This window comes from Hoplias malabaricus, chromosome 9, assembly GCF_029633855.1.
Source record: "Hoplias malabaricus isolate fHopMal1 chromosome 9, fHopMal1.hap1, whole genome shotgun sequence".
NCBI classification, from domain to species: Eukaryota; Metazoa; Chordata; class Actinopteri; order Characiformes; family Erythrinidae; genus Hoplias; species Hoplias malabaricus.
Window position 1 is genome coordinate 37,570,511 of NC_089808.1, and position 144,179 is coordinate 37,714,689.

The window sequence follows — 144,179 nt, forward strand, 5'->3', positions numbered from 1 at the left end:
TCTCCTTCCCTGGAAATGAGCATTTATTCTGTGGGGGAAAATAAAAATTTAAAGTGAACTTTTTAAATAATTATTTAAGTAAGAAATAATTTCCTCCAATTATTCATTCTGACTTAATAAAATTATAATCATGCCTACTGAGCATGGTGGGAATACACCCTGGAGGGCAACACACACACACCTACGGACACTTTTGAGGCACCAATCCACCTACTAACGTGTGTTTTTGGACTGTGGGAGGAAACCGGAGCACACGGAGTAAACCCACACAGACACAGGGTGAACACACCAAACTCCTCACAGACAGTGACCCGGAGCGGGAATCAAACCCACAACCTCCAGGTCCCTGAAGCTGTGTGACTGCGACACTACCTGCTGCACCACCATGCTGCCCTGCTATGCACTTGTTATTCTTAAAAACAAAAAAAATACTGTCTGTGCCAAAAAACAACTGCAAGTGAGACAGTTATTGTGGAGTTTTTATCTGATAAGCCATTTCAATGCTCTCCTTCAATGAGAAACCCACAATTATTCAACAAAATCAAGTAACAGAAAAGACTGCAAGCATATATCATAAAAGTTTGGCACCCCACTGACAGCAGGCCATGGCTGGCCCACCATTTGATTGCTGAGATTTTTTTTTATCTCAAAGAAATTAGTTTTAAATTCACAGAGATTTTATTTAGGCAAAGAAACTAATATAGATATTATTAACAGATATGGGAGATAAAATAATGAGTAGGGCTGATACAAAACAAGTACAATGAAAATATTCACACTGGGCTGGAAAAAATGAATCTGATTTACAAATAATAACAAGAGATAGTAATGATATGACATTTTGTTTATATTTCTGTTTTACAACCAGAACCAGGTTTAGACCTCCAACTTTGCCCTTTGTCTTCTTGCTATCAGAAGGGAGGTCATACTGTAGGTCTGCTGCCAGTAGGTGAATAATGCTCCTATTTTTTTTTAAGTGCTGTACTTTGATGAATAGCAAAATTATTGCATTTGTGGACTGTTGATCTCTTTTTAAATCCTTGTACTCATTTAAAGTCATGCCTAGTTTAAGTGGAAATTTTACTCAACATGTTTTGAATACTGCAGCTTGTATCTTAAAAACTCAAAAGACTGGTTTGTGAATTCTCTTCACTCCAGAGGAAACTGGCCATAGTCCCAGAACAATGGTGAGTGGCAACCTCAGGGTAAAGGTGAGTGGACATTGCTAATCAGATCATAAGCATGACTGGACTGTGGGTAGTAGCAGTGTCTGCATATCAAACCCAGCGTGGCTCCAGCAGCTGTGGAACCTAGTGCTACTGGAGTTTAAAGAGGAGTTGTAAGAAAGCTCTTGGTTAAACAATAACAGTCTGGTCGAGATAAAAGTGAGGAAGTGTGAGCCTTGCTGAGTGAGAGAGATAGAGAGAGGATCTTGTGCATCTGTTCTCTTTGAATCTCAAGAGTTATAGGAGCAGTCAGTTATTTTTACCAGTATAAAACCAACAGAGAAGGGTCTGTTCCATTATCGACATCTAGTGTCATGGGGTGTATATATATATATATATATTTATTACATTTTTTGACATATAAAAATAATAAAGTATTTTTGGTTTGGCATGAAGTAGATTAACCAGATCTACTTCATGCCAAATGTGTTTGGTTCTTAGTTACGCAATGTGTTTTAACTCAATATTTTTTTTGCCATTATGTAGCATTTTGTATAATCTTATATATATATATATATATATATATATATATATATATATATATATATATATATATATATATATATATATATATAATTTATTTATGCATTCATATATCTATTGTTGTGTATGTATGTCTATGTCTGTTAGTATATGTGCATATACTGTATTGGTCCTAGGCAAATGCATACACAGATCAACCAAAAACAATGTATACAAGAGAGCAACAGATGGACTCGAGTCTGCAATTTTATAACTACAAGGTGCCCCCTTGGCACATGCCATTTAGTTGTGTTTGACACCGCCCAGAGTCCTATCCATATAAAAGGTTTAATTTATTATGTAAACACATTTCCTTTTTTCTTTTTTTTTTGCTGTTTTAGGTATAGTCATATTATATTGGAGAAAGCAACTTTTTACTTGTTTCATTTTTAAAACAATTATTAGCCTCCATTTCTGCTTGTAGACACTACAAAGGAATTTACAACTAGGAATATTGAGGTCCATCAGGATGTTCCTACATGAGAACCACACGTTTCACCCAAAGATGAAGCAAATTAGAGACGGGAGCATATCTTGATGAAGAACAGGTGAACACATTTAAGATATGGTTTATTTATAATAAAACAGGCAGTCATGGCCTTGGTACTGGAAGGTTGCTGGTTCAATCCCCAGAACTGGCAGGACCATCCATAGCTGAAGTGTCCTAGAGCAAGGCACCTAACCCTCAAAAATGCCCCACAGGCACCAAGGATGGCTGCCCGCTACTCTTGGTGTGAGTATGTTCACTGCCACAGATGTGTTAAACACAAAGGTCAAATTTCATTTTATGGTTATACAATGATCATAAGCACGTCACATGTCATCTGTGAAAATAAATAGGCTAGATGTGTCGAACAGTTTGAAACCAGTGGTTTCCATTCCTTGTCCAGGAGTACTCCCTACTCAGTAATTCAAAGTTGTCCTGCTCTGATGCAACTGACACCAGATCAAACCAATTGTCCTATTCAGGGGTCAAAAGCTTTATCCACAAACGGATTCTACAGGTTTTCATTAAAGCTATGCAGAAGCAAACCTTATAAATTTTTTGAAGACAGAAACCAGCTGATTAAACAAATATAATCAGCTGAACTCCTGCTTGATAGGCATAAAAACCTGCAGCCACACTGGCCCTTTTTGGATAAGACTGGTGACCACAGGTGGGTGAGCTACAGCAAGAAATAATTATATTGTGCAGGCTCTCCTCCAGAATTGGGAATCAATGTCCTAATATAATAATCTGATCTTTTATAATTTGTGTATGGCTCACCATTTTTTCAAAGACAAGCTAAATTAAATGATGTAAATGAAAAGTCTTGATTATAAGTAAAAAAAAATTGTAATGTCACAAGCTTCATTTAATGTCTGTTCATATGTATGTCCAATAGAGTATAAATAAACTTTATATTTCTCATAGACTGAAGCCATCATAGAGAGGATGTTTGAGGTGATAAAATGCAACAGAGCAAGTTTGAAGAGTACATCGTTAATTTTAGTCAAGTCATGACGCCAGAGAAAAGAAATTATATTTTAAAATGTTGTTTATTAACATTGCATTATCCTGTCTAATCAATAATTTATCTCACTTTAAGATCACCATCCTTCTGCTGAGAAAACTAGAAGGATTCAATAGATATTAAGCTGAAAATGTTTTTTTCCATGTGTAGCCTTTGAATGACTCAAACTGATAGCTTTTTTCATTCTCTAGTTTTTGTTGGATTTTAAAAATTGCTTGCTTTTATTATATTATTTTTCTGTTTGCATTTTGCTGTTTTTTTTGCATGGTTTGTTTTATTAGTAAAAACCTGTTCTTGCATGTCACTTATTTTCTCTGTACAGATTTGTTTTAAATTCTGTAGGATTTATTTATTTATAACTACTTTATTTTATTACATTTGTCTCTGTTCATATTTGTGTTTTATTCCATATATTTTATAAATAATTAAAGCAAGAATGCTGTCTTTAAATGCAAGATTACTCTGTTCAGAATATTTGTTGTATTTATTCTGTAGTTTGTTTTTATAATAAACTGAATATTTGCTTTTATTACATTGTTTTCCTATTTAAATTTGTTTTAAACTGTAAAACTGAATGTGTGCTTTTTTTTGTTTATTCACGTTTTGCATTGTTTTTTTATTAATTATTATTTAATAATTTGAATAACTTTGGAATACAAATATATAAATATTTTATATGTTTCCAGTGTAATTTAGTTAACGGATCATTTTGAGAATGTGCTTTTATAAGGTGTCATTAAAATAAAAACTAGCATTTTATTAAAGTAAATGCAATAAGAACAAAATTCTTAAAAAGGATGCCTAAAAATATGATTGAGAAAATGTCGAGACACATTGTTAGAACTCACAACAAAAAGCCTTCATATTAGAACATAAACATATCGCTTATATCCCAATCAAATTTAGTGGAGATTCTGAGACTAACCTCAATATTAGCTAGGCAAATATTTCACTAACCAACCATATACTATAAGAATGTTGCAAGATTCTCAGAACTGGAGTGGAGAACTCCTACCCCAGATTTAAACATCTGTAAACATGATTTAAATTGCCCGTATAACATTACAAAACATGCTGGCTGTACTCACCAAGGCCTCCTTCACAGTACTTGTTCATTGTTCTCAATGTTGATGACTCACAGATGGGTCAGTTTCCACTAAACATTACAATCATAAAGCATTGTGAAATTTGGTCTGGTTACATATTTCTTTCAACACTTTCACACATCAGACCTACCTCCTGACTGTTCAGACCAACCCACAGTGGTTGTCCAAGTTTATTCTGCAGCTTAATGTAGGACTGAGTGAGGAGGTCTCGAATGCTGGGCAGTTTTGCTCCCTCAGCCTCACAATTTTGCACTGCAATGTCCTATTCCCAAGTTTAACGTGATATTATCTTATATATTTATTGATAAGTGTAAATATAATAGTCAGCTTTTAGTTTTAGATTTTTGGCCCTGATCTAGCGTGGGAGGTGGGACATCAGCAGAGAGAGGTGACAGCACAGCAATGAAGACGGAGGACCTTCCTCACTGCTGACTATGAGAAATATCACTGAACACTCATGTTATATGCAATATCCCGTGTAAAACATTGACTTTAGTGACAAAGTCCTTTATAGTGAGCTCTTTAAGACAACATTCGCATTAAAAGAGCTATAAACTCTGTCAGAGTGCGTAGTTCCACAGCCACACTTTAGTTTCCCAGCACTATGTGTTCAGTGATATTTCTCATAGTCAACAATGAGGAAGGTCATCCGTCTTCATTGCTATGCTGTCAGTCATTAGACCACGCCTCTCTCCACTGATGTCTCGCCTCAAAAGCTAGATCAGGGCCAAAAATCTGAACCAGAAAAACAACAATCTGAAAGTGAAAAAAAAAAAAGGATCTGAAAGTGAAAATAAGATCTGTGACCGAAAAAAATATATGAAACAAACAAACAAACAAAAAATAACATCTGAATCTGAAAACATAAAATCTATAGGAAAATATATAAGAAAATGTAAATTGTTTATTAAAAAAATCCATAATTTAATCAAAATTCTATTTAAACTGAAAACAATATCCTACACTTATTTTTATTTTGAATACATTGTTGTATTTTTCAAAGTTCAATCTCAAGATTTGAACTTTCAGTTATTTTTTTTTTTCTTTTTCAAATAAACAAAACTTTTGACCCTAATTTATCTCCATAGTATAAGGACTATTAATTAATCCATTGCGAGTGGGTGCTTTTGACTTATAGTATAAAGATAATAATCTTTATAGTCAGATTCCTTATGCTCCACCTGCAATACCCACACTTTGAGAAACGCTGGGTAAGAAGGATATATAAATGTTTTGAACCCCCACCCCACCCCTAAACTATTGCTTTTACCCACTTTTGGGGGGGTTCAAGTCTTATTTAGGGGGGTCAGACCCCCCTAAATAATATAGGGTCCTTATTATTCCTTATTTCCGCCTTAATACATTCATTATAACGGAACTGAACCACAAATTAGATCAGTGATTGATGAAATCGCCATGGCAAAATTTACACTCTCTGATGTTCAGACATGTCCTGAATAGGGTCTTCAGTTTTTATTATCTCATTATAACAGTAAAGAACCGAAAGATTTTATGATTATGTAGAATAGGATGTAGTGCATATCTTTTAAACAGTAATGAAAGAGCATCCTCCTGCACCCAGCACCTCAAGTCTCAACCTGGGATTTGCCTTTGTTCCTTTTTTTTAATAAAGTAAGCTTCCCATATTTTATTTGTTGCTGTAATCTTTAGTAACGCAAGGTAGGTTCTTCTGATTTTCATCTGCCATTATATCTCTGTGTCAGTGGGGAAACTGATGATTGCATCCCCACACATCACTGCAAACCATACTGAGATAAGGACAGGTCACAGACAAACTGTTTACATGCTATGCATGAGTTTTTTTTTTTTTGTTTTTGTTTTTTTAGAGATTTATTAACTGTGGCAAATAAGTAAAATATACATGTGTGCACATGTGATTTAATCTGTCCTGGCAGGATGATCTATAAATGTTTTTAATAGCATATTTCTACACATGCAAACCGAGTTTCTCTGGCTCTTTCTTCTGTCCAATCTGATCTCTCAGGCTTAACATAATCAATAAGCTTAGGCCCTCAGTAAACACAGGATTACTGAAAAGACAATAGTGTTAGAAAAATCTAAATTATGAAAAACTCTCCCTCTAAATTAAAAAATATATATTTCTAAGTAATCAACAACAAGCACATGCCTGTAACTTGGCTATCAACATTTATTAATTCATTCATTCATTGTCTGTAAACACTTATCCAGTTCAGGGTTGTGGTAGGTCCAGAGCCTACCCAGAAACACTGGGCACAAGGCAGAAACACACCCTTGAGAGGGCGCCAATCCTTCACAGGGAGACACACACACATTCACTCACACACTCACACCTATGGACAATTTTTTGAAGTCGCCAGTCCACCTACTAATGTGTGTTTTTGGACAGTGAACCGGAGCACCCGGAGGAAACCCAGGCGGACATGGAGAGAACACATCAAACTCCTCACTGACAGTCAACTTGAACTTGGCAGGACTTGAACCCACTACCTGCTGCACCACTGTGCCATCCTTGGATATCAATAGTGATTCTCAAAGGTTTTAGACAAAATGTGGTTGTATCAAACCAAAACATCCAAGTACCACCTATGAGTTTTATCACAGAACATGTGCACCCCTGGTTCTTCCTCTGTTCTGGGCACAGGTGCAAGCATACTTTTTTTGGCGTGTGTTTGTTGTATTTTGAGATTTGAATTTACACAAAATCATTCTAAAATAAAACTTTTAGAGAGAATATACAAATATCTAGGCCTAAATTGAATTTTACCTTTATGAGAAATTAAGGGAAACGAGCATTTTGAAGGAAACAAAAAAAATTATATCAGTTATGTGCTTTAATAATAGGCTACAGGTAAAAACAGCACATCATTTGGAGCAGGTGCTCACGGCCAATATTGGTGCAATCAGGAGGTCAAGGAGGCACAGCGCTTTTACTGTTAAACAGTGTTTTAAGACTCTATTAGGGCAAAGATCGGCCACATTGTTTTTCTTTCAGCTGAGCGCTCTCTTCTATTTTGTCTTCATGAAGAGAATTCTCACTTTGTTTCTCTCTATTTTTGCCTTGGATTTAGTCCTTCTGGGCTATAGTTTTTTGGGTTTCTTCTCATCTTGTTTCCATTGTTGCCCTTTTTGTAATAAAGTCCAGATTGCTCACGTCTGTCTCTAGCATTTGCTTACGTCCAGTAAGCAGCTGAAACTGGGCCTTATGTACAGTGGTGTGAAATAGTGTTTGCAGTCTTTTGTGACCTCTTGGATGAGTCTTCGCTGCGTTCTTGGGGTAATTTTGCTCGGCTGGCCACTCCTGGGAAGGTTCACCACTGTGAATAATGAATGAATGAATATTTTCACCATTTGTAAATAATGTCTCTCACTGTGGTTCACTGGAGTCCCAAAACTTTAGAAATAGCTTTATAACCTTTTCCAGACCGATAGATCTCACTTACTTTCTTTCTCATTTGAATTTCTTTGGTTCTTGGCATGTCTATTTTTGGTGTACTTTGCTTTGTCAGACAGGTCATTTAAGTGATTTCTTGATTGAGAAGGAATCTAGTGTCACAATGTGGCAGTAATCAAGTCTGGGTGTGCCTAGAAAAATTTAACTCAGGTGTGATAAACCACTGTTATGTTTTAACGGGGGGGGGGGGGGGGGCAACTTTTTCCACACAGGGCCATGTAAGTTTGGACTTTTTGTTCTCCCTTAAGAATAAAATCTTTCATTTAGAAACTGCATCTTGTGTTTACTTGTATTGTCTTTGACTAATATCTAAATTTGCTTGATGATCTGAAACATTTGTGTGACAAACATGCAAAAGAATAAGACATTTTTCACACCACTGTATACACACAATTTACACGTAGTTAAACTAAGACTGTTAAGGAGGCGCTACTCTGGATTGCAGGTTCTCTTGGAGCATCTGCGGTACATGAATGCCAATCCAGCCAGAACACACAGCACTGCAATCACCAGCACCAGAGACACAACACTAAGTACCCTATGTGGTCCAGTTTTACCTGAAGAAAAATAAGAGAAAGCAGCAGTATGACAGTATTACTAGTGTGCCATAAAAACATTCAAGCAGGAAAATTGCCAATTACATAACGTATTAGGATTATGGGTTAGATTTGCAGCCATTCCCTCTAAATTTAGTTTCTGCCAATTCCACTTGTGAGGCAGTGAGACAATTGTACAGTCCACACTACCAACCTGGAAGAATGAGACAGTCAAATCTTTCCTCTGAAAAAAAAAGTCAGCCATAGCTTCTGTTCAAACCACTGGTAAACACAACATGCTTGAAGTACACCACCACCCAGATCTTTAAAAAAAACACCTGCTTTGTTTAGCAATGTGATGAGTGACACTCCTGATAACAGAGCCATCACTGAGAACTCTGCACAATTTGGGAGCAATGTACAGTCTTTTAGAAAGTTTATTTTAAAATGACCCTTCAGTGCAGAATATGTAAGCATTGTAAATTATTTATCATACACGGGCAACTAGCGTGGTTTTACAATTATAGACTATAGTCCATCTTTTGCTCTGCATAAATTGTTAGCTAACGTTTACCTTGTCTTTTAATGGTCAGGATCATCACTAAGCAGGTATTATTTGGGTGGTGGATTATACTTTACACTGCAATTGCACTGATAGGGTCACAGCATGTTATTGTGTTTTGCGCAGATCAATTGTGCAGACTGAAACCAAAAGATTTTTAATGAATGATTGAAATGAACAATTGATGACTCCAGGTTTATGAACAACTTAATTATTTACATGAAAAGAAAACGAATACCATGTTTCTAAATTGTAATTACCTGTGCTCACAATTTTCGTGGGTGGCAACATAACTGCAGAGAAAACAAAGAAATCAAAAGTTTTGATTAGTTTCATATTTAGATCATATTTATATATTTTTATCATTTTGACATTACATAATAATCACCCCTTTATTTTGAACCTCAGTTGACCCTAAAATCTTGTTTTCCTGTTTAAAGCAATAGATGTAAAGTTAGATTAAAACTTGGTTAGAATGCATGCATTTCTTTCAGAAATTCATTAGTGCTGTTGTAAGCCATTAAAAGGTAGAACAGTTTTTGTTTTTTATAAAGTCATTTCTGTGATTATCACATTGAAATACTGACAGACAAATCTACTGTCAGTAACGCCTACAAAAAAACAGAATACAAAGTCATTGAGACAAATTTAGGGCTCCATGTGTTGTCAGTGTGCCTTTAATTATCTAATAACTGAAAATTAAATGAACAAAAAAAAAGTGCAATTAGTTGCCAGGTAGTCTTTAGAGCCCAATGTAATAGGTTAATGAATGAGAAAAGACAATTTGTTTTTTTTCCTCATTCATTTTGTATGCTTTGCTTTGGTGCTTATGCTGAATAATACTTTTTTTTTTTTTTTTTTTGGATTATATTTACTATGTATGTCTTGGTCTCTTGCTCATGTCCTGTTACACCTGTTACTTGGAGGTGACCTTGGGACATTTACAAAACTGCAATAAAAGCTGAAAATCTCAAGTTATTCATTGAATTTCAAATTATTAATTCACTTAAACTTTTAACAGGCAAAATGATACAAACGATATTGAATGTTTCAGTGACAAACTTATTTCTATTTGTTGAAATATATAAAACATTTTAAAGTGGATGCCTGCAACATACTTCAAATTTATGAAAAGCATTCTCAGTCGGTCTAAAGCAGACACAGGCAAGTGCAGATTGATTTCTTTAATCACAAACCGAGAATTAATATGCAATGTCTGATTATCCTCTTTATTACATGCCAAATATTGAATAGGAATCTAGACTGCAGGCAGGTCAATCAAGTACATGCATTCTAGGTTTATGAAGCCAGGCTGTTGTAACTTGCACAAAAATATGGTCTGGCATTGTCCTGTTGATATGGACAAAGTTCCTAGAAAAGACATGCTGGTGGCAGCATATTCATCCATTAATTAATCGTCTGTAACTGCTTATCCAGTTCAGGGTCCCGGTGGGTCCAGCGCCTACCAGGATTCACCCAGAGGAACCCAGAGGACCCAGAGGAAACCCACACAGACACAGAGAGAACACAAACTCCTCACAGACAGTCCATTGGAAAACATTTCTTTGTATATATTTGTCTAGTTAAAGAAAATTACAGAATTTTCTGTATATATCTGTGTAGTTAAACAGATTACAGAATTTTGTGTATATTGAATCTTACAAAACACACACATCACTGACTTGAAAACGTACCTTTGGATGTTTTACAGATGAATGGTGCATGATGGTCACAGCGCTCCTTTGGCCATAACATGGATTTGGTTGAGACTAAGGCACAGTGGAGACTTTCCTCATAATACCGTAAATGAGCAAATTCATGTGGGGCTATAGATTGGTATATGTTACTGTAATCCAGCACACTGTTGTCTACCCAGAGCCAGCGTCCTGTGAAGGTCACAAAATCCTTTAAAAACACTTAGAGGAAACAGAAAAAATATAGTAGAAAAAGTGACTGTCAGCTGATCAAACAGTCTTTTCACGAAATTTGTATATATAGTAATATTTATAGCCACTTTGCACAATGCAGCAGAGGTGTTTTTTTTTTTGTTTGTTTTTTTTTCTCAACCCTGGTCCATGGAGGAACTTTTCCTGGTATATCTATTGCATTCTCTTCTCACAGCTGATCAGATAATCATTCAACTAATCAGTTAATGCACCAGTCCTGTCAGAGCTGCAGTAGTTGGGTTAGAGCAGGGAAACCACTAAAATGGGATTTAGTCTACTTTTGAAGGCAAGTCTGGTCTTCTGAAATGGGACTGCTGTTGGTATTGTCCATATATATATATATATATATATATATATTAGGTTCTCTACATTCTTGAAAAGGCTAATTTTCTTTCAGCCAATTGTCACTTGTTCTAATCATATGTTATTCAGAAACACAGACATTTAAACACTCCACAATACATGGCACACACTGAATTTATTTATTCTACTGTTCTTAATTTTGTCTGATGTCATTCAGAGAAAAAATTGGTTCCCCACGTGAGTCTTTTCTCAGGGACAATTGCTTCTGAATTGAAAATATGAAATCCAAGTGGAGTAGAGGGTATGAGTCCAAGTAAAGACTCATAAAATTCAGAGCCTGAGAGAAGCTGTGAGTATTGAGTCCCTAACTGTACAATGTAGGAAAAGCGACTGTGTAATTAATAAAAGGCATTTGAAAACTGTTCTGTGTAGTATTACCTGCATGGTTCTTGAAGAGGCCAATCCAGAATTGTCTATAATCATTTCTAAGCTGCCTGAGGTTTATTGCCAGGAACTTAGCCTCCACTGGATCCAGAATGCTGACTAGATTAGCTCCTAATGGAAAAAAAATATACATTTTTTTTTCCTTACACCTGTAATCAAGGCATTTAAATGTAATAACATTGTACATGCAAAAGTATGGAAAACCATTAAATAGTTTATTTAGCCATTTTAATAATAAAGCTCCTATAATAATTTTAGATATCTTTATAACTTTATATTGATTCATGATGCACGAGGTAGCACGTGATGTTACTACAATAAAGTCAATGACTATTGAACTCAAAAGAAAATATCAGCACTATTCAGGTGAAGTGTGAAGAGGCAGAGAACTGCATGATGAAAGCCTCTCAAACTGCGTGGAAGGAAAGAATGAGAAATTGGCTAAATGGCTAGAGGAGCTGTAGAACAAAGTTGAGAGACAGGACATGTTACCCTGATACTTTTAACGAAGCTTACATGTAAAGTTGACAGAGACATTACAGGTCCAGCTAATTTTCATCCAATTAGTTTGTTAAATGTAGATTTTAAAATATCTTTAAATGTTATTTTATCAATTTGGATTTATTAAAGATATGTCTTCGATGCACAATTTGAGGAAGATACAGCACCTTATCTGAATGAGTCCATCAAACTTGAGCCCCCACTCAATGCCACTTGATGTTGAGAAGGCATTCAACAGGGTACAGTGGGGGTCCTTGCATGCGACTTTTGAGAACATCCAGCTTTGGAAAATGTATTATATCAGAAACTTCAAACGCAAATCTTAAAGTGGTGGTAATAACTAATAAGATGACATTTTTTAACCGCCAAAAGGCTCTTTCCTTGAAGTTTGTATGGTAGCTCATAAAAAGTATGGGTTATTCCATCTGTGTCAATGTTATTCCTCTCTGTGAAATAATCCATATGCGAAGATAGAAAGAATCATACAGTGGTTTGAAAAAGGAATATGTATATTTAATGATATATTTAATGAGAAAGGCCATCTTATATGTTAACAAATGTTAACTTGGATGATAAGGGCAATTTTTGGAGATTTGCAAATTAGGAACAGTCAAAGAGAAATGCTCTGTCCCAAACAAGAGACAAATACAATAATAGAATATTGCAATCTATCCCGCCCCCTTCAGAAAGCATCTGTTTTATGCTTGGTTTTCCAGAGTCAGCAAAACAGTTGTGAAATCTTAGCTGTCTTCTCTATGAAGACACGTGCTGTCTAATAATGGGCACAAAGGGCAAAAATGATCCATTGTAAAATATAACATTACTGAGTGTTGAAGGATAATGTGTTGGAAACAAGAAACAGGTACATATGTACATGCTTTATGGGAATGCAGAAGGATTTCACTTTTTTGAAAAATAGTACTAAAATGTCTGTGAGAAGGGATTGGTCATGATGCTCCACCAAGATTGTGTCTTTAAGGAGATACATTTGAAATCCCCTATATGTATTAAAAAAAGTTCTCTTGTAACAGTGTATTATTTTAGATTTTGGATTGTAAAAACCAAGAGTTTCATTTACAAAAAAGGTATGTTGAAATTGTGTTCTCATTTTAAAACATGATTATGGCTCTCACCTCTCTTTATACACATTTTAGAAGCTGTTGTCCATGATACCGATCTCTTTACGAATGCATAGCAATGTCCTTTAAAAGGCAACCATGCCATTGGCGGTTCCTCTTCAGTGTCACTGGGGCACATACCTGAGTACAGAGCTGGTGGAGTTGGAGCAATGTCTGTGCAGGAGATCAAGTTATTAAAAAGAGGCAATGCACACCAATTGGACACTCAAATCGCTCTAGCCCAAATCAACACTAATTTCAAATCTAGTGACTCCAGCTTGACTGCCAGTGCTGAAACAATTGTAGAAGCTTTATTTTACATAGAATATTTGATTAATATAGATAAGCCATGCTCAAAGCTAAAGGCAAATCTAAAATTGTCAATCAAAGACTCTAAACTCAGACTCTCATCCCTGTGACTTGACTTGTACACTCATTGAAATTGTGTACTTATATTATTTATAGCCTATCACAGATAAAACAGAGGGATGGAATTTTCTCTTGATGACTTGAATCTTCTAGTAGTCAGGCCACTACACTGCTATCGTGTTAGTATTGTGGCTTTTTACTGTACAAAAGTAAAAAGACGACATTATATTTATTTGTTTATTCAAATGTCTGTTAAGAACAATATATTACAAGCTGTTATACCCGAGGAGAATAAAACCCAGATACAGAGGAATGGTATCATCTCTACACTTATCACAACTTACCTTCTGATTTCTTACACAGGCTGTAATAGGTTTGATTGCACTGGGCAGTTTTCCACGCTCCACCTACATCTGCATAAGCACACGGATTATCCATTTTGGGTTCATTAGAAGACCAATACTCCATGTTCAAATGCCACTTGTCAATCCACTGGAAGTAGCCATCTGTCTGTTCATGAATATAACCAACATATTAATTTCATTAGCAACAGCTTCTTATATACAGAACTTTGACCTTTTCACAAGGCAAGTCAAAATCTTTAAATTCAGTTTAATGTCAGGGTGTAGGCCCAGTACCATATTTCCCTGTCACAAAGGAAAGACAGAACTGTATCCTAGGCAATTTTTAGCAACTGATAACCTTTTCTGTCAATACATTTGATGGGGTATGGTTTCAAATGTAACAGTACCACTCTGGCCAGTTTTGGTTGGGGCTCAAAATCAAGGACAAGTACCTGGTTCTGTCTTGAACCTTGCCTGACCTCTTAGTCTTTTTCAGTGTTTCACACATTCGTCTACAGTACCTCTTCACTGTTAAGGCCAATCCACAGGGGTCTTCCAAGTTCATAGGTCTTCAGCTCAATGTAAGACTGGACAAAGGCTTCTTGAATGCTGGCCAGGTTTGACCCATCAGACTCACAATGTTGTTGTGCTTCTTTCCAGGTCAAATTTGTTTGGACAATCATGTAAAATGAGTTTCCAAGCTTGATAAATGTTCTGGGATCCTCTGTGGAGCTTGGTTCAATAAAAGGATCTGAATAAAAAAAATGTATATAAATATATATAAAAACAAACCAATTATTTAAAAGTCTACCAAACTTAAAAATGACAAGCCAAAAACTACTCAAAATGCTCCCACAATTGTTCTGTAGACTTACCAAGAGCTCGACTACAAATGTAACCACTGGTATCTTTGCAATCTTTTGTCCACCATTTTCCCAGTTCCACTTCCCCCCTTTGTGTGCCACCCATTACTCCACAAAGGTTATCCTAGAAAAATGTTAAATTTCAGGTACAGTAAAGGTATAGTATTCAGATTGTTTTTGCATATATTTAAACTTCTGTCCAATTAAAACTAGGCCTTATTTGATACTTATAATTGGAGACATATCCATGTGCATTAGCATAGGATGATTTTAAATGAAACTGAACAGGAAAAAAAGTATTCAGACACCACAAATCTAATAGGGATTTATTGCATAGCCACAGTTGGTAATACATCTATAATAAGTGCAACTTCTACAATTTTAACAACTCCATGGGTTCAATTTAGTGCTCTCACATTGTGTTAATTCATGTAATTAATCTAGAGACTTCAATGTGTTATTTTTTTTATGCAAATAAATAAGTTTTTCCAGGCAACAACTTCTTCCATAAATTCTCTAATTTTACAGATTCTAGTGATGTATTAGCAGTTTTATTTAGTGATGTAAACAATTTCGCTACTGTTGAATCACAACATCGTCTCTCTCTCTGAAACTTTTACTCAGTAACTTAAGAGTTTCTAAGCCAAATATCATGAAAATACTAACAAGTTTACCATGTATACCACTCTACACATTTGTTTTATTTGCCATTTAAAAAACACGTGTGATTAATCTAGAATAATCACAGAATGCCTGTGTGATTGATATGACTTAAACCAACTGCCAATGTTATATTGGTCCATCCATTTTCCCTTTGATGATATGTAAAATCCAGTGGCGGATGCTGGTCTTTCAATGAGGTCTTTCAGCCTACATCATAAAATGTGTCGGTTTATTTACACAAATTCTACCCTCCGTTCCTTTTCAAGAAAATGATCTGTGACCTTGTCGTACCAACAAGGCGTCTTCTCCAGAGATTTGACTAGTGTCCTCTCAATGGCCAGCAGAGCTAAGCTGCTTAAACGGCCTGGGCCCATGTGAAGTGTGCCTGCCTGTGCTCCCATGGAGCACTAAAGGATCGCTGACTCGCTCATTTCACGGTTAATCAAAAAGGGATTCAGCCTCAGACAGATCATCCAATCATCATGCAGAAGCTGAGCGTCCGGGCCAGCCGAGGCCAGCCCACTGCCCCATAGACCCCCAGAGATGCTGAGTGTCTGATGGGCAGGACAAAGCCCAGCATTTATCCAATGACTCGTCTCGTTTCGTTTCGCTGCACTTCGCTGCTTCGCTATTGAACTCTGTGGATGCTCAGCGTCCTAACTGTTTAAATCACTGAAACTGCGTGAATGATTGAGAGAAAAGCCGTGTCTTTACCAGTGTTAAGAAGCTGATTCTGAACAAAAGTTGAGCACATTGTAGTGCATATTTATTCACTGACATGTACACACAACAGTATATATTTGATCACTTATTTTTTGACATTTTAGGGGAAGCTGAGCTTCCATTGCAGTCTTAGAGCAATCGCCACTGGTAAAATCCCAGTAACATTTGCAAAGGAAAAGCTCTCTGTGAGATTTAAAAGATATCATTTGAAATGGCTACGCTCACTCATCACTGCGGTAAATTAGATTCCTCTTTAGACTGGATAATATTAGAACTTGTATTCCTCATTAATCCAAACAGAAGTATTATCACTGTTCTGCCTTTTGTGAGATTTTTGTTTTGCCTGACCAGTGTAACAGTGATGGCTTATCAGGTTTAAAGTTTAGAGCCAGCCAGGGGTGCATTTCCCATACAACGACAGAAACTAGCATTAAACTAACATGGTACAATTAATCATTAAATTAATCAACATCTGAATTCCAACTGTTTCTCAAAACTGCTGTAGGTTAATTTGAACCATGTTGATTTGAATCAACGTAGTCCGAACTACAAATGGTTCCAGATATTTTGGGTAAAAATCAATGCTTCTACACTGGAACAGAAAGGAAAACCTATAAGCTATTCCAATACATTTACAGCATCCATCAGCAAAACAAAAATAAATATATTAATAAATTCAAAAGGAGAACGTTGAGCTAGGAACTGTGTGCAGTGGGTTATACATGCTAGTGTCTCACTCAACACAGAATCCTGAGTCCTGATACCTAACTTAATATTTTCATAGGCCTAGAAATCACAAGGATAAATTAAAAGGGGCAGCAATATGTTGTCTTTGTGTGTGCTCTGTTTGGTCTTTTACCTCTGGGTGGGTCATGTATTAATTACAAACCTTTTATCATGGTGGAAGTCTGTGTGAACACCTGCTGCTTCTTTATGCTCTATATGCTCATATATGTCTATGGTATGCACACCTCCTAGACCTCTGCCCCATGCCAACCTCCTCTTAAAACATTAACATCTGGCCACCTGCTGTGTGATACACCGGGCCCTTCAACACCAGCCATTCCCCTCCATGGGCCCCCTCAATATCAGGCACCCCCAGCATCCCCTAGACCCGCAGAGTTCCCTCAGCGTGGGAGCTCATCTGCCCATTCTTTTACTTCACCAGTGACCCTCACAGACACACCAGCACAGAACCATCCACTACCAGTGAAGTGAAGAACCCCTCAAATCTGAAGCAGAAAAAATCTATTCTGAAGCATATCATGGAGGAACTTGCAGCCCTGAGGGAACAGAATCAGTGTCAACATGGAGGGACAACGGCCTAACGGAGGGAGAAACTGGCCTTCCTGGCTAGCAAGCCCAGTGTCACCATGTTGCCAATAATTATTCCATCTGTATACATATGCCCATGAATAAAATCTGCCTGTCAATTAACTCCAAGTGTTTCCTTTTCCTTATATGATGAACAACGGCAGCATTACAGCATATTATAGCACTGAATCATCATCACAGGCTCTGTAGTCAGTTTATGTATGTGAATGCATTCATACACACCTCCTTTAACCCTCCTGAAGTTCTTTCAGATGAGGTAATCTAGTGTGAATTACACTTAGCTACAACTAGGGTGAACTCAGGAGACAAAAAACACTTCTTACATAGTTCTCCTTTAAAAAGGAGTGTATAAGCCCATAAATTGATAGGAGAAAAAAGGCAATTATAAAACCCACCAGTTTTTGGTAGGGAAAGGAACAAAGGACACCAAAGGAAAGGCTAGGGGTCAAAAAATAAAAAAAGTGAACAACTTGTGAACAAAGTGAAATCTTCACAGGCTCAACAAAAGATGATAGCAAGGGGGAGTGCATAACTCTCTGCCCTTTTGCCAATATTACCAGCCGTCTCGTTCGCCCCACACTTGAGGCAAAGACACAGCAAGGGGTGTCTCAAGCTGAGCTCTTATATAGCCCTCTGCCCAGGTGTAGTGCATTGTGCTTGATTGGCCCTGGGAGATGGACGTTGTCTCCCTCTGCTGGCTGGAGGGAGCCCTGCGCCCAACCCAAAGTTTCAAATGTGTTCCAAGAAGGTTAGCAATAGCTCAATAGATTTCTGTAATTGCGTATTGTTTATAATGTCGCTGATAACTCCAGAAAGCATGAGAACAAGCTTGATATATTTATTTATTGCATTTCTATGCTTAAAATCTTTGCTGAATTTTCTTTTCAAAGTCATCTACAATTCTACCCTATCAGTGAATCTCCCCATAACACAGAGTGCCACCAGCCCCGGATGGATAGGGGTTCGTTAGCACATGCTTCCTCTGAGACAGGTGAGGCCACACTAATGCATTTTTCAAACTGCTTCGAATGCAATGCCACTGAAATATTTGTGTTTAGATCAGCTGATAGACAAGCTACAGCAATAATGTTTTATCCACCCTTATAAAGTGGCCAACTGTGCTCTTTAGAAACTCCTGAGCTTGGACGGTTGAGGCATCACTTGTATTCAAATAACCAATGTTTAGACTGCTTCACTAGTCAGTGCCCCAGCCTGATTTTTAAATTTAACCTTTATAAAGGTGCATATTTCATTAAACCATCTGCTACAGTGCACTTCTCCTGTGTTCATTGTTCAATGTTTTAGTACAAATGCACACTTTTTGTTCATATTAATAAATAAAACATATAAATGTCATTATATGTACATACATTGATATATGCTGAAGATATACTGAAAAACAAAAACGGAGTCTGAATACTTGTTTCCTTATTGTAATAGTCATGTATCCTCAAAATAACCTTTACCTCAAAAGTCTTCCAAACATCCAAATACTGTAAGAAAGAGAATTTCATAAGAACATTGTATAAATGCAAATCATTTATATCAGAACATTAATAACAATAACAATAATAATAATAATAATATCCCCGCCTTGCACCCAATGATTCCAGGTAGGCTCTGGACCCACCGTGACCCTGAATTGGATAAACAGTTACAGATAATGGATGGATGGATTGATAATAATAATAATAATAATAATAATAATAATAATAATAATAATAATAATGTAAAATATCATATATAGAGATTATCATCAACCTGTTACTGATTTTCATGTTTTATCTGGGCTAATTACTTTTTAGTAATTTTGCAATTATTGTTATGTCACATTTTAACAATGATAATAGTAATAACTATAATAACCAGATTTGCATAATAAATAGAAATACAGTGTATGCAGGGTAACACGTCTGATGTAATAAATAGTAGAGAAAGAGAGGAAAGAATGGAGACACAATTTGAAAGGAATAGAAGAGAAATTAAATGTAACTGTGCTCTCTGGATTAATATTATGTTATTCTTGTTTGTCTGAGATGAGCTGGAGTGGCATTTATAATCCATATCAAATAATCCAACATCAGTACCTGTCCTCACTCATGGTTTTGTGAGTGTATGTTATCAAAAAAAAGGTATGTTTGAAAATCTAGTGTAAAATCTTATCCAAAAAGATGCAGCTTGTTTGAATATGGGAACCAACTACTCATTACTAGCCTTAATTAAAAGAGAAATATTTAATGAGCAGCTGTCTACAAACTTCTGGCCATAAAGTGAAAAAAAAAAACAATATCTAAGGTAAGATATTTACAAAGACTCAGTTGTATAAACATAAATTATTTCACATTTACACAAGACTGTCAAATAAAAAGTCCCTGTTTAAAATCACCTGGTAATTCAGAGTTAAACTGCAACAATATATTAGTTACTTTGAATTACTCAAGTCACATTAAAACCCTTTGTAATTAACCAGTGGATTGACGAGCTTACCATAATATGATCATCTGCTGATTTGGCAAAGGCTGTGTAACCATAACGACTTCCATCTGTCCATCGAATTCTTTTTTCCACCAAATTATTCAGGCCATGCCATAAATCTGGGGTGTTGGCATCGTCCATCTTTGAGGTTAAGAAGGCTAGAACAAAAAGTGAGGACAAAGGACAATGCTAAATAATTAAAGACTCTGGCGTGTAAGGAGTCACACCTTAGTGGTCACCAGTCATGCTCCAGGTAATTTAGTTTCAGCTCTCTTACACACTTGACCAAACTAAAGTCTGAGTTTATCACTGTCCAAAAAGTCATTAATTTATTAATTAATTCATCTTCTGTAACCACGCTGGACAGAGCACCAGTCCATCACAGCCAAAAGTATACTAGATTACTACTGGAGAACAGTTCTGTGCCTTGCTCAAGGCTACCTCAGCCCTCAATCCACAGCTGAGCAATGCTCCGAACCCACAACTGCTTCCGGGGCACTGAGGATGGCTGCCTGCTGCTCTGGGTGTGTGTTCACAGCCCCTAGTGCACTAGTGTGTGTGTGTGCGTGTGTGTGTGTATGTGTGTGTTCACTGCCACAGATGGGTTAAATGCGGAAAACATGTTTCATTGTACATTGTACAATGACAAATAATTGTACATTATTATAAGACACTATCATTATTATTATTGGAACATAACTCTGCAGGAAGGTAGACCTTGAGGGGCTAGTAAAGTTTAAAAGTTTTAAAGTTTAAAATAATTGTTCCCAAAAATATTGTTAAAAAGAAGTATCTTAAAAAAATTCTACACACACTGTAAGACTCAATATTTGCACTCCGGCCTACCCAATGTTTCTGCTGAATTGAATCTGATGTCACAGTGTAGAGTAGCTGCCATATTGGGGACCTACTCATTACAACTTATAGTTCGCTAAAAATTATTTTTGACTTACAACGCACTATGTGAGTGCAGAAGACATTATTTTATGACTGACATTCTGCCCTATGGAGAGTGTAGGGAAACAGTTGGGCTGTGGCCTCGACTTCACTGGCCTCGGCTTCACTCAGTGGGAGGCATCCTCATCACAAGCCCAGACCACCTCAATTGACTCCACTCAACGTGAAGGAGCAGTGACTCTACTCCAAACTGCTCCCTAATCATTGAGCTCCTTACACGTTCACAGAAAGTATGCTCAGCAACCCGTCGGAGAAAGCTCTTTTCAGTTGCTTGTATCGATGATCTTGTTCTTTCGGCCATTACCCAGAGCTCAGGACCATAGGTGAGAGTGGGGACGTAGACTGACCATTAAATTGAAAGCTTTGCTTTATAGCTCAACTCTCTCTTTACCACGATGATCCAGTATAGTGACAGCATTACTGCAGATGCTTCACCTAACCTCACAATCTCTTTTCTCACCACTCATCAACAAGAACCCGAGATACTTGAGCTCCTTCACTTGGGCTAGGTTCTCATCCCCTACCCAAAGGGAGCATGCCATCTGTTTCCGGGAGATAACCATGGCCTCAGACTTGGAAGTGCTGATCTGCATACCGACTGCTTCACACTTGGCTGCAAACTGCTCAAGTAAACCCTGGAGGCCTCCATACAAAGAAGCCAGAAGAACAACATCATCCACAAACAGCAGAGATGCCATCCACTCACGAGGCTATGCCTCGCCACCCTGTCCATGAATATCAGGAACAGGAGTGGAGACAAGGCACAGCTCTGATGGAGTCCAACGCCCACATTGAACAAGTTTGACTGCTTGTTGAACACATTGACACATTGAACACAACTCAAACTCTGAGAGTACAATGACTATACGGCTCGCCGGAGCAACCCTGGCACCCCATACTCACAAAGCACCTCCCACAGAATGTTTTGGAGAACACGGTCGTACGCATACTCCAGATTCACAAAGCATGTGTAGAGTGCAATAGCAAACTCCCACGCTCCCTCAATCATCTGTGAAAAAGTAAAGAGCTGGTACACAGTTCCACGGCCAGGACGAAATCCCATTTTTTATCCAAAATCCTAGGTTCAGCTATCAGTTTCTCCTTTCCTGCACCCTGGCATAGACTTTCTCAGGGAGACAGAGAATGCCACGTGATGCCACGATAATTGGCACAATATCTCTGGTCCCCTTTTTTAAAAATAGGAACCACCATCCCCGTTTGCCAATCCAAAAGCACCGTTCCTGAGGTCCATGCAATATTGTAGAGGCGTGTCAGCCAAGACAGCCCCACAGTATCGAGTGCCTTTAGTAATTCTGGGTGACTGCCCGAGCTGTTGGAATGTTTTCCAGAACCTCTTTGAGGCTGCCTGGAAGTCATTCTCCATGGCCTCTCCAAACTCTTCCCATGCTCTGGATTTTGCTTCTGCAACTGCCACAGCTGCAGCCTTTTTCACTGCCAGTATCTGTAGTCTGTAATCTGCAGTTCATATACTCATATATAGCAATGTTTAATGTAGTACGGTTTTTAACTAATTGACTGGAATAAATTAGCACAAGTACCCAATAACCAACAAATAAGTTTGTGATCAATAAACTGGGTCTGACCTTGTATAAATTTATTATTAATAGAAGCTAAGGTTCCTCCAAGGCTTCGGCAGAATGATCTGGCTTCCTCCCAGGTTTTCAGGTCCTGTCCTATCTTGTAACACTGTATTTAAGCAAACAGAATTAAGACATATGCAACAAAATAAAAAAACAAAATTATTATACTCTTCAGACATTTAGATCATTAGAGATTATAGAGACAAATTAAATTGTTGCTGAGAGTAAAATTAATGTTTTCATATTAAAAACTACCATCACCTTTGTCTGAAATTTCATCCAGTCAGGAGCGCAGCCTCCTTTAGGGAGCTCAGGGAGGACAGATGGAGGATAGGCTGGGACAGAACCATTTCGTTTACAGATAAACATCTCAGAATCACCACAGTTCCCACTTTCCCAAAGCCCTGGAAAAGAGGGTGTTTTATAATTTTGGCCACAATTGTGAGAAAATAAATCCATCTGGTTATAGGGGCTCCCATGTGGTGAAAAGATCTGCGTAGCCCTTTCACTGGGAGATCAGCTGTGCCCCAACCATCTAAAGCTGGGAGTCCAGGTAAGCACATTTTACTCTAAGTTGGTAAGACAGTCCCGCTCTCTCCTCATTACTGCTTATCAATGTGGATGTCTGTCAGATGAGGTAATCTGGGCTAATCTGGGAAGTTGGTGCTCTCCTTTAGCATCTTGAATGGTTCAGTGCCACAGGCTGATCGCCTCCTTGCCACGCTTTATTGATGCTGTAAATTCATGCAAAATGAGCTCCGACCAAGTATTGAGTGCATTTACTGTATATACTTTTCTGTACGCCAACATTTCTGTATTAAAAATAATTTTTTACATTGTTCAATAATCAAATTTTCTGAGATAATAATTTTCGGATTCATTTGTTGTAAGCCATAATCATCAACATTAAAATAAATAGACGCTTGAAGTAGATCACTCTGTTTGAAATGAATGTATAATATATGAGTTTCACTTTATTAATTAAATTACTGAAATAAATTAACTTTTAAATATTTGATGATATTCTAATTTATTGAGATGCAACTGTATGTTTGTTTACTATATATTAACGTCACCAATTCTTTTAGCCAGTGGCACTGTGCTTTTCTGGTTTTCTCCGGTCTCTGTGTTCTGGAGCAGTTATGTTGATTTGTTTAAAATCAGTTTTATTTTATTTATATTTTATTTATTTAGGATGTTAAAACTTTTTAACATTCCAATGGCATGAAATGGTATTAAAATAGCAATTATTTTTTTATTTATCGTAATTTCCACTGTGGTGATTTACTTACCATGAGAATAGCTCATTTTTACACAGTGTTCATCATTGTTGAGAAAGGCCGGCTGGTTTTGAGCCCATGCCTGAAACACTACTGGTGATCCATCCATCCACCTATTCAAAGAACAGTTCATTGTTGTTAATATCCTTGATGTGATTTTATGGATGGTCAGTGTAGTGTATGATATTCTTAGGAAAACTTACGACAGTGACTTGTCCAGGTCAATATACAGTCCTATATAATATTTTTTATGTGTTGCTTTAATCTGTAACACACAAAGATGAAAAGATAATCACAGCACCCGACAATTACTGTGAACATATGAACATTATTGTTCAGCTCTGTCATAGTTTCAGACTCAGATATGAAGCAGTCCGGCTGTGTATATGATTTATTACTTAGTGGTTAATTGTATGAAACATATGTATTTCTTTTTTTAAATTGTGACCTCTCATTTACACAATGCCACAAAATGCCATTAAATCCTCACAAAAATGTCATAACATAAGTGATGAAGAAAAACTTATTCATGTATGTGTATATTGAATGTATGTATGAACACAAATGTCCAGATAATTAGTCAAATCTGAATGAATCCATGTGTGAACAGAGCATGTCATTTATCAGAGAATGCACAGTGAATTCATGCCTTGATATACTTCAGTGTGCAAATGTAGATCTATAGATTCAGACGTTCTGCAAAAACTCGCCAGACTTCACAGATACATCCAGATTCACAGATACGTTGGCAGTAGTGTAAACAAAGAAGCCTAGGTGTTTCTGTCCCCAGCGTTACCACTCAGCCCAGACCATCTGAGAGATTTAATCCTCCACAAAGGGCTACCTTGAGGCCTCCACCCAGTTGGCCATGCCTAGATTATACTCATCAGATGCCCAAGTCAACTTAAATGACTAAACAGAAAAGACAGTTGGCACAGAAAGTATGTTTTGTTCTTTTGGTCATTTCTTAAAACTCATGACCTGTTGTGAGGGTGGAGACTTAAATAGATTTGCTATTCTGTTCAAACATATTATGAACAAGACTGGAAACAAGGCACAGCCTTGAGGGAGTCCAGCAATCATTTTTATTAGGCCTTATTTAATGTCAATAATGCAGACACTGCTTACGCTCCAGAAGAACAAGGACCAAATGGCTCATTTCGGTGCATCTCTCAAAGATCACCCAAGAGAACATGGTCATAAGTGGTCCCATGTTTCCCCATCAACTTTACCCAATGCCATAGAAATATTCTCTCCTCTTCATCATTGATGACCACAAGATCACTGTGCCTACTTCTACAGTATTCCCGTCCTTCATCCATAGAGACAGAGTGACCATCGAAAATATAATACTGATTGTCTCTGAATATGGTCCAGGAATCTTTTGTTTTATTGTATTCTGTGAAAGCAAGGACGAAATAATTAGTTATTCAGTTGTAACCAGTAGGCCCATGTGTGCATTGTTCACTGTTCAGGTAACTTACTTTTACTTGTAATATTCACTTCCTTTGGTGTCACACCTAGAGGGAGACAGAGGCCAAATAAAAGAACACCACAGTAATAGTCCTCCTGTTTGCACATTTCAATTTGACAGCTTCAACAACAAAACAAACTATTAAAAATGTTCATGCTTTGTCTTTTGTCTTTCAGATTTATTACATATTTCATTGTTTTCAGGAGACCTTTAATGTTTCAAAAACTTTGATTAGAACTTTGATTATTTAAGTCATCCCAAACATGATGTTGATATCTGGGCTCAGGGGCAGTCATTAAACGAAAAACAGACTAAAATTCCTTCTCTCAGTAAGGATTCCTTGACAGCTCAACACTCTTTCAGTTTCCATGCATTGATTTGTCATCTCACAGTTTTCTCCCATCTGTCAAAGATGAAAAGTTTAAGTAGTGTTTATGTGTTTTAGTGTTTTAGAACATACAGGCCTTTGGTGCTTGTTAGGAGTCTCCTTTTTTCTATATGCTTGAAGGAGAACACTTAAGTGTCCAATTCAGTCATGCCATCTAACAGATTTTGGCATTGGCTAACATTGTGCTGAGTGTTGAGGGCGGAGGAAGGTCCTTCCTACCCACACAGAGGGAGCAAAAATAACTGTGCCCTTGCACTATTAGTCTGTCTTTTTAAATAGTCTTGTTTTATTTTTACCTAAATTTTTAGGGTTACTTTGACTTATTTCATTGGAGTAATGCACTTAATGCATAAAAACAAAGCTCTAGCACCATATATGGGCCTCAAGTTCAATTGCGTGCCAGCTCCGACATGTGGGGAATTAAGAGGTCCTGGGTGGTCCTGTTTGGAATTGTTGGACCTCTGGCCACACCCCTGAGTCTGGTAATTCCAAGAATAAAGTCTGAATGTTTAAAGAAAAAAGGCTCTAAAATTCTCTGTGAATATTCTAACCTTATCAGCATCTAAAAATTCTTGATGAGAGATTTAGTCAGTATTTTCCATTTGACACTTTTCCTGTGAAGTGTGGGTTTGTGTTGGATTTGAGCGAATACAGCCAAAATGCAATTTATTCTCAAGCAAATTAGTGCTGTAGTCACAATTTTGCTTTTCAAGAAAGAGTGTTTAAAGGGAGTATTTCTTTTTAATTTTTTTAGATTGGGGTGACTTTTGGCAAACTTTGTGTCATTTTAAAGGGTGCCATGATTAAAAGAAATGTTGAGAAAAACTGAGTTTAATTTACTCCAACTGAAACTAGGATTTAAAAAACTCTTCTCCCTAATCATATGCATTTAGGAACTGGAATCAGGAATTCTAATTGTTTACCTTTTCTAATCTCACAGTACCAAGCATTTCTGTCTTCACACTGCAAATCTTCCCATTCTTCTTTTTGTCCATATCTAATAAAACCAGAGGTGGACAATAAATAGTTACATTTACTCAAGTACATATACTTGCGTTCTATGCAAGGGTATTAGTAAAGGACTACTAAAGGACAACTGTACACCCCTCACTTTAGTTTTTAATGTGATTCTGTTTTGTTGATGTGATGCTTTGGGTTTGGTCACCACTGCCGCTGGCAGAGATTTACCATATTATTCCACATAAAAAAGATCCAAAAACACAAGTCATACACTTTTCAGTTCCCCTGCTGAATAATGCTGGATGTATTAAGAAGGTCCACTGCAGCACTTGAAATTTTTCAGTATTTCAGTTTCTCATTCGAGCCTCAACTTCTTTACTTCTACTGATTTTTTTGTTTGGAAAAATATTTTTGTTGCAGTCATTATTTTATCCCAATAATAATAATAAAATACAACTTAAATATGGAATATCTACTCACTGCTTATTAAAATGCATTGTAACACATTTTTCCCTGTTGTGTAAATTGTTTGGTTCCCCTCGTGCCCAACTCTCATAGGACGTCTGAAAGAGAAGAAATGAAAGTTTATTTATGTCATAGCTCACAAAAGCCCATTGAAGAGTCACAGGAAAGATGATGAAATTCAAATCACAATCACCGGTGAGCCATCACTCCATGTGTAACCAGCAGTGGGATTCTGGAGGTTGTAGCCAATCCATGCTGTTAATGGAAAACTGCAAATATAATATATTACCCAGCATTATTATTAACCAACAATATCTGTGCATAATAAATCCTGATATAAAAGACAGAGATGGAAGTCACTTGTCAATATCTCCTCTGGCTTTATTTCAAACCAGCACAGAGTGGATTACACTTAGCAGTTTTTACAACTCAGTGCCACCTCTGGACTGAGAATAGACCAACAACCAGAAATATCTAGCCAACAATGGCACCCTGATTTTTGCCATACACCAAAGAATTGAAATATACTTGAGCACATATGTACTTAAAAATATATATATATATTCCACTGAATATGAGCAAATATATACACATTAATATAGCTTTTTTGTATTTAAAATATCATATTTGCATTTACTTGTGTAAATATGAGATTGTTGTGAAGTCAAATGTTAAAACACTTGTGAGATCAGTTAAAAAGACCAATCTGTAATACTGACAGCAAGAATTTAAAAGGAGAACTGCAATGTAAATTCTAGACACAAGAGAGAGTGTGTTTACACACCATAATCTGAAGATATTCTAATGTTGTCTCTCTTCCCTTGTGGTTCAATGGCTGCAGCACGCTATGTTTGTGCCAGGTATTGTGTTTCATACCAGGCAACCTTGGGTGTGCAACTTCACTGGGATTGGCCAGTGGGCACAATTGAGTTCCACTCTAGAATGGACCTCCTCAAAGAAAAATATACTGGCTGCATCACTACTGTCAGAGTTGCCAGTGCTTCAACTTTGCATATTTACTTTTTACATTTTATAATAAAGGTGTAACAGGTGTAAACGTCACTATTAATATCTTACTATTTACGGTGTATCACTGGAATGTCATCAGAACTATGGAGGCTCAGCAGATCTCCCCCAGTTTCCCGGCAGAAATCAAGAGCCTCAAACCACATCTTTTCCTTGTTGCGTTCCACCTTATACAACTGCAACAAAATGAGCAAAAAACAAACCTGTGATGAGAACTAGTGGCTGATAAGGTAGCTGGGCCATTTATAAAGTTATAAAGGTTTGTTTACATGCACCTTAGCCACATTCATAATCATACTGTTATAGAGCTTTGTAAGCATTTCACAGTGCAAATCAACCATTACTTGTTCGGTATATTTGTTGTTTTGACAGTGCGAGTGCAAATACACCCATTCTGCTCCCATCCAGGCCCGATGTTGCAACACTTCTGTAAAAACTTACTAAAATATCAAAATTTAGGTAACCCTTCAATTTCTTCATCAGAAGCTTCCTTTTACATCATAAGACAGGTGCTATTTTTTCTATTTTTTGGGTTTTATGCAGTTAAAACACCACACAGCTCAGCTATTCCACATTTACAATGCATTTCCTCAATTAGTCTGTTCTCTAACTACCCACAACCACTGAAAACATTCATTGTAAAATAGCATGTGTCATCTACAAAGTACAAATCCTAAATAAATTAATAATTATAATTTGTTGACATGGAATCTGTGGTGGGGATAAATGTGACTTTTATTGAATTAAACTTAACGTTTTGTAAAATTATGACTTTAACCCATTATTCAGTCACCTTGTTATATCATTATTTTATCATAATATATTATCACAGCATTGTCCCAATTTATCACTGTATTATAAATTTTGATTATTCTGATTATACCTTGAAACAGTAATGTCTGTTTACAAGTGGATACCAGCCCTCACTGCAACCAAGAGGTGATGTGGTTGGGGGGGCCAGAGTTGTGATTACTCCCTCAGCTTTCTGCTTGCAGATATATTTCTCTGCATTAGTGCAGCTCAACACATCCCATAATCCAGCAAGTACTCCAGTGGTCATGGCAACACAGCCTTGTTTTCCTCCTGTAATATTGTATTTGCAGTTATTAAGCTATAGCATTATAAATCTCTTTAAATTGTATGTATTTTACGGATGAAGCCCAGTATATCTTAGTCTATACCTGGCATTTCTTCATTGAAGTGGGTAAAGGATACCTCCTTGGTATTTGTCCACTCAAACACATGTCGATATTTTTGGTTGGACAGTCCAATCCAGAAATGCTTGTCTGATTGTGCCCCAATTAAGCTGACCAAGAATGCATTTTCAATCCTGAGAAAAAAAGATTGAGAAAATAAAGACTGATCAATTTGAGATCCCATTCCTAGCCCTATAGGAATACAGGAATACAGTATAATGGTATCCACCTGGTGAAGAATAGCAAACAAATTTGACAAATTTGATAAAATTGTACTGTTTCATTATAAAAAGGATCTCTGACCTGTCTGTAATGTCGACTAAATAAGATCCAGCTTTCTCACAAGTCTGCTTGGACTCCTCAAAGGTTTTAGTCTCTGCTCCTGTGAGGTAGCAATAGTAACCATACCTCATCCAACCCTTGAGTAGGCAAGATATAAAAAGATATGAGAATTAGATATTTTTCAATATAACCGACAGAATTCATGCATAATGCCTGCAAGTATGTACCAAACAATTAACAAATCTACGTTATGCTTATTTTATTTTGCCCAACAGCCATTGTTTTATTTAATGGTTGATCATAATGCAATGTGCATGTTTACCATGTATCAATCATTTTCAGGTGAGTTTGATTCTCGAGAAATCTGCAGTGTTTCTGGGCGGCTTTAACATATGACTTTCATTAAGCGTTGTACCATTGTATAATGTATTTGTAGATTCAAATGTACAGTGTTTATTGCAATTCAAGCCTTTCTGTTTTTATCATCTTTTTTTAACTGTCCCAATTTTTTTTAGATTTGAGATTTATACATGTATATGCAATTAATACACAACGTCCAACACTCAAGTCTAATAAATGTTACTGCTTCTCCCAGTAGTGCTTCAAACACTTACAGGTTTGCAGCCTGTGCTTGTGATATAGCTGGATTTATCTGAATTAGTTTTTATCTTACAGATGTATCCATACTTCTTCTGACAGATTTGATCAGCCCACTTTCCCTCCTAGACAAGAAACAGATTAAATAAATATGGAATAAATCCTTCCTACAGTTTTAGCAAAGATATTTGTTGCTGGCTTCATGTTTGCAGGAATGTTGTTGACTTCTCTCGTACCTCTCCTCTCATTATAACACAGTCTTCTTTAAGGGCAGTTTTGTCACTTGGTTCATTTTTGTCCCAGAAGACAAAGGGGACACTGGAGTCATCACTCCACTCAAAGAGCATCTTGGTCTTGAGGTCATTAAAACCAATCCACACTTCATCTGTCTTTGCTGTGTACATTCAAGAAATAAAAGAATCAAATACTTAAAGGGAAAGTAGACAATTGTGGGGAACTCTCAAACATACAATTCCACCTTAAAAGATGCTGAGCTTCTGAATGAAAACGAGTAAGAAATGGGACTGTATATGGCTGAATTTTAATCATTGTTTAAATTACCACAAAATCTCATTTGTAACTTGAGCTGTTAGTTTGGTAGCACTGTCCATCTGTATATACATTCATGCAGTTAGCATTCTCCTGAATTTGGAGTCAGTTCCTCCTCAAGTAATCAGTTACAGGAAAGAAAACTTAATATTACCCACCTATAGAGCAGAAATAGTGCAACATCCTCAACACCTTTCATACTTTCATACATTTTGAGGTCTCTCCACAACTTCTAACCTCTCCAGATGCAAGCACCTAAAGGTTAATACATTGCCCAGTGGTTTCATTAATAAAGAGGTTAGGTTTGTGCATGAGGAGGAATGTGTTCAAAAGTGTACACAGGGCTATAAATATTGGTAGATGGGGTGAAGCAAGAGATTGGAAATTGCTGGTGAGCATAGGTAAAAAAAAACTGCAGGTCCCAGACTGCATTGTGTTAACTACACTGAGGCCAAACTTGTGGCCTCACTCCTTGGTGTAGGACGATCTGCCTTTTGTTTGCAAACAGTTAAAATAACTGGAGAAAGTATCTAGGTGATCCATATTCCCATTTTCCTACACTGACCACTACTATGCTTTTGCCACATTCTACACTCTGCCCACAAATATATTATGTCTGCTTACAAACACAAAATTGTTGATTGAGAAACATTTGGCAATGTTCACGATTTTAATCCTAAAACAGGCCAGAGTCCCTGTGTCTGTACGCATCCCAGCTCGGTAGGTAAACTAGATAAGTAATATAAACACACTGGATAAAATGTAAAATATCTTATGCCAATCACTATTATGATGGATAGAGACACCTTTGTATAAGTTTATAAATATTTAATAATAGATAATTATAAGAGTCTTATGAGGCATTATTTCAGTTTATGAGGATCCTTAAAAAGCGTTATTACCAAGTTAGAAAGAGTTATAATTATATTAATAAAGACTTATAGATATGGGCTTTATAGAATCCTTTACCCTTTTGTACTGGAGTCAGGGATAATTAATTATAATTTACTTAAAACATAATTACGTAATTTATTATGCTAAGCCCCATGGTTGGGAGCAATTAAGTAATATGTAGTGTCTGTGACCTGTCCAATCTCAGCTTGGACAAGTAGGCCATCATGTTGAGTAACATTACACATTATATAGCAGAATTAGATATAATTAATTATTATTAATTAACTATTACGCTCATTGATCCACTGAAGGTTTTTGGCTCCGAAATTGAATCTGACCCAAAAGCAATATTTCCGTAAAAGAATGGTGCACACACAAACATAACCAAGGACTGGTTTTAACACACAACTGGTTCATTAAAGGTAATTTCATATACTGAATATTGATTATACATTTATATAATGAAATGGACTACAGCCATTATCTATGATAACTACCCTAAATTCTAAAAGACTATAGTTTATCCCAGTAAAGCATTCAGCACCAATCTCCTGAGCTATGAAATTAAATTAATCACATAACCTTACATATCCCTGGAGGAGCGTGGCTTGCAGGACACCACTGACACACAGGGCTGTCTTGAGGTTCTCACAGACACGGGCCTTGTAGCATCTTGGTCTCTTTTGGTCAGAGACACACAATGACCACTCCAGCAGAGCAGATGGCATTCTGAGAGTGCATGTGGGGATTCTCCTTCATCATTGATCTGCTTCCTTGTACAAGCCATATCTTTGCGTGCCTCTCCTGGACCTTTGCTCAGAGACGCGGCCTTAGAAGGTGATCATTCTGAGGGGACATCTTGGGATTCTCCTTCAATCCTGATGCCCTTGTTCCACAACTTTGAGGGTCAGAGGCCTGAGGTATATTTCATGCCCTGGGCTTTGCGTCAAGCTTTGCTGGATTTAAACTATAGCTTTCTAATATTATTAATAGAAATAAAGATAAAAATTTCTGGGCTCTCTTAGCTGAGTTTTCTGACAGGAAGCAGATTCACCCTTGGGTGCATCTAAATTTCTCCTTCATTTTACCCCTCCTCTTTCCTTCTCTCGCTAAATTTTCTTTCTATGTTCTGGGCTTGTTCTGCCTGGACTGAAATGTTGAAGAGCCGAAGAGATCCGGAGAGTGAGCAAGAGAAAGAGAGAAATATTTTTGCACCAATGGTTTTTAAATCAGGTTTCAGGAACCCCACCTTGAAGGCTTGATTGGTCCTCGGGCATTGAGGATTGGAGCATCTCTTGTCTCTGATTGGATGTTCTTTTAGACTAGAAATTATAAATTAGTTTTATAATACATGAAGTGCACTATGTATGAAATAGGGTATTCGGGATGGAGCCTAAGTGCCAGCTACTGTCACAATTGGGCTCTGTTTTTAAACATTACACAAATAAACAGGTCAGTATTCCTCACTTATATTTATTTCAATTTGGAGATTGAAATTCAACAAGGAGATTGTTTTGAAAGAAACAATTTAAATCTCCCAATTGTTTTTCAGTAGTGTGTTTATGATTAATCAACTGTGGGTTGTGCATGAGCCTTTTCTCCTCACCTCAACCCTATATATAATCTCCAAACACATATCATTTCTATGTTGGACAAACTCGCACCCACCTTCGCCCCGTCTTCAACCTTTCTCTTGCATTCATCTATCCAACTGGGGGGATTGGCTTTACACACATTCCAAATCTGCTTTGAAAACCTGCCCAAATATATATCTGAGTTTGGCTCCCCATTTCAGCCTTCACAGATGTGGTCCATACTGGCAAATGGTCCATCAGACATGCAATGTAACTTACAGTATCCGAGTTGTGAGATGACAAAGCTCTGCTCTTCTACACTGAGAATGCTCAGCAGATCTCCACCTTCATGTCGACAGGTGTCTTTTGCCTCTTGCCATGTTCTCTTTGTTCGATAGAGGAGGTAGCAGTGGCCTGAGTATGGGATCCATGGATTGGTGCAAGAACCTGTGTGAACAGCTGGACAGAAGCAGACAAAAACATTTCCAGGACAACAAAGACCAGCTGATTTAATAAATCAAAGAGCATTTCATGGAGGAAACACTGATTACCTGGTGGAACAGTGGGAGTGGAGATGCCTCTTTGACAGATATATCCATGTCTCTCAGAACATAGAGCAGTGGACCATTCAGAATCATAAAACTGACTTAACACCCCACAGCTATGGCCTGGTAGAGAAGATGGTTGGCCTTCAGATGGATGGTTCAGAAACATACAAACATAAGAAATAAATGAATTAATGTTCAGATTAAAGCGATATCATATCCTGACACACATAATCCACTGGGGAAAAATGCTGTAGAGTTTAGATTAAAAAAAAAAAAAACAGACTTACCACTGAGCCATTTCAAATAACGTAAAGGTTGTCCATTTACCCAACGCCATCCACTAGAGGCATCTAAACTGTTCAGTCCTGTCCACAAGGCTGGACCTGTGTTTTCAGTTAGCCCTGTGAAACAACAAAATTATAAATTACTTCAAATTACAGCTTTTTAATTTTTTTTCAAACATAATCAAGAGTTTGTATTAATTCTAACCCAAAAACTATTTGTCAAGTATCCATCAACATGCCATCTTTGCTCTACCATCAAAGGTTGTTTAAAAAAGAGCATACACAGTATTCAGTTCATTTTTTAATATCAAAGTCTGTAAATTTCACACATGAATCATACAGCTATTTCTAACATATTGGCAAATGTATATGTGACACTCTCTCAGAGGTTTTATTACTGATGAGGAATCCAAGAGCTCATTATTTCATTCATTCATTCATTTTCTATAACTAATCATGCAGTTCAGGGCCATGGTGGGTCCAGAGCTACATGGCATTAAGCCAGGCTTTTCCACAATGACGACTAGAAGGCAGGGAGTGAGAAACTCACATACTCATACAGAAAACAGCTTTTAACGTCCAAATACAGGATGGTTGGTGATGCTAAACATGTCCCTCTCACATTCAAGATCTGAATACGACTCGCGGGAACAACTCTTCAAATGACAATTCATCATTGTCTGCTCAATAAAAGGCAACTTCTGGTTAATTTACTGGATTACTAACAGAAAATTGTGTCAGTGAACAAAAGTAAAGTTAAACCAGCAATAATCATCAATGATGAATTACTCAATACTTTGTTCATTTGTAAATCTTTTAAACTAAACTGTAAAAACTACACATTATACAGAAAATACAGATTAATCAGATGAGCTAAAGGATGAGAGACAGCAGAGGGACAGAATTTTAGAAGAGCAGAGGAGCAGGGTCTAGCTGAAAAGAAAAAGAGAGATGATGTGGAGATGATCCCAGAGACTGTAGATGAAGCAATAGGGGTGAAATAGGGATAGAGATCTACATTCAATTGAGTAACTAGGGAGAAAGAAGAAGTGTAAAAGTAGAAAAATGCTGGTAAATGCTGCTAACTGTAACCCTGGTAAAAAAAAAAAAAATCCTGAAAAGCCTGGGACTGAGCAGGAGAAATGTGGGCAGATTGAGTAAGAGGTTGAAGAAGTTTGTTTATAGTCTCAGAGTGGGCACAGAGCTACCATCATTTATAATAGGTGAAGAATATGCAGAGCAAGCAGCATTGAGGACAATTCTGTACACACAAAAATGCTCTCTAAAAAGTAATTGATCAAGTCCAGTTTTTTTATACACACATTTAAGACACCTACCATTTGCTTTCAGAGCTCAAGGCCAAACCAAGGGGAGGTACGAGAAGCAGGGACCTGTTTAGTTTTGAGGGGAACATGTTAAATAGTTAGAAATAGTGTAGTTGTAGAGTGAAACATTTGCAACAAGGTGAGGTCAGTACGGAATTGGAAAAAAAGAGGATCTGAAACTGAAATAAGATTGTGAAAAGACGCTGTGAGTTTTTTTTCAAGTGGTTTCAAAGTGGGAGTCTTAAGACAGCATTCAGTGAACTTATGGTCAGTACAACCAAACACTGAGTAACAGCAAGATCAGTGGTACAGAGCAAGTCCAGTATATAATCATGATCCTGTGTACAAAAATCAACATGTTGAGTAAAACCAAAACATTCAAGAACTGACAAGGGCTGAGTTGTTAAAGAGCAGTTGGTATACATAATAGCAGAGCAGACAGATGCAGCCACTACAACCAGTTCATTCATATCAGACAGGAAATTTGAGAACAGCAGATTTAGGAGGGTGATATATTAGCAACCGAAGCAGAGGAGTAGGGGAGGTGGATTTCAGAGCCAGATATCCACAGGAAAAAACAATATGGAAAAGCACTTCTCTGACTCTCAAACAGTTGTGAAAAACTACAGCTAGACACCACCTTTCAATGAACCTGCAGGTGTCAACAAGGGCGTGGAATTAGCATGGAAAGGGGTTCCCACCAATATCCAGCGATTATTGAATTGTCCAATAATTTGATCCTCTCCCAAAAAAAAACTGTCAACATCTCATTAACCTAGAGGAGCAAAAAGGGTTAAATAACTTTCTCTACTCTAGTCCTAACTCCCTGTAACACATATGGCCAGTGTGATTGACTGTGCCTTTCCCTATAGATTGTGTAGATTCATATGTCCCTACCAATGTCAAGAGCAAATCTACGCCCTTGGGTTTCAATATATTAGATAATCCACAGGCTGTTGCCAGGTTCTTAGTCAGCGGACGCATGTCCAGATTTTTCAGAGTGATCAATTCATTTATCTTCCTTTTATCACATTAAGAGGAAGTTCGCTTCTGTGCTCTTAAATGCTGCAAAATGCTCTCCAGGAAAAGTAGCTATGTATGAGATAAATACAGAGTCATATCAGAATATTATTGCCAACTCTGTCACTGCTAGATTGGTCTGCATTGGTACTGAGCTAAGAAACTTGTTTTCTCTCAGAAGCCATAAGAGCCTATACCTGATATGAAAGTCTGTTCATGGGGCTCAGTGATGCTCAGCAGATCTCCCCCCTGTTGCTGACAGCTCTTCCTGGCTTGATACCAGTTCAGGAAAGACACTTGGTTCAACTGGTAATACACATCTGTCACAGGACTTTTCCTCCACAACTCTTCAACTGCAAACAGGAAATCAGGCATATGTCAAGTCTCATGAGCAGGTCTATTTCTTTTTCTTTTTGATGTGTTCTGTGCCTTTCAAATGATTAATACTGCATTTACCAATTTCCTGAGTAGGGCAGAAACCCCAGAGCTGATTGGGCTCATATTCATTTTCAATTGCACACCACGGCTGTTTGGATGAACGACCGTCTGTTATGCAGTTTGTGTACCATTTATTGTTGAAGTGGAATGGAAAATTACATGGACGTCCAAGAGCATTTCCTTTAAGTGTGTATAGTTCTGTAAAAAAAAAAAAAAAACAATAAATAATAGTTCATCAGTACGTTCTCTAATTGACAGCTTTTCCAACACACATAGAAAATATTTTAAACTTTTAAAATTAAGCTAATCAAGGCAACACTTGTCAAACTGAAATCCACATGAACAGCTGGACCTAAGTCCAGAATACTGCCCAGAGTAGCTCACTCTCTCTGTTGGCACGTAATATGCTCTCATTGCACCTGGTCTTTCATTTCACACAGTGCACTTGGTCCAGTCTTTCCCAGTGTACACATGATCTCTGTTTTCTTAGTGTCTAATAAGTCCCAGACTTTGACATATGCCACTGTTACAATATATCTATAGGTGTTTGCTGCATTTTGAGTGACCTTAATGTTTGGTGTTTTTTGAGTATATAATCTGTCAAGATCTTTAAAATCAATGTTACAAGTATTGTTGCATTATTCAGTCTTTATTAAGATGCATACTAATACCTTCATAGGGTCGAGAGCAAACACTGCCCGTCGTTCCATGGATTGTCCACTTGCCCTTGTCCCCTGGGTCTGTGGACAGTATCAGTAGAGAAGTGTCTCCCTGAAGGGACAAGTAAAGAGACTCATTCTTCAGGCCAAACAGAGTGTTGTTCTGGCACTCCCACTTCTGAAAATCACTGCTGGAATCACAGATGAACCACTGCAGTTTATTGCCCTCACTCTTGACCCCTGTGCCGAGGCATTTCTTCTGGGCAACATTAAAGATGCGGTTCTCTGAAGTCCAGCGGAACTGCAGTTTGGGGTCCTGAGGGTTACACAGAGTCAGCTCTTGCAGGCTGTCTCCTAGACACTGGTTCTTATGGGCATTGTAGATCAGAAATGTCCCATCTGTGAAATGACAGACAACATTTTAAATGTTGAAAAAGAGAAAGATTGTTTTTTTTAAAATATGTGCCCATTTTGAACTTGATGCCAGCAAAACTTTCCATGTTTACCACTGTGTTGCATCACCTCTTCTTTTAACAACACTCTGTAAATGTTTGGGGACTGAGAGAACCAATTGCTGTAGTTTTGAAAGTGATGTTTTTCTATTCTAGTATGTTGTGGAATTTCAGCTGCTCAGCAGCTCAGGATCTCGGTTAAAGTGTTTTCCATGTACACTCTAGCCTGGAAGATGCAAAATTAAGGATTTCCATGAAGAATATAAAATTGTGATTTGAATATAAAATTGTGATCCATCAGGCCCTGAGAAGGCAGCAGCTTTTCTGGAACCCATTTATATACGATATGTTCAATACATTTGTGAGGTTTAAGTAGCATATGTGGATCCAATGAAAAACTGTTTTCAAAGGAAGTGGTTATAAGAAGTGTTTCTGAGCTCATGCAGTTATTGCAGTTATTTTGACAGCATACTATATTGCTAAAGTATTTGCTCATCTGCCTTTGTATGCATATGAACTTGAGTGACATCCCACTTTTAATCCATAGGTTTAATATGATGTTGCCCCACCCTTTATAGCTATAACAGCTTCAATTCTTCTGTGAAGGCTTTCCACAAGGTTTAGGAGAATGTTTATGGGAATATTTGACCATTCTTCCAGAAGCGCATTTGTGAGATCACAGTCTCCACTCTAAATCATCCCAAAGAGGTTCCATCAACTTGAGGTCAGGACTCTGTGCAGGCCAGTCAAGTTCTTCCACACCAAACTTGCTCATCCATGTCTTTACAGACCTTGCTTTGTGCACAGGTGCATTGTCAGGTTGGAGCAGAAAGCCCATTCTCAAACTGTTCCCACAATATTGTAACAATGAATTTGTCCAAGATCTCTTGGTATGCTTAAGCATTAAGAGTTCCTTTCAGTGGAACTAAGGGCCTAGCCCAAATCCTGAAATACAAGCCCACTCCATAATCCCCACTCCACCAAACTTACACTTGGTACAATACAGTCAGACAAGTACCATTCTCCTGGCAACCACCAAACCAAGACTTATCCATTGGATTGCCAGAGGGAGAAGCATGATTCATCACAGAGAACACATCTCCACTACTCAAGGGTCCAGTGGCATGCTTTATACCTCTTCATCCGATGCTTTGCATTGCGCTTGGTGATGTAAGGCTTGTATATAGCTGGTCGGCCATGGAAACCCATTCCATGAAGCTCTCTAGCAATTGACAACAGAACGTTGGGGACCTCTGCACACTATGTGCCTCATAGTTAATAAATTTGTTAATAAATTTAACAATTTTGCACCAAGCTCAATGAAATATACACTGACAGAGTGCCTTTTTTTTTAATACTGTACCAGTCAAACTTTAAGATTTGAATTGTTGTACAATTTCTAATTAAATATTGTGATTAAATACATTGCAAATAATTGTCTTCTACCTTTGCATACAATATACATACATTTTACACAGCTTCCCAGATTTTCTGTAAATGGTGTTCTTTGACAGAACTGTGTGCAAAATTTTGGCTGCATCAGATCAAATTGCAAAATAAGTCAACTGAACAGAGAACACAACCCTGCACATGTTTATGCGGTTATTGGATTTAACTTCTATGCTCAAAGTTAGGATTTATTCCACACTTTATTAAACACAACCAATTTTGCAATAAAAACAGGATACTAGTTCTAACATTTTCAAACAAACACCATAGTTCCTTGTAAAGAATTTAGAAATAAAATAAGTATGTTCTAACACTGTTTAAGTGTTCCACATTACTGGAGATGAGGGGCAGTGCTAAACCAAGACAGGATTACTGCTTTGTTTAAGAGGAAAAAAAGACATGGCATACCTGATCCAGCAAAGCAGTGTGTCATCTTTACAAAAAGCACAATTAAAACAGGTATTTTTATCATCCTCATAGTCTTTCATGTCTTATAACTCCAGTGCAAAACGGTCTATGGCTTAGCTCGAGAAAGTTACTGCAGCTCTTCAGAGGAGTGTCCACTTCTGACAACACAAACCATGTGACAGAGCCCAGATATTTAACTCACTGTTCTCTCTCTCAGCCCTGGAAGAGCAGAAGACAAAAACCTACTTTGTAAGAACTGTTTGAAATTTGATTTACAGTTTCAATCAGTTCATCCTTTCCTACAATTTATATCATTAAAAAATGTTTAAAATATATTGTGCATATGTAGTATTTTCTGATGCATAATTGTATGTACAACATTACTGTTTAGTAAGCTGATTAGTCCAGGAAAACAAACACTGCTCAAATTCATCTCAAAGGCTGGATGGTGCTCCATCACTTCACAGAACTTCACTGGTTCCACTGTCCCATAATCAATCATAATGCTGCAGGCTTTGTACCTCACCAGTACATGTCTGACATTGGACGTGGTGACCTTAAGCTCATGGAGTTGCCCCAGAGTGTACCATTCCATTTCTGGCTTTTCTGTGGAGATTATAGCACCTGTGTGTACAAATGAATGTGTCAACATTCTCTGCAGCTAAAGGTGAATGAATTAGCTTTTTATTAGTGTAGTCTACATACTTTTGTACACTATGCATTATGTTATTGGTATGTGTGGAGAATGTACCAATGTACCATCTGTGCAAAATGTACTGTAAATAAAAACAGAATGCAGTGATGTGAACATTATTTAATTAGAACTGTTGCACTGAAAGAATTTTCCGTGCTGTGATTTAACAGACTCAACACTGAGATATGTGATATTACTGCCCCAAATTACTTAATTTACCCTGATTCTGGTGTTGTACACCTAATTGTAGGCTAAGATCAGCGTGAACTGTTTGTTTTGAGTCTGCTCCATGACTTGGTGCTGGTGGAGGCAGTTGGGCTTCGATAGTTGGATGACAGGTAGCTAGATGGTATCTCACATTTGATGTATTTTGTTGTATTCCGTTTCACAGCAACATTTCTGGCACAGATTTTCCACATCGCCTCATCTGAACTGGCTGTTTCTCACTTTTCATTTGGTTGTAATCCAAAATGCTCCAAAACTGGAAAAGTTGCTTTTGATTTTGCAACTAGGTTTGCTGGCATTGTTTAAATTTCATAAAAGAAGACTGACTCTCAGCCGTTCAGCAGCAGCGGTTCAGATGCCAACAGGTGGGAAAAGTAACACCCAGCTAGTTTTTAATGATCTTTTAAAGAAATTTATATAACATTCATTACACACACACTAAAGTGTAAAAAAGGGAAAACGCGTATACATTGCAGTTGTGACGGCTGCTTGCTATTCAACATCGTTGGGTGGTCAATAGTGTGGTATTAGAATATTGCAGTTACATTTAAACCATGTATTTAATGGACAATAGAACAAATACATTGTTGGAACATTTATTTAGTTATCGGTTTATTTATTTATATTTACAAACCGGATTCCAAAAAAGATGGGACACTAAACAAATTGTGAATAAAAACTGAATGCAACGATGTGGAGGTGCCAACATCTAGTATTTTATTCAGAATAGAACACAAATCACAGATCAAAAGTTTAAACTGAGAGAATGTATCATTTTAAGGGAAAAATATGTTGTTTCAAAATTTCATGGCGTCAACAAATCCCAAAAAAGTTGGGACAAAGCCATTTTTTTACCACCGTGTGGCATCCCCCCTTCTTCTTACAACACTCAACAGACGTCTGGGGACAGAGGAGACCAGTTTCTCAAGTTTAGAAATAGGAATGCTCTCCCATTCATGTCTAATACAGGCCTCTAACTGTTCAATCGTCTTGGGCCTTCTTTGTTGCACCTTCCTCTTTATGATGTGCCAAATGTTCTCTATAGGTAAAAGATCTGGACTGCAGGCTGGCCATTTCAGTACCTGGATCCTTCTCCTACATAGCCATGACGTTGTGATTACTGCAGAATGTGGTCTGGCATTATCTTGTTGAAAGATGCAGGGTCTTCCCTGAAAGAGATGACGTCTAGATGGGAGCATATGTTGTTCTAGAACCTGAACATAGTTCTCTGCATTAATGGTGCCTTTACAGACATGCAAGCTGCCCATACCACAAGCACTCATGCAACCCCATACCATCAGTGATGCAGGCCTCTGAACAGAGCGTTGATAACAACTTGGGTTATCCTTGTCCTCTCTGGTCCGGATGACATGGCGTCCCAGTGTTCAGTAAAGAACTTCAAATCGTGACTCATCTGACCACAGAACAGTCTTCCAATTTGGCACACTCCATTTTAAAAGACCCCTGGCCCAGTGCAAACGTCTGAGCTTGTGGGGCTTGCTTAGAAATGGCTTCCTCTTTGCACTGTAGAGTTTCAGCTGGCAACGGCGGATGGCACGGTGGATTGTGTTCACTGACAATGCTTTCTGGAAGTATTCCTGAGATCATTCTGTTATTTTCTTGACAGTGGCATTCCTGTTTGAGGTGCAGTGACGTTTAAGGGCCCGGAGATCATCCAGTAGAGTTTTACGGCCTTGACCCTTATTCACAGCAATTGTTCCAGATTCTCTGAATCTTTTGATGATGTTATGCACGGTTGATGATGATAACTTAAAAGTCTTTGCTATTTTACGCTGGGTAACACCATTCTGGTATTGCTGCACTATCTTTGGGTGCAACAATAGTGGAATTGGTGATCCTCTTACCATCTTGGCTTCAGAGAGACAGTCTGAGAAGCTCTTTTTATACCCAATCATGTTGTCAATTGACCTAATTAGTGTTAATTGGTCTTCCAGCTGTTCGTTATATGCTCAATTTCCTTTTTCCAGCCACTTATTGCTTCTTGTCCCAACTTTTTTGGGGATTTGTTGACACTGTCAAATTTTGAATCAACATATTTTTCCTTTAAAATGTTACATTTTCTCAGATTAAACTTTTGATCTGTCATCTATGTTCTATTACAAATAAAATATTGACATTTGCCATCTCCACATCATTGCATTCAGTTTTTATTCACAATTTGTTTAGTGTCCCAACTTTTTTGGAATCCAGTTTGTATTAATTTAATTAATTTGATGCCAGAAACATGTTCCAAAAAGAGTTACAGTTAAGTAATGCTACAATAAATTACTTTAGGTTAACTGGCAACAGGCCAGTCACAAAAGAGCGTCTCAGAGCTGCTAAGTTTTCAGAAGATAGGTTGGAGTTCAGCACTGCAACAACTGCATGGGCAAATAGTGCAAAAACAATCAAAAATATCATTTCTCAACGCTCAGGTGGCACTGAATTAAAAGCAGACACCGTTGTGTAGTGGAAATAACTGCAATGGCTCAAAATCAACTGTCTGCATGCTCAAACACAAGTTAAAACTTGCCAACGCAAAAAAGAAACTATAAATAAACAGGATCCAGAGACACTGCTGCCTTCTATGGGCCCAAGCTTATTTAAGATGGACTGAGTAATGGTAATGTGGTCTAACACATTATTAGGATGCTGTAGTCCCCAAGTTAAAGAGGAAAGGGACCATCCAGCTTTTTCAAAGCCCACAGTTCAAAAGCCAGTATCCATGATGATATGAGTGTGCATTATTTCATATAGCATTCATGACTTGCACATCTGTGATGGCACTGTTAATGCTGAACAATATATACAGGTTTTGAAGCAACATCCAAACAATATCTTTTTCTGGGAAGGCCTTGTTTATTTCAGTAAATCAAGACCAATTCAATTCTGCATGGATTATTACAGCATGGCTCCTTAATATAATAGAGTCTAGCTACTAAATTAGTTCTGACTTGTCACCCACTAAATAAAGCTAGTGCACTATAAAAATTAAAACCCTATAAAGAAGACCCGAATTCTTGAGCAGAAATCATGTAGTAAACAAGAAAGTGAAAACATTTCACACTTTGTTTCACAACAAAGAAAGAAAATAAAAACAAAATACTAAACCACAAAATCATCACTTCATAGGTTGATTACTCTTTATGCTTTAAAGGAACACTAGGTAATATTTGGGTTGTTTGCTGCTGAGCCCTAGTGTAGCTGACTTTTAAAGCACTGTACTGAAATCAATGTGGGGTGGAAGAGAGTGGGGGTTTCCTACCTTCCTCCAAAAGTTACATGGTGCAGTTTCACAGTAATTTTGAAGCTGTAAGTTTAATGTAAAAATAATTCCTTGTGTTCCTTTTAATGCTACAGCTGACTGTTTTAGTCCCATAATAATAATAATGATAACATTGCTATAGAATTAAAGTCAGAAAAGTAGGTTTATTAAAAGTATATACCACTGCTATAGACTATAGAATGAAAGAAGTTTAATTGCCACAAAGCACTGCATAGTGCTGCTTATGGAGGATATTCTCAAAAGTGACTGAGTTGGTGAATTACAAGCTTGTTAAATCATGTGAATCACAACTAAAAATACACACTCACATAGAGGTCCAGATGTGTTTTAATCCTCCTGAGACCAAGAACACACAGCAATAACACACAGTAAAAATAAAGAGCATGAGACAAGTTCTTGAGAAACACACACACACACACACACACACACACACACACACACACAGCCATAGCAAAATGAGATTTATCTAAAACACAAACTGTCTTGCCTTGCCTTGTTTCAGTTTTCATCATTTATCATAAAGGACCACAAAAAGAAATGTGGGGAAATAGTTTGGTTTGATACTGTGGAAAGTACAAACAAAACCCAATATGTCTCACTACATAGTTCCAAACAGCCTGTGGAAGCAACATCTGCACAAGCATTGAACTCTGGAACACTGGAAACATGTTCTCTGCAGTGATTAGTCAGGATTAATTATCTGTCAGTCTGCTGGACAAAATCTGAGTTAGCAGGAGAATGGTACTTACCAGAATGAACAGACCAACAGGGTCTGGGGTTGTTTTTCAGGGTTTGACCTAGGTCCTTGGTTCCTGTGAGGTATAATATTAAAACTACAGCATACATAGATATAAGATACTTATGAGGTTCCATCTTGTTGGCAAAAGTTTTAAGAAGGCCCTTTCCTGTTCTAGCATGACTGTATATATAAATGGGGTGTTTTGGAGTTCCATACACTTACACTATATGGCAAAAGTATGCACTCACCCATCCAAATCATTGAATTCAGGTGTTCCAATCATTTCCATGGCCACAAGTGAATAAATCCAAGCACCTAGGCAGACTGTTTATGCAAAGATTTGTGAAAGAATGGGTCACTTCCAGGAGCCCAGTGAATTCCAGTGTGGTACTCTGAGAGAAAGCCACCTGTACAGTAAATCCAGTTATGAAATTTCCTCACTACTAAATATCCTACAGTCAACTGTCAGTGGTATTATAATAAAGTGGAAGCTCAGAAGTTGAGCTTGGCCAATTCGTTCCAGTAAAAGGAATACTCAATGCTTCAGCATACCAAGGGATTTTGAACTTTTTCATGCTCCAAACTTTGTGGGAACATTTTGGGGATGGCCCCTTTTTGTTCCAATATGACAAGGTCCATTAAGACATGAATAAATAAGTGTGATGTGAAAGAACTTGACTGGCCTGCACAGAATCCTGACCTCAACCCGATAGAACACATTGAATTACAAGATGAATTAGAGCAGAGACTGTGAGTCAGGCTCTTGTCCAACATAAGTGTCTGACCTCACAAAGGTTTGTTTAAAAACTCACATAAACAAACTCTTAAACATTGTGGAAAGCCTTCTTAGAAGAGTTGAAGCTGTTATAGCTGAAAAGGGTGGGCCAACATAATATCAGATCATACGGATTAAAAATGGAATGTCACTCCAGTTCATATGTGTACAGAGGCAGCTGAGGAAATATAACGTATCTATCAGAATCTATATCTGAAATCTTTTAGCAATGTAATTTAGTTAAAACATTAATGGCATAATTTCTGAAGGAGTGAAGGAGTTACAAACCCCCCAGTTGAATAGGAGCTTAATATAATTTTAGCTTAATACATTTCTTCTCCATGGGCCTGAGAAAGCTAATGTTCAACCCAAAGGTTTCCTAGGAACCCTCCATTATTACTTCCAAAAAGAATGAACTATTACACTAGCTTTGTAATTTATACTCCTGCAGAGGACTGTAAAAGAATGCATTCCTCCACGTAAGTGAGGTGTGTGTGGGAGTTTTTAGTTAAGCCCTACTGTAAACTCTATTCTGTGGCACATATGGCTGTATTATTTTCACTAAATAGAAAACTAAATCTAAACAAAGACAAACAGCTGGTGCACTTTCTTTGTAAAATGCAATACTTTGTCTCTGTATCCTCTCAATCCCCCCAGCTTTTAATTATAATCAGATCCAAACACACATTGCCCAATGTGAATGTTGCACAACCTCTGTGAAGTCAAGAGACAGGAAACTTGTATTATGTAACTTCTGGCAAAGATGGAATAAAAATACCCAGCAGGGCTCAAAACCAGCTGTCCCACTGACCAGGAGAAACACATCATACACTCTCCTTCCCTGGAAATGAGCATTTTCTGTGGGGGAAAATAAAAATGAAAAGTGAACATTTTAAATAATTATTTAAGTAATAAGTAATTTCCTCCAATGATTCATTCTGACTTAATAAAATTATAACCATGCCTACTGAGCGTTTGTGTCTGACTACTTCAGGGGGTGCTGTCCATATGTGTCCCTAATGATATTCACGTGGCTGTCTGACCTTTTCTACAATTAAAGAAGGTGCTATGCACTTGTTATTCTTAAAAAAAAAAAAAAAACATTACTGCCTGTGCCAAAAAAATGACTGCAAGTGAGACAGTTATTTTGGCATTTTAATCTGAAAAGCCATTTCAATGCTGTCCTTCAATAAGAAACCCACAACTATTCAACAAAATCAGGCACCCCACTGACAGTAGGTCATTGCTGGCCCACCATTTGATTGCTCAGATTACAGGACCTAACTAATTTTTAATCTCAAAGAAGTTTTTAAATTCAAAGAGATTTTATTTAGGCAAAGAAACTAATATAGATATTACTAACAAATATAGGAGATAAAATAATGAGTAGGGCTGATATAAAACAGTTACAATGAAAATATTCACATTGGGCTGGAAAAAAATGAGTTACTAATCTGATTTACAAAGAATAACAAGAGATAGTAATGATATGACATTTTGTTTATATTTATGTTTTACAACCAGAACCAGATGTTTGGACCTCCAACTTTGCCCTTAGTGGACCAACTGTGGTCCACTGTCTTCCTGCTATCAGAAGGGAGGTCATACTCTAGGTCTGGTGCCAGTAGGTGAATGTTCCTATTTTATTAAGTGCTGTACTTTGATGAATAGCAAAATTATTGCATTTGTGGACTGTTGATCTCTTTTTAAATCATTATACTCATTTAAAGTCATGCCTAGTTTAAGTGGTAATTTTACTCAACATGTTTTGAATACTGCAGCTGGTATCTTAAAAACTCAAAAGACTGGTTTGTGAATTCTCTTCACTCCAGAGGAAACTGGCCATAGTCCCAGAACAATGGAGAGTGGCAACCTCAGGGTAAAGGTGAGTGGACATTGCTAATCGAATCATAAGCATGACTGGACTGTGGGTAGTAGCAGTGTCTGCATATCAAACCCAGCGTGGCTCCAGCAGCTGTGGAACCTATTGCTACTGGAGTTTAAAGAGGACTTGTAAGAAAGCTCTTGGTTAAACAATAACAGTCTGGTCGAGATAAAAGTGAGGAAGTGTGAGCCTTGCTCAGTGAGAGAGGTAGAGAGAGGATCTTGTGCATCTGTTCTCTTTGAATCTCAAGAGTTATAGGAGCAGTCAGTTATTTTTACCAGTACAAAACCAACACAAAAGAGCCAGCTCGATAAGGGCTTGCTAATTACCAAATGAGTTGGACTAAGACTGCTGAGGCTTGGAAATGGGTTGGGTACAAGTTTCTCAGAACTGGAGCGAAGAACTCCTACACCAGATTTAAATCTGTAAACATCTGTATAACATTACAAAACATGCTGGTTGTACTCACCAAGGCCTCCTTCACAGTGTTTGTTCATTGTTCTCAATGTTGATGAACTACCTGTGTCCACTAAACATTGTCAGGGTCCACTAAACATAATTTATGTACAACTCTTAGGAGTATTGGCCACTCAGAGTACTGAGCACTATAGTGTTCTGAGTACTATAGTTGTGCATTGTCATACTCAAATTGCAAGAATGACATTAATGGACATGTTATGAAGCATTTGGTTAGAAAGAAAATCAGAGCTGATGGTTTCTTTCATCAGTGTTGCTTTCAGTAATGATAAATATGCCTATGTTTAAGATGGTTATTTTAGATCCACTATTACATATTGTTGGAACATTCTGCGACTTAAAATTATTTTTAAAAGGGGAAAAAAGTTGTTTATTTTATTAACATTTATTTCTTTTTTCCAAGAATTCTACATCATCTCTGTTGGTTCATTGCTCATATAATTTTGATACAATATAAAGCATTTAGCATTTATTGTCTACTTTATCAGTTCCACTGACCATATAGGTGCACTTTGTCTTCCTACAGTCAAAGACTGTAGTCAATTTGTCACTCTGCATACATTTTTAGCCCCCTTTTACTCTGTTCTTCAATGGTCCAGAGGCCAAACTTGTTAGAATTATTTGGGTGTTGGACCATTTCACGCACTGTAGTGAATGTGACATGGTGGTTTTTTAATGTGCACTGTGAGGTGAAAAACAGCAGTATTGTATTACTGATGGAGTTTTAAAACAAAGTACCCACTTTCTGTCCACTCTTGGTGGGAACAGTTTGGGGATGGCCCCTTCCTGTTCCAAAATGGCTGTGCACCAGTGCACAAACAAGGTCCATAAAGACATGGATACATATAGATACCTCATTGTTCCACCTTGTAGATAAAATCAGAGATATTGGCTGAATTTATTTTTATTTGTGGACTATTCCCACTACCGCAGTGATACTGAGGTGTTTAAAAAACCCAGCAGCAATTCTGGGTCTGATCCACATGTAGCAGGGCAATACACACCAGCGCACTACCACCACACCAGTGTCACTGCAATGCTGGGAATTCTCCACAACCCAAATAATATCTGCCTTGTGGAGGCCCTGTTAGGGTCCTGACCACTGAATAATCAACATAGCGAAAAGGGGCTAAAAATGTATGCAGAGCAACATAAGGACTACAGTCATTATTTGTACTACAAACTACAAAGTGATATATGGTCAGTGCAAAATTTAAAATTACTGTAGAAACAAGGTGGTTGTTTTAATGTTTTGGCTAATTGGTGTAAATGACATCTGGTGTATTCAAATATAGTTATTTCTTAACAGTAAGTTATGTGCACAATACTCATTTAACAAAATGAAAACAGTTTATTTGGCAAAACAGAGAGATACATTCTAAAGAATAAAAGCCACTTTCCAAAGAGTATCAAACCTGATCAAATATGAGGAAAACTATTATTGACAATAAACAGACCATGGAAGTTACTCAGATCTTAAAAGTATTTGGATCTAATTATATATATATATATATATATATATATATATATATATATATATATATATATATATACACACACACACATACATTATACAGATTTTCACATATTACAAATCAGGTGCTTCTTCATTAATCTCTATTTGATTGACTAAAACTTTGGTGTCTTTATCATCTGGAAGAGCTGTTGTAGTCACCTGCATTGGATTCTCAGATGTAGGAAGATGTTTTTTGGAGTTTTTATACCAACTGTAAATCAGTCCAGTCACAACACACAGTAATGCGATCACCACCAGCAGAGACACACCACTGAACCACCTGTGTGTCTTATCTGCACCTGCTAAGTAGAACCAGAATACAGGATTGATTCAAATCAATCAAGGCACAGGAACGTCACTGCTACACCATTTAATGTGAAACAGAATAAAACAACCTGGGAATAAGAAAACTATTTCATCCTGATTAACAAAAAAAACACATTTAGCAGTGTAATGTGTTCTGTTCTGTTTTTGTTCCTTGTTTGTGCTCCCCTCGTCATGTGACTGTTTCCCTTTGTCTTGTGTCTGCTTCCTGCTTCCTGCTTGTTTCCTGGTCATATGATACCCTTCCCATGTGTTTCTAGTGTTACATGTCTTAATTAGTGTCCAGGTGTTTCTTGTTTGTGCTGTCTTTATATAGTCCTTGTCAGTTTTTCCTGTTTTGTGGGTCATTGTATGTATGTTTGCTTGATGTTCCTTAGAAGTGTTCTGTGTTTAGCCTTGTTCTATGTTTAATGCTCTGTGTTTTGTCTTGCTCTGGGTTTAGCCTTCTTGTTTACCTTGTGTGTTTTATGTTTAGATTCCTTGTTTAGTGTTTAGCTGTTTAGCATTGAGCCTTGTTTTGTGTTTAGTGTTTAGCTCTGTTTCTAGTTTAGCCTAGTCCTTTGTGTTTAGCTCCTTAGCCTCTGTATTTAGCCTTTTTGTTTAGTTCCTTAGCTTCTGTGTTTTACCCTTTTGTTTAGCTTCCCTTTGTCTAATTATCTCTTGTTTCTTGTTAATAAAATCTCCTGCATATACCTCCATCACTTACTCCTTGACCACTCCGACACCCCCCCCCCCCATTATTACAGTATGACTCATCTAATCAAGGAGGTAGTGGGACATTTAGAATTGTCTGTAGGACTTATTGAAATGACTACCATAGGGGATCAGTGCAGGGACTCTTTAGTGGACTGTTGTACAGTACCAAAAAGAAGTCCAAGAGTCCTGCTTCTGTGTCCAGTCTTGTTCCAGCTTCCAGTCCCCCTCCTGTTTTGAGTCCCCAGGTTCTTGAGTCCTCACAGGCTTTAAGTTCAGGCCCCATGGACATAACACCGATTTGCTGATATGCTCGTATATCTGCAGGCAACGGTGATAGAACTTGCAGCTGCAGACCGGCTTTCCATACCTGTGTTAAAATCGTGTGAGGATCGGGACGTTAATTTTTAAAATAACAATTTTCATGTATTTGTTTGGGGGTGGGGGTTAGTTGACCGGACCTCAGAGTCCAACGTTTCTGAGTGTTCAAAACTCACAGGGGCTGCTCCAGTGGATCCAGAGCTCCAGGCTGAACCAGAGCCCTTGGCTGCTCCAGAGGATCCAGAGCCCCTGGCTGATTCAGAGCCCCCCGGTTGCTCTAGAGTCTGCAGGGACCCCTGCCTCCATGGATGTAGTTGCAGGGCCCACTGTACCAGTGCTGGCGGCGAATCCGGCCGCTCCTGTCCCTGAAATGGCGGCCAACCCAGCCGCTCCTGTTCCACCAAGGGTGGCGATCCAGGTCGCTCCGGATCCAGCGAGGGTGGCGATCCAGGCTGCTCCAGATCCAGTGAAGGCCAGTCCTATGCTTGGCCTATGCTTGTCTTTGTACCTCTGTCCCTGTTTTGGTCTCTGTTTCTGTTCCTGTCCCAGTACCTGTTACGACCCTTGTCTCTGTCCCTGTTACCGTGTTTGTCTGTTCCTGTTAATATTCTGGTCCCTGTTCCCCTGCCTAGTCCAGTCTTGTCTCAAAGCCAGTCCTCAGTTTAGTCTAGTGTGTTGTCTTTTGCATGCCTCAGTGAGGCATTCTTTAAGAGGGGAGTAATGTAATGTGCATAGTTTTGTGTTCTGTTTTTGTTCCTTGTTTGTGCTCTCCTTGTCATGTGACTGTTTCCCGTTTTCTTGTCTGCTTCCTGCTTGTTTCCTGGTCATGTGATACCCTTCCCATGTATTTCTAGTGTCTTAGTGTCCAGGTGTTTGTTTGTGCTGCCTTTATATAGTCCTTGTCAGTGTTTCCTGTTTTGTGGGTCATTGTACGCATGTTTGCTTGATGTAGATGTTCCTTAGCACTGTTCTGTGTTTAGCCTTGTTCTATGTTTAATGCTCTGTTTCATCTTGCTTTGTGTTTAGCCTTGTTTAGCTTGTTTTGTTTAGATTCCTTGTTTAGCGAATAGCTTTGTTTAGCATTGAGCCTTGTTTAGTGTTTAGCTCTGTTTCTAGTTTAGCCTAGTCCTTTGTGTTTAGTTCCTTAGCTTCTGTGTTTTACCCTTTTGTTTAGCTTCCCTTTGTCTAATTATCTCTTGTTTCTTGTTAATAAAATCTCCTGCATATACCTCAATCACTTACTCCTTGACCACTCCGACACCCCCCCCCCCATTATTACAAGCAGCAGCTATGAAATATAATGTTGACTTGCTGTGCTTCTGTTTCTGTAGGAGCTAAGGGTTACACTTAAATATGAAAATAACATTAGCTCCAGGGTAAAATGAGCTGGTACTTAGCAACTTTTTTCAGTGGAATGACACTGAAGTGATATTATTGTTTATGAATTTACAGGTCTACAGGCTCTGTTTATTCACTTTCTCCTACAAAAAAAAAACCCATAAGAAGATACTGTTCATTACCTGTAGGTGTGGGTTCTGTGGTGGGTATTATTACTGCAATGACAAGAGATAAAATAAAAGATAGATTAGTTTAAAACTGAAGTTCACCGGCTCAGCGTGGAACAGGTAAGTTAAATATATAAAATAATCATTTGTGTTGAACTTCTATACAGTGCAACACACACAAGACAAATTCAATCAAATTGCTTTTAAATCTCTGAAAAAAAAAAAAAAAAACATACTCCATAGTTCATACTTGCCCCCCCCGCCGCCCGCATTCACATGATATAATAGGCAGTTACAACCGGTTTATAAATGACAAAAATGTAAATGTCTTTGTACAGATTACAGGTTCTAACATGAACTGAAAAATACCTTTGGTTGCTTTGCAGATGAAGGGAAAATGGTTGTATCTACAGAGGCGCTTCTCCCACAGTGTCGTACTGACTGATATAACTCCGCAAAAACTTGGATCTGGACCTTCATAGCTATATAGAAGCTCATCATCCTCTTCTTTAGACTCTGCAGCCTCATCCCAGTTTAGGACATCCACCACACTGTCGTCCAGCCACAGCCAGTCTCCTGAATATGACAAACACACAATATACATTCTCCCATTCTTTTTCCACCTGTACCTATGTGTTATTACAATTGGATGCATAATGTTTCATAATGTGAATCATGGTGCAGGGTATTAATTTACACTGTAGTATAATTAAATAAGTTTTTTTTTGTTCTTGTATTATACCTTGTTTCTTTTTGAAAAGACCAATCCAGAATAAACTGAAGTCATTCCCAAAAATTTGGATGTAGTTCTGTAGAAACTTGGCCTCCATTGTATCTACAATGCTGACAATCTGAGCACCTGGTGGAATGAAAAAAGCAACACATCAGCATTACTATAAGTCGTTACATTTAATTTAACTAGTTATTTTCTGCCCCAAGCAATTCTGGACCATTTTTATGGATCCATTATCATGAAATCTGATATATAACAAAACTCGAGATGCAAGATTTGATTCTGACAGAGAACATACAGTTAAATCTTATGATAAACCGTGCAATCGTAAAAAATGACCAAACATTGCAACCTAAGGCTGTCCTAGTCATCTCATATGTCTCCTCTTGAGTTTTAGTGGAGATCTGTCACTGACTGTCACACAACTCCAGGGTCCTGAAGTTGTGGGTTTAAGTCCCACTCTGGGTGACTGTCTGTGAGGAGTTTGGTGTGTTCTCCCCGTGTCCATGTGGGTTTCCTCCGGGTTCTCCGGGTTCCTCCCATGGTCCAAAAACACACACTTTTAGGTGGATTTTTGACTCAAGTGTCCATAGTGAGTGTATGAGTGAATATGTGTGTGTGTGTGTCGCCCTGTGAAAGACTGGCGCCTCCTCCAGGGTGTGTTCCCGCCTTGTGCCTAGTGATTCCGGGTAGGTTCCAGACCCACCGCCAACCTGAATTGGATAAGCGGTTAATAAATGAATGAATGAATATATTTTGTTGGTCATTTATTTGTTTTCTATTGGATTCTATTGTGGGTTTAAGAAAAATAATTTATTTTTAATAATGTTAACTGCCAGTTGAATAGAAATGTACTTAAAATTGTAATTATACACAGGATAAAATTTAAAATATCCTATGCCAGTCAATTACAAACTCATATCAGGCCCAGTCCACTCTCTTCCTTGCAACCACAACATTCATGTAATCATATACAGTGAAGCAGTTAAATCCTACACATAACCACTAGGGTTGCTGTTGCCATTTTTGCTCAAGCAAATACATCAAAATGTGTGTTGAATAATTTTATAATATCCTTACAACAATCTCATAATATGAATGTTTAGTTAATTTGCCTGGATATATCATGGTTTTACTGTATACATATGATATAACATTTTGCTGAATCTATATAATAGTTTATATAATATATGATTAGTTCAAAATGTGGTCAGACACTTACCTCTTGACATACATATTTGAGAAGCTGTGTACCAGGACTCTAAACCAAAGGCAAATGAATAACAGTTTCCTCTGAAAGGCAGCCATATCATCTTAGGAACCTGGTCCGTTTGCTCAGGACATACTCCTGGGTACTGTGTTGGTGGAGCAGGGGGTATATCTGTGAAAGTCAGAAGGTTAAATATATTTATTAATAATCACAACTGTAGAGTTAATTTTAAGTATTAAGTAATTAAGTAATTTTAAAATATGTAAATAATAGGATGGTTAAAGCTACAGAGCAGACCTGTGCTAAGGTAAAACTGATATGAGGATATGATTTGGAATTGAAAGCACTCATCTATTTACTGATTGAGAAAAGCAAGTACAAAGATATCGCCAGAAAGGAGAATACATATGTTATTTGACATTAAATTTGGATTGAAACATGAAAGGACTCATTCATTTTTAGTATGTCCTTGGCATCATGTTTATGCTTATATTCAAATCTGGTGATAGGAATTCATCCAATATCCTGTCACTCAACTTCCCCTTTCCTTAAAAACAAATTGGGAGTATCTCACTGCATTAATTCCAAGAGCGTTACTGAGTAAAGGTACTGATATTAGGCGATTCATTCTGGATCTCAAACACCATTACAGCTCATTCAATTGATGATGGAAGGAACTAATTCAATAAAAAAAAAACACAAATAGACTCCTGAGAATGCAGCATACTGACCATAGGCCTATGTACAGCTGCTCCTGTGTCACATTTTATCTTATGGATTGCTATGAATATTACACAAGCGTAAAGTACAAGTTCTGCTAATCACTATTTGTAAAGCATATCTAAGAACTCTTATAACTCACCTTTTGATTTCTTACAGATGCTGTAGTAGGTTTGATTACACTGAGCAGTTTTCCACTTTCCATCTACATCCACATAAACACAGGGCTGGTAACTCTTTGGTTCATTAGGACCCCATCTCTCCATATTTAGCTGCCATGTATCAATCCACTGGAAGAATCCACCCGTCTGTTCACAATGAGAAATTCCATAAAGCATTGTGAAATTTGGTCTGGTTACATATTTCTTTCAACTCTTTCACACATCAGTCCTACCTCCTGACTGTTCAGACCAACCCACAGTGGTTGTCCAAGTTTATGTGCCTGCAGCTCAATGTAGGACTGAGTGAGGAGGTCTCGAATGCTGGCCAGTTTTGCTCCCTCAGCCTCACAATTTTGCTTCGCTGCCTTCCAGGTCAGGTTTGTTTGGACGAGCAGGTATAAAGAATTTCCAAGCTTGATGAAAGTTTTGGGCAGCTCTGTGGAGCTTGGCGTGATTAAGGGATCTGTATATTGAGATAAAAATATATACCCCTCAAAAAAAAAAAAAAAAAAACTTAAAAAAAAACATGAATTAAAAGGTTCCCATATTGTTTTAGACTTACCCAGAGCACGACTGCAGATATAAGCACTGGTGCTTTTGCATTCCTTCTTCACCCATGTTCCCAGCTCAGGGTTTTGGACACTTCCCATTGCAACACAAGCTGTGTCCTTTAATATATAAACAGATTCCAAAATGGTCAAAATGAAATTTAAATATTGTCTTGTTTGCATTACATGATTATTGACTGCATTAAATAATATATTCACTGTGTACATGTGTACTGCTCATACAACCATAATGCGGACTCTTTTGGCCCAGCCTGTGTAAAGGACAGGACTTCCATCTGTCCATCTATATCTTCGGCCTGCCAAATTATTAAAGCCTATCCATAGATCTGGGGTGTCATCCTTCATCATTAAGGTCAAAAAGGCTACGAACCATAAGAGAGAGGAGAGGAAAAACAATTCAATTACAGTTGGATAAAGAATCTATTCACAAATCTATTCAGTGCAAGGAACACTTCAGCCAAATTACTAAACACTGGAAACCATTTGAAGAGAAATTCAGGTTTTTTATGTGAAAATCTTGTTCTCAGTAATAATAATAATAAAAAAACAGATTCAGTGTCTTTTGTGACCCTACAGCCTAACTGCGCAGACCATTAGGAATATAAGATTTGGTTTAGTTTTTTTTGGTTAAAGGCTAGTTGCATTTAATGGATATTTTAATGAAATATTGGTTCAATGAGCTTCAATGAAGCATCTACAGTGAGCTATCAAATTCTACATCATACTCTTCAGAACTGCATAAATCACTGACCTTGCTGATGTATACTAGTAATGGAAGCTAAATCTCCCCCAAGACCTCTACAGTACGACCTAGCTTTTGTCCATGTTTTCAGGTCCAGGCCTATCTTGTAACACTGTAAATAAACAAGTGCACACAAAGCTATAAGTAAGCTCCAGTCAATTCCAAGGGTATTTTAAAATGTTTTATTTGAATCAAAAAAAAGACTTACTTTAATGCAAGTAATGGTTTTGAGTTTTTAAAACTCTCTTACCTTTTCCTGAAATTTGACCCAGTCTGGAGCACAGCCTCCTTTGGGGGGCTCGGTGGGGGCAGCAGTGGAGTTAACTTCTACAGATCCACTTCGTTTACAGACAAATCTGTAGTAATCACCACAGTTCACACTTTCCCAAAGCCCTGGACAAAGAAGTATTTTTTTCAAATTACAGAATTTCCATAAATCTTTCATTGCAAAGCCTTGCTCTGGTGAATAATAAATGAAGAGTGTGTTTGAATATGAGTTGTGTTAAAGACAAGGCACACTGGCTTCCATTTATATCAAAGCTCTGCAGAGATTAGGACAGACCTACACTGAACAGCCCCAGAAAACTTGTTCTGCGTTTACAGCTCTAAATATTGAACACAGTATGTTTAATATAAAACTGGAAATAAAAGAAGACATGAATGTAATCAGAACAACATGAGGCCTGGTCTCTCCATTTACAAAATGAACATCCTGTGTTATTCATATGTCCTAAAAACTGAATGTGTATTGAATGTGTGTGAATGAGAGAAAGTGTAAATAAGTGAATGTTAGATTTAATTAGTCAGTGAATGAGTGAACAAAAGTATATAAGTAAATGTGTGAATGTGTGTTAGTGAGTGAAGTGAGTAAACCCCACACAAACACACACTGACTGCCTGGCATTGCTCAAGATGAAATTTGCCTGATCCTGATGTTTTTCAGATAAATCAGGTATAACAACAGGGTAGAATTACTGTGCATGTCTAGCTTTGGCTATTTCTCTCACTGTGCTCAAAGCAAAGTGTCAACAAGAGTGGTACACCCCCAGCAATTGGATGTGGAGAAGTGTTCTCTGGAGTTATATTTAACACAGTACTATGAAAAAGTTTGGGCACCCCTGATAATTATCATGAATTTCCTGTATAAATCATTGGTTGTTTGGATCAGCAATTTCAGTTAAATATATCATACAGCAGACAAACACAGTGATATTTGAGAAGTGAAATGAAGTTTATAGGACTTACAGAAAGTGTGCAATATTTATTTAAACAAAATTAGGCAGGTGCATAAATTTGGGGACCCCAACAAAAAAAAATGACATCAATATTTAGTAGATCCTCCTTTCGCAGAAATAGCAGCCTCTAAATGCTTCCTATAGCTTCCAATGAGAGTCTAGATTCTGGTTGAAAGTATTTTGGACCATTCTTCTGTACAAAACATCTCCAGTTAAGTCAGGTTTGATGGTTTCTGAGCATGTACAGCCCACTTTAAATCACACCTCAGATTTTCAATAATATTCAGGTCTGGGGAGTGAGATGGCCATTACAGAATGTTTTACTTGTTCCTCTGCATGAATGCCTTAGTAGATTTTGAGCAGTGTTTAGGGTCGTTGTCTTGTTGAAGTATCTAGCCCTGGCGCAACTTCAAATTTGTCATTGATTCTTGAACATTGTTCTCAAGAATCTGCTGATATTGACTGGAATCCATGTGACCTTCAACTTTAAGAAGATTCTCAGTACCTGCACTGGCCACACAGCCCAACAGCATGATGGAACCGCCACCAAATTTTACTGTGGGTAGCAAGTGCTTGTCTTGGAATGCTGTGTTCTTTTTCCGCCATGCATACCGCCCCTTATGTCCAAATAACTCAATTTTAGTTTCATCAGTCCACAGCACCTTATTCCAAAATGAAGCTGGCTTGTCCAAATGTGCTTTAGCATACCTCAAGCGACTCTGTTTGTGGTGTGTGCACAGAAAAGGCTTCTTCTGCATTACTCTCCCATACAGCGTCGTCTTGTGCAAAGTGCGCTGAATAGTTGAACGATGCACAGTGACACCATCTGCAGCAAAATGATGTTGTATGTCTTTGGAGCTGGTCTGTGGGTTAACTAAGACTGTTCTTACCATCCTTCACCTCTGCTTATCTGAGGTTTTTCTTGGCCTGGCACAAATAGCATATTGTATCCTTTCCCTAAACCATGATGTGGAACAATCTTTGTTTTCAGGTCATTTGAGAGTTTTTTTTTTTTTTTTTTTGAGGCTCCCATATTGCCACTCTTCAGAAAAGATGCAAAGAGGAGAAAAACTTGCAATTCACCACCTTAACCCTTTCTCATAATTGGATTCACTTGTGTATGTAGGTCAAGGGTCAATGAGCTTACAAAACAAATTTTGTGTTCGAATAATTAGTGCTAAAGGTACTCAAATCAATAAAATGACAAGGGTGCCCACATTTATGCACCTGCCTAATTTTGTTTAAATAATTATTGCAAGCTTTATGCAAATCCTATAATATTCATTTCACTTTTTAAAATATCACTGTGTGACACATCGGTATTGCTTTTGATGATACAATTAAATTAAATTCAAAGCTTTGGACATATAATGTAGATGATCATTTAATTAGTGCTGTTGCTTGTCTTAAACTCTTCAACTGTGATGATTTACCTTGAATCCAAGTCATCTTCACACAGTGCTCCTCACTATTCAACAAAGCTGGTTGTTTTTTTGCCCATGCCTCGAATACTACTGGAGATCCGTCCATCCAACTTACCAAAAGAAAAAAAGAGTTTCATAATTCACATTTTTTGTATATATTTGAATGTGGTCAAAGATTTTTGCAATATTCAAACGTACGAAATAGACTTGTCCAGATCGATATTCATTCCAATATAAAAATCCATTTTTTTCTCTTTCATCTGTAATATAAATTCAGCCATTTTAAAACACATTGTTTATAACAACAACAACAACAAAACTACAATGTACAATATGGTCTGTGAAGTGTCTGGCATTTCCAGCTACTGACATACATATATAGTTAGACCTTCAGTTTCGACCATAGATCTCACAACTTGCTTTTAAGAACAAGGAAAAATAGCAGTACAATTTTGCTAATTTAAGCTTATTTCTACAGAGTTCTTGAAGCATGTTAGTGGTAAATTAACAGTGATTAACTTTTTAACTGTCCTAGATGAATATTTTTTGTAAGGTTGTATCCTACTTTAATACAATATTTACTGAATTTATATATTTAATAGTTTTGTAAATAAGGCTGTTGAGCTGAGTTGGTTGAACATGATTGGTGCCACAGGCAAATTCCTGTACAAAAAGCTGTCTGTGATGTGTTGTACATTTTTGGACATACTCAAACCACAGAAGTCTGACAAAACATCTACAAGTCTCGGAATAACATATGAAGAATGATGGTTTGATGATATTATTGTTCTATAATGTATTATTATTATTTTTATAAAAATAAAAAAAATTGGTAAAGCAAATACCAAAAATCCCCCTGAAAGTCCGCTTCAAACTCTCAGAAGCTTACTTCATTACCTGATACCAGAGAAACAGTTTCTCTTCAACATCGTTGATTACCACAAGATCACCATGTCTGTGCTTACAGAAGCTCTGTGCTTCTTTCATCGGGAGGAAATCAAGAGTGTTGAAATAATACTGATTGTCCTTAAATATGACCCAGCCATCATCTGTGATATTATATGCTGTGAATCCAGAGAAAAACATTTCTTTGTGACCAGAAAAAGTACAGACAAATACAGGCAAAAACACTCGCATTTGTCAAACACTCACTACTCTAAACATGGACACTTGGAAATTATAATTGTATAAGTGTAAAAGTATACAATTTCAATAATATTCATGGAAATTACAAATATTCCTAAATAAAATGGAACTGCTTAAGTAGAAAACCTATGATTGTGTGGAAACAGTCCTCTCTGGTTGCTTACATTCAGAAGCTTCATGTCTTTTAAGGTGGAATTTTATGTTTGAGGAGTAAAATCTTTTTTTTTTTTGTACGTGGCTGAAGTTGAACTTGCCTGTAAGGTTTTATTTACTTTCTGAATTACCACAGAAAGTCATTTGTAACTTGAGTTGTTTAGTTTTGTAGCACTTTGCACTGACTTGATTGTATTGTGTATTGCACTTACTACGTTTTGTTCTTTCTAGGTATCAGCACTGGCCCTTGCTCTGGCAGCATCTGAGCTCAGAGGGAGTTTGGACTCTAAACTATTTGTACTAGCTAGGATACACGTTCTGTCTGAACATTAAGCACATTTGTGAGCATTTAGCAGGCACTCTTATCAAGAGCGCCTGCTAAATGCTCTAAATGTAAATGTAATAAGTCAATATTTCCATCCATCTATGGAAGGTTTTGGAGTTCTGTCTGTTGTCGAAAAACCATAGATGCCTCTGCAATGAGCAGAGAAAGAGAGAGAAAGCATAGTATACCAGACCAAGACTATTTTTTTCTCTCATTTATAGACACGGGGGCTTCATAAACACGTTAGATTAGTTTATAGTCAGGAATGTTGCCTTTAAGCATTATCTATGCTAAATATCAGGGTCTCACCGGAAACTGAAAAACTTATGAAAACTTTTACAATATGTGTATGATTTACTGATTAGAAACTTACTTTTACTTGTAATAGCTACTTCTTTTGGTTTCACACCTAAAAAAGGGCCAAAACAGAGATTAGGCTATTTGTCAATAAACAAAATATTCCCATATGGTTTATATGTCATATTATAATGGTATTGCACATATACAACATATATCATGACTGTATTTTGATAGTTTCCTTTACATTACTTAATTGCAATTTTGTGTTTTGAGAAAGTCAAGTCATGGATTCATTTTTTAATTTTTATGTTTTTGTCTAAGCTATTTTATATTCAGATAAGCTGTTATCTTCAATAAACAATTGTGTTACTTTAAATCAACAAAACCTTGCACATCTAATGGCCTTAGATAAATCTAGAATCCAATTTTAATAAAATGAACAAAAAATATGAACATACTGATGTTACAAATATACAGGTGTTATGAAAACGTCCAAATGTTGCTAAATGCGTAAAAATGAATTGCCTTACCAACTAAGACAATTAAAAAAAAACATTTATAGTTACAATAAAGTATCATTTCAAAATTCATTAGTTCTGCCCTATACCACAATATCATATAATAAAACCAAATGTGAAAAAATACACCCCAATGCTTCTGAAGGACATCTAAGGATTTTATAGAAAGTATGGTATTTTGAACCCTTCCCTCATATTGTTGAAATGCCAGAGACAACTGTATAATAAACATTATGCAGCTTAGGCTTTCCAAAAAATTGCCACACCCACCAGTTGACTAGGACCCCTCATCATGCTTGTAAACATAAATCACATGACAGCACCACTATTTAATACGCTTGAAGGAGAACACTATCTGCCACTAAACCAAGAATTTACTGTTAACACGTTGGATGCATTTCAACAGGTGCACCATACAGTAGCGGGGAAAAAAAAACTGTAAACAGTCTGTTTACAATTTGAATGGCTAGCATTTTCACAATGGTGTAGACTAGCATATTGTGATAGGTTTTTTTTAGTTACCTTTTTGAATCTCACAAATCCAGGGCAGCCTGTCTTCACACTGCAGGCTGTCCGACAGCTTTCCATCATCTTCCAACCAATGATGCTGAAGTACCTCACATTTTGCTTTATTGTTTGAATTGTTTCGTTCTCCATTTGTCCAGCCCTCATAAGAGGACAGAAAGAAAAAGTAAGCCAAGCTGAATATTTAAAGTCTGCAGATTCTCTCTTTTCTTTATGAAGAACAATCTCAAACACTCACAGGGGAACCATTACTCCGGGTGTAACCATCAGAGGGATCCTGGTCACTTAAACCAACCCATGCTACAACTACAGAACTGAAAACAATGTGAAAACACTCTTTTAACACTTTTGTGCAAATTAATTAATTAATTCATTCATTCATTGTAACCCTTATCCAGTTCAGGGTCGCGGTGGGTCCAGAGCCTACCTGGAATCATTGGGCGCAAGGCGGGAATACACCCTGGAGGGGGCGCCAGTCCTTCACAGGGCAACACACACACACACACATTCACTCAAACACTCACACCTACGGACAATTTCGAGTTGCCAATCCACCTACCAACGTGTGTTTTTGGACTGTGGGAGGAAACCCACGCGTACACGGGGAGAACACACCAACTCCTCACAGACAGTCACCTGGAGCGGGAATCGAACCCACAACCTCCAGGCCCCTGGAGCTGTGTGACTGCAACACTACCTGCTGCGCCACCGTGCCGCCCCTTTTGTGCAAATGCTGTGTTATATAATCCAATTTTATTTGGATTTTAGTCATGTTGGTCGTACAATGTAAGTTCTCAAATTGACTGAAATATAATTAATTAATACTTTAAATGTGTTCTTACAATTTAAAGTGATCGGTAATAGAAGAGCCTTCGATGCCCAGGAGATCGCCCCCAACTTCTTGGCAGAAGTCCAGAGCCTCAAACCATGTCTTCTGACTTTTGTATTCAGGATTAAAATACTTCAACAAAGAAAAAAAAAAAAAAAACAGAATTAGTGGCAGATTAAATCTAAGTTCTTTAGAAAAGTTGAGACAGTAGTGGAAACACAAAAAGCAGAAATCATATTGCAAATATACTTAGATTTCAACTTATATTTAAATTATATCGGTATAAAAACAGGATATTTTAAGCTCTAAATTCATTGAAGGATCACTGGATTAGGAACACCTAGTTGTATCTACACTCAATGTTGTGGTGACATGGTGGTGGTGTGTTAGAGTGTGCTGGTATGAGTGGATCAGAAACAGCAGTGCTATTGGAGTTTTTAAACACTGTGTCCACTCTCGATTGTCCATCTCGTAGATGTAAAGTCAGAGTCAGTAGCTCATCTGTTGCTGCACATTTTGCGTTATTACTTTGATGTCTAGAGCTCTTCATATGTTTCTCACCCAATAAACATTTTAAATAAAAGGTTTGCATATCTTTGGGTAATAGAGAATTCATAGCTTGGTAAAATTCACAACTCAACAGAAATACCTTGAAACACATTTCTCTCTTGTTTATTATTGACCAGCCTTCACTACAACGTGGGAAAGAAGTGACTGGAGGGGGCAAAGTTGTGGTCACTCCATCGGCTCTCTGTTTGCAGATGTATTTCTCTGAATTAGTGCAGCTTAGAACATCCCATAATCCTGCAAGTACTCCTGTGGTCATGGCAACACAGCCCTGCTTCCCTCCTGTGTTTGTAAGAGAGCAGTGACAGAACACACATCCATTTTTCAGCTGTAACTTTGTTATAAAAATAACTTTCATGAACTAAACCATAAATCGTCAGCCTTTACCTGGCATTCCAGCATTGAAATTAGTAAATGGCACCTTCTCTGTGTTTGTCCACTTAAAAATTTGGCCGTTCTTTTGGTTAGACAGTCCGATCCAGAAATGCTTCTCTGGACGTGTCCCAATAAGACTGACCAGGAAGGCATTTTCAACTCTAAAAGGCACAGAAATAGAAATTGGGATAAAGACTGAACCACTTCATGATTGTAATCATTGGTAGATCTCGAGATCTCATTTGATTCCTGGTGATGCCTCAGTCATCCAAGGCCAGGAGTTCAAGAGAGGACAACTGGGTGGGCAGGTTGGCATTCTTTATCCTCTTTATCACTCACAGCAATACTATGCATGAAGTAGAACTTAACTGGGCAGTAAAGGTTCATCTCCATGTGTGTTGAGCTCCATTGTTGCATTACAACCACTTCTGAAAGGTGTTGTGGTTGACTTTATATGTCATACGTGTGGCCCTCACCCATGAAGTTTGGCAACACTGTAATTGGGGAAGGCTTAACCAATGAAAGAACTGGCCATAACAAAATTTGAGGAGGAAAACTGAGTAAAGGATGAAACAATATTAAAAGACCACTCAAATAAACCTTAAAGAACAGAGTAAAAATGGGTTTAAACTACACAGAGCCATTTACAAAGTCACAGCAAAACATAAACAACATGAAGCTACAAGACACAAAATGGTGGAAAATGTCCTCACACACAAACACATCACTGATTAAGGGACATCACAATACTGACCTTCTAGTAATGTCTGCTAAATAAGACCCTCTTTCTTCACACATCTTCTTAGCCTCTTTGAAAGTTTTAGCCTCTGTTCCGGCCAGATAGCAGTAGGAACCAAACTTGGTCCACCCCTTAAATACCCAAATAATATGAGAACGGTCAGAGGAAGTATTCAAAATGTGGCATTTAAAAACTGTAACAATCAACAAAGAATCAGTTACACAAAACTCCATCAAATAAACAGGAAACAAACTTCCCTCAAAGTAAATGCTGTTGTAACCAACAGAAATATTTTAAATTAATACTCACAGGTTTGCAGCCTGGGCTCGTAACAACAGTGTCATTGGTGGATGGCCTTAAATGAGTCTTTTTCTTACAGATGTGTCCATATTTGTTCTGACAGTTTTGGTCAGCCCACTTTCCTTCCTAGACAGAAACCAGATGAGTTTGCTGGATGCCTCAGCCATTATCTAACATCATTCATTATATTGTTCAGAACAACACAGTATGTTTTAAAAAATTAGTTTTTTAAGCTGTACAGGGACCAGATTAAAAGTGGTGGGACCATTTAAGCTGGAACAGAAAATTCAAATAAAAAGAGTGTGTGGCAGTTGAGATTGTGTGAGTTAGCCTAAATGTTCATGTTTTATTTTGAATAGAATGCAGTTTTAGCTTGAATACAGTTTTTTTTAATTCATTTTATATGATTCAGAAATTTGGACCTTTTAAGGTAGAACAGAAACCTCAATTACTAGGCTGGGATGAAACAAGACAAGTATGGCTCCAATATTTTACATTTAAGGTGGAATAAGAAGTTAAATTCAGCTCCAAAAATGTATTTTCTCAGAGTGAAAGAATGAAGGGAAAAATAATTTGGGTTTATTTGCTCTAGGGGTGGAACGGTAGCGCAGCAGGTAGTGTCACAATCACACAGCTCCAAGGACCTGTTCTGTGTGACTGTCTGTGAAGGGTTTGGTGTGTTCTCTCCGTGTCCACATGGGTTTCCTCCAGGTGCCCTTGTTTCCTCCAAAAACACACGTTAGTAGGTGGACTGGCAACTCAAAAGTGTCCGTAGTTGTGAGCGCATGAGGGAATGTGCGAATGTGTGTTGCCCTGTGAAGGACTGACACCCCCTCCAGGGTGTGTTCCTGCCTTGCGCCCAGTGATTCCAAGTAGGCTCCAGACCCACCTCGACTCTGAACTGGATGAGCGGTTAAAGACTATGAATGAGTGAGTGAGTAATTTGTTTAAACTAGCTGACAAAAGTCTAACTAGCCCAATAACAATAATGATAATAATAATAATAATAATAATAATAATAATAATAATAAACCTGCTTCGAAAACTCCCCATTTACAGTGGCATGGAAAATATAACTGAAGCTAAAAATAAATGCTACATTTTGCTGGTGTATTTTTTAATTGTTAATGTCAGATTTATCCATTGACTGTGCTTTATCTACTTTATTTATTCTGTATATAAACAGAGAGTGAGGATTGGACACCATGAGGCAAGGGGGTGTTTAAAAACAATATAGTTCATATTCATCAAACTTTTTATATATGGTTTAAATTATGACTGTAGTGGTGCTTTTAAACAGGAATAAGCATTTCACAATATACATGTATAACAGATGTTATAGTTTTAGAAAAGACTATGATACCTCTCCTCTCATTGAAACACAGTCTTCTTTAAGGGTGGCATCGTGGCTCGGCTCATTCACATCCCACAGGACAAATGGGACGCTGGAGTGGTCACTCCAGTCAAAGAGCATCGCAGTCTTGAGGTCATTTAAACCAATCCACACTTCATCTGTCTTTACTGTGTACATTGGAAGAAATAATAAGGAAGACATATCAGAGAGTTCAGATCAGATCTTGGTTGGTCAGTTTTAGTATGACACAGAGTGTGAGGGTCCCACTGAAAGTGTAGTTAGTTTAAGAATTCTATAGCTAGAGTTCAGTTTGATCCAAACCCCTTGTTCACAATAGTTTTCACTTCTGATTCTCACCAATTTCAACTAGGGATGCTCTGAACCGATATTAAGTGATATCCAATATTATCCGATATGGTGAGGTATATGGTTTACAAATACAGCAATGGTATTGGATCAGTGTGTGGTATTCACCGATATGCAAGGTTTATGTATCGGTATCAGTATCGGAACTAAAAAAGTTGGATCAATGCATCCCTAATTTCAACAACCTGAACTTATGCTGAATGTATGTCACCCATAGTCCATTTTATCCTACGGAGTTATAGCTGATAGAACACACACAAACTCACAGTATCCGAGTTGTGAGATGACAAAACTCTGCTCTTCTACACTGAGAACGCTCAGCAGATCTCCACCTTCACGTCGACAGGTGTCTTTTGCCTCCAGCCACGTTTTCTTTGTTCGGAAGAGGTGGTAGCAGTGGCCTAAGTAAGGAATCCAGGGAGTGGTGCAAGAACCTGTGTGAACAGCTGGACAGAAGCAGACATAAAACATACAGGATGTCAAAGACCAGCATTATTTAATAAATCAATAAGTCTTTACTCATGTAGACACTGATTACCTGGTGGAACAGTGGGAGTGGAAACACCTCTTTGACAGATATATCCATGTGTCTCAGAACAAAGAGCAGTGGACCATTCAGAAATATGATGTTGACTTAAGACCCCACAGCTATGGCCTGGTAGAGAAGATGGTTGACCTTTTCCCAGAAAACATGCACACGATCATGAGATATAAATGAAATAGATTATAAGTTTATCAGATTAAACAGATAAAATATTCTATTAAACATAATGCACTGAAATATAAATATATATAGAATTTAGACCAAAAACAAAAAAATAAAAATAAAATAAAGACTCACCACTAAGCCATTGCAGATAACGTAAAGGTTGTCCATTGACCCAATGCCATCCACTAGAGTCATCCAAACTGTTCAGTCCTATCCACAACACCGGACCTGTGCTCCTGGTCAATCCTAAGTAAATTAATTTTGTTTTATCTGTTACTTATTTTCCATTTTTTCACATAGCAGGAACTCACTGCTGTCTTTTAAACTTCTGCACTGTGGGAACCCTCCTTAATTCAATTAAGGAAATACTGTCTGGGGGGAGGTCACTGAATTATGCTCTTATTCAGGAAATGATGCGCCACATGAACTCAGATCACTAGTTGGTTTTGGCTAAAAATACTTCTGTTTTAATATACCCTGAAATATCCTCTCCTCCTTTTGTCACTGTCTTTTTTTTGTTTATTTCCCCACTCAAACCTGGGAGTGTGAAGACAAACATGTCCTTCTTCTGAGACATATGAAGTGTCATCACTCCTTCTTTAGAGCTGCTCAGTGTTTTTGACTGGCTCTATATGCTTGGAGGAGAGTGCTAACTGCCTTCTCATGTTTTTACTCATTGAGATATCTTTACACAATCCCTTTCCACCTATACCGGCATCAGAACAACTCAAATATTGTTATGGGGTTTTCTGATGTCAGTGGGGCCTAAAGCTGACACTTACGCTGTTGATCTTACTCTTACCTTATTACATCTTAAGAGAAGAGGTTTTTTCTGCCTGATGGAGTTTATCTCAGCCTGTACCTGATATGAAAGTCTGTTCATGGGGCTCAGTGATGCTCAGCAGATCTCCAGCCTGCTGCTGACAGCTCTTCCTGGCCTGATACCAGCTCAGTGCAGACCCTTCATTCAGCTGGTAATACACATTTGTCAGAGGGTTCTTCCTCCAAAACCCGTCACCTGCAGGAAAAACACCAGTGATTGAACAGCAGCAGATGTCCAGAGCAGGTGTACAGCTGGAGCAAATGGATTCTTATTATTGTATTCATACATTCATTCATAGTCTGTAACTGCTTATCCAGTTAAGGGCTGTGGTGGGTATGGTGCCTACACAGAATCACTGGGAACAAGGTGGATTAATACAGAACACTAATAATATTATTATTATTAATTAATTATTATCATACTAAGGTGTGAGTGACTGGGTGAGTGTGTGAAACTGTCCACAGATGTGAGTGTGTGAGTGGCTGGGTGAGTGTGTGAAACTGTCCACAGGTGTGAGCATGTGAGTGGCTGGGTGAGTGTGTGAAACTGCCCACAGGTGTGAGTGTGTGAGTGGCTGGGTGAGTGTGTGAAACTGTCCACAGGTGTGAGCATGTGAGTGGCTGGGTGAGTGTGTGAAACTGCCCACAGGTGTGAGTGTGTGAGTGGCTGGGTGAGTGTGTGAAACTGCTCACAGGTGTGAGTGTGTGAGTGTCTGGGTGAGTGTGTGAAACTGCCCACAGGTGTGAGTGTGTGAGTGTCTGGGTGAGTGTGTGAAACTGCCCACAGGTGTGAGTGTGTGAGTGTCTGGGTGAGTGTGTGAAACTATCCACAGGTGTGAGTGTGTGAGTGACTGGGTGAGTGTGTGACACTGTCCACAGGTGTGAGTGTGTGAGTGACTGGGTGAGTGTGTGAAACTGCCCACAGGTGTGAGTGTGTGAGTGACTGGGTGAGTGTGTAAAACTGCCCACAGGTGTGAGTGTGTGAGTGACTGGGTGAGTGTGTAATGCCCTGCGATGGACTGGCCATCCCGTGTGTTCCTGCCTTGTGGCCTTTGATTCCTGGTTGGCTTTGAAGCCACTGTGACCCTGATCATGGTTAAAGTAGATGAAGTAATGAATGATAATAATAGAGAATATTTACCAACTTCCTGGGTGGGGCAGTAACCCCAGAGCTGATTGGGGTCATACTGACTCTCTACTGCACACCACGGCTGTTTGGAGGACCGGCCTTCCGTCGTGCAGTTTATGTACCATTTATTGTTGAAGTGGAAAGGAAAATGACATGGACGTCCAAAAGCATTTCCTTTAAGTGTGTATAGCTCTGTGAAATTAAAAAAGTATGAGTTTATATTGAAGAATATACCTCACTCTATTCAATTCTATTATTGTTCAGTTAGTTATTTAATGTCATTTCCTCATGTACTTGGCTTCAATTGTGTATTGTCTCAACACAAAGTTTTCCATGAATGCTACAAATACTGTAACCTTTTTGCTTATATCAAGGCTCCACAGACATAAATACTATTACCTTCATAGGGCAGAGAGCAAACACTATCTGTCGTTCCATGAACTGTCCACTTGCCCTTGTCCCCTGGGTCTGTGGACAGTGTCAGTACAGAAGTGTCTCCCTGAAGGGACAAGTAAAGAAACTCATTCTTCAGGCCAAACAGAGTGTTGTTGTGGCACTCCCACTTCTGAAAATCACTGCTGGAATCACAGATGAACCACTGCAGTTTATTGCCCTCACTCTTGACCCCTGTGCCGAGGCATTTCTTCTGGGCAACGTTAAAGATGCGGTTCTCTGAAGTCCAGCGGAACTGCTGTTTGGGGTTCTGAGGGTTGCACAGAGTCAGCTCTTGCAGACTGTCTTGCAGACATTGGTTCTTATGGGCGTTGTAGATCAGAAATGCCCCATCTGTGAAATGGCATTAGCGTGGATTACAAGTTTGTGGACTTATTATTTATAGTTATTTTATTGATCCAAATGGAAGTGTATCAGCCAGTAGACAAAAATATTAACAGTACAGCTAGAATTTAGATAATAAGGTGGTAAAATATATAGGAAAGGGAAGTTAAATCCACTCTCCTGCCCTGGTACACTACATTTCTATGGAATTAAATGTACATATTAAAGAAAAGTGTAGACTATAATAAATGCAGTGCTTAATCCATCCATAAATATGTTCAGACAACAAATGCTATACAAAAGCTAGCTACAGGAAAATATTCAAAAATAAATATGCAAAAATACTTGTGCAAAGATTCACAAAAACAGAAGACAATTAATAAATGATAATGAATATTGTGTCCAGATATTCAGTAAAGTGTTGTATTTTTTTTTTTTTTAAATGAAGGGTCTCAACTGGCAACTTATCAACAACAGCAACAACACAGACCCATGTGCCTTCTCTCTTTTATTAGGTATAATCCGATCATTAGAAGCAGAAAGAGCCATTACCTGACTGAGCAGAGCCGGTGGAAATGTGAAATAAAAGCAGAGTAACAACAGAGAGCTTCATCCTTAATTCAGACCAGAGCTGACTCAAGTTTTACATTTGTCCTGTGTCTCCTCCTGTGAACTGATAAAAGCATAGTGTCCTCAAAACATTAAATCTTAAATTCTGTCACACACTTTCCATATCGGTCCAAAAAAAACCCTTATAAAAAAAAAAACACAGTTCAGTGTGCGACAGAGTTTTTCCTGGGACATGTTCTGTGTCTGTAGAAGAAAAAGTTCCCTCCTCCTCTGCCTCTCTCTCTTTTTCTGTGTGTGTGTGTGTTTGTGTGTGTATGTGTGTGTGTGTATAGGGAAATAACCCTAAATTCAGTGCAGTCCATTTCACATTCTTCCCCCCTCCAAAAGTTACATAGTGCAGTCTCTGCAGTGCTGACCTCAGACTAGCAATGACAGAGGCTCAGTTCTTCCTATTAGAGATCAATGGAGAATCACAATGAAAAAGCTGTGATTTTAAAGTAAAAGTACTATGTAGTCTTCCTTTAAACAATTATATTGAGCACCTCCTTGTGGAGGTAGGATACATTGCATTGACTGAGAAATCTGTATTTGTGTACGAATGGGTTCATGTATTCAGATATGTGTGCATGCTAAAACTCGGCTTGGGATGTCTTAAAATGTCAAATTTCTTCTGGAATTTTAATGTCTATTGTTGTTGCACATTGATCCTCTGTGTAACCAATGACAAATCCCCTGTCTGTGCAGACATACTCAGCCCATTAAGCCTCATCCTGATAATCTGATTCTGATTTACTCAGAGTGTTATAAAAAAACTGTTTGGATGATTGATGTTTAAATTAAATCCAGTGTTTGGTATCTTAAAAAATAATTTCACAAAAGCTAATTTTTTTCTGAAAAAAATGATTACAAAAATCTCTATATATCTTTAAGCTGATGAGGCCTGAATATTTTCACAGTTTAATAAATTAAAATGGTTAAAGTGCATTGTTGAAATAGAAACTGTTAAAATACAAATGCCACTTGCAAAAAATAGTTGAACATTTTGTAAATTGCAAGACAAAACTTCACCTGGGACGTGTTAATTCCATTGAAGCTTTATTTATGACAGAATGTTGTCACTGACCACATTTATTTTAGTTTGTAAATAGAAAACAAATTGCATAAAAAAACAAGCATTTTGAAATGTATAAAGTGTTGTTAAAAAGTAAAATCATGGTTTATAGTACTGTGGGTTAAAATACAAAGCCCATGTAACAGGCTGCACAGCCAATAACATTGGCTCAGTTCCTAAGACCTGTTTCTGTCCAGAAGAGAAGTGGTCCAGAAGTCCAGAAAAGGTATGATCAGTGACAAGCATCTTACACTGGGAGGACAAAATAAAAGAAACACCAGACACAATTAAAAATTGATAAATATTAATATTTAGTTAAATATTTTACATTTTTAAATATGTTTTCCATTTTTTTTATTAAAACTTAAATGTCTGTAACTAATGAAAATCTTACTATTCAAACATGTTGGCAGAGTACGGCTTCCCCTTCTGGCACCATATGCAGCTTGCTGGATTTTCTCTTTACAAAATTAAAATAATTATAGTCATGCTTTAAAGTGCAAAACCAGTAATCTTTCAGCACCCTCTCTCTTCCTAGTGCTCCATTCTTGGACAAGTTTATACACTACTGGAGGATATTTAGAGAAATAACATTTCTCTCATCAGCATGCCCAAATGCACTTGACACTCATAGGATTCTTTTTAAAATGTTAAGGACAGTCTTAGCTGTAGGGACAGTATTGAGGCTCAATTTTACAAAAAACACTGGCAAACGAGATTTTTTGTTAAAAATCAGAAGGGTACACACAGAGAGAGAGAGAGAGAGAGAGAGAGAGAGAGAGAGAGAGAACTTGCATAAACTCCATAGACAATCTATTATAGCAAATAGCAGAAACGTCTAATTTATAAAAATATGATATATTTGATATTGCCAATAATACAGTTTCTAAAATAAGACCTTAACCTTTCAGCTTTTAGATGTTTGTTTGACAGTGCACTTCATCAAATGGGGTCTCAACACAGAGATCTAAAACTGTTCTGAATATTGTGAAATGAACCACATGGGGGTTGAATGTAAATTTAAAGCTGAATAATAGTAGAAAGTGTGAGTAGAAAACGCTAGTCATTAAGTAATACACAATGGTCAGGCTGAGAGGTAGTTTGTCCAGGGTTTGGCTGGTGTCCTGGATCAGGAGTAGGTGAGTGAAATTGTAGCGAGTCCACAAATGAACTGCCTTTAATAAACTGGTGCATGACTGAGCATCATGTAAGAAGGTAGAGGAATATCATTAGGTTGATTTAACTGAATGTCCTTTATAGATTGATGATGACAGAAATTCTAGGATGAATGGGGATCGAGTGACTGGTAATTCGAGTCCTCAAAGTGCCACAGCAATAAAGGAGTAGGGGTTGCGCAACATGATAGAGTCATCTGAGTTGATTTTAAGACAGCTATGATCATCAGGTCAGTGGGAACTGGATTAGGGTACAAGCTAGAAAGTCTGAAGCATTGAGTGGTGGCTGCTGCAGGGTTAGAGGGTGGGATGATGAAGGGAGTGGTGGGATGATCAAGAGAGGGGTGGGATAATGAGTAGAGACAGAAGAAGAGAGGAGGAGAAAGGGAAGGGTGGGATGATTAAGGCTTTGGGATGATGAGTAGAGACAGAAGGAGAGAGGAGGAAGGAGGGACAGGAGAGAACAGGATTTAACATTTAAATGGGTGCAATGCTGTCTATCAAAGCAGTGTTCTGAAGAAAGAAGCAGGTGTGCTTCAAAGCTTGTAGAAATGGGAGCAGTGGGTAAGCAAGCATGACAAAGGCTGATCACGTTCCCCATACATGAGGCAGTCCCATTGAGACACATATGAAGGTAAGGGTAGGCTCAAAGATGCACATCAGCGTTTGAGGCAGATGCAGGGTTCACTCAGGGTTTACTCATATTGTGAAGCAGTTGAGGCGAGGTCAACATGGTCCTACACCCAAAAACTTCAATTACTGTGAGTTATTATATACACTAAATTTAAGCAGTTAAATACATGTTAGGCATGCTGAGTTAAATATTTTTAATTGTTTCTATGCATAGTTCTCTAATAATTTATTTAGAGAATAATTAATTATTTATTATATTTCATTTAATTGTTCTGTGATAGAATGTAAATAACATACCTCCACCAGGGCCCTGCTCAACAAAAATCATATCCCCACTCTTGATGTTATAATATCCAAGTTTCTGAGAGCCTTCTAAATATGTATCTTCATAGAGTAGAGGTGAGACAGGTTCTAAACATTAAAAGAAAAAAAATGTTATGTAATATATATATATATATATATATATATATATATATATATATATATATATATATATATATATATATATACATATATATATATACATATATATACATACACACACACACATTTCTGTCCTAACCCTAAGCCTATCACACACTCACACCTACTGACACTTTTGAGTTGCCAATCCACCTACCAACATGTGGTTTTGGACCGTGGGAAGAAACCGGAGCACCCGGCGGAAACATGGAGACATGGGGAGAACACACCAAACTCCTCACAGACAGTCACCCAGAGTGGGGCTCAAACACACAACCCAAGGATCCTGGAGCTGTGTGATAGCGACACTACCTGCTGTGCCACTGTGCTGCCCCAGGTTAGATATCATCATTATCTTTTCCGCTTATCCATTTCAGAGTCGCAGCAACAGGGTGAGCAAAGAAGCCTAGACATCCACCAGCTCCTCCTGGGGGATCCCCAGGTGTTCCCAGGCCAGCTGGGAGATTTAATCCCTCCAGTGTGTCCTGGATCTACCCTGGAGCCTCCTTCCAGTTGGACGTGCCTGGTATACCTCCAGTGGGAGGCGTCCATGAGGCATCCTCACCAGATGCCCGAACCACCTGAACAGACTCATCTCAATGCAAAGCAGCAGCGACTCTACTCCGAGCTCCTCACCCGATCACGGAGAGTACGCCCAGCAACCTGTTGGAGAAAGCTGGAGACAAGGCACAGCCTTGATGGAGCCCAATGCCCTCACTGAACAAGCTTGACTTACTGCCGAGGATGTGAACACAACTCAAACTCTGAGTATACAAAGACCGTACGGCTCGCTGGAGCGACCCTGGCACCCCATACTCACAAAGCACCTCCCACAAAATCCTTCGGGGAACATGGTCGTACACCTTCTCCAAATTCACAAAGCATGTGTAGAGTGGAGTAGCAAATACCCATGCCCTCTCAATCATCTGTAAAAAGGTATTGGTCCATAGTTCCATGGTCACGATGAAATCCGCATTGTTTCTCCAAAATCCTAGGTTCGATTATTGGACAGATTCTCCTTTCCAGCACCTTGGCATAGACTTTCCCAGGGAGGCTGAGAAGTGTGATGCCTCGATAACTGACACACTTTTTCCGGTCCCCTTTTTTAAAAATAGGAACAATCACCCCTGTTTGCTATTCCAAAGGTACCGTTCCCGAGCTCCATGCAATATTGTAGAGGCGTGTCATCCAAGACAGCCACACAGTATCCAGTGCCAACAATATGCTCAGTCAAGTTCAGAGTTTCACCATCCTTACTGAGCACAGCTTGGACAGTGTCCCCACTTCCCCTCCTGAGATGTCAGAGTGTTTGACCTTTTTGAGGCCACATTTACATTTATATTTACATTTATGCATTTGGCAGACGCTTTTATCCAAAGCGACTTACAAAAGAGGATCTAACATTCAAACTACAGCACAAATTATACAAAATACCATACATTGAGTGCAATATGCCAGGAAGTAATAAGTGCATTAAAGAAAGACATTCAGTGCAAAAGATACTCTCGGAAGTATCAGAGATGGTACCAGAGATGAGAATAGCCTCGACTGACCTGTACGGGGGGTTGGCCGTGTTAGTTGTCGCTCCTGTGAGGAATGGAGAGGGCGGGTGCTAACCACCCAACTTGCAGCCACCCACAAGTTATTCACCATTGCCTCTCCAAACTACTCCCATGCTCTGGATTTTGCTTCAGCAACTGCCACTGCTGCAGCCTTTTTCGCCTGCCGGTACCCATCCACAGAATCGGAGGTTCCCACAGCTAGCCAAGCCCAAAAAGCCTCCTTCTTCTGCTTGACAGCTTCCCTCACCCCAGGTGTCCACCAACGGGTTCTTGGGTTGCTGCCGTAACAGGCACAGACAAGCTGTTGACCACAGCTATATGCAGTCGCTTCCACAATGGAAGTCCGGAACAGGGTCCATTCATTCCCCCTACCTCCTCAGGAACAGGTGAGAGTTGAAATCCATTCGGACAGAGTCATCTGTCAGCTTTTCCCAGCACACCCTCACTATACGTTTGGGCTTACCAGGTCTGTCCGGCAGTTTTCCCCGCCATTGGCTCCAACTCACCACCAGATGGTGATCGGTTAACAGCTCAGCCCCTCTCTTTACCCGTGTATCCAAAATATATGGCCTCAGATCAGAAGACACGATCACAAAGTCGATCCTTGACCTTTGGCCCAAGGTGCTCTGGTACCACGTACACTTATGAGCAACCTTATGTTCGAACATGGTGTTCGTTATGGACAAACCATGACTAGCACAGAAGTCCAAATATTTTTGGCTTTAGTTGCCTGTTTTCATTTAAGATACAGGTGTTTTAATAAATATAAGTAAATGTAACCATACCTATGCCACACTGAGTGTGAAGGATTTCCTTTAACTCTTGCACGGTAGTTTCCAGTGCCTCTGCCAGTGACCTGCCTACTGTAATGGTTAGCGGTGGCTCATTAGGTTTCTTGATATGTAAGACCATGCCAGTGCTGCTCATGGTGGACAATTCTGAAGATCTGTGGGAAATAAAATAATATAATATAATATAGTGTAATTAAATAACATTTTCTCAGGAAAAACATACACTTTAGTGATAACTCATGAATATACAAGTGGTGAGTAAAATTTCAGCACTGGGGAAAAGTACATCATATTTACTGAAACTGGTGTAAATATGTAGGTCAAGATACAAAACTCATGCATTTTCACTATTGCTTGATAATAGCAATGGCGTCGTTGTGATGTCACATGAACTTTAACCAGGCACTTTAACCAAATACTAAAAGTGTGACGCATATAAAAGCAGTTCTGTTAAAATAGTCCTAAGCGCCATCGTTATCACAGCATTGTTGTCTACTGCATATTTTCTGTCATTCACATTTTAAATAGATATTACAGATTTCCTGATATGTATAACATGCGCATGCACAACTGCTTGATAAAATGAACTTGAGATATTCAGCAGCAGATTTCAGATCAAAACTCCCCAGTGCTGAGGTAACTCCTTATGTTAATGACAATTATGTAATTTATATTAAATAATTAGATTTTAAACAAACCGGATTCCAAAAAAGCTGGGACACTAAACAAATTGTGAATAAAAACTGAATGCAATGATGTGGAGGCGCCAACATCTAATATTTTATTCAGAATAGAACACAAATCACAGACCAAAAGTTTAAACTGAGAGAATGTATCATTTTAAGGGAAAAATATGTTGTTTCAAAATTTCATGGCGTCAACAAATCCCAAAAAAGTTGGGACAAGGCCATTTTTTACCACTGTGTAGCATCCCCTCTTCTTCTTACAACACTCAACAGACGTCTGGGGACAGAGGAGACCAGTTTCTCAAGTTTAGAAATAGGAATGCTCTCCCATTCATGTCTAATACAGGCCTCTAACTGTTCAATCATCTTGGGCCTTTTTTGTCGCTCCTTCCTCTTTATGATGCGCCAAATGTTCTCTATAGGTGAAAGATCTGGACTGCAGGCTGCCATTTCAGTACCCGGATCCTTCTCCTACGTAGCCATTGTGATTGCTGCAGAATGTGGTCTGGCATTATCTTGTTGAAAAATGCAGGGTCTTCCCTGAAAGAGATGACGTCTAGATGGGAGCATATGTTGTTCTAGAACCTGAACATAGTTCTCTGCATTAATGGTGACTTTCCAGACATGCAAGCTGCCCATGCCACAAGCACTCATGCAACCCCATACCATCAGTGATGCAGGCTTCTAAACGGAGCGTTGATAACAACTCGGGTTATCCTTGTCCTCTCTGGTCCGGATGACATGGCGTCCCAGTGTTCCATAAAGAACTTCAAATCGTGACTCATCTGACCACAGAACAGTCTTCCATTTTGCCACACACCATTTTAAAAGACCCCTGGCCCAGTGCAAACGTCTGAGCTTGTGGGGCTTGCTTAGAAACGGCTTCCTCTTTGCACTTTTGCACTTCCTCTTTGCAGTTTCAGCTGGCAACGGCGGATGGCACGGTGGATTGTGTTCACTGACAATGCTTTCTGGAAGTATTCCTGAGCCCATTCTGTTATTTCCTTGACAGTGTCATTCCAGTTTGAGGTGCAGTGACGTTTAAGGGCCCGGAGATCACAAGCATCCAGTAGAGTTTTACGGCCTTGACCCTTACGCACAGCAATTGTTCCAGATTCTCTGAATCTTTTGATGATGTTATGCACTGTTGATGATGATAACTTAAAAGTCTTTTCTATTTTACGTTGGGTAACACCATTCTGGTATTGCTGCACTATCTTTGGGCGCAACAATAGTGGAATTGGTGATCCTCTTACCATCTTGGCTACAGAGAGACACTGACAGTCTGAGAAGCTCTTTTTATACCCAATCATGTTGTCAATTGACCTAATTAGTGTTAGTTGGTCTGTAGATAATACATATTAATTCAATTTTATTGTCACATTGTAAATATTTAGTATTTTCAGATTCTGATTTCAGAACATATTCACAATGTTTAAAAACAAACCAAAACAAACCCAGTGAAATACTTCTAAGCCCAGAAGGACTAAATTTAGAAGCACACTCTTAAAAACAAAGGTGCTACAAAAGGGTTTTATGAGCGATAAGAACCACTTTTGGTCCCATAAAGAACTAATTTTGTTTAAGAGATGTGTGAGTGTGAAGAAACATTTAAAGGTTTAAAAATCCATCACTTGATCTTAAGGTTCTTTACCCTTTTGCTTTATTATATATTAGCAAAAATGGTTCTTTATGGAACCAAAAGTGGTTCTTCTATGACATTCCTCAAAGAACCTTTTGTAGCACCTTTATATTTAAGAATGTTTAAAATACTTCACTGAAGTCAACGTGGCACACTAGGGTCCTGAACACTGTTTAACAGCACCACACGTTCTACTCACTAAATCTTGTAACACACATGCTTAGCAATTCAAAACATGTGTTGGTAACAGGAATGAACATTGTGTAACAGAAATGAACACTGAGTAACAGGAAAGTGTGTCCGTATGTGTCTGTCAGTGCGTATGCTAAAATGTGTGTGTTTTTGTGTTGATTTTGTAAGATTTTTGTCTTAAAAGGATGTGCAATATGCTTATACTACCTCACAGCAATAGAGGTGGAGAGAGGAAGAGAGTTGGAGATGTACTCTAATGTACTCATGTCACACTGGTTTCCTCCTGTCTAAAGACATACAGTCAGGTGAATTGGAGACCATATGTGTGTGTGTGTGTGTGAGTGTGTGTGTGTGTGAGAATGTGCATGATGCCATGGATTTGCCAGTTGTTTTCTGCCTTCCTCCCAATGAGCACTGAGATATGATTTCTCCAGCACCCCTCACGACCCAAAAGGACGAAGTGGTTTGGAATATGAGTGAATGAATACCTTTACTTATGTCTTTTGTTCATTAGCTACTTTGAAATTACAAGGGTCAGTCAAAAATATTTTGCACCACATTATATTAAAATTTCTGTTGGTCACACTCTCTTATCAGGGCTTTCCATATGAGTCTTTCCACATCTGAGTTCACCTCCCCATTACAGCCATTGCAGGCATGGTCTGTAATAGCAAATATCAGTTTACTTGTGAGTGCAGTGCGAGAAACCATGGCTTCCCCCTTATAAATAAATATATTTTATTGAATTTTATTTTTTGTATCTGGTGCCAATATTCATCAAAAACTTTGTGACAGTGCTTTGTCACAAAGAAGTGTGTATGAATAGATAGAGAAATCTGTGCAATAATCCACTACAGACCTGGGTGTGGAAAGGTTTGTGTGAGATGGAACTAAATAACTCACAGAAGAGCACAAACATTGCATAGGAAATGCATTTTTAAGGAAACATTGGACACAGAGAGAACACACCACACTCCTCACAGACAGTCACCCGGAGGAAACCCACGCAGACACAGGGAGAACACCGAAATGTTTTCGGTAACTTGAGATTCACCTTCTCAGTCATAGTTATAATATCTTAAAATATAGAGAAAAATGAATGAGAGAACACCTTTTTGGTCTTGCCATTGCCTTCAGCAGATCCAGATGATGTACGTTCCTATTGAAAATGTGACTCCTGGGAGGCTCCACATTTTTAGAAGGGCAAATGTGTTAGGGTAACAGGACTGAGTGAAAACCTGGGGACACGACTAAAATGTGTATTTTGACTGAATTTTATGCTCAGTCTCAGCGTGAGTCTGATCAGTGCATTTGTGAATATCTTCCTCTGCTACCCTCAGCAATGCTGAAATGACAAAATCCTGATAAACTCACCATAAAGAAGTGTGTAGAATAGATCTTGAGGATTCACAGAGGACCCGGCCACCACCTTATTTTGCTTTTCTGATAAATCCTCAGAGTTATAAATCCAGCGAGTTTGTTTGTTTGTTTTTCTGTTAAAGCCGCACGGTGATTGGTCAGGATGTGTGTCTGTGAGTGTACACTGAGGGGAGGTGTTACAGATATAAAGGCACAGTGAGCGCACGAACCGAGTGTCTCCAGCAAAATACTCTGGTAAAGTTGGTTTCATATTCGCATATTCAGATTTCTTTCTTCAATAGCTCTTGTAAGCAGCTACCACTCAGTTTATGTCAGAAATGTCTGCCCTTTAAAAACACGAATTATATTGTTTATATTGTCTATGGGCTGCCGCTACCTCCGCGAGAGCTAAGGGACCGTTTACAAACTAACGTACACAGTAAAAACGAAGGTTGGCGAACCACGCACGACATACACTACATCTCGTACGTTGGTAATTTTAACCATTGCCGGTCCGTAGTGATGAGTTTTTGAGAATCAATTTCAGTAGTATTTGAACCTTTGACGATATTGTTTCTAAACAAGTTGTTTTTAATCAAGTACAACCCACATGACATACTATACCTCTTATTTTGGTCAATTTACCCATTACTGGCCCATGGTGATCCATCCATCATCTGTAACCACTTATCCAATTCAGGGTCGTGGTGTGTCCAGAGCCTATCTGGAATCATTGGGCGCAAATCCCCTGGAGGGGGTGTCAGTCCTTCACAGGGCAACACACACACTTTTGAGTCGCCAATTCACCTACCAACGTGTGTTTTTGGACTGTGGGAGGAAACCCACACGGACAACACACCAAACTCCTCACAGACAGTCACCCGGACCGGGAATCGAACCCACAACCTCCAGGTCCCTGGAGCTGTGTTACTGCAACACTACCTGCTGTGCTACTGTGCCGCCCTCCATGGTGATATCCATCCATCCATCCATTATCTGTAACCGCTTATCCAATTTAGGGTCGCGGGGGGTCCAGAGCCTACCTGGAATCATTGGGCGCAAGGCGGGAATACACCCTGGAGGGGACGCCAGTCCTTCACAGGGCAACACAGACACACACACATTCACTCACACCTACGGACACTTTTGAGTCGCCAATCCACCTGCAACGTGTGTTTTTGGACTGTGGGAGGAAACCGGAGCACCCGGAGGAAACCCACGCGGACACGGGGAGAACACACCAACTCCTCACAGACAGTCACCCGGAGCGGGAATCGAACCCACAATCTCCAGGCCCCTGGAGCTGTGTGACTGCGACACTACCTGCTGCGCCACCGTGCCGCCCCTCCATGGTGATAGTTTTCTTTAAAAATTTCAATAGCAGTAATGGTATTGTTTCTAAAGAATTTGTATTTGATCAAGTGCAACCCACATAATATACTACACCTCTTATTTTGTTCAATTTAACCATTGATGCCCATGGTGATGTATTTTCTATTAAGAATTTCAAAAGCTTTTACGCAATCCAAAAAAAACGCTAGAAAATATATTTATTTAAATTAGTATGTCCTATATGACAAACTACAACTCTCAGATTTGTATTTTTGATTTTCACTTAATAGTAGTAGTCATTTTTAATAATAATTTCAATAGCTTTTAAATAATCCAACAAACGACAAAAATAGTTTCATATAATCTAGCTTCTCATCTACAACAAACTACAACTCGAATGTGGGCAATTTTAACTTTCACTACATTGTGGTAATCATTTTTTTGTCTATTCATTTCTATAGCATGTGGATAATCTATTATACAACTACAAAACAATTAGTATTATATAAAGTGCTTCCTATAGAACAAACCACAATTCTTAGATCAGTATTTTTAATTTTCACTTACTTGTGGTGGTCAGTTTTTGTCTAATAATTTCAATGGCTTTGAAACAATGCATAATAAGACTACAACATAAGTTGTATTAAACCAAGTACATTTTGTACAACAGGCTACAACTCTCAAATTAGCATTAAGCCTCCTCCTGATATTCTGATTCTGATTCACTCAAAAACATTTGTTTGGTGTGTTCTCCCTTTGTCAGTGTGGGTTTCCTCCGGGTTTCCTCACGCAATCCAAAAACACATGCTAGTAGGTGATAAACATTATTACTCCAAGCTGAACTCGTGCAGCTATTTGTTGAAGCATTTGTTTGTTTCGTTCCTTATTTCATAACCATATTTATTAATTTGAACAACTCCAACAGCAACTGTGCTTAGCGCCCCTTTAAGTTCCACAATTTGAATTCATTCATTATCTGTAACTGCTTATCCAGATTAGGGTCGTTGTGGGTCCAGGGCCTACCTGGAATCACTGGCCGCAAGGTGGGAACACACCCAGGAGGGGGCGCTAATCCTTTGCAGGTCGACACACACTCACACCTATGGACATTTTAAGTCACCAATCCACCTACCGATGTGTGTTTTTGGACTGAGGGAGGGAACCAGAGGAACTCCTCACAAACAGTCACCCGGAGCAGGACTTTAACCCACAACATCCAGATCCCTGGAGCTGTGTGATTGTGGCACTACCTGCTGCACCACTGTGCCGCCCTCCATTAGTTGCAGACATCTAATATTTAAATGTGTTTCTTCTGATTTTAACTGTTTTTTTTTGTTTATCTTTTATACATTTTTCCAGATGATAAGAAAAATACTTCCATATTTTATTGAATTCCTTTACTTTCCCATATAAGAAATCTAGAGGAATTTCTGTGTTTTAAAGGGCATATTAGCCATGACCTCTGACCTCTCAGAGCGCCCTGCATCAAGAACCATAATTCATTTATACTCAGTATAACACCATGACCACAGGATTAATTTAGCAACACTTTGTTAAGCACAATATATACTGAGATTCATGAATGCCAGTTTCAATTTTACTGTGCCAAAATGAAGTCATATACTAATTGCATCCCGAAGCACTGTCAACATCTCTGGGCTCAGAACCATCTGTGGAAAAAAAGCTGCTGCAAAACGCAAACATACTGTTGAATATTTTAAGTTTAAAAAAATGCACTGTGTGTTGGAACAAAGCAGAAGAAGAATCCAAAAGCCTGGGTTCGTCACTTTTGATCTGTGTATGCATAACTCAGATTCAGACAGAAGAGCAGAGAAAAGCATTAAAGACTGACATGCTAACAGCTTTCCATTAGATTCTATGATGAATATGGTTCTAAGTGTTTAACAGTCTTTCTCCTCAATGCTACACTGTGGGAAAGAAGCGGTGGGCTTCTGGGTGCTGTAAAACTCTCTCCAGTGCAGGAAGAAGAGCTGTGTATGAGATTAATTTCTGACTTTCTCATCTGTTAATATTAATGCTGCACTCTAAAACCAGACAATCTGTCCCTAATATATAAGGTGACTGTAACCCATATTATTTTGTAGCGTCAGTATATTAATTCACTCCATACTAACTGCTAAGTCACAAGTAGTGCACAGAATTCTGACATGTGGCTAGTTTTACAGCGTTTTTGGCAAAAGGCAAGCGAAGCACTTCCTCCTCCAAGCAGGTTTGTCTGCCCCAAGCAAGTGTGTGCTTTAGGTTGTTTAAGAAGCTGTTGAGAATAAACTAGACAGAGGCACACACATGTGGGAAGAGAGAGTTGATTTATTGGAAGACAGACTGGGAGCAAACACAGATTATCTCCCTCAGTTGTTCTAAAACAATCCTCCCCCAAACATCAATGTTTTAGACCAATGATAAAGAGGCAGAGAAGAGATGTGATTTTAATATTTTATTCTACTACCGTATGTAGTGAATTCAACAAAATTGAGTAAATTAAGAGATTAAAACAATATAAGCACTTCCTGCTTATTCTGAGAGTATTTTTTTTTTAAGCTTTGATATTATGTTAAATCTCATGAATATTTATTTAACTGTCTAAATAACTAAAGGGCAACATTATCATAACCAACTTGACTAGTTTGTTTTGAGTTTGAAAAAAAAAGGTAAATATGCATGGGTTAAAATACAAAAGTTTAAAACACAGAGCAATTGGAAAGCCCAAGAAAGTAAGTCAAACTGTTGGTCCAGTTGCTGTGATCTGTTCTCCTCTTTCTGTCCAGATCTGAAAGATGAGTGACAGGTGGATTGAAGATATGATCTGGACTGGAGTTGACTGGACTGCATTAGAACAGATTACACTGGGAAGATAAAAAAAAAAAAACTTTTAAAATCAGCATAAACATTTTAAAACATTAATTTTCCATTAACTGAAAACTTACTATTCAGCCTAATATCTGACAAACTGTTTCTCCTTTCTTTGGGTACACCTAATAAAAAAAAAATAAATTATTTGGAAATATTTCTGATTTCTATTAAGAAAGATATGTAAAGAACATCTCCTGTGCCATCTTAGTCCCGTCTACATTCATGACTTAAGGTTAACTTTAGCTGGATGTTGTGTGGAGGTGGGTTTTTTAGACATGTTCCTGGGACCCGCTGATGTTGCAACACATGGCTTTAACCTAAGGCTCCCAGGCACTTCGTATGAAAAAGAGACATTTCTCATTTCAAAAGACACAAACAAGCAAAAGAACATGTTCACCATAAGACGTGTGTGCCAATGCCAGACAGCTTATTCTGCTATTGACTCGTTTGGTGTGTGGTGACTGGATGATTAAAGTTTGAAAAAGCAAGACCAATTGGCAATTTAACAATTAATTCATTTAACAAACAGGAGCCTCAGTAGTATGTGGAAGAACCATACACAGCTACATCAGCCTCCTCCTCATGCTGCTCACCAGCCTGATCACACACTGCTGTGGGATGGCATTAGGGGTGGGCGATATGGCCTTCAAATATTAATGCAATATACTGGGATATTTTTGCGATAACAATATACATTCACAATATATTTATAACCAAAAATAATCTTCTGAAAATCTCATTTTAAAAACAATTTATGTTTTGTCAACAGACAGTCCTGAAATCTGTGATACAAATTAAGGCTGGGCGATATGACCAAAAACGTATATCTCAATATTCCTAAAAGAAATGGCAATATACGATATGATACAATATTAGGAAAACCATAACAAAATATAATGTCAAAATATTAGTGTTTATTTTTAACATGCTGCATTATCTAACTGTAATTATCAAAATGTATGTCTAAAATATAGTGACGTCCCGATCAAGTTTTCCTGATTCGAGTTTAATATTGAGTGTCTGCCGATACCAAGTCTTGATATGATAGTTAGATTTTTCTAGATAGTACTGCTACACAGTGCACACTTCAAGTAAACTCAGCCCAATGTCTCTGCTTGTCACTAAATATATTGCATTAAGAAACAAACTGCCTGCATCCAAGCTGCTGCTTATTTTTTTATAACAATGTAAACAAATGATGTCTTCACAAAGAATTCATATAAATAATTTAACATTATTCATAATCTCATATGAAATTATCTAATATGAGCTTTATGTATAAAGAATTACTTTGATTCTACAAGTCTGTTTTATTGTCCTCACAGATGTGTGGATGGATAAATTTAATGTACACGGTGGGCCACTGATATGGTTACATTCATTCATTCATTATCTGTAACCCTTATCCAGTTCAGGGTCGCGGTGGGTCCAGAGCCTACCTGGAATCATTGGGCGCAAGGCAGGAATACACCCTGGAGGGGGCGCCAGTCCTTCACAGGGCAACACAGACACACACACACATTCACGGACACTTTTGAGTCGCCAATCCACCTACCAATGTGTGTTTTTGGACTGTGGGAGGAAACCGGAGCACCCGGAGGAAACCCACGCAGACACAGAGAGAACACACCACACTCCTCACAGACAGTCACCAGGAGGAAACCCACACAGACACAGGGAGAACACACTGCACTCCTCACAGAGAGTCACCCAGAGCGGGAATCGAACCCACAACCTCCAGGTCCCTGGAGCTGTGTGACTGCGACACTACCTGATATGGTTAATAAAATGGGAATGGCTGGTGATATTAACTTCCTGTTTGTGGCACATTAGTATACTGGAAGCCTGTGGTAGCATTTCTTCTGTGGTGTTGCTATCAGTGTGTGAAGTGTGGGAGAAGAGGGTTGCATTGACAATCCAACACAATGGGCAGCACTTTGAACACATTTTATAAGTGGTCAGAAACTTGTAAATAACTCATGAAAGAACAAAGTTAGGTTAAAACCAATTGTTTTTCTTGTGAAATTCCCAATAAGATTGATGTGTCACATGACCCTCTTCCCATTGAAAAAACTAAAGTTGGATCCAAAACGGCCACCACTGTCACCCCCCCCCCATATACTAATGTGCCACAAACAGGAAGTTAATATCACCAACCATTCCCATTGTATTAAGGTGTATCCATATAAATGGCGCACCCTGTAGTTTCTTCGAGATATGGTGCAAAATTAAAGGAGCAATCTGTAATAATGACACCAAGTGTTTAAATTCAGAACTATAATACAGTTTCAAAAACAGTGGAGGGAGCCCTCCTTCCCAGAAGTGAAGCTCGAACAGGTTGCCAGTTTGAGGACAACTGAACAAACAAGCAAAAGACAAGTTAAAAGGTCTTGGACCATAATAGCTAAGAAGAGTGTGCCATAATCAACACATTTACACAGAAAAGTGTTCAACATTTCACTAAAACATCTACCTATGCTAAAAAGTGAACGTGGCCAACAGTTCCCTGCATTTGCAAGTTTTTTCTGTCCAACTCCACCTGAAATATTTAGACTAGACAAGGCTGGTGTTACTTATCGATGTTCCATTCAACCAGAGGATTCCTCCCACAGTCCAAAAATATGGAAGTTAGGTGAACTGGCTTCTCTAATAACTGTCCTTGTGTGTGTGTGAATGTGTGTGTGAGTGTGAGCCCAGATATGAATTGGCGCTTTGTCCTAGTGCCCGATGCAGTCCTCCAGGTGGATGGTCGCTCCTGGTTGAGAGTACGCTGTGCGTGTTTGGCTGCTGCTTCTCGCCAGTGTTTGCGTGGATTGAATGTTGTGTTGATTGTAAAGTGTCTTTGCGTTTCTAGAAAGACGCTATAATAAGTGTAACATCAAATAAATAAAAAAGAAAGCTAAAGCTACGTTTTATAAACAAAAGTCTTTGTTTTGAAACACTGCTTATTTCCCATTTTATCCATTAAAACACATGACAAAGTGTACATCATGTCACTAAAACATCTACCTACTAGAGAAAAGCTTACATTTGCTATGTACAGATTTCTCCGTTCCACCTTAAATAGGTGAATAAGCGAGGTTTTTCAAGCACAATTCTTACTCCTTCATTTATTTAAAACACACACACCACGGTGAAACACACGGGAATCTGCATCGAAATATTAAAAAAAAAAAGTTATTTGCACTTTTCGATCATGTTGTTATTCACCTTCATATAAAACACAAAAAAAACAGTCCTAACACCTTTAAAACATCACTTTGCCTCACTTTCTTTATATAAAACACAAAACCATTGGCCTTTACTCCTTTTAATATATACATAGGCATCTGTAGTTCTATATTTTTGCAGAAATGATTTGCTGTTTCCTGTTCAGGAGAAAATTAGCCAGCTGTTCTGTAGTGTTGCTGCTTGTAAATTAAAACACTGAAACAGAAAGTTCAAATCTTGAGATTAAACTTTGAAAAATACAAAAATGTATTCAAAATTGAAGTAAGTGTAGGATGATTTTTGCAGTTTAAATAGAATTTTGATTTAATTATGGATTTTTTAAATAAATAATTTATTTTCATTTTTCACTTTAATATATGTTTTGATATTTGAAGTCTTATATTTTTCTGTTGCAGATTGTATGCTTATAGATTCAGATATTATATTTTAGTTTCTTATCTTTTTTTCGGTCACAGAGCTAATTTTCATTTTCAGATCCATTTTTTCCCACTTTCGGATCATTGTTTTTCAGTTTCAGATTTTTGGCCCTGATCTAGCGTGGGAGTTGGGACATCAGCAGAGAGAGGCGTGGTCTAATGACTGACAGCAAAGCAATGAAAACAGAGAACTTTCCTCGGTTTTGACTATGAGAAATATCACTGAACGCTCACGTTATACGCAGTATTCAGTGTAAAACATTGACTTTAGTGACAAAGTCTTTTATAGTGAGCTCTTTAGACATTCGGCACCAATCGCAGTGAAAGAACTATAAACTTTGTTAGATTGTGTAGCTGCAGTGAGCCAGTAATGAATATGAATAAGCTCCTTATTTCTGCTGTCAGTCATTAGACCACGCCTCTCTCTGCTGATGTCAGGCCTCCCATGCTGGATCAGGGCCAAAAATCTGAAACTGAAAAAACAATGATCCGAAAGTGAAAACAAAATTCTACTTAAACTGAAAAAAAATCATACTACACTTATTTTTATTTTGAATACAGGTAGTGTCGCAGTCACACAGCTCCAGGGGCCTGGAGGTTGTGGGTTCGATTCCCACTCCAGGTGACTGTCTGTGAGGAGTGTGGTGTGTTCTCCCTGTGTCTGCGTGGGTTTCCTCCGGGTGACTGTCTGTGAGGAGTGTGGTGTGTTCTCCCTGTGTCCGTGTGGGTTTCCTCCGGGTGCTCCGGTTTCCTCCCACAGTCCAAAAACACACGTTGGTAGGTGGATTGGCGACTCTAAAGTATCCGTAGGTGTGAATGTGTGTGTGTTTCTGTGTTGCCCTGTGAAGGACTGGCGCCCCCTCCAGGGTGTATTCCTGCCTTGCGCCCAGTGATTCCAGGTAGGCTCTGGACCCACCGTGACCCTGAATTGGATAAGGGTTACAGACAATGAATGAATGAATGTATTTTTCAAAGTTCAATCTCAAGATTTGAACTTTCATTTTCCTTTTTCAAATGAACAAAACTTTAGACTCCGTAGTTTAAGGGCTATTAATGGATCCATTGTGAGTGGGTGCTTTTGACTGAATAATCTTTATGCCCCCCTGCAATACCCACACTTTGAGTAACACTGGGTAAGTACATAAATGTTTCGACCAACCCCCCCCCCCCCACACACACACTATTGCTTTTACCCTCTTTTGGGGTTCAAGTCATAATTAGAGGGGTCAGACCCCCCAATCCCAACCATAATTCAAAGCCGGATATAGGGTCCTTATTATTCCTTATTTCCACCTTAATAAATCAATTATAAATGTATTGAACCACAAATTAGATGAGTGATTGATGAAATCACCATGGCAAAATTTATACTCTCTGATGTTCAAACATGTCCTGAACAGGGTCTGCAGTTTTTATTCAATCTCATTATGAGTTCATGTATAAATCATCTCTGGAGTTGTGTGGCTATGAACAGGGGCAGAGATTTATGAGTGTCCCTTACCTCCGCGCAGCCGCTTAACTATATGGAGTGTACTTTCCTTCTGTATGTTATACTCTCCAAGTGTCCGTGAGTCTTCCAACTGTTTGCGATCATATATCACGCGTAAGTCATCAACTACAAATCAGAAAATATTCTTAGTTAAATCATAAATCAGTCTTTATTACTCTTTTTGTACATTTAGCTCAAGCTGTTAACTTCTGTGACCTTTACTATGTTAAAAGTATAACTAGTTACTAACTGCACAATTATTTTCTCACATACTAGATAATACAAAGCAATAGGCCTTAAGGTTTTGGCTGGATTAAGTGATAAGTATGATGAACACATTGTAGGAACAGTGAAGGTAGAGTGTATAGTGTATGTTAGTGCTGACAGTTACAGATTAGTTATCCTTCAGTTTCAAATGTCTGATCTTTATCTTAATATGCAGGTCTTATAATAAATATTCACATACAGATGTTTAAATAGTCAATGACATAAATGTACCGGAAAGTACAAGGCGTAAAATTTCCTTTAGTTCTGCCACTGTTTTTTCCTTCCCTTCTGACTCAGACTTCCCGAGATAAATCCTGTAGGATGTTCCCAAAAGAGTTTCGACAAACAGTTCTAATCCAGTTCTGTCCATGGTGAATACTTTATCTAAAGAAAACAAATAATAGTATTAATTTTTAGGAAAAAAACACATGTTTACTGCTGAATACCCTACCTTGAAACACAGGTAAAAATACATAATAATTATATAAAACTGGTGTGAATATTGTAGTGGAAATAGTATGCACACATTGCGGTGGCATAAGCACTACATAGCGAAGTCAATGATTATTATTTTATTAATAATTAATTATTTAATTAATTTTGCTAAGCTCCATGTTTGGGAGCCATTAACTAATATGTAGTGTCCTTACCTGTCTCAATTTTAGCTTAGACAAGTAGGCCATCTTCACATATTATACAGCAGAATTAGATAGAATTAACTATTATTAATGAATTATGCTCATTGACCTGCTGTTCTTGACTCTGAAATGGAATCTGAACTAGAAATTATAATTCCATACAAGAAAGGTGCACACACAAAGGATTGGTTTTATCACACAACTAGTTTATTAATTGTAAAATAGAATCATGAATATTGATTAGACATTCATATAATGAAATGGATTACCGTGATACATGAGGGAACAGGGAGATTAATTTATGAGGGAACTTCTCTATGATAATTATTACCCTAAGTTCTAAGAAAGGCTATTGTTTATCCCAGCAAACTTTCAGTACCAACCCATGAGCCATGAGAGACATGAGACCATGTATGTATCCAGATGTATCCATGTATGGATATCTCTGGATGTATTATGTATCCAGAGATGGACAGGGAGCATGTCGCTGACGGTGCTTTCCGGCATGACTTCCTGGAGAATTGCAGACGCGGGCCTTGTAGGTTGCAGCCACGGGCGTTCATTTTCTCCCGAGGATTTCAGACGTACCCGTCAGAGCTGGTGGTGTTCTGAAGGTCTCTGTGGGGATTCTTCATCGTTGCTGATCTGCCGCCTTGTGAGAGAGAGACACGTCCATGCAGGTCTCTCCTGGGCAGGTTTTTCCTCATCTCAGAAGGTCATTGTCGTCCTTTTTAGAGTCAGAGGTCTAAGGTTTCCATGCTCTGGGTGTGGCGTTGAAATTTCGCTAGGGTTAAACTATAGATTTTCTTAATCTATAGTTTCTATCTGGACAACATTAATATAGAAAAATCGGTTCTCTCTGGACCACGAGGGGCCCAAGACTGTTGAAGAGAGCCATGAGAGAGTCTACGCCTGCAGAGACGTCTGCAGAGCAGGGGAGCTCTCTTACTACCCTATCTGAGGAGCATAGTCTGCTGGAAGCAGGAGAAAGACGTTCTTCAGAAAAACATCTTCCTCTCCAAAATTCTCTAAGAGTGTGTCTCAGAGGAGTGTTAAAAAGAGTGAGCTCTAACTGTGGTGTGTGACTGGCTTTTACCAGAGTTTAGAAAACCTGCCACGAATACCTTATTCATCCTCAATGAGGGAGAATTGGAGCATTTCTTGCTCCTGATTGGCTGTTTCCTGTACCTTGGTAGTGGCATCACATAGAATTTATGACCTTTGACAAGACAAAGACTTGAAGATAATTCCTGACCACCCCAGAATTCTGAATCATGCTTTTGCAATATAAAAGATTAGATGTTAACACAAAGTAATATCATTAAGACAACAATGTTCTACATAATTATTAACTAACTACACACATAGTATGTGGCTACCTTGGTTCTACATAAATTCATATAAACAAAAATGACTTTAAACACATGTAAATTAATCCCACAGTTGTACACATATGCACATATGTAACTTCAAATTGTTTTAAACCAATAGGAATTAAGGTTTGTGATTGTTTTGTTTAACAATCTTTCAAAATGTGTAAGAAAACAGTTTTAATCAAGTTTCTTGATCAAGAGTCTGTGTGTCTCTCTGCATTTTGCAAAGATTCTCCTCTTGACCCTGGGACCTTGGGTTGTAAACATCCTGGAGTGAGGTTTTACAAGCCTGCTCTGGATGCTAATCTCACATTCCGATCTTGGCTTGGTGCAAGAAGGGGATGTCACTGAAGATCTCTGAAAACCAGCTAAGAGAGCCCTTTCAGCATAATAAGATAACTTTGGCATATTAAGTCCCCACAAAGTATAATATCTTTTATTAAAATGAATAATCTGTTAATCTCCACTACAATATATAGGTCAACATACACATGAATCTGTATAAAAAGGCATCGTGGCAAAACATCATTGAGTCATGCATTCTGCAGAACTGCATGGGTTTTAGTCACTGAATATCCAGTTATATATTACATATGTGTTGGAGCCTGATGTGGTTGGGGTGGCCAGATGTCCAACATTCGGTCTGTTTTTTTCAGCTCCCTGTCCTCCCTACGGACGGACACTTAATAGTGCAGCTTTTGGAGCAAACTAATTAAACTATTAATTTTTTATTTATTTTATAATTTGTTATTAGCTCATGCAGAGCCATGTTGAGTGAAGCAGATCATAGAGACTCAGAATAGTTCCTGGAAGATAGTCGCAGGCACCAGCAGCACTGTAGTGTTACAGCAGAACTAGTCTCACATTCTCTAGGGAGAGAGTCTGGGACTTTTCACCACTAAATTTCGCCCAGAACTGCCCACTACAGCAGGAAAATTAATTTGACTGATGCTCAAATAGGACCAATCACAGTTTGCTATTTTGGCATTACATGAAGAAAGAGGCAGCTAGCCAATCTTAATGCAACTAGCTAAAAACTGAAAGTATCAGGCTCTCTATCAACTTGTGTGCAGAGCATCTGTGGCTGAGACTACAGCAGAACAGATGTGAATGTGATGTGTGTTCAGAGTTTAAAGAATCAGATTTCCCACTAAATTAATAGATTTGGGGAACGTTAACGGTTAGTTAGGCTGTAGAATTTGAGTAAAGTATGTAGCACATTATTAACATGGAGCAGCCTGGAAATTAATTAAAGAAAAGTATTCTAGCGTAATGTTTGTCTGGGGGAGAATTTGTTAAATGTATCGGGGCGATTGTAGAGCTGTACAGTTGTGAGTGGGGAAGGTGAAATAAGGATTTATTTTGCAATACAAGCTAGGCTAAAGTTACACAACAGTAAAGAACCGAAAGGTCCTCAGTACACACAGGATTACTGAAAACACCATAGTGTTAGAAAACAAATCTTAACTGATTTAGAAAAACTCTCCCTCTCATCTCCCTCTAAATTAAAAAAAATTCTACTTGGGGGCAAAGATCGGCCACATTCTGTCTCGTCAGTCCACAGATTATTTTCCAAAATGTCTTGGATCATGAACGCTGAACTTAACTGAGGCAAGTGAGGCCTGCAGTTCTTTGGATGTTTTTGTGGGGTCTTTTGTGACTTCTTGAATGAGTCGTCACTGTGCCCTTGGGGTAATTTTGGTCAGCCGGCCACTCCTGGGAAGGTTCACCACTGTTCCACGTTTTCACCATTTGTGGATAATGGCCCTCACTGTGGTTCGCTGGAGTCCCAAAACTTTAGAAATGGCTTTATAACCTTTTCCAGACCGATAGATCACAATTACTTTCTTTCTCATTTGTTCCTGAATTTCTTTGGATCTTGGCATGATGTCTAGCTTTTGAGGATCTTTTGGTCTATTTCGCTTTGTCAGGCAGGTCCTATTTAAGTGATTTCTAGACTGAGAACAGGTGTGGCAGTAATCAGGCCTGGGTGTGGATAGAGAAATTGAACTCAGGTGATAAACCACAGTTATGTTTTAACTGGGGGGGGCATCCTGATATAGGAGACTTTGTTTTTCAGGTGAGAGAGAGAGAGTAGGGGAGGGCAGCAGCGATGGAGTCTGAGGTGGATCTGTTGGCACAGTAGGCGTACTACAGGGGATCCGGTATACTGTGCTGCATGTGGGCCAGCACCACTCTTTCAAAGCACTTCATAATGATCAGAGTGAGTGCCGGCCTGTAATCATTCAGGCAGTTGGGGGGGGATTCTCTTGGGGAGGGGAATGATGGTAGTGGTTTTGTAGCAGGTGGGAATGATGCTCTGGCTGCGGGATTGGTTGAAAATGGAGGTGAGAACATCAGCCAGCTCGTTGGCACATGCTCTTTATGCCTGCCCCAGAATGTTGTGTGCTCCTGCCACCTTGCCAGCGTTGATCCTGTTCAGAGCTCTGCATACCAGTCTTAATGATACTGATGGTGAGGAGGAGCTGCTGCAGGAGGTTTTGAAGTGAGTGTAAAACGTGTTGAGGTCATCCGGTAGGCTGTCTGTGGAGCTGATGGTGTGGGTGGTGGTCCTGTAGTCTGTGATATGCTGCAAGCCTTGCCATTTCTGCCTGGAGTCTGCAGTGGAGTAGAAGCTGTCCAGTCTCTCCCTGTACTGCCTCTTGGCTGCTGTGATAGCTTTCCTCAGTCTGTACTTTACAGCTTTGTACTCATTGCCTGATCTAAATACAAGAGAGCAAGCACACAGCATGTGTCCTACCTGACTGTTGATCCAGGGCTTCTGTTTGGAACCTCTTCAACTGTATATTCAACTGTGGTAGATAGTAGGGATTTTAGAATTATGAACTCTCTGGTGAAAAGTGCTTATAAACAGCCTGGACGTCTCCACACCATGCATTGTTCACAAACACACACACACACCTCCACCTTTAGCCTTCTGATCGCCTCTGTGCACGGAGTAAGTCTTGAGCTGAATGGCGCTGTCCAGCATTTTGTCTGAGAGCCAGGTCTTGGTGAATATTAGAGTGCAGCACTCTTTCTTTTTTCCCACTGTGATGTAATCTTTGCTCTCAACTCGTCCAGTTTGTTATCCAGAGAACACACATTAGCTAGGAGGAGGCTGCCCTCTTGCCTCGCTTACGTAATTGTCTTCGAAGTGTCCTGGGGTCAGCATGTCGGTGTCATCCTGGCGATGGTGGTGGTGGTGGTGGCTGTGGGAGCGAAGTGTGTTGTAGCTCCAGTGGAATAAAGCCAGTAAATTGAAAGTGATTATGTGATGCAATGTTCAGCAGTGTTTGTCAGTCATATGTTTGCAGTGCATGGCATGTGCACTGTAGAGAGAGCATAAAGAGACGAAAAAAGGAGAAAAAGCCAGCATTCTAGAGCAGAGCAAGCGAACGCGTTCGCCTCGGGGGACGACATGAAGCTATGCGACTTTTTTATTAGACCAAGATTTTCACAGTAATACTAAAATATTGGCGACTTTTTTCTTTTTAAAGTCGTATATATGTAACCACATACATGGGTTCGATATGCCATAGATTTAATGAAGATAATAATTGCATATGCTATAGAATTATTAATTGAAGACTAATGACCAAAAATGTGCAGCTCCTCTCTCTGAAACTGCATTCAAATTGGCCTCCTAGAACTTCCTGGAACTATATGATGTTTGCATGACCATCAAGCATATTGGACGTCTGTTGACACGACTCCCTTCTCTACATGGCTCTGGGCTCACGCAAATGTCAAAAGGAACAAGTTGTTTGACATTCCTCCTACTTCAGGAGCTCTGCCATCACCATGTGTTTTCATCGAGCAGCATTGAGTTAAACTGTGCGAGTGGGTCATTTGTTGCAGGTGTTGGAAGCGGAGGAATCGTGCCAGTAAATTCTGTTTACAACATTAATCATTTTAGGCATATTGATTTATTCTCAGTCTGTGTTAGTAATTATTTTACGTAATATACAAACTAAGTCATTTTATGTTATCCTTGTATCTGGGACAATGTCCTGCTTTTTGGGGTGTGAGCTTCCTTTTTGGGGTCATGGACATGGCCACCCTAGATGTGGTACCTTATTTACAGATGTTCCCTGGTGCCATTTTCCAATTGTACAATGCTTATAAAACAGTGACATTCCACAAATGCATATCCATCACCTATTAATTCAGTTATGCTAGTGTTAAAGACAGAACCCACCACAACACAGCCTCTTCACACACCTGCCATCAGGGAGATGGTACAGGAGTGTGAAATCTGTAAAGAAAAGACTCAGAGTCTATTTAATTCATTTTTGTTAAGCCCCAAAGTTGGGAGCCATTAAATAATGTATGTGTCTTTACCTGTCCAATTTCAGCTTGGACATGCAGGCCATCATGCTGGACGACTTTACATATAATACAGCAGAATTATGTTGTGCATTCTGAGGCAGTGGCAATTGCTCTAAGACTGCAAGGGCAGCTCAGCTTCCCCTAAAATGTCAAAAAATAAGTGATCAAATATATACTGTTGTGTGTACATGTCATTGAATAAATATGCACTACAACGCGATTAAATTTTGTTCAGAATCAGCTTCTTATCACTGGTAAAGAAGTGGGCTGGCCTCGGCTGGCCCAGACGCTCAGCTTCTGCATGATGATTGGATGATCTGTCTGAGGCTGAATCCCTTTTTGATTGACAGCGAAATGAGCGAATCAGCGATCCTTTGGTGTAAAGATCCGTGGGAGCATTACATTTTCATTCTGTTCTGAGTTGAACCGGAGACTTTCTTAATCCTCTTAGCGGCATTTTCTTTGTTAAAAACGACTAGTGGCAAATCGAGCTTCTATTTCTGGTGGGTTTTTTGTAGCTGCTTGTGTTTGGAGACTGACTTCTATCACTCTTTCTGACTTCTATCGCAGTTTCTGTCCAGCGGGTGCTGCTGAGCCCCTCCACCGTCACAAAGCACTCACAGACGAACACACTTCACATGGGCCAAGGCCGTTTAAGCAGCCTAGCTCTGCTGGCCATTGACAGGACACTAGTCAAGTCCCTGGAAAAGACGCCTTGTTGGTACGACAGGGTCACAGATCATTTTGTTGAAAAGGAACGGAGGGTAGAATTTACGTATAAATAAACCGACACATTTTATGATGTAGGCCGAAATTGTGCTTCCCCTTCTTGAAAGACCAGCATCCGCCACTGTTCTGAGGGTGCATGTGTCCTTCTCCATCACACTCTTGTTCCACACTTCAGGGCTCAGAGGTCGGAGGTCTCTTTCATGCTCTGGGCGTGGCGTCGAGCTTTGCTGGATTAAACTATAGCTTTTCAATTTTGCTAATTGAAATAAAATAAAATTCTGTGGCTCTCTTAGCAGAACTTCATGACTAGAAGCAGATTCACCCTTTCACTACTTTACCAAACCTTTTCTTTTCTTCTTTCTCTCTACATTTTCTTCCTCGGTTCTGGGTTTTCAACTAAGACTGTTTTCAAATGGAAAAGAAGTAGCGACTGGCTGAAGTGTTGAAGAGTCAAAGAGAGAGAGCAAAGTTTCCGCGCCACTGGTTTTAAACCCAAGTCTAAGCAACCTTGCCTTGAAGGCCTGATTGATCCTCAGGGATTGTCTTGTCCTGATTGGGTGGTCTTTTAGACTAGAACCTCTCAGGAATAGTGATGTCACAAATAATCTTTTATTTATTTTTAATTACCCAAAACAGAGGGCCTGAATAATAAATCTACATGCCGACGGCCGAGGCTGCGTGGGAGACAGAGGGTTTGGTGACTGCCCAACATGGGTCCAAATATAAGGCTCAGCAGAAACAAACTCAGAGAAGAGGAGTTAGTGAAGCAATCGAGGCGAGGTCTGTCTCCTGAGCCATGTGCAGCCAGTTTGTCCGGCACGGAAATGACGTGAGTTCTCAGGGAATATATAGGGCTGAGGGGAGGAGTTCAAATATGGTCTAACTCCCAAAATTATGTTATTACATAACTTCAATTACTGTGGGTCATTAAATACACTAAATGTAAGCAGTTAAATACATATTAGGCATTCTGTGTTAAATATTTATCTGTTAAGTGTTTCTATGGACAGTTCTCTAATGATTTAATTAAGAAAATGCACAAGTATTCATTACATTTCATTTAATTGTTCTGTGATAGAAAGTAAATACCATACCTCCACCAGGGCCCTGCTCAACAAAAACAATATCCCCACTCTTTATGTTATAATATCCAAGTTTCTGAGAGACATCCAAACATGTGTCTCCATAGAGCAGAGGCGAGACAGGATCTAAATATTAAAAGAAAATATATATACATATATGTATTTACACACACACATACATACATACTAACACTATGCCCTAACACAGACTCTCATTCACATGCATAAGTCAAATATTTTTATGATCATTTACGATACATGTGTTTTAATAAATATAAGTAAATGTAAACCTACCTATGCCACACTGAGTGTGAAGGATTTCCTTTAACTTATCCACGGTAGTTTCCAGTGCCTCTGCCAGTGACCTGCCTACTGTAATGGTTAGCGGTGGCTCATTAGGTTTCTTGATGTGTAGGACCATACCAGTGCTGCTCATGGTGGACAATTCTGAAGATCTGTGGGAAATAATATAATATAATATAATGTAATATAATAATTTTTCAAGAAAAAACTTAAACTTCAGTGATAACTTAAGAATACTCTAGCGGTGAGTAAATTTTCAGCACTGAGGAAAAGTACATCATATTTATCTGAAACAGTTGTGTGAAGATGTAGGTCACAATACAAAGAATCATGAATGAAAGGCTCATGCATTTTTCAGAGTCTCTATTGCTTGATAATAGCAATAGTGTCGTTGTGATGTCACATGAACTCTCAGGCAGTTTAACCAAATGCTAAAAGTGTGATGCATATAAAAGCAGCTCTGTTATAATAGTCCTAACCTCCAGAGTTATCACAGCATTGTTGTCTACTATGTATTTTCTGTCATTCACACTTTTAAATTGTATAGATCTTACAGATTTCCTGAGATATAAATTATGCACTCCCACACCTCTTGTAAAAATTAATTAGACATTCAGGAGCAGGAGTCACAGCATTTCAGATCAAAACACTCCAGTGTTGAGGTAACTCCTTATGTTTATGTAAATTATGTCATTTATAATAAATACTTTGATTTTAAATTAAATAAAATAAATATGGGGTGGCACAGTGGCGCAGCAGGTAGTGTCGCAGTCACACGGCTCCAGGGACCTGGAGGTTGTGGGTTCAAGTCCTGCTCCAGGTGATGTGTATATATAATAATGTAATATAAAAGTGTCCACGTGCGTTTCCTCCAGGTGCTCCGGTTTCCTCCCACTGTTCAAAATGATTCCAGGTAGGCTCTTGACCCACCGTGACCCTGAAGTGGATAAGGGTTACAGACAATGAATGAATAAATAAATGAATGAATGAATTGTTTTGACCATGTGTTAAATAATGCATTCATTCATTCATTCATTCATTATCTGTAACCCTTATCCAGTTCAGGGTCGCGGTGGGTCCAGAGCCTACGTGGAATCATTGGGCGCAAGGTGGGAACACACCCTGGAGGGGGCGCCAGTCCTTCACAGGGCAACACAGACACACACACATTCACTCACACTCTCACATCTAAGGACACTTTTGAGTTTGTTAAAAATGTTTAACTGTGGATATGTCTCTCCTTAAAATTACTGTTTAACAATTAAAATAATTGTTTGAATAATTAATGTATAAGACAGCTCATTTATGACAGTTAATCATCTATAACAGTGTTTTTCAAAGAGTATTTTGTGAAATCTCTATAAATAAAGCCCAGTTTCAGCTTCTTACTCAATGTATGCAAAGACTAGACACAGACGTGAGCAATTTGGTCTTTATTACAAAAAGAGCAAAATGAAGAAGAACAAACCGAGACCAACCCAGAGAAATACTTCTAAGCCCAGAAGGACTAAATCTAGAAGCACACTCTTAAAAATAAAGGTGCTACAAAAAGTTATGTTTAAGAGATGTGTGAGTGTGAAGAACCTTTTAAAAGTTTAAAAATCCATCTTAAGGTTCTTTACCCATTTAAAAATATTCGTAAAAATGCTTCTTCTATGGCAACACTCAAAGAACTATTTGTCTTATCAGTGCTTTCCATATGAGTCTACCCACATCTGAGTTCACCTCCCCATTACAGCCTTCACGGGCGTGGTCTGTACTAGCAAATATCCGTTTATTTGTGACTGCGGTGCAAGAAACTATGGCTGCCCCCCTTATAAATATATATATATATATTTAATTTTATTTTAGTTGTTGTGTCTGGTGTCAATAATCATCGAAGACTTTGTGAAAGTGCTTTGTCACTCTGAAGGGAAATTTTAAATGTGTGTGTATCTTTCACAAACATGTGCTCATTGAATAACTAGCATTTAATAGTAATCACTAGTATTTAGTAGTAATTAGTAGTAATCACTGACAATTATTAGAAATCTTTGATTTATATAAAGATGAGCTGTTTTATGAAATGTATGTTGCATTATTCTGTCTTTAGACTGTTTCACCAACTGAGTCTTTAGTAGGAAAGGAATTTGATGGAAGGTGATCAAGGACGTTTACAAAATAACTCCTTGTATGATGATGAAGTGTTTGTGTGTGTGTGTGGGGGGGTATAAAACAAAGTTTTTTCCTTTTGATAGAGCAGAGCAGAGTAGAGAGTTAGTGCATGCTTTTAGCTGCTCTCAATAAAGGTTACTCAAAGACCACTTTCAGTCTCATTTCTTATTAGTTGATAATTTCCATGACAAACTTGGCGTCACAAACAGGATGACTACACCCCTCGGATCCTGAAGGGACCGAGCCACTGGGAGGACCGCTGAACAGTGGGCTCTTTCCCTGATGCACCCGAGGACCCGTCATCCAACCTAAAACAGTGAGTAGAAAATATTTCACCCCCCTCAGTTTTCAAAGTATCTCAGCGGAACTATAGAACTGTTAGGTATACGTTATAACTGTCAGGGGCAGTTAAGTATACGCTAGACATAACAGTTAAGACATAACATAACATAACTGTCTGGGACAGTCGCGGTATACAATGGTATAGCCACATGGGGCAGGCCATCCCTTGAAACTGGTCATCTAGTATTAGACGTGTGCTAGAATTACACAGAGGCATCTGGGTTCCGCGAGAACAAAGTGAGTATAATGAAAACTGTGTGTGCTTATTGCACTAGGGGAACTAAATTACACTAAAGTAAAGGGTCTTTGAGAGAACTGATTATGGTATCCCAAAGTAGTAAATGGGCCTATGTGCCTTTAACGTGGACCTCAGCTATGTGTTTAGATATGCTAAAGCATTATAGTGAAGCTTCCTTGAAGCATATGGAAATATGGGTCAATTGTTATGGGTTTCCTGAGTTGGGAACATGTAAGTGTAAAAAGTTTACATGCTTTTAAAAAGAAATTAACAGAGACTCCTAAGGATAAGAAAACCAGGAAGTTGTGGGAAAAGTGTAAAAATGAAATGTTGGAGGCAGTGGAGATGTGGTTAATTGAAGCTCATTCCAGGGAAGAAAAACAAAAACAGATAGGAGCAAAGAAGGGAGGGGGGCTGATACTAACCAGACCTCTCAGTGTGTCTCTCTTAAGGTGGCCAATCCCGATCTCGACGCTGCCGCACCCAGAGCGCAGCAGCCAGCACTGCAGCCAGCACAACAGCCAGCACAACAGCCCAAGCACAACGGCCAGCGCAACAGCCAGTGCCACAGCCAGCGCAGAAGCAGCAAGAGCATCCTGTAGCCACAGAAAACCCTCAACAGGAAAATCCACCTCCGTATCGCACCCCACAACAAGGACAGACATATCCCCTAGAAGAGTTAAACGGACTAGACCTCGAAGCAAGCAGACCTTCACCCAAACCCCCAAGCCTCAGCCCCAGAAACACATTTCACACTCCAGACCACACCCCCGTGTCTCAGCACACCAGATCTCGGGTCAGAGAAGAGAGGAGAGAAGCTGTATTCTATGAAGGGGTGTCATCACCCAAGCATCAGCAGTATGGGAACACCATCCAACTCCCCATGGTTACAGTGTCTGGGCCAGAACATCCTATACTGGTCCACAGATACTGGACAGAGGACGACCTGACCGAAGTAGCCAAGTCCCTACACAATCACAGAGAGGTGGGGGGACAACGGTTCTCTGAACAGGTTCTAAGCTTCTGTCGTCCTTTAAGTCAACCACCCATGAACTGAGACATGTCCTGATGAGGAAAATAGTGACTGATTTCTCCGTGGAGGTCTGGGGAGAGGACGTGGAGGCCAAGGTAGAGGAAGAGGAGGACGAAGGGGGAGGGGAAACAGAAGAGGTGAGGACTGGCAGAACCGATTTTATGTGTACGGCAGAGGACATTTCGCTAAGGACTGCCCTGCCCATTAAGGGGGATGGAGAACCACATGATTGTGGGCCAATCATCACTGAGGTCTGTTCACTAAGGTCAGACCTCACTGATGAACCCCTCCCTAACCCAGATGTTGTCTACTATGTGGATGGATCAACATCAAAGGATGAAACATGTATTAATAGAGTAGGATATGTAGTTGTGTCAGCTCATGAGACTGTACAAAGCGCACCACTTCCAAGCTCCTATTCCACGCAGGGGCAGAGCTGGTAGCCCTGACCAAAGGCAGCAAATGAATCAGTAACAGTGTACACTGATTCAAGGTATGCTTGGGGTGTGGCCACAGATTTTGGGTGCATTTGGAAACAAAGAAAATTTTTGACAAGTGCAAATAAACACATAAAACATCATGAACTGATTGCCTCTTTGCTCGATGCAATGCTTTTACCAAAACACTTCTGTAATCTGTAAATGTGACGCACACACCAGAAAACAGGATATGGTAAGTAAAGGTAATGAGAGAGCTGATAAAACTGCTAAAGCAGCGGCAAAAAAGACAGTTCAGCTGCTCCCACAGTCCATAGAGTCATCAGAGCCTACAGCTACTCTAACAGAAATTCAATCAACTGCTACACCACGTGAAAAAGCAGAGTGGGTCAAAGATAGCTGTGTGCTCATAGATGGGGTATGGATACATACACCCACTAACAAACCCTGTTTACCAGAAACTTATATGAAAGTCCTCATAAAGATTGCTCATGGGCGTGGCCACATGAGCAAAGGGGGAATAGTGGACAGTATACAGCAGTACTGGTATGGGAAAAGACTCTCAATACTCACTCAAAATTTTTGTACCTCCTGCCTGGTATGTGCACAAAATACCAGCAAAGGGGTGACCACTAAAATACCTTCACTAGCTGGACACACCCCAGCAACAGAACCATTTCAACACTGGCAGATAGATTTTGTAGAATTAACTTCAGCAGAGGGAAAAATGTTTTTACTGGTGTGTGTGTGCATGTTCTCTAAATGGACAGAGGCATTTGCAACGAGCAAACAGGATGCGCAAGCGATAACCAAATCTCTTTTTACAGAAATTATTCCTAGGTGGGGCCTTCCAACACACATCTCAAGCGACAACGGCACCAACTTTTTTGCAGCATGCATTAATACCGCTTACATCTGCACTAGGTATAGATATGAGAAAACACTGTAGTTATCATCCTGCCAGTGCAGGAGCAGTGGAAGGTGCCAATGGCACCATTAAATCAGGACTAGCAAAAATGACTCAAAGCACGGGTCTCACATAGCCAAAAGTGCTACCATTGGTCCTCTGGCAAACCAGAACAAGACCAAACACAATGTACACTTTATATTAAAAAATAAAGGCTTAACATTTAAAAGAACAGATTCCAAAAACAGAATTACACAGTTTGAAATTTTACATGCTCTTTATTCTCTTTAAATAAAGCTTTCTGCCTCATTACTTCTCACAGTCTCTGGTATTCTTCACTGTGTCCACAGTCCTCACTACCTGACCCCTCCTGGGTGAATCAGATCAGACAGAGAGACAGACTGAGTGTGTGTGTGTGTGTGTGTGTGAGAGAGAGAGAGACCTAAATTCTGACTTTAACTGTTAATGAGAGGTCAGTTTATTTCACTGTGTTTATAAACACACTGAAACCGAAGCTATTGAAGATTGTCTTCTGTTGTTAGCGGCGACAAGAAAGTGGGTATTTAATCGTATTTAAGCAAATTAGGCTGAAAGACGATGGTGTGCATTGCTGTAAACAGAGTCTAGAAACGAATGCACTTTGTTGCGACGTCAAAAACGGTCTGTGTTTTTAGCTATTGAAAGGAAAAGGAGCATATATAAAATGCACCGGAGCGATCATAAGAACAATGTGCATTGTTCTCTGTGTTCGTACCATTCAGAATATGTAACCCTGTGGCAGATATAACCTTATTTTGAAAAAGTATTGACGCCGAAAAACCGAATATCGAAAAGAAAACTAACTTTACCGTGGTCCTGAACTCTGGTAAAGTTGGTTTCATATTCGCATATTCAGATATCTTTCTTCAATAGCTCTCAAATGGTGGATGCGTTAATACTAGCAAATTATTGTTTTTGGGATCCAAGACAAGCAGCTACAACTCAGTTTATGTCAGAAATATCTGCCATTTAAAAAACACGAAATATATTGTATTGTTGCTGCCGCTTTCTCCGCGAGAGCTAAGGGACCGTTTACAAACTACACTACACAGTAAAAACGAAGGTGACGAACCACGCACATGACATACACTACATCTCTTACGTTAGTAAATTTAACCATTACTGACCCATATTGATGGGTTTTTGAGAATAAATTTCAATAGTATTTGAACCTTTTTATGATATTTTTCTAAACAAGTTGTGTTTAATCAAGTTCAACCCACATGACATACTACACCTCTTATTTTGGTCAATTTACCCATTACTGGCCCATGGTGATAGATTTTTTTTCATTATAAATTTAAATAGCATTTGAACCTTTTGATAATATTGTTTCTAAACAAGTTATATTTGATATAGTGCAACTCACATAACATAGTACACCTCTTAGTTTGATCAATTTAACCATTACTAACATTAATGGACATCTTTTGCAGGGATGATAATATTAAGACAATCCAAATGAAACCAGCGCTGACATCTTTCACATTTGTTACTGTAATGGGTTTTTGCTCATTTTTGCTAGACATTTGTAAAGGCATTGGTATGTAATTGCTAAAGTTTTACAAGGTGGCTGCTATAATGTATCAGCAAAAATTTGGCCAAAAACGTATTGTATGTGTTTGTGTATGTGTTTTAACAGTACAAGAACTAAACTAAATGTATTCTCACAAGCATTTGCTGTGTTTGTTTCTTAGATACAATGTTAAAGATGTCAGCACTGGTTTCATTTGAACTGCCTTAATATTATCATCCCTGCAGAAGATGTCCATTGGTTTTGTGTACTGTGTCATAAACAAGGCTGAGACTGCAGAGGAGTACCTTCGTTTTTACTGTGTAGTGTAATTTGTAAACGGCCCCGTAGCTCTCTATGGGCGGCAGCCCATAGAAAACAATATATTATAAACTGAGTTGTAGCTGTTTGTCTTGGATCCCAAAAACAATACTTTGCAAGTGTTAACTCATTTGCATGCACCGTTTGAGAGATATTGAAGAAAGACGTCTGAATATGCGAATATGAAACTAACGTTTCCGGAGTATGAGACTCAACCTGGGGACACGACTAAAATGTGTATTTTAACTGAATCTTACGCTCAGTCTCAGCATGAGTCTGATCAGTGCATTTGTGAATATCTTCCTCTGCTACCCTCAGCAATGCTGAAATGCCAAACTCCTGATTAACTCACCGTAAATAAGTGTGTAGAATAGATCTTGAGGATTCACAGCAGACGCGGAACTGCTGTCACGCCACCAGACACTCCAGTTTCTTACTGGAGTCAAGCCAGCCTCCACTTAGAAAACTAGCGCCCCCCCCCCCGCTTATTTTTAGTGGAATTTAAGCGTATTCTGAACATTACGGCAAGAGCGTGTAGCTGAACGAATGTCAAGATAAGACAAAAATCACTGACAGGAGATGTATGTTATAAATAAATAAATTTCAAAACAAATAATACATGATTAAAAAACAAATATTTGCTGTTTTTTGGATATAATGAAGATATCAGGACATGTCACTTCAAAATAAAGGATCTTTAAATGTTTATATTTCTATCATTTTTATTCTAATTGTTAAGAGAAATCCTCCAGCTTGCACACACCATTTTCACTTCCTAATAATAGTACAACACCTGATTGTGTCACTCACTTAATATGAAGTCATTCTGATGTGTCATTTCAAAATAAAGGCCCTTTGAATGGTCACATCTCTCTAAACTTAATTCCAAATTTATATAATTATTAAAAGGAAACTATTAGTTTGCACAGAACAGTTTCACTTCATGATGATAGTACAATACCTGATTATGTCACTCGCCTAATATGAAGTCATTCTGATGTGTCATTTTAAAATAAAGGCCCTTTGAATGGTCCCATTTCTGTAACTTAGATTCCAAATTGAGATCATTATTAAAAGAAAACCATTAGTTTGAACACACCATTTTCACTTTATAATGATAGTACAACACCTGATTATGTCACTCACTTAAAATCAAATAATTCTGATGTGCCATGTCAAAAAAGATCCACTGTAAATGATCACAATTTAGTTATGCACACACTCTATATTGAAACTATTATCAAAACACATCCTCCTGTTTGCACACACCACTTTCACTTCATAATGAAAGTACTTTCAGAGAGTACAGTGATTCTGGTGTGCCATTTCATATTAGGACTACTGTAATCAAACATTTTAATTATATTCACTCTATATGTTGAGGTTGTTATTAAAAGGAATCCTCCAGTTTGTACACACAACTTTCACTTCATAATGATAGTACAGCACATGCAAGCATCAATCATTTAATGTCATAGTATTGTAGTGGCCCTGTGAAGGACTGGCGCCCCCTCCAGGGTGTATTCCTGCCTTGCGCCCAATGATTCCAGGTAGGCTCTGGACCCACCGTGACCCTGAATTGGATAAGGGTTACAGATAATGAATGAATGAAGTATTGTAGTGTGTCTTATTTGTTCATCCACTCATTACATCCAGATCACATTAATGATTTATGTGCTCCCAATGAGCTGTATTATGCTAAAGAAGGAAGTCCAATATGCTGCTGTAAAGGTTCTGACTTGATGGAAAACAATGGATTACATTACACCTAAACGTCAATCACTGAACTGGTTATTGGTTAGACTACATTATATGTTTTAGGAATGTTTTTTAAATTGGCTTTATGGTCATTCCACTGATGGAAGATTGTTTGCTGGATTCTCCTGCGGCCCAGACCAGACCAGACCAGCTGCTCACCTCTATCTACTGCTGTCAGCCTCTGACCACTCACCATGATCAACAACAAAAAAAAGTAGAAATGGACTCAGATTAGCAACACTGACTGATTCTTACAATCTGATGCACTATTATTATGCCCCAAGATTGATGTCACTATTATTATTATTATTATTATTATTACTATTATTGTACAGTAGCATAATGACACGTTATTGGTGATAATTTAAATTCAATCTATAATTTGATCAGAGGAGGATGGGTCCCCTTTGTGAGTCTTGGTTCCTCCCAAGGTTTCTTCCTCCAGCCTTGAGGGAGTTTTTACTTGCCACTGTCGCCTTCAGCTTGCTCGCATTGAGCTTTGATTTAAATGTTCTGTTCTGATACTAACTATGTGAAGCTGCTTTGTGACAATGTCAGTTGTAAAAGGCACTATATAAATAAATTTGATTTGATTTGATTTGATATTCCTTTTTATCTTAGTGAAATGATTGTATAGTCTTAAAAATAAAGCTGCTGTCAGAGGTTCTCTGAGTGACGCCATAGGTGTAGCACTTTTGGTTCCATGAGGAGCCATCTTTTGGAATATTTTAAATGTGTAAAAAACCTTAAGATCAAGTGATGGTTTTTAAAAACTTTAATAGGTTGTTCATACTCACCCATCCCTTAAAAAAATATGGTTCTTTATGAAAGTAAAAATTATTCTTGTATGGCATCACTCAAAGGAACCTTTGTAACACCTTTATTTTTAAGAGTGTAAAGTGTTTCACTTGGGATATTCAACAGTATTCTACCGGTATTCCTCCAAGCTCAGCTGAAAATTGAGTGGCTGCTTTTAGCAGCCCCAATGTCCCAAAACTTTGGAATTTTCTTTCTGAGGAGTTGCAAGACATTTAATTCCTTCCTATAGTTTTTAAACCCCCTTTTATGCTGTTTTTCAGCTGTGTCAGATGTACTCTTATCCAGTGCATATCACAAATACACCACTGTCAGTGTCATTGCAGTGCTGAGAATAACCCACTTCCCCAAATAAAATCTGCTCTGTGGTACAACCATATAACATATGTATGTGATTTTTATATTTACAAGAACTATATACATATATACATATTCATATTTGTGAAACAGGATGTATTTACTGAAGACACAAACAGCAGTTCCAGATATCCAGCAGATATCTCATCCCTGGCTTGTTTAAGCTATTCACTGTCCATATCCAGACATAGTACATGGTTCCATCGTCCACAGGCGTCGCACTGGATCTATCAAATGAAATAGTAGAAATTTTAAAGATGACTATAAGTGTACATCAATTGAATCACTTATGTTAGTTTTTTCAAAAAGTATAAAATTAATTTATGAAATAAAGTTTGCAGTGAATGTGCTGGTTTAAATACATTTTCACAGTTTACTATTTCTATTGTTTATATTTATGTTCTGGTGTCAGGAGATCTGTAAATGCCATGGTAATATGTGTTTTAATGTAATGAAATGAAGATATGCAGCCTTCATCCTAGTTTAATGCATGAAAAAAAACTTACCCAATTTGTCATTGGAGGCCCAGATCCAGGAGGCTTTGCCATGGAACACATGGCACAGTTATTGTCTTAATCGAACACTAAAACATAATTTAGAAAAAAAAATAGTACAAATGCAAATACTATGTTTGGCACAACAAATGTATCCCATGTTTCTCATTAGTTAAACATCTAGCGACCAATATATTTAATAAGCAGGAGATAAACAGGAGAGACTTTCTAAATCAGTCTATTACACAGAGCATTTTGTTTGTTGAAAATAATATTATGAGTGTGAATTCCGTTCATATAACCAGGGTCTGAGGCTGGTTATGGTGGAGACAAGAACCAAACAAAACACAGCCATGTGCAACAGGAGCACATGACAACCAAAGAAACTCAGAAAAGACATGTACACATTTTATTAAACAGAAGTAATGTATACTTGATAAAGAAGTAGGACATCACTGGTAACAAGACACTTATGCACAAGTATTTGAATGTCTGTGTAAAATTCTGATCGATAAATGTTGCTTTATAGAGGTCACAGTTTAATACATGTACTGATAAAGTGGTGTTATGACTTTAATAATATGGACACATCGGTCAGAAAGGTATTACCAGATGTGTGTAGTATCTTAGGAGAGACAAGATTTTTTTTTTTTGTAAAAGAGCAGACAGATAAATGTTTTGTTGATCACAATCTCCAAATATTCATAAGATATTATCATAAATAATCTCAACAAATTTAAACATGTTTATGTTTAAGCATCAAATAAAACACTGTAAAACAAAGCCCAGTTTGGCTGGAAGCTGCTGTGTTTCGCATTTAACCCATACTGATGTAAACGCCTGAAGGACGTGAGCGTCTCATTTTGCTCAATGCTCCAACCCTTGATCCCTTGAACACTTGATCCCTCACACCCCTTTTGTTCATCCACAACATCATCAAAGTGCACACTTCCAGGAAGGCCTTAGGGCTTAGGGCAATGATTGGGACAGACAGACAAGGAACAACATGAAGCAGGGCAAGTGTTACACCTTCATTCCAGTGAAACATCATCCATAATAACCTGATTCTTGTAGTATCTGTAGAGCCAATGCTTTTCTCTCATTTTCCATTAGTTTTTTGGACGTATTAAACTTGATGACTGGTACATCTGGACAGGCCTTCATTACTGCCCTCGCCATCTGAACAAACACAAATGTTCAATTCTTATATGTGTTTGACTGTTGAACATTACAGCTTTTCAAATTAATGGTCTAACTATATTAACCGTCAATTCAATCCATTCTGTTTTCCCATGGCAGGATCTCCTCATTTTCAGGTACTCACTGTATGAGATTTACCAAATAACTATTTATTTAATTGTGGAACAAAGCACAGTGTTTGCTACATATGAAACAAACTGCAATTCTTAAATTCTACAAATGCCAAATTTTGGCTTTTTCTTTCTTCATTGTACACTCATAATGCATCAACTATTAGCCTTTGAACAATTTAAGTCTCTGTGTCTCTGGTGTGATAATTACAAATTTATTCATATAATGCTTTAATCCAGTGATCTAAATGAAAGCCTCTAATTAAGCCTCTAATTACACACCCCTGAAGGCAGTTGGGACCCCAAGTTCAATGGGCTTTTCAGGACTTTAGTCCCTTATTGCCTCTGCCATTGGGATGAAGATTGAAGCTACAAGTATATAAACTCTTAACTGGCTCAGTAACGACAATAAACACAACAGTGCAACTGCATTCAAGCTGTCATTCAAAAACAATTACAATCTACAATAATAACAGTAATAGTTATGAATATATATGCCGCTATAACATTAGTGAACACTACTAAATAACAACGGAAAACATGTATATAATGTGTTGAGTAATGAGGGTGCAGTGTTACAGCAGACACATTTTCAAGTCCTGTACAAACTCAGCCATGAATGAAACGTAATGAAGGGCATAAAAGCAAGATGAGCAATATATTAGAGGGAAACCAAGATGCTTCTGTGTCCAACTATCTGGTCATCCAAGTATTGCACTACTTTTTGAAGTACCATAGAAAAATCATGGTTAAAGGGAATGTCTGTATTTGGGGGCAACTGCAGTTCTCTCTAGTTTGTTTATGTTCAGAAGCACTGTGTCATTTAATGTGAAACTGTATGTTTGACGAAAAAACTGATTGTTGTTTGTACGTGGCTGAAGTTTAACTTGTCTGTCATTTTTTTAGTCACTGTTTTAAACTGTGACTAAATATAAAGCAGAATAAAGCAGAAATAAAGCAAGCAAACAGAAAGAGAGAGAGAGAGAGAGAGAGAGAGAGAGAGAGAGAGAGAGAGAGAGAGAGAGAGAGAGAGTCATCTTCATTCATTATTCTACCTTTGAACACTGGCTTTTGTGGTGAAAAAAGTGGTCTGCATGGTCTCTAAGACATTACATATCTGGTTATACCAAATAAAAACATCCACTATAAGGATATTAACATGCATTGCAAATATCCATCCATCCATTATCTGTAACCGCTTATCCAATTTAGGGTCGCGGGGGGTCCAGAGCCTACCTGGAATCATCGGGCGCAAGGCGGGAATACACCCTGGAGGGGACGCCAGTCCTTCACAGGGCAACACAGACACACACACATTCACACCTACGGACACTTTCGAGTCGCCAATCCACCTGCAACGTGTGTTTTTGGACTGTGGGAGGAAACCGGAGCACCCGGAGGAAACCCACGCGGACACGGGGAGAACACACCAACTCCTCACAGACAGTCACCCGGAGCGGGAATCAAACCCACAACCTCCAGGCCCCTGGAGCTGTGTGACTGCGACACTACCTGCTGCGCCACCGTGCCGCCCCATTGCAAATATAAGATGGAGTATTTTGCACTTAAGCAAGCTAAATATTCAGTTTACATCAGTGGTTGGCTGATGAGGTCTACTGATACACAGCAAATTCACCAGTGTTAAATCAACACTTAGTGTAATAATTTAGCACTCTAAGTGTTAAGTTAACACTAATAATGTTGATTTAACACTGGAGAATTTGCTGTGTAGCACTGGTGGTTGTACAGTTTATATCCTGTATGTGTAAATGGTCTGCTGATAAGGGTCCACTAGAAGCAAGTTTGGGTGCACAGTTTATATGCTCTATGTGTATCTGGTCTGCTGACTGGGGTCTTTTGGGAGCAGGGCTGGTTGTACAGTCTACATTCTGTATGTATACACGATGAGCTGGTTGGGGACATACTGGTGGCACTGATTGTTGTACTGTTTTAGTTGTCTGCTGATGGGGGTTATCTACTAGAACAGTGGTAGTTAACAAGTGTGACTGCAATGAAAAAACCTGTCAATAAATGAGCTGACCCCTGCTGCCAGAGTCTCATGCATGGAGGTTGCTATACAGTCTCTTCTAGTATGCTGCTCTCCCACCAGAGCACTCCTTATGATACCACTGATCAATAAATGAAGCAATTGATCTGTTGGATGCATAACTCCCATCCCTGGAATCAGCCAAGTGTATGCAAATTTTACAAACTTGCCACAGACCCAGGAAACTTTAATAAAATTAACATTACCCAACACATTTATGGTCAGTGTGGTGGCCCACACAATATAAATTTATATTGTGAGTGACATAATCAGGTGTTGTACTATCATCATGAAGTGAAACTGTTCTGTGCAAACTAATGATTTTCTTTTAATAATGCTCTCAATTTGGAATAACATTTACAGAAATGGGACCATTCAAAGGGCCTTTATTTTGAAATGACACATCAGAATGACTTCATATTAAGTGAGTGACATAATGAGGTGTGGTACTATCATCATGAAGTGAAACTGTTCTCTGCAAACTAATAGTTTCCTTTTTATAATTATATAAATTTGGAATTAAGTTTAGAGAGATGTGACCATTCAAAGGGCCTTTATTTTGAAATGACACATCAGAAAGACTTCATATTAAGTGAGTGACATGATCAGGTATTGTACTATCATTACGAAGTAAAAATGGTGTGTGCAAAAACTAATAGTTTCTTTTTAATAATTATATAAATTTGGAATGAAAATTACACAAATGGGGCCATTCAAAGGGCCTTTATTTTGAAATGAGACATCAGAATGACTTTATATTAAGTGAGTGACATAATCAGGTATTGTACTATCATCATGAAGTGAAATTGTTCTGTGCAAGCTAATAGTTTTCTTTTAATAGTTATATAAATTTGGAATTAAAAATACAAAAATGGGACAACACAAAGTGCCTTTGTTTTGAAAAGACACATTAGAATGACTTCATATTAGGCAAGTGACATAATCAGGTGTTGTACTATCACTAGAAACTGAAAATGGTGTGTGCAAGCTGGAGGATTTCTCTTAACAATTAGAATAAAAATGACAGAAATATAAACATTTAAAGATTCTTTATTTTGAAGTCACATGTCCCGACATCTTTATTATATCCATAAAACAGACTTTAAGTAGTTCATGTTGTTCAACGATGTGAAGCTAGGCTGCTTATGTTGTCAATTTTGCCGCACACAGCACTACACTGAAGGAAGAAGTTCTTTGTTAGACGGCGACTGCCGCTATGGAAGGCCAACGAGCCCAAAGAGTAGATGAAAAAGGCGTGTGTTCTCCAGTGCTTTTGATATCTAACATATTGTATGTTTTCAGTATTTTATTACTGTTATTTTTCTGTTTGCTTACTGAATTGTTTTAACTGCTTTAAAATGGCTGATTGAAATTGTTTCTACATACATGAACATGCTATCAACATGTAAATGTTTATCTTTCCATTGTTTTATTCCACCTTGGATTTGGTCACAAAACCCACATCACATACATCAATAAGTATCATACAATGGCTGTAGTAGTTTTAAAGTCCCTCATTTTCTACCTATATTTAGCTATTAATTTCTACCTACAATGGAATTACATTTTACATTTACATTTACATTTATGCATTTGGCAGACGCTTTTATCCAAAGCGACTTACAAAAGAGGATCTAACATTCGAACTACAGCACAAATTATACAAAATAGCTTACATTAAGTGCAATATGCCAGGAAGTAAAAAGTGCATTAAAGAAAGACATTCAGTGCAAAAGATACTCTCGGAAGAGCCGGGATTCAACAGGATTGACATATTAAACATACATACTATCAGAATATATTACTGTCAATTAATACTGTTAAATTTTGTCATTACAGAGTAGAAATGGCTATTGATTAAAATGCCCATGTGTTTGATTCTCAAATAAGCACTGTTTTTCAAATAGCTCAATGTAGTCATTATCAAAGTATTTAACAGTCAGCTTTAAAAATATCCACTTCGCATGTCATTTGTCATTATGCTCATATCCCAGTTTACAGTATCTATATTAAACTGGCTGTCATTTTAACATTTCCAATAATTTCTTAAAAAAACTAACCACCATCTTATTCAGGAAGGTCAGCCAAGTCGATGAACTTAATATCAGATCATTTTACTGTCAATTTCTTTTTAAATTTCACTTTGAACTTTGTCATTATGTCAATATCATACATTACAGTAGCTACATTTAAATGGTTGTAGTTTCAAAAAGATCTATAATTTCTGAATACAGTGACCACCATGTTATTCAAGAAGGGCAGCCAAGTCAACACACTTGGTATCAGACTTTTTTACTGTCAGTTTCTTTTTTAATTTCACTTTGAACTTTGGCATTATGTCTATATCATAGATTACAGTAACTATATTTCAATGGCTGTAGTTTTGAAAAGATCCATAATTTTTTTATACAATCACCACCATCTTATTTAGGAAGGTCAGCCAAGTCAACACACTTAATATCAGATCACTTTACTGTCAGTTTCTTTTTTAATTTCACTTTGAACTTTCTCATCATGTCAGTATCACAAATTACAGTAGCCACATTTAAATTGCTGTCATTTTAAAATGTTACATAATTTCCACCTGAAATTAGCACTGGGTCATTTAAGAAAGTCAGTCTAGCATACATTCTTACCATCAGACAGTTTTACTGTCAATTCTTGTTTTAAATCTACATTGAACTGCATTATGTCCACATTGCAAATTACTGTAACTACATTTAAATGGCTGTCATTTTAAAATGTTCCAAAATTTCTACTTGAAATGAGCACCAGGCTTTAAATATCAGACAAAGATAAACTGTAACTACAATAAAAAAAATTTTAAATGATGATTTCATTTTTTAAGTGAAATAACCTTTTCAAACCAACCTGGCACTGTGTGAAAAAAAATAAATAATTGCCCCCCAAAACCTTATAACTGGTTGTGCCACCCATAGCAGCAATAACTGCAATCAAGCATTTGTGATAAATCGCAATGAGTCTTTCCCACCTCTGTGGAAGAATTTTGGCCCTCTCTTCTTTATAGGATTGTCTAAATTCAGCCACATTTTTGGATAACAAACAGAGCCCGGATATTCTCCTTCAGGATTTTTGGGGAGAGAGCAGAATTTTTAGTTCCTTTAATTACAGCAAGTTGTCCAGGTTCTGAAGCAGCAAAGTAGCCCAAGGCCATTACACTACCATCACCATATTTGACTCTGAGTATGATGTTAATAGTATATATCCTTCCCCTTCTGTCAAACACCTCTGTGATTGATTTATGACCCTGATTTATGACCTAGGTGACAGGTCAGTACAGGATGTCCTTATATGGGCATGTTCAGAGGGCATGTCCGGGTGTTATAATATTTTCTTACTTACTTAACAGGGGTTTTTCTTGTCTTTGTACATCTGAGTTAGAAACTATCCGTGCCATTAAGAGTATTGAAGGTATATAGCAACTTTGTGAAGGTATGGCTCTGCTCCTTATTATTTTATTTGTCATTTGGTTTTTAGTTGTTGTTATTCATCAGATTATTTCAGTTTCTTCAGAAACTGTGGACACAATGGGGTATTTGAATCCTCTTGGTAAGTTATTTTATTCATCTTATAATTCATGGTGGTGTTATATTTTGATTGTGTTGCACAATAATGTGTAAGCAACAAATTTCTTAACACCACCAGGTTTTGAAGTTGTTCACGGCACCTCTATGGCTGCTGAACTGCTGGACGCTGTGACCGCCAACAACAGCCACGCGCCGCCAACATTTAAGCTGTGTTTAACAAGCAGTAACAAGCAGGGGGTTTCATGAAATATTGTGAAGACTGTTCTGATTACTGCAAGTCTGACTATTGTTATGAGCAGCATAAGAAACAGAAACAACAGTCTACTACAGGGGTGATAGCATCCTCATGCAATCTAACTAAGTGCTGTAAAAAGTATGGCCGTCGTTATCAGGTTAGTTTAACAAAACCAAAACCCCACAAGTGTGTGTCGGGTCGTTGTGTTCATTGTGGTGAAGATTTAATATCAGACACCACACATGAATGTTACATACAGCCGATCAAAATTAAAGAACCCGGTAATGCCTACATCTTTTTGAACTTTGAGACATCTTTTGAAAATGAAAAGCATGAAGCTAATTTTGTCTGCGCTATTATATTTGATGCTACAGAATTCACTGCAGAAGGGTCTGACTGCATAGAACAGCTTATGAGAAAGTTTAGACAGCTCAGATATCAGGGGTATACTTGGTTAACGTACAATGCGGCTGGTTTTGACAATTTTCTATTATTGGAATATGTTTCTAGTGTGGGTATTGCTGTCAAAATCACCATGATGGGGTGTAGACTGATCTCCATGTATGATGAAACATACAAACAACGCTACATAGACTCATATACTTTCATTCCAATACACTTGGCTAAAACAACATCAGCCTTAAATCTAACATGCTCTGAGAAAGGACATTTTCCACACAAATTCAATTTAAAGCAAAATAAGAACTATGTGGGCCCATACCCTGAAAAGTGTTTTTATGGTTATGACACAATGAATGACAATGACAATGAGTTTGACGAATGGTACAATGCCGTCTCCGGTGGTGTATGTTTATGGCAGGAATGGCATTGTTTTACTGCGTGAAGCATGTATCAAGTATCGCGATGAATTCATTCCATCCACAAAGCTATATCCGCAGAAGGAAGCTAAACGTGTAGTTTTGCCATGGTATGGAAGTTGTGTTGGTATTTTGCCATCTACCGGCGACAGAATGGAACTAGTGCAGCATTTAAGATGAAAGAGAAAATCCAAATGAATTGATTGCTCATCCTTGGTATCCCGGATGTGTACTCTGAATTTTGGTATCTGAATTTCGTATTCCGAATTTGCACAACTTCGAAATATATTGTTTGAATTTTTTGAGCTGGAATTTTTTTATCTGAATTTATTAACCTTGAATATTAACAGTGAAAACGCGTTCTCAATTATATTCAGATGCATAATTTCAGTGCAAAATAATTCAGTGCTACAAACTCAAAGGTGATAATATTTCAAAGTCTGATAAGCCAGATTTGCTTCCATAGTGTGGGCACACAATAGGTCGGTGCGTTAAAATATAATTCTGGGTAACATTTGAAAATGACGGGATTGGAGAGCTCCAGCCAATTCTTGGTTTCTGGGTTTAATAAATATACCAGCTAAGGATAACTGGTGTTTATTCATTCATTCATTCATTCATTCATTATCTGTAACCACTTATCCAGGTCAGGGTCGCGGTGGGTCCAGAGCCTACCTGGAATCATTGGGTGCAAGGTGGGAATACACCCTGGAGGGGGCGCCAGTCCTTCACAGGGCAACACAGACACACACACACATTCACAATTTTGAGTTGCCAATCCACCTGGGAGAAAACTGGAGCACCCGGAGGAAACCCACACAGACACGGGGAGAACACACCACACTCCTCACAGACAGTCACCCAGAGAAAACCCACGCAGACACGGGGAGAACACGCCACACTCCTCACAGACAGTCACCTGGAGGAAACCCACACAGACACGGGGAGAACACACCACACTCCTCACAGACAGTCACCCGGAGGAAACCCACGCAGACACGGGGAGAACACGCCACACTCCTCACAGACAGTCACCCGGAGGAAACCCATGCAGACACAGGGAGAACGCACCACACTCCCCACAGACAGTCACCCGGAGGAAACCCACGCAGACACAGGGAGAACACACCAAACTCCTGACAGACAGTCACCCAGAGCGGGAATCGAACCCACAACCTCCAGGCCCCTGGAGCTGTGTGACTGCGACACTACCTTCTGCGCCAGCGTGCATATATTCACATATTTGAAGTGCTAAATGTTATATCCAAGTCTATCCAAATATACTTTAAGTATGATGATAACCAAGATAGTATTTTACACATACATTTCACCATATTAACATTTAGTAGTAATTAATCCTATATAAGCGTTGACTAACAGCTTATTAATTAAAATAATAGAGCACAAACTCACCTAACTCATATAGTATAGCCTGGAGTTAAGGGGGCGCCACACTTTGTATTATTATTAAATACATTGTTCATCTTTCTAATCAACCAAATAAATGTAACAAATGTTATTTTTCCACAAAAATGTATTTGAGTTACACATACATACGCATTCCTCCTCTGCATATTCACCATGCCAAGGTCATGGGCACACTGAATTGCTTGTGGTGAGGCTGAGAAAATTACTCTACAGCTGTACACTACAGTGTATACAAGAGAAACGTTTATTGTACATGCAGAAATGTGGGCAGCTTCAAACCAGCTGCCCACACTCCAGCCTCCACCAAGTATGCCTGTCAAAATCATGAAAAATTTACTGACAATTGTTTGTCATACAAGTAATTGTGATTAATAATTTAAAAGTCATTTTTTTACACCCCCAGTATTTTAATATAACTTTATATAATTTAAAAAATGTATAATGTACACACACTTATGGTAAAGAACGTCAGTTTATTGAACAGTTTATTCATAAATATATGTAAAAATATTTGACCCTTGTCCTGTTTTTAATTAAAATTGTATATTTGAAAACTATAATAAAATATTTGCAAATTCTCAAAATAAGCCAAACAAATCAAATGTACTACAGCTTAAACATCTGTTATTTACTGGCTTGGCATATTCTGGGCAAGGAATACTAAGACTATGCTCACACAGCAGGCCCAGTCATATGTGACACGGGTGTGTCGTTCATGTGGCTGTGTGAACAGCACAAATCGCATTGAATCAGACTTTTTCACATCAGATTTGGGTCACTTTCATATGATCCATGTCTATCTGTGGAAATTCGACTCGGTCTGAAAGGCCAGGTTGGAATTCCTGTGACATTTACGTCACTCCGGCTGCTGAGAATAATATCCGGACTATGATCAAAAGCATTTTTTTAATTTGAGGTGTTTAGGAGGTGGAAATGGGCAGGTCAAAAGATTTCCATTTTGTAAAAAAATACTGGGAAACGAAAAACCTGTGAAACTCCTGAAACCAGGTTCTTATCTGTCATTTATGAAAAAATAAAACACGTGGAAAGTTGTATAAATGTGGAGCTTTTTTAAATAAAACAAACAAGAGAAGACCTTTTTTAGTAGATCTATATCAGTTTGATATTGTTCGTGTCGGTATGAAGCTGTATAAATGTGACTCCTGGCAATATTATGCTCATTATGTCTGTGCTTATCATCATCTCTTTTGAGACCCGTGTTTGTGAGAGACCCGGGAAATATGCGCTTGGAGTGAAAGAAAAACCAGTTCACCTTTTAATGTTCTACAAAATTTATAATTAATACTCTTTTTAACATAGAACTCATTTGGAATAAAGAAAAGGGAGGTTTTGTGACACAGTGCTGCAGTACAACACCAGTTCGGTCCCATTCCTTCATTTAAAAATGAAAGTGCTTTGTATGAAACAGACATTTCCTTCTGGTCAGCGCCTGAAGCGTCATTTTTTGTGCATGCGACTCGTTTGGTGTGTGGTGACTGGATGATTAAAGTTTGAAAAACCAAGACAAATTTGCAATTTAACAATTAATTCATTTAACAAACAGGAGCCTCAGTAGTATGTGGAAGAACCATACACAGCTACATCAGCCTCCTCCTCATGCTGCTCACCAGCCTGATCACACACTGCTGTGGGATGGCAATAGGGGTGGGCGATATGGCCTTCAAATATTAATGCAATATACTGGGATATTTTTGTGATAATAATATAGATTCACAATATATTTATATAAAAAAAAACTTCTTAATTTTATATTAAAAACACTAAGTTTTGTCAACAGACAGTCCTGAAATCTGTGATACAAATTAAGGCTGGGCGATATGACCAAAAACGTATATCTCAATATTCCTTAAAGAAATGGCAATATACGATATGATACAATATTAGGAAAACCATAACAAAATATAATGTCAAAGTATTAGTGTTTATTTTAACATGCTGCCTTATGTAACTGTATGTATGTATTTTTTTCCGAGTTTAATATTGAGTGTCTGCCGATACCAAGTCTTGATATGATAGTTAGATTTTTCTAGATAGTACTGCTACACAGTGCACACTTCAAGTAAACTCAGCCCAATGTCTCTGCTTGTCACTAAATATATTGCATTAAGAAACAAACTGCCTGCATCCAAGCTGCTGCTTATTTTTTTATAACAATGTAAACAAATGATGTCTTCACAAAGAATTCATATAAATAATTTAACATTATTCATAATCTCATATGAAATTATCTAATATGAGCTTTATGTATAAAGAATTACTTTGATTCTACAAGTCTGTTTTATTGTCCTCACAGATGTGTTGAGGGAAAAATTACATGTAGTTTCTTCGAGATATGGTGCAAAATTAAAGGAGCAATCTGTAATAATGACACCAAGTGTTTAAATTCAGAACTATAATACAGTTTCAAAAACAGTGGAGGGAGCCCTCCTTCCCAGAAGTGAAGCTCGAACAGGTTGCCAGTTTGAGGACAACTGAACAAACAAGCAAAAGACAAGTTAAAAGGTCTTGGACCATAATAGCTAAGAAGAGTGTGCCATAATCAACACATTTACACAGAAAAGTGTTCAACATTTCACTAAAACATCTACCTATGCTAAAAAGTGAACGTGGCCAACAGTTCCCTGCATTTGCAAGTTTTTTCTGTCCAACTCCACCTGAAATATTTAGACTAGACAAGGCTGGTGTTACTTATCGATGTTCCATTCAACCAGAGGATTCCTCCCACAGTCCAAAAATATGGAAGTTAGGTGAACTGGCTTCTCTAATAACTGTCCTTGTGTGTGTGTGAATGTGTGTGTGAGTGTGAGCCCAGATATGAATTGGCGCTTTGTCCTAGTGCCCGATGCAGTCCTCCAGGTGGATGGTCGCTCCTGGTTGAGAGTACGCTGTGCGTGTTTGGCTGCTGCTTCTCGCCAGTGTTTGCGTGGATTGAATGTTGTGTTGATTGTAAAGTGTCTTTGCGTTTCTAGAAAGACGCTATAATAAGTGTAACATCAAATAAATAAAAAAGAAAGCTAAAGCTACGTTTTATAAACAAAAGTCTTTGTTTTGAAACACTGCTTATTTCCCATTTTATCCATTAAAACACATGACAAAGTGTACATCATGTCACTAAAACATCTACCTTCTAGAGAAAAGCTTACATTTGCTTAGTGATGTGTCGGTCGCGAACGAATCGGTTCAAAGAGCCGGCTCTTTTAAGTGAACGATGAGAGCCGGTTCCCGTCTAAGACCGAGCCATTTTTTTCTAAGGCTTGTCATTCAACCAATCAGAGAACAACAAGCAAAAGAAGGCCATTCAAAGGCCTCAGTTTACCCACGGCTAGTCAAGGTGATGGCAGGGACCAAAGTGACATCAGTACCCTCTGAAAGGATTTTTTCAAAAACTGGGCAGATATTAACAGAGAGAAAAAACCGAATCAACCCCTCCAAGCTGAGACACTTGGTTTTCCTGAATGCCAATCTGCCTTCCAAAAATAGTTGAAGAAAATGTTAAATCAGTTAAATGTTTGTTGACAGTTGTGGTTGTTTAAATCACTACCGTTGAATGCTGCTGTTGTGCACTTTGCAGACTATTTGTTTATTTTATTTCCCAGAAATGGATGATTATTTAATTTAATAAGCTATTTTGTAATACCTACCTTTTGGGTTCCATTTGCTATATTTCAGAGTTTTCAAGTGATTTTTTATTAAGGTGTTTAAATAAAAATCCAGTTATTTATACAATTGAATGTGTGAGTGCAATCAGTGAGTTATTTCAAGACAGCCATAAAAACAATTGGCCATTGCAACACTATTTATTATTTTTAATATTGAACAATAATATTTTGTCCATATAGTCATGTAAAATGTAGGTAATATTGTTCTGTACCAGTGGAAATAAGTGGTAAAACAAAGAGCCATTTAGGAGCCGAAAGAGCCGGCTCCCCAAAAAGAGCCGAAATTCCCATCACTACATTTGCTATGTACAGATTTCTCCGTTCCACCTTAAATAGGTGAATAAGCGAGGTTTTTCAAGCACAATTCTTACTCCTTCATTTATTTAAAACACACACACCACGGTGAAACACACGGGAATCTGCATCGAAATATTAAAAAAAAAAGTTATTTGCACTTTTCGATCATGTTGTTATTCACCTTCATATAAAACACAAAAAAACAGTCCTAACACCTTTAAAACATCACTTTGCCTCACTTTCTTTATATAAAACACAAAACCATTGGCCTTTACTCCTTTTAATATATACATAGGCATCTGTAGTTCTATATTTTTGCAGAAATGATTTGCTGTTATTATAAAATTAGCCAGCTCTGGCTCTGTTCTGTAGTGGTGCTGCTCAGTGGCGGATGCTGGTCTTTCAAGGAGGGGAAGCTCAATTTCGGCCTACATCATAAAATGTGTCTGTTTATTTATACGTAAATTATTCCCTCTGTTCCTTTTTAAGAAAATGCTCTGTGACCCTGTCGTACCAACAAGGCGTCTTTTCCAGGGACTTGACTAGTGTCCTCTCAATGGCCAGCAGAGCTAGGCTTAAACGGCCTTGGCCCATGTGAAGTGTGTCCGCCTGTGAGTGCTTTGTGGCGGTGGAGGGGCTCAGCAGCACCCGCTGGACAGAAACTGCGATAGAAGTCAGAAAGAGTGATAGAAGTCAGTCTCCAAACACAAGCAGCTACAAAAAACCCACCAGAAATAGAAGCTCGATTTGTCACTAGTCGTTTTTAACAAAGAAAATGCCGCTAAGAGGTTTAAGAAAGTCTCTGGTTCAACTCAGAACAGAATGAAAATGTAATGCTCCCTCGGATCTTTACACCAAAGGATCGCTGATTCGCTCATTTCGCTGTCAGTCAAAAAGGGATTCAGCCTCAGACAGATCATCCAATCATCATGCAGAAGCTGAGCGTCCGGGCCAGCCGAGGCCAGCCCACTGCCCCATAGACCCCCAGAGACGCTGAGCGTCCGATGGGCGGGACAAAGCCCAGCATTTATCCAATGACTCGTCTCGTTTCGCCGCCCTTCGCTGCTTCGCTATTGAACTCTGTGGACGCTCAGTGTCCTCACTGTTTAAATCACCGTGAGGCTGCGCGAATGATTGAGAGGAAAGCCGCGTCTTTACCAGTGATAAGAAGCTGATTCTGAACAAAAGTTGAGCGTGTTGTAGTGCATATTTATTCAATGACATGTACACACAACAGAATATATTTGATCACTTATTTTTTGACATTTTAGGGGAAGCTGAGCTTCCCTTGCAGTCTTAGAGCAATCGCCTCTGGTGCTGCTTGTAAACTACCTCCACTTCTCAAACACAGGGCCAATATTTCCTCTCACTTTACTCTGTCTATGGTCATGGAGATTTTTAGAAAAGCAGTGGGAATTTTGGGTCCAGTAAAATATATTATTGACTTGGTATTTCATGGCTGTGAGACACTGTTTGTACACCTGGTCACATGGTGGACTGTAAAATGATTGGACAGAGGGCGGGACACAGGCAGGACCTCGGAGGGCTCTCGTTACTGACCTCAAGCTCAGAGCTGGTAAAAACTAACTATAAACCAGACTCTGACGGTGAATAAGAGGCCAGTGAAGCTGATGATTGGAGCAGCTTTATATTTAAACAGGCACCTTAATGAAGGCTGCAAAACCGACCATGTCTTACTCGCTGCCAAAACGCGGTAATCTCAGAGGCACATTTTCAAAATAAAAGTTTGTGAATAAAAGCATGTATTGGCAAGCTACCTTTTTCTGGTCTCCTATCTAATGTTCTTTTAGTATGTTTAATATGGAACTAAATTAGGGTCAAAATTTTGTTTATTTGAAATAAAAAACAAACAAACAAAAAACCCCACTGAAACAGAAAGTTCAAATCTTGAGACTGAACTTTGAAAAATACAACATGCATACATACATACATATATACATACATCTTCTTTTCCGCTTTTCCATTTCACGGTCGCGGTGGCAACAGGGCGAGCAAAGAAGCCCAGACGTCTCTGTCCCTTGCAACATCCACCAATTCCTCCTGGGGGATCCCAAGGCGTTCCTGATCAGATGCCCAAACCACCTCAACTGACTTCTCTCAATGCGAAGGAGCAGCGACTCTACTCCGAGCTCCTCCCTAGTCACTGAGCTCCTCACCCGATCACAGAGAGTACGCCCAGCAACCCGTCGCCGCTTTTATCCGCGATCTTGTTCTTTCGGTCATTACCCAGAGCTCATGACCATAGGTGAGTGTGGGGACGTAGACTGACCGGTAAATTGAGAGCTTTGATTTATGGCTCAGCTCTCTCTTCACCACAACGGTGCAATACAGTGACCGCATTACTGCAGACGCTGCACCTATCCTACGGTCAATCTCACCATCCTTCTTCCCATCACTCGCGAACAAGAACCCGTGATACTTGAACTCCTTCACTTGGGGCAGGTTTTCCCCCCTTACCTGAAGGGAGCATGCCATCTGTTTCTGGGAGATAACCATGGCCTCAGACTTGGAGGTGCTGATCCGCATGCCGACCACTTCACACTCGGCTGCAAACTGCTCAAGTGAATGCTGGAGGCCTCCGTGCGAAGAAGCCAGAAGAACAACATCATCCGCAAAAAGCAGAGATGCCACCTCCTGAGCTCCTCGACGGAAGCCCTCCTGCCCCAGGCTACGCTGGCCACCCTGTCCATGAATATCAGGAACAGGAGTGGAGATAAGGCACAGCCCTGACGGAGTCCAATGCCCACACTGAACAAGCTTGACTTACTACCAAGCATGCGAACACAACTCAAACTCTGAGAGTACAAGGACCGTACGGCTCGCCGGAGCGACCCTGGCACCCCATACTCCCGGAGTACCTACCACAGAATCTCTCGGGGAACACGGTCATATGCCTTCTCCAAATCCACAAAGCATGTGTAGAGTGGAGTAGCAAATTCCCATGCCCCCTCAATCATCTGTGAAAAAGTAAAGAGTTGGTCCATACTTCCACGGCCAGGACGAAATCTGCATTGTTCCTCCAAAATCCTAGGTTCGACTATCGGACGGATTCTTCTTTCCAGCACCTTGGCATAGACTTTCCCCGGGAGGCTGAGAAGTGTAATGCCACAATAATTGGCACACTTTCTCCGGTCCCCTTTTTTGAAAATAGGAACCACCACCCCAGTTTGCCAATCCAAAGGCACCGTTCCAGAGGTCCATGCAATATTGTATAGGCGTGTCATCCAAGACAGCCCCACAGTATCGAGCATTCTCCATGGCCTCTCCAAACTCCTCCCATGCTCTGGATTTTGCTTCAGCAACTGCCACAGCTGCAGCCTTTTTCGCCTGCCGGTACCCATCCGCAGAATCGAAAGTTCCCCGAGCTAGCCAATCTCGAAAAGCCTCCTTCTTCCGCTCGACAGCTTCCCTCACCCCCAGTGTCCACCAATGGGTTCTTGGGTTGCCGCCATAACAGGCACCGACAAGCTTTTTACCACAGCTACATGCAGCCGCTTCCACGATGGAGGTCCGGAATAGTGTCCATTCAGACTCCATTCCCCCTACCTCCTCCGGAACATGTGAGTTCTCTCGGAGGTGAGAGTTGAAATCCATCCAGACAGAGTCATCTGCCAGCTTTTCCCAGCACACCCTCACTATAGAAGACACAACCACAAAGTCGATCATTGACCTTTGGCCCAGAGTGCTCTGGTACCAAATACACTTATGAGCAATCTTATGTTCGAACATGGTGTTCGTTATGGACAAACCATGGCTAGCACAGAAGTCCAACAACATCACACCACTCGGGTTTAGATCAGGCAGTCCGTTCCTCCCAATCACTCCTCTCCCAGTCATTGCCAACATGAGCATTGAAGTCCCCCAGTAAAACAATAGAGTCAGTGCATGGAATCCCCTCTAGAACTCCACTCATTGCCTCCAAGAAGGCCGAATACTCTGAGCTGCTGTTTGGTGCATACGCACACACCACAGTCAAAGCTTTCCTCTCTGCAAGCCGGAGGCGGATTGAGGCAACCCTCTTGTTTACTGGGACAAACTCCAGCTGCACAGGTGCCAGCCGGGGACTTGTGAGTATCCCCACACCCGCCCGGCGGCACCTCTCACCCTGTGCAACTCCTGAGTAGGAGAGAGACCAACCCCTATCAAGGAGTTTGGTTCCAGAGCCTACACTGTGTGTAGAGGTGAGCCCAACTATATCTAGCTGGTATCTCTCAACCTCATACACCAGCTCTGGCTCTTTCCCCCCCAGTGAGATTATGTTCCACGTACCAAGAATCAGTTTCCGCTGACAAGTTCCACGACGCCAGGGCCCCTTCACCTCCGCTATGTGCCCGATGCCCGAAGGGCATTGCACTGCACTCCTACTCTGGATCTTGCGGGAGGTGAGCCCACATGATCCTCCCACGTTGCCATTTCGGGCTGAGCCCGGCCGGGTTACGTGGGCTGCTCGGCCACCAGGCGCTCGCCGTCAGACACTACCCCCAGGCCTGGCTCCAGGGGTAGGTCCCGGTAACCCTCTCCTGGGCAAGGTACACTGAATTTTAATGGGTGTACTCATAGGAATGCTTTTGGATCATGTTTGTCTGGATCTTCACTCCAGACCTGTTTCGCCATGGGAGACCCTACTGGGACCTAAAAGCTCCCAACTACATAGCCCTGGAGGTCATGAGACCACACAAGCCCTTCCGCTGATGATCAGGACCAATAATCTGAAACTGAAAAAACAATGATCCGAAAGTGAAAACAAGATCTGTGACTGATAAAAAGATATGAAACATTTTTTTTAATTCATAAATTAATCAAAATTCTAATTAAACTGAAAAAATCATACTACACTTATTTTTATTTTGAATACATTGTTGTATTTTTCAAAGTTCAATCTCAAGATTTGAACTTTATTTCCTTTTTCAAATGAACAACATTTTTGACTCCATAGTTTAAGGGCTATTAATGGATCCATTGTGAGTGGGTGCTTTTGACTGAATAATCTTTACGCCCCCCTGCAATACCCACACTTTGAGAAACACTGGGTAAGTACATAAATGTTTCGACCAACCCCCCCCCCCCCCCAAGTTCAAGTCATAATTAGAGGGGTCAGACCCCCCAATCCTAACCATAATTCAAAGCCGGATATAGGGTCCTTAATATTCCTTATTTCTACCTTAATAAATCAATTATAAATAATTAAACCATAAATTAGATCAGTGATTGATGAAATCACCATGGCAAAATTTATACTCTCTGATGTTCAAACATGTCCTGAACAGGGTCTGCAGTTTTTATTCAATCTCATTATGAGTTCATGTATAAATCATCTCTGGAGTTATGTGGCTATGAACAGGGGCAGAGATTTATGAGTGTCCCTTACCTCCGCGCCATCAACTACAAATCAGAAAATATTCTTAGTTATATCAGAAACTTTGGCATGTGTAACTTTTGTTTAATTTCAGTTCAGAAATCAGACTTTATTACACTTAATTTTGTACATTTAGCTCAAGCTGTTAACCTCTGTGACCTTTACTGTGTTAAAAGTATTATTACTTACTAATTGCACACTGCACATTTCTTTTCTCACATACTAGATAATACAAAATAATAGGTCTTAAGGTTTGGGTTGGATTAAGCGATAAGTATGATGAACACATTGTAGGAACAGTAAAGGTGGAGTGTATAGTGTATGGTAGTGCTGACAGTTACATATTAGTTATACTTCAGTTGAATATTTCTGATCTTTATCTTAATATGCAGGTCTTATAATAAATATTCATATACAGGTGTTTAAATAAATAGTCAATTAAATAAATGTACCGGAATGAACATCATCACACATAAGGCAGATAATTTCCTTTAGTTCTTCCACTGTTTTTTTCTTCCCTTCTGACTCAGACTTCCCGAGATAAATCCTGTGGATATTTCCACTAAGATCTCTGACAAACAGTTCTAATCCAGTTCTGTCCATGGTGAATACTTTATCTAAAGAAAACAAATAATAATATTAATTTTCAGGAAAAAAACACATGTTTACTGCTATGTGACGAATACCCCAGTGGTCAATAACTTTGAAACACAGAGAAAAATACATAATTTTTATATAAAACTGGTGTGAATATATAGGTCAACATACACATGAATCTGTATAAAAAGGCATCATGGCAAAAGCTCATAGAGTCATGACTCTCTGCATGACATTCTGCAGAGCTGCATGGGTTTTAGCCATTGAATATCCAGTGTGGTGGAAAATCATGACAGAAAATAAGACAGCTCTTTGAGTCTCTGAGTCGGTATCAAGTAAGACAGCATTTATTTATTAATTAACGTGAGAGAGGGACGTGCGCGCAACACTGTTTTTCACCTCTCTGCTGACCATTTTTGATCAGCGTCTTTTTATACATGGAAAACCCTTTGAAGTACACCATCTGTTCGCTCTTTTACATTTCAGTCATCTTTCGCTTTATCCTGTTCCCAAAACTCAGAGTTTCCCACCATTTGTTTTCCCCTATCTCCTGTATTTCTAACACCTTTCCAGACGTGGCCTGTGCCTCCCCCTCTACCTCCTTGATCTGGAGACAAAGGGGGTTGATTGAACGTAAAGTGTCGATATGTTATTTGAAACACACACACATAAGTCTGCGGTCTCACACAGAGAATTAGGAATAAAACAATTTCAGTTTACACGAGCATGCGTGGCCATTGCTGATTAAATATCTCTACTGATTATGAATCATTTATATAAACAAATTTCCATCACACCAGTAATATATCATATGTGTTGGAGCCTGATGTGGCTGGGTTGGCCAGACGTCCAACATTTGATCTGTTTTTTGTTTCAGCTCCCTGTCCTCCCTTCGAACAGACACTTAATAGTGCAGCTTTTTGGAGCAAACTAGTTAAACAATTCTTTTTATATTTATTTTATAATGTGTTATAAGCTCACACAGAGCCATGTTGAGTGAAGCAGATCATAGAGACTCAGAATAGTTCCTGGGAGATAGTCCCAGGCACCAGCAGCACTGTAGTGTTACAGCAGAACTCTCACATTCTCTAGGGAGAGAGTCTGGGACCTTTCAGCACTAAATGTGGCCAAGAACTGCCCACTACAGCAGGAAAACTAATTTGACTGATGCTCAAAAAGGATCAATCACAGTTTGCTATTTTGGCATTACATGAAGAAAGAGGCAGCTAGCCAATCATAATGTAACTAGCTAAATCCTGAAAATGAGGCCAACTTAATGCACTTAAAGTATCAGACTCTCCATCAACTTGTGTGCAAAGCATCTGTGGCTGAGACTACAGCAGAACAGATGTGAATATGAAGTGTGTTCAGAGTTTAAAGAATCAGATTTTAGATTATCAGCACATCTGTGTCCAATTAACAAGTGTGTTAAAGCATGTTAGAGAATTTCCCACTAAAATAGTAGATTTGGGGAACGTTAACGGTTAGTTAGGCTTTAGAATTTCAGTAAATTAAGGAGCACTGGATTCAGAGGTGGACTTGCGGTTGTGTTTTGGATCATTGTCCTGCTGCAGAACCCAAGTTCATTTCAGCTTGAGGTCACGAACATGGCCGGAAAATCTTCTTCAGGATTTTTTGGTAGACAGCGGAATTCATGGTTCCATTTGTCACAGCAAGTCTTCCAGGTCCTGAAGCAGCAAAACCCCACCCCAGGCCATCACACTACCACCACCATATTTTACTGTAGGTATGATGTTCTTTTTCTGAAATGCAGTGTTACTTTGACGCCAGATGTAATGGGACACACACCTTTCAGATAGTTCAACGTTTGTCTCATCAGTCCACCGAGTATTTTCCGAAATGTCTTGGATCATGAACGCTGAACTTAACTGAGGCAAGTGAGGCCTGCAGTTCTTTGGATGTTGTTGTGGGGTCTTTTGTGACCTCTTGGATGATTCGTCACTGCGCTTGTGGGGTAATTTTGGTCAGCCAGCCACTCCTGGGAAGGTTCACCACTGTTTCACGTTTTCTGCATTTGTGGATAATGGCCCTCACTGTGGTTCGCTGGAGTCCCAAAACTTTAGAAATCATTTTATAACGTTTTCCAGACAGATAGATCACAGCTACTTTCCTTCTCATTTGTTACTGAATTTCTTTGGATCATTTTTTTTTTTTTTTTTCATGATGTCTAGTGTTTGAGGATCTTTTTTGTCACTTCGCTTTGTCAGGCAGGTTTTTTTCACTATTTAAGTGATTTGTTGACTGAGAACAGGTGTGGCAGTAATCAGGCCTGGGTGTGGATAGAGAAATTGAACTCAGGAGATAAACCACAGTTATGTTTTAACTGGGGTGGGGCAAACAATTTTTCACACAGGGCCATGTAGGTTAGTTTTTTTTTCTCCCTTAATAATAAAAACATTCATTTAAAAACTGCATTTTGTGTTTACTTGTGTTGTCTATGACAAATATTAAATTTTTTTTGATGATCTGAAACATTTAAGAAAGACAAATATGCAAAAAAATAAGAAATCGTGAAAGGGGGCAAACACTTTTTCACATTACTGTATATGTATTTAGCAAAATATTGGGGGATCGCGTTCCCTTCCTGGAGAAAAGTGTGAATACAGTTGTAATGAACAATGATGTATGCTGAGCCCATGTAGGATTTTATTTTTTAACATAAACAAATTTCATTAAAGCGTAATTATGAAAACTGTAAAATATTGTTGTATTTCCAAATGAAAACTTTGAATGAAATGAAAACAAATGAAAGATTTTCAGTTATTTTCAGTCTAAAATATGCCTATGAGGCAAGTGATCACAAATTTTCAATTCAAGTCAGAGTTTGTTACTTGCACATTAAAGAAACAGGTTTCCATGTACAATGAAATTCTTCCTTTATTTCGCACCAAGAATGCCAAATAATTAAAAAAAAGAAAATACATTCATTCATTATCTGTAACCGCTTATCTAGTTCAGAGTCGTGGTGGGGCCAGAGCCTACCTGGAATCATTGGGCGCAAGGCAGGAATTCACTCTGGAGGGGGCGCCAGTCTTTCACAGGGCAACACACACACGGACACTTTTGAGTCGCCAATCTACCTACCAACGTGTGTTTTTGGACTGTGGGAGGAAACCGGAGCAAAACCATGCGGACACGGGGAGAACACACCAATTCCTCACAAACAGTCACCCGGAGCAGGAATCGAACCCACAACCTCCAGGCCCCTGCAGCTGTGTGACTGTGACACTACCTGCTGCACTACATGTGACACTACATGTGCTTCAGTAAAGTGACAGTGGCATGTAAACATGTAGATAGTAAAGCGATCATATGCTACAGTCACAAGCAGCAATAACTGGAAACAACCTTGTTTGACAGTAAAATGACCGTGGCATGTAAACATGTACACAGTAAAGTGCAGGGTTATTTCTGAGGTAGGTTCAAGAGTCTAATGGCAGTGGGTGAGAAAGTTCTTTAATCTGATGGTCTTGTATTTGACACTTCTGCATCTCCTGCCTTAGGGCAGAAGTGTGAACAGTCCATACTGAGAGGTCTCCTCTCTTTCCTCATGTCCACTATCAGCTTGTGGATGTGGATCATCATGTCCATCTTTGTCTTGTCTGTGTTGAGGGTGAGGTTGTTGTCCTCACACCATGACACCAGCCTGGTCACTTCCCTCCTGTAGGCCACTTCATTTCAGCCAGTGATGCGTCCTATCACTGTGTGCCTGCGAACTTCAGGATGATGTTGTATTTGTGATAGGCGATACAGTCATGGGTGAACAGGGTGTAGAAGATGGGGCTGAGGACACATCCCTGTGGAGTGCCAGTGTAGGTGGGTGATACTGGCTGGCGTCCTGTTGCAAACCCTGACGGACTGGGGCCTGACAGTCAGGAAGTCCAAAACCCTTTGGCAGAGGGTGGGGTGCAGGCCAAGTGCAGACAGTTTGTGAGGGATGACCATATTAAAGGCAGAACTATAGTCCACCAAGAGCATCCTGATATAGGAGTCTTTGTTTTTCAGGTGAAAGAGAGAGTAGGGGAGGGCAGCAGCGATGGAATCTGAGGGGATCCAGGGGATCCGGTATACTGTGCTGGATGTGGGCCAGCACCACTCTTTCAAAGCACTTCATAATGATCAGAGTGAGTGCCACTGGCCTATAGTCATTCAGGCAGTTGGGGGGATCCTCTTGGGGAGGGGTTGTGGTTTTGTAGCAGGTGGGAATTATGCTCTGGCTGTTGAATAGATTGGAAATGGGCGTGCCTGCCCCGGAATGTTGTCTGGACCTGCTGCCTTGCCAGCGTTGATCCTCTTCAGAACTGTGCATACCTGTCTTAATGATACTGATGGTGGGGAGGAGCTGCTGCTGCTGCTGGAGGTTTTGAAGTGAGTGTAAAATGTGTTAAGGTCATCCAGTAGGCTGTCTGTGGAGCTGATGGTGGTCCTGTATTCTGTGATATGCTGCAAGCCTTGCCATATCTGCCTGGAGTCAGCAGTGGAGTAGAAGCTGTCCATTCTCTCCCTGTACTGCCTCTTGGCTGCTGTGATAGCTTTCCTCGGTCTGTACTTTACAGCTTTGTACTCATTGCCTGATCTAAATGCAAGAATGCGAGCACGCAGCATGTATCCTACCTGACTGTTGATCCAGGGCGTCTGTTTGGGGAACCTCTTCAACTGTATGGTGGGCATGATGTTGTCCACACAGGTGCTGATGTAACTGTACACATGCTTGGCATAGTCCTGTATATTGATGGTATAGTCCTCCATAGTGGCTGCAGCTTTAAACACATCCCAATCTGTTGTAGCAAAACAGTCCAGTGCAAGATGTCCTCAGTCTCCGCCATCCATATTTTAACTGCTTTGGTTACAGGGTTTGTTTATTTAAGTTTTTGTCTGTAGGCCAGGTACAGGAATAAAGAGATGTGGTCTGAGTGTCCCAAGTGGGGGTTGGGTGCAGCCCTGTATATACCATGCAAATTGCTGTATACGTGATCCAGGGTGTTCTTGTCACGGTTGGGAATGTCCACATGTTGGCAATATTTGGAGAATACAGTCCATAAGTTGCACTGATTGAAATCACCAGCTGTGATAAAGACGGCATCAGGATGAGTCGTCTCTAAGGTGCTGATAAGGTGCTGATATTGATGAGTTTGCAGAGCACTGCTGTAGAGTTAGCCAGCGGGGGGATGTAAACAGCAGCTAGAAACAGCATTGAATTCCCGTGGTAAATAGTAGGGACGGCATTTTAGAATTATGAACGTCTGGTGAACAATGCTTATAAACAGCCTGGATGTCTCCACACCATGCATTGTTCACAAACACACACACACACAACTCCACCTTTAGCCTTATCGGAGGTGGCCATCTGATCGCATCTGTGCATGGAGTGAGTCTTGAGCTGAATGGCGCTGTCCGGCACTTTGTCTGAGAGCCAGGTCTTGGTGAAAATTAGAGCGCAGCTCTTCTTCTTTTTTCCCGCTGTGATGTAATCTTTGCTCTCAACTCGTCCAATTTGTTATCCAGAGAACACACATTAGCTAGCAGGAGGCTAGGTACCGGTGGTCGGCTAGCGTAAGCTTTTAGCCTAGCATGTAGCCCTGCCCTCTTGCCTTGCTTACATCACCGTCTTCAAAGTGTCCTGGGGTCAGCATGCTCACTCAAGGTCGGTGTCTCAGGGCCGTCCTGACGATGGTGGTGGTGGTGGTGGCTGTGGGAGCGAAGTGTGTTGTAGCTCCGGTGGAATAAAGCCGGTAAATTTAAAGTGATTATGTGATGCAGTGTTCAGCAGTGTTTGTCAGTCATATGTTAGCAGTGCATGGCATTTGTGCACTGTAGAGAGAGCATAACGAGCCCGAAAAAGAAGAAAAAGCCAGCGTTCTAGAGCAGAGCAAGCAAACGTGTTCACCTCGGGGGGATGCCGTGAAGCTAGAGTTGGATTTTTTTATTAGAACGATATTTTCACACTAATACTGAAATAATGGTGACTTTTTCCTATCTTTTTTCTTTTCAAAGTCATATATATGTAGCCACATACATGGGTCGATATGCTATAGAAACACTGATTTACAGTGGATTAGTTGAAGGCTAATGACCAAATGTGCAGCTCCTCTCTCTGAAACTGCATTCAAATTGGCCTCCTAGAACTTCCTGGAACTATATGATGTTTGCATGACCATCAAGCATATTGGACGTCTGTTGACACGACTCCCTTCTCTACATGGCTCTGGGCTCACGCAAATGTCAGAAGGAACAAGTTGTTTGACATTCCTCCTACTTCAGGAGCTCTGCCATCACCATGTGTTTTTATCGAGCAGCATTGAGTTAAACTGTGAGGGTGGGTCATTTGTTGCAGGTGTTGGAAGTGGAGGCGTCGTGCCTTAATCATTTTAGGTTTCTTTATTTGTTCTCAGTCTGTGTTAGTAATTATTTTACATAATATACAAACTAAGTCCCATTATGTTATCCTTGGTCTGGCACAATGTCCTGCTTTTTGGGGTGTGAGCTTCCTTTTTGGGGTCATGGACATGGCCACCCTAGATGTGGTACCTTATTTACAGATGTTCCCTGGTGCCATTTTCCAATTGTACAATGCTTATAAAACAGTGACATTTCACAAATGCATATCCAGCACCTCTTAGTTCAGTTATGCTAGTGTTAAAGACAGAACCCACCACAACACAGCCTCTTCACACAGGGAGATGGTACAGGAGTGTGAAATCTGTAAAGACAAGACTCAGAGTCAGTGATAATTGATTATTATTTGATTAATAATTAATTATTTAATACATTTTGTTAAGCCCCAAAGTTGGGAGCCATTAAATATGTAGTGTCTTTACCTGTCCAATTTCAGCTTGGACATGCAGGCCATCATGCTGGACGACTGATAATGTAGCAGAATTAGCTAGAATTAATTGTCATTAATTAATTATCATGGTTTTTGATCCACTGACGGGTCTTGGCTCCGAATTAAATCTGACACGAAAGTAATAATTCCGTAAGAAGGATGCACAAACAAACAAATTACCAAGGACTAGTTTTGTCACACAACTTCATTCATTCATTATCTCTAAGCGCTTATCCAGTTCAGGGTCTGAACTGTGGAAAACAAGTAGTGACTGGCTGAAGTGTTGAAGAGCCAAAGAGAGAGAGCAAAATGTCCACACCACTGGTTTTAAACCCAGGTCTAAGGAACCCTGCCTTGAAGGCCTGATTGGTCCTCAGGGACAGAGGGTTGTCTTGTCCTGATCCTGATTGGATGAACTTTTAGACAAGAACCTCCCTGGAGTAATGATGTCACATATAATTTATGACATTTGACGAGACAATGGAACAGCAGAATTAATCCTGGACTCTTTCTGTTAACTGAGTATTCAAGATTTCTGAATCATGCATTTGCAAATATTTATCAAACAATATTCCTAATGCAATCTTATTGTACATTAGTTTCTCACATAAGCACAAGTCAGTTGAGATAAATTAAGATATAATATAAAGATTATATGTTAACCCTAATTAATATAATTCAGACAAAACCATGTTTTACATAATTCTCAACCAAATAATGCACAAATAGTATGTGAAGATCCTGGTGGTTCCTGAGTAAAGTTTATTCAAAAGGTGATTTTAAACACATGATTATAATTCCATTCTTGATTGTCCAACTGGAAATAAATTTCACAACATTGTTTACCATGTGGGCGGCACGGTGACGCAGCAGGTAGTGTCGCTGTCACACAGCTCTGGGGACCTGGAGGTTGTGGGTTCGATTCCCACTCCGGGTGACTGTCTGTGAGGAGTTGGTGTGTTCTCCCCGTGTCCGCGTGGGTTTCCTCCGGGTGCTCCGGTTTCCTCCCACAGTCCAAAAACACACGTTGCAGGTGGATTGGTGACTCAAAAGTGTCCGTAGGAGTGAACGTGTGTGTGTTTGTGTTGACCTGTGAAGGACTGGCGCCCCCTCCATGGTGTATTCCTGTGGTTTAAGAATCTTTGAGTGTGTGAGAAGGAGTAGGGAATTAAAGTGGATCATTAAGTGAGTCTTTGTCATCACCAAAAGTTCCTTTTTTTGATCCCTTTAGAGACCTTGGGTCATAAACAGGGCCTGTAGTGATCGTTTTACAACCTTCTTGGTGCTATCTCAGTCTCCAATCTGGGTTGTGGAGAGTGAAAACATATCTGAATGTGACCAGTTTAAATTCTAGTACACACCACACTCCTCACAGACAGTCACCCGGAGGAAACCCACACAGACGCAGGGAGAACACACCACACTCCTCACAGACAGTCGCCCGAAGGAAACCCACACAGACACAGGGAGAACACACCACACTCCTCACAGACAGTCGCCCGGAGGAAACCCACGCAGACACAGAGAGAACACACCACACTCCTCACAGACAGTCACCCGGAGGAAACCCACGCAGACAGAAAGAGAACACACCACACTCCTCACAGACAGTCGCCCAAAGGAAACCCACGCAGACACAGAGAGAACACACCACACTCCTCACAGACAGTCACCCGGAGGAAACCCACGCAGACAGAAAGAGAACACACCACACTCCTCACAGACAGTCGCCCGAAGGAAACCCACACAGACACAGGGAGAACACACCACACTCCTCAAAGACAGTCGCCCGGAGGAAACCCACGCAGACAGAAAGAGAACACACCACACTCCTCACAGAGAGTCGCCCGAAGGAAACCCACACAGACACAGGGAGAACACACCACACTCCTCACAGACAGTCGCCCGGAGGAACCCCACGCAGACACAGAGAGAACACACCACACTCCTCACAGACAGTCACCCGGAGGAAACCCACGCAGACAGAAAGAGAACACACCACACTCTTCACAGACAGTCACCTGGAGCGGGATTCAAACCCACAACCTCCAGGTCAATGTCCACAACTGATGAGCGGCACGTGAACTGATTCTATTGGAGAGACCATGGATTATGTGGCAAATAATTTGCAAATCAATCATATCTCTGTCTGTGCAATAATCCACTACAGACCTGGGTTTGGAAAGGTTTGTGTGAGATGGAACTAAATAACTCACGGAAGAGCACAAACATTGCATTTGGACATCCGCAAACAAAACTTGAACTAATAGTCTAAGGAAGTTTTTCTTTTTTAAAGAATCATTACTGGAGACTGGTGCCCATGCTGTCAACATTCTCCAAAAACTTGCAGATGTTAAATCATATTCTCTATCTTGTCTAATCTTGCCCCATCAAACTAACTAAATTTGGTCCCCTGAAAGAAGGCCTTCGAGGATGAAGATTCACATCTGATGAAGAGGTGAAGACAGGGAATGTGAAACTTATTGGCAGATGTATAAAATGTACTGAAAACCAGGGAGATGCAAAAAAATTATGTAATTGTCTGATTACAAAAAATTCTACTGTCAGACTGCAGATAAAATTTGACTCACCATTCTACACTGTATCAAATCAAATCAAAATTTATTTGTATAGCACCTTTTACAACTGACGTTGTCACAAAGCAGCTTCACAGTTTCAGAACAGAACATTTAAATCAAAGTCCAATGCAAGCAAGCCGAAGGCGACAGTGGCAAGGAAAAACTCCCTCGAGGCTGGAGGAAGAAACCTTGGGAGGAACCAAGACTCACAAAGGGGACCCATCCTCCTCTGATCAAACTATAGATCGAATTTTAAATGATCACCAATGAAGTGACATTATGCTACATAATAATAATAAGGTGAGCAGCTGGTCTGGTCTGGTCTGGGCCACAGGAGAATCCAGCAAACAATCTTCCATCAGTGGGCCACCATTTTCTCAGAAAACAGTAAAACAGTAAAGGGAAGCAGTTAGTTTGGTTGAGTGCAGCAGAGAATAAGAGCATGTGAATATTTTCATTAGTGTAGTGACGGATCTGACTGTAACAGACTGGGAGGAGGGAAACCAGAAGGAGCTCAGGCAAAGACATCCTTCCGCTCCAAACAAGAGAAATTGTGAGCACATCATCCGGGTTTACCCTGATTCTCCATGTCCATGAGTTCCTGAAACGATAACCTTAAACTAGACAGAGGTTAGTTGCCAAAGGCTAAACTGAACAAGTGTGTTTTGAGCGTAGACTTAAAAATAGTGACTGTGTCTGCATCCCGAACACTAGCTGGAAGATTGTTCCAGAGCTGAGGGGCTTTGTAGGAGAAAGCTTTCCCCCCGCTGAAGTCTTATGAATTCTGGGTACTAATAAGAGGCCGGCGCCCTGAGATCTGAGTAATTTTGGTGGTTCATAGTGTGTGATGAGGTCTTGCAAGTATTCAGGGGCAAGACCGTGTAGGGATTTATACGTGAGTAAAAGAATTTTGTAATCAATACGGAATTTAACTGGAAGCCAGTGAAGGGCCGATAAGACTGGGCTGATATGATGAAATTTTCTAGTTTTAGTGAGGACCCTGGCTGCAGCATTTTGAATTAGCTGGAGTTTACTCAAGTTTCTGCTGGAGCATCCTGATAAAAGTGCATTGCAATAATCTAATTTTGATGAAATAAAAGCGTGAAATAATTTTTCCGCATCTGGGAGGGATAAGGAGGCTTAACTTAGCGAGGTTTCGAAGATGTAGGAAAGCTGTTTTTGTAATGTTGCCTATATGCTGATCAAATGATAGATCTGAGTCAATTATAACACCCAGATTTTTAGCTGATGAGCTAGGGAGAACAGGGAAGTCAAAATTATGTATTAAGTCTGATACCTTATTTATAGCAGGTTTTGGACCTAGAAGGAGAACCTCGGTTTTGTCGCTGTTTAGCAGAAGGAAATTGTATGACATCCAATGCTTCACTTCTTTAACACAGTCCTCCATTTTCTTTAGTGTTGGTTTGTCGTCTGGTTTGGCTGATATGTATAACTGTGTCATATGCGTAGCTGTGGAAGGTAATGCCATGCCTGCTAATAACTCTGCCCAGTGGCAGCATGTATAATATGAATAGTAAAGGTTCATTTTTGTATGAATAGAAGAAACATTATTTACTTTTACAAACTGATAGCGATCTGTGAGGTAAGACTTAAACCATGATAGGGCTGTTCCTGTTATTCCAACCATGTTTTTTAATCTTTCTAGCAGAATAGTATGATCAATTGTATCAAAAGCTGCACTGAGGTCTAGTAGAACTAGCATGGATACGCAGCCTCGATCAGAGGCGAGAAGAAGGTCGTTTGTTATCTTAACTAAAGCCGTTTCGGTGCTATGGTGTGGCCTAAAACCAGATTGAAATTTTTCATATATGTTATTCTTATGCAAGTATGACCTAAGTTGTTGGGCCACAACTTTTTCTAAGATCTTAGATATGAAGGGAAGGTTAGAGATGGGTCTGTAATTGGATAGTACACTAGGATCAAGATTCGGTTTCTTGATCAGGGGTTTAATAACTGCTAGTTTAAATGCTTTGGGTATGTGACCCAGTCTAAGGGACGAATTTATGATTGTTAAAAGGGGATTGATTATGACTGGCAATACTTCTTTAAATAGTTTTGTTGGTTGTAATGAACCGCGTGGATGGTCGGATGCTCTCGTGGAGGGAGCTATAACCGGTCGACACCTAGTTGCTCAGCTCTAGAAAAACACAGGAAACATTCAGTGAGATGCGAGAGAGACCATTTATTGGGCTTAGGAGCACCCACACACCCCACAGTCAGTACAATCCAGAATAGCTGCAGAAGATAAAGCAAAAAAGGCTACAACCCAGTGCTAACCAAAAACAGCTTGCATCTGTTGTTCACGTTTCTCTCAACTTCCCCCTCCCCCAACATTGCAGTGTGCAAGCAATTAACCCAAAGTCTCTTAAAGTGACCGTTACATGGTATTGCATCAAGTGTGCAGGTCGTATAATTTGACGAGTAGATGATTTTCTCCAGTTCTAGCTGTGGTAGTGGGTCAAAGTCCTCTAGTCTTTCTTCTATGTTTTGTTCTATATCATCCACACTAGATGACAGACAGGCTGGATTTAGTAATATTGTATTTATTGTTTGTCTAATATTTTCAATCTTAATGTTAAAAAAGTCCATAAAAGCATTGCTGGTGTGAATGGCTGGGATCTGTGGATCAGTAGCTGCCCGATTGTTTGTAAGTTTAGAGATTACATTAAAGAGTGCTCTAGGATTGTCTTTATTATTTTCAATCAGTGAGGACAGATGAGCGTGCTGAGCGTGCATTGACGAGTGCCCTTCTATATTGGATAAGGCTGTCTTTCCAGGCACAGTGAAATACTTCTAATACTGCTCTAATTTCCTTACGGTTTGTTTTAGGGTGAGTGTTTCTTCATTATACCAGGGAGCAAGTTTTTTTCTGTCATAGCTTTTTACGCTTAAGTGGTGCTACACTATCTAAAGTTGATCAAAGTGTGTTATCTAAGTAGTCCGTTAGTCTGTCCAGCTCCAGTGGGTCTGCTGGACTACTGACTGAGGTCAATAAATCAGTGATGTTTTCAGTAAATTTAGGGGCTGTAGATGGGGTTAGTAAGTGCTTTAGATAATAATGTGGGCATGTACATTTTTTAACATCTAAACTCAGTTCATATGAAATTAGGTAGTGGTCTGAGACTGTGGAAGACTGAGGGAGAATATTTAGGTTTTTTATGTTCGTGCCCAGGGTCAAAACCAAGTCTAGTGTGTGATTACAATAATGAGTAGGACCTGATAAATTTTGTGTGAAACCAACAGAATCTTTGATTGATGTGAATGCCTTTTTTAGGGGATCATCACTTTTCTCAAAATGAATGTTAAAGTCTCCTACAAATATTAACTTATCACATGACACTGCTAAAGTAGCAGCTAGTTCACCAAATTCTTTTATAAATTCTGAATAGGGCCCTGGTGGTCTATAAATGTTTAATAAGGAGATTGTGTTCTTATTTGTGGCTGGGTTAATTATGTTAATGTACATAATTTCGAAGGAAGTACAGTTGTAACCATGTTTTTGGTTAATAATTAAATTATTTTAGTAAATTATACATAATCCACTCCCTTTGCCCGTCAGTCTGGGGCTGTGTACATATTTATAGCCTGTAGGAGTGGCTTGATTTAGTGCTAAATATTCATCATTTATGACCCAAGTTTCACTAAGGCATAAAACATCAAATTTCTGATCCATTATTATTTCATGTATAATGACTGCTTTAGAGTTAAGTGCTCTTATATTGAGTAGGCCAAACTTTAGGTCTGAGGGGATGATACTACCCTCTGTTTCTGATGGTTTAATAGTGATTAGGTTATTGGGGCACGCTGTTTGATATTTTCTGGGTTTAAGTTTGATTCGGGGGTCAGACACAGTCTTGATACTGTAACAAATTTTTATATTTCTTAGAGCAAGCTTTGTAGATATACCCTTACTATGGGCAAACAAATGGCCATTATCTGTAAGTGTATCCTTAAAATCACTTACCTGTTCGCTGTGTAATCTACTTGCCTGGTTTGTGCTGGTGGGTGGGGTTAGTCAAGCCTGGCGAAGAACATCCTCGATGTTCCCAGAGAGAACTGCAGAACCTAGACGACTAGGGTGAAGCCCATCCCGGCGGTAGAGGGCAGGACGTTCCCGAAAACACTCCCAGTGGTCGACGTAGTCCACGCCGACAGTGCCACACCAAACCCGGAGCCAGGAGTGGAGTGCGAAGAGCCTGCTGTACGCCTCACATCCTCGTCTGTAGGTGGGTAGGGGGCCGCAGATGACGATCCTGGCGTCCGTCTTCTTCCGAGCGGTATCCAGAAGCGAACGGTAGTGCTCCTTCAGGACCTTGCTGCGGCGGGCGGAAGTGTCGTTCGTCCCCACGTGGAGAACGACGGTGCCGAGGTCCTCACGCTGCCGCAGCGCCGAGGGAAGTCACCTGGCAACATCCAGGACACGAGCACCTGGAAGACAGGACACAGTAGCGTTACTCTTTGTGCCTGAGACTCTTAAATGTCTGACTATAGAGTCGCCGATGATAAGAACACCGCCCTGTTTAGCTCTCGGTGCCGGTTCCAGTGCAGGTGAGGGCCAGGAGCTGAGCACCTCAAACCGGTTAGTAGAGGTGAAGACTGGCTGTGGTAGAGGGGGAGACGACCTCGGACCTTCCCATGCCCACGCTGATGCTCCCAGCTCGGGGCTGGAGTGAAGATGGCCGTCCCGGGGAGCCGCCGCGAGGAGCTGGCGTGCCAACGGCCGCGTAGGAAGCATCGCGGGCGGCCTCGAGCCTCGTCTTCTCCAGCTGGAGCTCCGTCTGCTTCTCCAGGAGACGCTGAATTTGGCGGCCCAACTGCTCGATCTCCGTGCTGAGCCTGGAGAGAGATCGTTCCTCCGCGGTCGCCATAATCAGGAGAGAAGGAGAGAAGTTATTAATATGAAAACAACAATAATAAAATGGTAGTGGTATTAATAGTGTACAACTAACACCAAGTAAACTAATAAGGATAAGTTAGCAAGGTATTAACAGTAAAGACTTTAAGTAAAGAGCTTAGGAACAGTACTAAACAGCAGCAAGCAAACAAACAAACTGAGCACGCGAACTGTCAGCCGGAAATGACCAATAACACTGTAAAACTGTGTTATTATACAACACAATTATAAGTAATTTAAGCTTATTCAAGTAATTATTTTCATGGTAATTTCAACTGGTAAACAAAAATTAAATAATCAATTTTGCATGGCCTAAAATTTACACTAACAAAAAATTTATCAATAAAACAGAACTGTGTTCACTCCTGTTACTTTTACTTTTTGTAGCGTATAATTAGCAAATTCATGAAGTATATACACATTATGTCCATGGTAATATTATGAGGATACTGGGCACATTCTAACAATTTACCAAAATTTGTATTTTTAAAATAATAAAAAAAAACATCTAAGAAATGTTTTAGGTAACTTGAGATTCACCTTCTCAGTCATAGTTACAATATCTTAAAATATAGAGAAAAATAAATGAGAGAACACATTTTTGATCTTGCCATTGCCTTCAGCAGATCCAGATGATGTACGTTCCTATTGAAAATGTGACTCCTGGGAGGCTCCACATTTTTAGAAGGGCAAATGTGTTAGGGTAACAGGACTGGGTGAAAACCTGGGGACATGACTAAAATGTGTATTTTAACTGAATCTTACACTCAGTCTCAGCATGAGTCTGATCAGTGCATTTGTGAATATCTTACTCTGCTACTCTCAGCAATGCTGAAATGACAAACTCCTGATAAGCTCACCATAAATAAGTATGTAGAATTGAGGATTCACAGAGGACCCGGCCACCACCTTATTTTGCTTTCCTGATAAGTCCTCAGAGTTATAAATCCAGCGAGTTTGTTTGTTTGTTTTTCTGTTAAAGCCGCACGGTGTTTGGTGGATGTGTGGCTGTGTCTGAGTCTACACTGAGTGGAGGAGTTACAGACACAAAGGCGCAGTGAGCACAGAAACGGAGTGTCTCCTACCTATCTATCTATCGTTGCACATATATAGCTCCTTTCTAGATACCCAAGGACGCTTTATATTTCACACTGCTCAGAACCCTCAATCCACACACACTGGCAACCACAACCACAAAGTTGGTTTCATATTCACATATTCAGATTTCTTTCTTCAATAGCTCTCAAACGGTGCATGCAAATGGATTAACACTTGCAAAGTATTGTTTTTGGGATCCAAGACAAACAATACACAATGCATGCTGGGAGCTCCCCCATGTGTCCCAGCCCCACCCAGCTTCTGGGTGTTTAGAAATAAGATGTGATCTTTTGTACATGATTATTTCGGTTGTGAAATAATCTTGTGTTTAAAAGCAGAAAGAGGCACCTGTGTCACGCCTGTTTTCCCCGCCATGTGCTCTCTCTGCACATGGCTCTGTCTGTTATTGTCCTTGTCTCCTTCCATGTCTTGCCTTTTGTTCCGCCTCCTTGTCCTTAACCCTCGTTATCTGTTTCAGGTCTCGTCTGTTCATGTATTTAAGTTCCCTTGTGTCACTTCCTTTGATCAGTCATTTGTTTTGCTATGTTCCAAGTTGTGTCGTTTTGTGTCTTTCTCTTTCCCAGTCATGTCGATTCTTTCTTATTCCTAGTCATGTCGTGTTGTTTCCTTCCTACTCCGAGTCAAGTCGTTGTGTTTCCTAGTCATGTCGTTTCGTTTCATTGTGTTTCCTAAGTCGTTTTGTTTTGGGTTGTTCCTATTACAAGTCGTGTTCCCAATTCCTAGTCAGTT

The 144,179-nt window shown here is 39.1% G+C and overlaps 3 protein-coding genes across 13 annotated transcripts; all 3 read right to left on the minus strand.

The window, feature by feature from the left end:
• Nucleotides 1-6,234: 6,234 nt before the first annotated feature.
• Nucleotides 6,235-39,961, minus strand: LOC136706872 (macrophage mannose receptor 1-like). 4 transcript variants are annotated; one of them, XM_066680566.1, is made up of 33 exons: nt 39,831-39,961; nt 37,534-37,920; nt 36,881-37,060; nt 36,622-36,777; nt 34,083-34,196; nt 33,799-33,936; nt 33,527-33,706; nt 30,467-30,624; nt 30,248-30,355; nt 29,655-29,770; nt 29,337-29,485; nt 29,039-29,238; nt 28,207-28,331; nt 27,323-27,398; nt 27,145-27,227; nt 26,628-26,701; nt 25,327-25,362; nt 25,075-25,241; nt 24,046-24,107; nt 23,855-23,955; nt 22,824-22,966; nt 22,566-22,668; nt 20,017-20,162; nt 18,996-19,022; nt 14,821-14,932; nt 14,467-14,696; nt 13,946-14,111; nt 13,248-13,406; nt 11,608-11,724; nt 10,615-10,806; nt 9,181-9,213; nt 8,256-8,379; nt 6,235-7,685 (listed from the first exon to the last, which is right to left on the minus strand). In XM_066680566.1, exons 1-33 carry the CDS (start codon nt 39,898-39,900, stop codon nt 7,472-7,474), a joined length of 4,446 nt encoding a protein of 1,481 aa, XP_066536663.1. In that variant the 5' UTR covers nt 39,901-39,961; the 3' UTR covers nt 6,235-7,471. The 4 variants fall into 4 exon arrangements, with proteins under 4 accessions (XP_066536663.1, XP_066536664.1, XP_066536666.1 ...); XM_066680569.1 differs by lacking the exon at nt 8,256-8,379 and adding an exon at nt 9,309-9,350 and having other exon boundaries at nt 7,670-7,685; XM_066680568.1 differs by lacking the exon at nt 6,235-7,685 and adding an exon at nt 9,309-9,350 and having other exon boundaries at nt 8,344-8,379.
• A 9,420-nt stretch (nt 39,962-49,381) lies between these two features.
• LOC136707333 (macrophage mannose receptor 1-like) lies at nt 49,382-71,495 on the minus strand. 2 transcript variants are annotated; one of them, XM_066681331.1, is made up of 30 exons: nt 70,551-71,495; nt 69,621-70,007; nt 69,234-69,413; nt 68,133-68,288; nt 67,403-67,516; nt 67,100-67,237; nt 66,828-67,007; nt 66,205-66,362; nt 64,851-64,967; nt 64,557-64,672; nt 63,815-63,963; nt 63,510-63,709; nt 62,874-62,992; nt 62,270-62,345; nt 62,029-62,173; nt 61,062-61,097; nt 59,962-60,128; nt 59,263-59,324; nt 59,074-59,174; nt 56,656-56,798; nt 56,415-56,517; nt 55,889-56,025; nt 55,657-55,762; nt 55,328-55,557; nt 55,076-55,241; nt 54,226-54,384; nt 53,013-53,129; nt 52,640-52,846; nt 52,286-52,318; nt 49,382-49,726 (listed from the first exon to the last, which is right to left on the minus strand). In XM_066681331.1, the coding sequence occupies exons 1-30, from the start codon at nt 70,609-70,611 to the stop codon at nt 49,500-49,502; spliced, it is 4,290 nt and encodes a 1,429-aa protein (XP_066537428.1). In that variant the 5' UTR covers nt 70,612-71,495; the 3' UTR covers nt 49,382-49,499. The 2 variants fall into 2 exon arrangements, with proteins under 2 accessions (XP_066537428.1, XP_066537426.1); XM_066681329.1 differs by having other exon boundaries at nt 49,385-49,729; nt 70,551-71,494.
• Nucleotides 71,496-83,828: 12,333 nt separating this feature from the next.
• LOC136707462 (uncharacterized) lies at nt 83,829-105,963 on the minus strand. Of its 7 annotated transcripts, XR_010804217.1 has the most exons (8): nt 105,581-105,957; nt 98,236-98,396; nt 97,954-98,067; nt 90,019-90,171; nt 89,533-89,646; nt 87,413-87,534; nt 84,459-84,506; nt 83,829-84,377 (listed from the first exon to the last, which is right to left on the minus strand). XR_010804217.1 is itself a non-coding variant. In XM_066681555.1 (7 exons), exons 2-7 carry the CDS (start codon nt 98,375-98,377, stop codon nt 84,373-84,375), a joined length of 576 nt encoding a protein of 191 aa, XP_066537652.1. In that variant the 5' UTR covers nt 98,378-98,396; nt 105,581-105,955; the 3' UTR covers nt 83,829-84,372. The 7 variants fall into 7 exon arrangements, 3 of the variants coding, with proteins under 3 accessions (XP_066537652.1, XP_066537651.1, XP_066537653.1); XR_010804219.1 differs by lacking the exons at nt 84,459-84,506; nt 87,413-87,534 and adding an exon at nt 96,143-96,271 and having other exon boundaries at nt 105,581-105,963; XR_010804218.1 differs by lacking the exon at nt 84,459-84,506.
• Nucleotides 105,964-144,179: the final 38,216 nt, after the last annotated feature.

Bases quoted from the DNA above. Each gene is read 5' to 3' on its own strand.
- LOC136706872 (XM_066680566.1), bottom strand. From the start codon at position 39,900: ATGAGGATGATAAAAATACCTGTTTTAATTGTGCTTTTTGTAAAGATG. The intron at 27,228-27,322 runs GTGATTGTGATT...CTTCTCTTTCAG, and splicing joins CATGGAGTGATGGCTCACCG to ACGTCCTATGAGAGTTGGGC. The intron at 9,214-10,614 runs GTACGTTTTCAA...TTTTCTCTGCAG, and splicing joins CATCTGTAAAACATCCAAAG to TTATGTTGCCACCCACGAAA.
- LOC136707333 (XM_066681329.1), bottom strand. From the start codon at position 70,611: ATGAAGCTCTCTGTTGTTACTCTGCTTTTATTTCACATTTCCACCGGC. The intron at 69,414-69,620 runs GTAATAGTATTT...TTAATTTCACAG, and splicing joins TTGCTCTCTGCCCTATGAAG to AGCTATACACACTTAAAGGA. The intron at 62,346-62,873 runs GTAAGAACACAT...CATTGTTTTCAG, and splicing joins ATTACCGATCACTTTAAATT to TTCTGTAGTTGTAGCATGGG.
- LOC136707462 (XM_066681554.1), bottom strand. From the start codon at position 98,377: ATGAGCAGCACTGGTATGGTCCTACACATCAAGAAACCTAATGAGCCA. The intron at 98,068-98,235 runs GTAGGTTTACAT...TTTAATATTTAG, and splicing joins TCACACTCAGTGTGGCATAG to ATCCTGTCTCGCCTCTGCTC. The intron at 89,647-90,018 runs GTACATTTATGT...TCTGATTTGTAG, and splicing joins TTTACGCCTTGTACTTTCCG to TTGATGACTTACGCGTGATA.